This window comes from Tachyglossus aculeatus, chromosome 9 (assembly GCF_015852505.1).
Source record: "Tachyglossus aculeatus isolate mTacAcu1 chromosome 9, mTacAcu1.pri, whole genome shotgun sequence".
In the NCBI taxonomy this organism is placed as follows: domain Eukaryota; kingdom Metazoa; phylum Chordata; class Mammalia; order Monotremata; family Tachyglossidae; genus Tachyglossus; species Tachyglossus aculeatus.
Window position 1 is genome coordinate 56,345,564 of NC_052074.1, and position 121,896 is coordinate 56,467,459.

The following is a 121,896-nucleotide window of genomic DNA, read 5'->3' on the forward strand; positions in this document are numbered from 1 at the left end:
CTTTTAAGATTATTCTATAGAGCAATCCGCAAAATCATTATATTTCAATAGAAATATTAATATTACATTGAAAAAACAATCTATTCAATGTCAAGTGCTAAATGAAGCAGCTTTAAACTGGAGACACATTTACTGGGGCTTTTAATCAAAGCAACTTTTGCAAACTAATACCTGTATGCTCCTCGTACTATTTTCATTTGCTTCCTTAATAACAAAAATGTAGTTTTCAGCCATCAGTCAAGGCTTTCTTTTGTGTTTAATCAAACACGACTGGGCCACCGTGATCAGCATAGCACCATCGTGGCAGGACTATTATTATTACTAATAATAATCATTATAATTGCAGAATTTAAGCGCTTACTATGTGCCAAACACTATACTAAGGTCTGGAGTAGATGCAAAATAACCAAGTCAGACACCGTCTCTGTCCCATATGGGTTGCACAGTCAAAGAGGGAGGGAGAACAAGCATTTCATTCCCATTTTACAGATGAGGAAACCAAGACTAGAAAAGTAAAGTGACTCGCCCAAAGTCACATAGAGGCAAGTAGCAGAACAGGGATAAGAACCGAGATCCCCTGACTCTCGGGCTCATGATCGTTCCGTCACTCATGTTAAGCAAAAAACACACACATTCACACGGAGCCAATTCCTACCCTCCTTCCACCAGCCCAAATTCTGCTGAGAACTTGGCTGCTAGCGGACTTCTCAGAACCCAAATTGGCCTACCTGTTCAGATCATCTTCCAGGTTGATTAAAACAAAAAAAACATCTGGGCCACATTCTTGGACTGTGTGTTGCTACTGAGCTGAGAAGCAGTGCGGCTTAGTGGAAAGAGCACAGGCCTGGGAGTGAGAGGGCCTGTTCTAATTTTGGGTTCTACCAATTGCTTACTGTGTGACCTTGGACAAGACACTAAACATCTCTGAGCCTCCATTTCCTCAACTGTAAAATGGGGATTGAATGAATACCTGCTCTTCCTTCTACTTAGACCATGACACCCAACTGGAAAAGGGACTGTGTCCAACCTGATTAAATTGTATTTACCCCAGCACTTAGAAAATATTAAGTGTTTGACAAATGCAATAGCAACAATGATAATAATAATGATAACAATAATAATAATAATATCGTACACAGAGTCACAATGCCCTCAGGGGAGACTCAGCGATTTTTAGTGATGGATGGTACACCTCTTTATGATCGCTGTCCTTCAAAGCAGTTCCAAGTCCTTCCCCAGTCCCTCGATATCCAGCCAATGTCAATGATCCAACAGATCTCCCTGCCCATTACAACCCCGGACAGGAGATTCAAGCCGCCACTGTCTTCACATCTTTCCTTCACAAGCTTGCACAGCTTGCCGAACATGACAGGAGCCCAACAGCCGTATACAGAATGCCTTTGTCCAAGCTGTACCGGGAGCATTCAGCCTAGAGCAGCGATTGGGAACCTATAGCTCGGGAATTTCCTATGGCTCTCCTTGGACTCAAATGTGGTTCTCGATCGTAGTCAGCACTACGATGATGTTGGCACCGCTAGCTTCATCTTCACAACAAAACCCAAGTGAAAAGGTGGAAAGAAAGTAACTGGTCCTCCATACCTTTCTCTTCTCCTTCTTCTTCCTCCTACCGTTCTCTTCCCTTCCCCTTCCCAACAACAACTGTCCGTATGAAGCAGGCTTCCACGAGGTGATGCAGTGTCATTGTGTCACATGGTTGGGGGAAAGGGGTCATAAATCAGATGGCTCTTTGCACATCAGCTACTCAAAGGTCTCATTTTGTTTGACCCCTTCTGCAAACTTTTCTGCTGCTGACCCCTGGCCTAGAGGAACGATGCACCTCATCTGTCTCTTCCGTCTCTGGCTACGACATCCAATTTGCAGAAAAGAGCTATGGTAAATTCTGCTCCCTCTCCAGACACCCTCATGCTGATCTTTAGGGCTTTCTTTCTCAATTTATCCTTCGATCTTCCTCTTGGATCCCATTAGCTAGCCAGGAAGCAAGACATGTGGTCCCAATCAGCACCCTGCTCTTGAAGGGGTTTGTGGAGAAGGGTTTGGGTCTGGCATGGATTACACTTCTCAGTATAGCCTGTCACCAAGAGTCTTCACTTTCCCCTAGAATCAGTTACCCAATATAACACTCTGGGCGCCGCAACCCGGGTTTCCTATGTTCCATCCTGGCTGGAGAGAGCCATCTGATTTTTTTTTTTTTTGGTGCCTCCCCACACTTCTTCCTAGCCTGGCTGTACCCCGGCTAAACGTAATTCCAATGGCCAACTGAAAGCAGCCTGGCCTTTTTATAGATTACTGGTAGACAGATTGTGTTCTAGGGAACTTTGGGCTTGGAGAAAGGGTTAACAAGCACGACAGGAATGGTAGGAATACAGCAGTTATTAAGATACCATAACAACGACAGATCACTTCCTTAAGCGATAAAGAAGCCCCTAACCAGCATTTGGTTCTAATTCCAAGCTGGCTATCAAAGTGAACATGTACTTTTAGAAGTTATTCTTAGCAATCCTTTGCTCCAAATCTCTGAAGAATATGAAAGAGAGCTTCAACCTTCGACCCCGGCAGGAATCTAGAGACTGACTCTGACGACCTGAACCTGGAGGCCAATGCCTTCCTCAGGGGATTGTGGCCTTGTTCAGCGAGTGAGACTGGGTTGGGGGGTGGGAGGGAAGGGAGTTGCATCAGTGGGGAAGAGAGGAAACAGCTCTGCCCTGAGAGTTTCTGCGGACGACACCTCTAGGGTTCCACGTGGGGCTGCCCAAACAAGGTCAGGATCACGGCCCTGCCAGCTGGCTGCAGCCACTTTCCCACCAGGAAAAAAACTGGAGGCAGAGCTGAGAGAGGCGTGGCAGAAGTCGATTTTAACGAACTGGTTGGGCCAGCCTGGTGACACACTGCCTGCGGCCCAGCAGCAGGGCATCATTCTTATCAGCAAGGCTGCCCCACCGACATGCACGGATGACTGGGCGCTTCACCACAGTGGACGACTAAATCCACTCGCACCACTTAAAGATATCCATTTACATCAAAGCCGATTCACTGCCTAATGATGTGCCATGGTATAAAATTTCTACTCCTGACTGACCCTTAGGAGGCTATGGGGGCTCATATCTTTCAATGCTCCTGCCTATAATTTATTTTAATATCTGTCTTCCCAGCTAAATTGTGAGACCCTTGGGAGCAGGGATCATGTCCACTAAGTCTATTGTACTCTCCTGAGTGCTTAGCACAGTGCCCTGCAGAGTGTAAGCACTTAATACACAGTACTGATCGACTGATCAATTGGTCAGAGCTAAGACTGTCACACTCTATGAGGAGAGGGAAAGGACTTCCTGCATGGTTAGGCACCATTAGTTTCCCACAGAACTCTCACTGGAGGATAGAATTCACAACTTTTGAGTTGCAAGAAGATCACTTAGAAAAGAAAAAGGCTGTGTGAATGTCGGGAATGTAGAAGTTATCCCAAAGCTCCAACTCTCCACTCAAGCAAAGGCAAGAGTTGTCTGAATATCTGAGCAAGACCTAATTTTCTTCTTTAGCTACCCACAAAAATCAGACGTCCTGCCTGTAAAATGCTGGTGGATTTGCCTCTGCCGCTTGTTTGTTTGTGTGTTTTTCTCTTGGCGTTTGCCCAGACTGAGAGATGCACGAATAAAGCCTAAAATGAAGGGCGATGGCTAGAAACATCCAAATGTGGGCAATAAAATGTCAAGTGAATCAGTTCCCAGGCAATGACGAATCAATATATACATGTCACTCGGCAAAACGTCCCCCGTCAGTGGAGCCCGCTACCACCCAAGGCTTCTGTAGAGGTAGTTGTGTCCACTCACTTGAATCCCTGTTTGGGCTGACATTTGTATAGGGCCCCGGGACTCTCCCCTGTCCAGGTACCTGATGCCCTCACGGTGGCTATGGGGAAATTCTTAAGGCTCTACTGACTGATTCGAAGGGAAACGCTCATGGGTGTCAGTAAGTATCTCAGGAACAAGGACCCAGTCTTCTACTCTTAGAACAGTAGAATTTTAATCAAATAAAAAGGGTTTGTCCACTGAGAGTAGGATTTCTTAAACTTTCACCCCTGAGCAAGTCTATAAATACCCACAAAACTCAACCCAAATAACACTTGGGTTCATCTGACTTTGTGCTGAGGCTGTATTCTGGAAGCATTCACTGGAAAAGTCCATGAAATTCTGAATCTGACTAATTTTCATCAGGACCTGTGGAAGGCCATTATAGGGCTGACATGAGTTCATGAGTTTTGCTACTTAAAAGAAAAAAAGGAAAATGCATAACTACAGTAGAACTGACCTTCCATATAACTTTCCTATTGCTGCTCCTTTCCTGCTTTACTAAAAATATTTTAAATCTCATTCCCCGTCTTTGTTGACTGCAGTATGTCAGTTCCATTACATCCCATTCAAACTATGAAAAACCAGTACAACATATGGTGATACACAGACCACCTTATGGGATCAATCAGTGTATTTTATTTACTTAAGAAATAAATAATTCATTAAAGCAAAAAGTACCTGAGTGGAATTCATAAACGGTTGGAAGTGTTTGCTTCTAACTGCAGAAGTCAGTAAACCAATCACAGCCTCTTTAAAGAAGTCAATAAACCTTTAACTGTTGATTCCAAACCAACATAAGTATCCCATGCCCTTATCACCAAACCAAGGGCTTCTACTTCCTACGGAGAACATAGCCAGGAAGACAGAAAATATGAGATCTATAGTATTCAAAGTGGGCTTAAGAGTGGACGTTTTAAAATGACTAATTTACAGTATGGATCATCTGCAGTCAGCAGGACTGAGACTTGGTGTTTGGGTTATCAGATAACAGACTGCCAGGAAATTCTCCATTTTCACTTGGAATAGAATGGCATCATAGAGCAGCATTTAAAAAGGGTGTCATCGTCCAGTCTATGACATAAAGCTAAAATCTTTCTTTCCATATGGCCAAAACCCAAGACTCAAAAATGGTATAAATGTTAGCTTACGATGGGAAATGAGGGAAAAACATCCTAATGAATCCATTAGAGAGAGAGGCAATCCCCTACAAAAAGCCAATTTAAGTATCAAGCTATGATTTCAACAAGGTTTGCCATACACAGCTCATTTACCATATATACTGGTGACAGACCCACATTATATGCATATACTAATTACCCTCTTCTGGATTTAGCATTATATTCCTTTCATTGCACCAACAACTTAGCAGCTGGAGAACTCCAGATGCACTGAAATTTTCTGGCCAGAAAACAATGACCTTTCCTGATTAAAATGAAAGACACAATACCACCGGTTGAATGGACTGAGACGCTCACAGATAACATGCTGCAGAATCAACAACAGGGCACTGCACAGCATGTAATCCTCTGAGCAACAGGAATCAATCATATTTATTGAGCGCTTACTGTGTGTGTGCAGAGCACTGTACTAAGCGCTTGGGAAGTACAAGTTGGCAACATATAGAGACAGTCCCTACCCAACAGTGGGAAATCATACCAGTGGGAATCATACCAAGCTCCTCATTTGGTCATTATTTATTCGCTCCTGTGAAGTTTTCACCCAGCCTTGAATGCTTGATTGAAAAAGTTTTGAGGAATGCATCACGATTCTTAGCATTCCAATGCAATGGCAATACTACTGTCTTTCCAAGATGGGGGAGGCTTCAATCGATCAAGCATATTTATTGAGCACTTACTGTATGCAGAGCACTGTACTAAGAACTTGGGAGAGCAATATAACAGCTGGCAGACATGTTCTCAGCCCACAGGGAGACTTTTTCACCCAAGTTTAATTTGGCCTTCAGCAAGTACACTTAGGCCTCTCTAAAAAAACACAGGATCTCTTCAAGGTGGCCTGGAAAGATTGGTCATCTGATGGCTCTGGCTATTTGAAATGGTGTCTAAAATCTTGGTAATGTCAATCCAACAGACCTAGTGCCCAGGGGAAGGTTTTCAAGTAAACGAGCAGTCAAAGGTTCAGATTCTATAACCCCGTCACACAAATGGCTTGCTAGGTGATGTTCACTGGGGCCCCACGGGGAGATCTGGGTGGACTGGGGTCAAATTTCCTCCTGAGCCGTGCAGAATCGACCATCTCTGGCCAGTAAAGAGCTAAGGTCAGACATACCATGTGCCTTTGCCTGGAGCGAAGACCCTCAAAGCGGGGAAAATTCAGACTGCTGCTGCCGTTCCTGGTTCCCGCATTGCTATTTTGGCAGTGAAGAGTTAAACTAGAGTCGCCAGCATGACACCACCCTCACCTTCTGCCACTCTGCTTCTCGCTAACGAGCAAGGAGCAGAAAAATAAGTCATATTTTTACATCTCTGATGTGATCAAGTTTGGGGCTTTTTTTGGTCTAGGAGGAGGTTGAAAGCTTGTTAACACATAGGTGCTCAATAATGTTGACAATCAGCAGGAGAACCCCTGGTTGAGGAAAAGATTAAAGCAAGAAAGTTTGGGTTTTTAATAGGCAAAAAAGTAGAACAGAATCATATTCTACAAACACCTTCCAAGGTCTATGCAGTGCCTTAAAATATAGCCAAAGGGTCCTGACAAATTATGGCCGGTGGACAAGGGGCTGGCTGCTGGCAGCAAACTTGTTGGAGTGGAACTTGGGCTTTAAATAGTTTGTTTCCAAATTTAAAATTACTTCTTGGGGATTTTCCTGAAGATACTTCTTCCCTATAAGCACACCGACCCAAAATGGAGTTTACGTTTCAAAACAGCCCAGGAAGACTTCAGTACATATGACTTGGCTAATTTTATTTTCTGTTTGAGGCAGCATAGGGTGGGAAAGCATTTTGACTCCCATGCATTTTCTGCTTTATTTTTCTTTATGGCATTAGTTTAGTGCTTACTGTGTGACAGGCACTGTAATAAGCACTGGGGTAGATACAAGATAATCGGGTTGGACACAGGCCCTGTCCCATATAACTCTCAGTCATAATCCCCATTTTACAGATGAGGTAACTGAGGCACAAAGAAGTTGCCCAAGGTCACACAGCAGACAAGTAGCAGAGCCAAGATTGGAACCTACTTTTCACCTCAGACTTTCAAAATTCTCCTTGTGGAGTTGGGACTTTTCTGTTTTTTTTGCTTTCAGTTCAACAGTTCTTTTTTGTGAGTTTTTTTACTGTTGTAGTTATTTTTAGGTTTTTGAGTTTGGCCTCTTTTTTTTTCCATATGTCTTTCTCGTTCAGTCATGTTTCTCTACATACTCAACCTCGCTTTGTGACCGTTCCAGCATTTCTTGGGTGGGTTCTAGGGCTGTTCCCTGGGAGCCCACGGGATTGGAACACTTTTAAATTGCATCAGTAAGGCACTGCTGAAAACACTGAAGACCTTAGTGGCAACAAAGAGGAATCACTCCTTCTTAGCACTACCCAGGGACTCTTTAATATTCCAGTCACATGACAGATCGTAGCAGCTCCAATAGAGTTCATTACAATCTACGATATAATGTAAATACACGCTCAGGAACTCTTTAGTATGTGTATTATTGACATAATGGGCCATAATGGCATTGAGTCTGTATCTGTTGCGTCAGCCTGAGTTTCTCCAGTCGCCTAAGTATTCAGATTATTGACATAATAGATTTTAATGATTCCTGCGCTCTGAGCGGTTGCTGACCACTTTATCAAGGCCTCCTTCAGCTCACCCTTTCACGAGGGAATTCTAGACATAGCGTGCTACAATGGCTCCTCCGGCTACAACGGTGCCTCCTTGGAGCCATGCCACCGGTTCCTGCGTGTGCAGCCCCCATCTTTGGAATGAGCTCTGCTGGGGGTCAGAGGCGCCAGCTGTGAGAAGCATAAAAACCTCAACAGGATCCAAAGCTTCAGTTTTCCACCAACCCCTTGGGCATTGCCTCCTCTAACTCTCTCCGTGTCCCTCTGGCCCCCCTTCAGAGCTCCAGCTGCTACTTTCCTTTCTGTACCCTTTCCTTCCAACAGCCTTGGTTTTCACTCCTGTCTCCTCTCCTTTACGGCTCTTCTTCACTCTTCCTCTCTTCTGGAGGCTATCTCGGCAGGCTGACTTGTCCCGAGGTTCATACAAACAGCAATTCAACTTTCCAAAATTGCAGTACTAGGACTAGACGGAGAATGAGAAGGAGGAGAAGAAGAAAGGACGAGGAGGAGGAGGAGGAATAAATAGTATTTTTAAACACTTACTGTATTCAGAGTACTGTCCTAAGCACCTGAAAAGCGTTGAATTAGACATGGTCTCTGGTCCTCACGGGGTTCACAACCTGAAAATGGAAGAGGGAGAGAAGGTTGGAAACACACACACATAAGGAGCAATGAAACAATAAAACACTAAGATAGAATTATCAATCAATCAATCAATTGCATTTATTGAGTGTTTAATGTGTGCAGAGCACTGAACCAAGCACTTGGGAAAGTACAAAATAACTGAGTTGGTAGACTAATAAAAATAATAATAATAATAATGGTATTTGTTAGGCACTTACTATGTGCAAAGCACTGTTCTAAGCACTGGGGGGAATACAAGGTGATCAGGTTGTCCCACGTGGGGCTCAATCTTAATCCCCATTTTACAGATGAGGTAACAGGCACAGAGAAGTTAAGTGACTTGTCCAAAGTCACACAGTGGAGCCGGGAATAGAACCCATGACCTCTGACTCCCAAGCCCATGCTCTTTCCACCAAGTTGCTTCTCTACTTGTTCTGTGCCCACAATGAGCTTACAGTCTAGAGGGGAAGGCAGATATTATCATAAAAAACTGAATTAATTTAAAAATAATAGAAGACATAAATCAATAGTATTTATTGAATATCTATTTTGTGGCAAGCACTGTAATAAATGATTTGGAATTTTGATAAAGTCAGAAGACACGATCTCGGCCCTCAAGGACCTCACAGTTTAGTTTAGGAGATAGACCACTAAGGTCAATTACAGATAGTGGGGTGGAATAGGGTATATAAGGAATGTATGTAAGTGCTATGGGATCTGCGGGTTTGAAACTGCAAAGCCAGCTGCCCATCTCAGAGGTACCATGGGTTTGAATTAACAAGCAGTTCTGCAGCTTCCAAAGGTACAGACCCAACTGCAAATGAAGCATGTGAAAACGAAACTTGAAAAGTCTTTTAATCTGTTAAGGAAAAATGTTGCACTCCTTAACGTTGCTTACTTTACATGAACCAGTTTATGCGTTAGGGTCAAATGATACAAGTTTTTCAAAATCGCCTCATACAATCAGAAAATAAAAAGCTCTGAAGCTGGTACATGGAAGAGAACATTAGTGCTTGGTGGCATTTTTTTGGTAAAAACATGGAACGTTTTACAAAACCAAAGCCCTTTCTGACAGGCTTGTTGTGCGCTGGGTTGGAGTGCCCTGAATGGAATTCCTTTATGAATGTTTTTCCATTATTTCTTGGCTGCCCTGTATATTTGACAATGTCTTCCAACTGATACCCATTCAGCTCACCCTTTAAAGAAGCTGTGACAAAAAGCAGGAAGCTAGAATAATAATAAGAGCCCCAACTCCAAGCAGGGGAGTTGAAAAATAGTCAGCAGCTGCCAAAACATCCACTACTAATCAAACCCTCTTCAGATTCAGTAGACTTTTTTCTCTGCTATCTAGGTATGGACTTCAATCTATCAATCATATTTGTTGAGTGCTTACTATTTGAGAGCACTGTACAAAACGCTTGGGAGAGTACAATATAGCAATCTCTCCTGGGAAACTTCTGACATACCTTAAACCTAATTCTCCCATATTTAAGGGGAAAAGAAGGAGAGAAGGAGGGAAGAAAGGAGGGAGGAAGGATGGAAGGGAGGAACAAAGGGAGGAAGGAAGGAAGGGAAGGAGGGGAGAAGCGAAAGAAAGGAGGGCCTGTAAGCTACTTGTGGGCAGGGTATGTCTCCCAACTCTGTTGTACCATACTTTCCAGATTTCTTAGTACCGTGCTCTGACACAGTACTTACTCAATAAATCCCACTGATTGATTGACTGAGAGAGGCAGACAGGAAAGCAGGGAGGAAGGCAGAAAGGAAGGAGAGCTGATAACATCATAGTGGGGACCAGGTCAGTACACACTCAGGGCAGCTCATCTAAAACACACGCCTCGAGCTTTGGAATAGGGTTTCGGCCTCGGCGAACAGACTCTCGGGCTACTGCCCAGAAAAGCCAAGGGCAGAGTAAGCACTGCCCCTCCCACCCACTTCCATCTCCAAAGAATGACTCCAGTAGTTGTAAATAAATGGAAAGAGGTTGTGTTCCCAAACCTTCCCAGTATCCCGGGGCCAGTTCCTCAAGTTCCCGCCTTCAGGGAAGATCCCGGCAGCACGTGAGCATCTATTATTCCGTCCACATCTCTCTCCTACTTCAGCCCCCTTGGCCGGTTTCAGCAGAGCCCACGCACATGTTCAGCCAGAACAGGGTTATGATAATGAACCAGAGCTCACTTGGAGAGATTTTTAGTGAGTTCAATCAAGTCTGAACTCTTCATTTGTAATACTGTACAGTTCACAGTTGGAATAACCCATGATTGCTCCGTGGATTACTGCGGAATTAAACCCGTGGGTTCACGATGGAGAGGCAATACCAGAACTGCTTCTTTCCAAATTCTGTCTCCATCCACACCACTGATCAATGTTTTCAGTGCCTGCGTTTATGACTCTACCTGACCCCAAGCCTGACATTTCTAATTTGCCATGTAGTGTATTGCCTTAGTGATGCTAGAGGACACAGCGGGATTAATCTCAGTTACTTAATTTAAGGAAACTTGCTTTTCCTTGTCACTGAGTTTAGCAATCAAGGACTGCTCTGAATCCATAATTTCTCCTGGACCTTTAGAAGAAAACTATGATCAGAAGCTCCTTTTTCCAACAAGGTCTAGAACACACGTGGCATCAGTTTTCCTCCTGCAATACAAGTAACTTTATCGTATGCTACAGTGAGGTGGAATCTATCAATCAATGATGTTTACTGAGCATTTAATATGTGCAGAGCACTGTACTAAGCACTTGGGAAGCGGCACGGCGTAGTGGATAGAGCACCAGCCCGGGAGTCAGAAGGTCATGGGTTCTAATCCCAGCTCCGCCACTTGTCTGCTGTGCCAGTTGGTTTGGATGTGGGAGTCAAAAGCCACTTTTTTCATCTTAAATCAATCAATCGATCGTATTTATTGAGCACTTACTGTGTGCAGAGCACCGTACTAAGCGCTTGGGAAGTACAAGTTGGCAACATATAGAGACAGTCCCTACCCAACAGTGGGCTCACAGTCTAGAAAAAATGATTAGGGGAAGCAGCACGGCTCAGTGGAAAGAGCCCGGGCTTTGGAGTCAGAGGTCATGGGTTCAAATCCTGGCTCCGCCACTTGTCAGCTGTGTGACTTTGGGCAAGTCACTTCACTTCTCTGGGCTTCAGTTACCTCATCTGTAAAATGGGGATTAAGACTGTGAGCCCCCCGTGGGACAACCTGATCACCTTGTAAACTCCCCAGCGCTTAGAACAGTGCTTTGCACATAGTAAGTGCTTAATAAATGCCATTATTATTATTATTAGCCGTACGGCATTAAAGAAATAGGCCCGTTCCTGAGAAAGATGGGCTCTCAATAGCTTTTTATAAAGTCAGCTAGAGAAGATACAGTCCATGGCACCCTTACACCGATTTCTAAATTCCCCACGGGACAATGGCCTGTGGTATGGTAATGTTCCCTGGCAGCAATTGCTGAGTTAGTAGTTTTTGAGAGGAATATATTTCTAGACTGAGCCCACTGTTGGGTACGGACCATCTCTATATGTTGCCAACTTGTACTTCCCAAGCGCTTAGTACAGTGCTCTGCACACCGTAAGCGCTCAATAAATACGATTGAATGAATGAATATATTTCATGATGGAATATTTGGAAAAAGGTTATGACTTCATTCTTGAAGAAAATAAGAGAATATTAAAATTCAGCAAAGCAAACCAACTTCAATCTGTTATAAATTGCCTTTCAGTGCGGTGTAAAACAGATTTCCTGAAACAGAAACTGGTTTAATACAAGGCAAAAATTATTTTTCATTGTTACCTGGACAACTTCCCTGCCCTAGATGGCTTTGCATATCCTGTTTATGAGTTTATGCTCTCGTTACTTGACAGGTAAATCAGGATATGATTGGCCTAAGGTTGGGCTGCACAGTGCTCAAGGGTGAGGCTGGATTGAGTCTCATACTAGAGGTTCTGTCCTCCCCAAGGTTTAGGTAGGGTATGTGTTCCCATCCTCTAGACTGTAAACTCAGTACAGGAGGGAACATGTCCACTAGGTCTGCTGTACAGTAATAATAATAATTATTATTATGGTATTTGTTAAGCGCTTACCATGTGCCAGGCACTGTACTGAACACTGCGGTGGGTACAGTCAAATCAGGTTGGACACCGTCCCTGTCTCGCATGGGGCTCGCAACCTCAATCCCCATTTTACGGATGAGGTAACCGAGGCCCAGAGAGGTGAAGTGACTTCCCCAAAGTCACACAGCAGACAAGTGGTGGAGCTGGGATTAGAACCCACGACCTCCCAAGGCGGGGCTCTTTCCACTACACCACTCTGCTTCTCCAAGGGATCCGCCTCGTTATTCCTTCCCTGGCTCCAGAGTTGAGCTCCGCTGAGGCGAGGAGGGTGGGAGGGAGGTTTTTATTTCTTTGTTTATTTTACTTGTACATATCTATTCTATTTATTTTGTTAGTATGTTTGGCTTTGTTCTCTGTCTCCCGTTTTAGACTGTGAACCCACTGTTGGGTAGGGACTGTCTCTGTATGTTGCCAACTTGGACGTCCCAAGCGCTTAGTACAGTGCTCTGCACACGGTAAGCGCTCAATAAATACGATTGATTGATTGATTGAGGGGTCTAAACATGGAGCCCACCTTTAGCACCTCCTTTCCTTTGCCTCAGGCAACTCCCCTTGGCCCTCCCGAAGGCCCTCCCACAGGCGCGAACCCTCATTGGCCCCCGTGCTGTCCGTCAGGCTCCGAGGCCTCTCATTGGTGGCCGAGCTCGAGGCGGCACCCTGCTTCGCCAATGGCCTCCGTTTATCGCTCTTAGTCCCGCCCCCAACGGCCCGTTGATCACCGCCTCGTGGCCCGAGCCGCCATCTTAGAAGGCGTGGCCGGGGTGAGGGGAGGACAAGGCCGCAAAATCAATCAATCAATCAGTCGTATTTATTAAGCGCTTACTGTGTGCAGAGCACTGTACTAAGCGCTTAGGAAGTACAAGTTGGCAACATATAGAGACAGTCCCTACCCAACAGTGGGCTCACAGTCTAAAAGGGGTAGACAGAGAACAAAGCCAAACATACTAACAAAATAAAATAAATAGAAATATACAACTAAAATAAACAAATAAATAACAATCTCCCTCCCACCCCCCTCGCCTCAGCGGAGTTCAACTCTGAAGCCAGGGAGAGGAAGGAATAATGAGGCGGATCCTTTTGAGAAGCAGAGTGGTGTAGTGGAAAGAGCCCCGCCTTGGGAGGACGTGGGTTCTAATCCCAGCTCCGCCACTTGTCAGCTGTGTGACTTTGGGAAAGTCAGTTCACCTCTCTGGGCCTCGGTTACCTCATCTGTAAAATGGGGATTAATAATTATAATAATAATTTGGGCCTCAGTTACCTCATCTGTAAAATGGGGATGAAGACTGTGAGCCCCTTGTGGGACAACCGGATCACCTCGTAATGCCCAGTGCTTAGAACAGTGCTTTGCACATAGTAAGCGCTTAATAAATGCCATCATTATTATTATTATTATCAATGGCATTTGTCAAGCACTTACCATGTGCAAAGCACTGTTCTAAGCGCTGGGGAGATACAAGGTGATCAGGTTGTCCCACGAGGGGCTCACAGCCTTAATCCCCATTTTACAGATGAGGTAACTGAGGCCCAGAGAAGTTACGTGACCTGCCCAAAGTCACACAGCTGACAAGTGGCGGAGGCAGGATTATTCATTCATTCATTGAATCGCATTTATTGAGCGTTTACTGTGTGCAGAGCACTGTACTAAGCCCTTTGGAAGTACAAGTTGGCAACATATATTCATTCATTCAATCGTACTTATTGAGCGCTTACTGTGTGCAGAGCACTGTACTAAGCGCTTGGGAAGTACAAGTTGGCAACATATAGAGACAGTCCCTATCCAACAACGGGCTCACAATCTAGAAGGGGGAGACAGACAACAAAACAAAACATGTGGTCAGGTGTCAAGTCATCAGAATAAATAGAAGTAAAGCTACATGCACATCATTGACAAAATAAACAGAATAGTAAATATGTACAAGTAAAATAAATAGAGTAATAAATTGGCACCTGAAGCCCTGAGAGTGAAGTGACTTGTCCAAGGTCACACAGCCGACAAGTGGTGGAGCCGGGATTAGAATAATAATAATAATAATGGCATTTATTAAGCGCTTACTGTATGCCAAGCACTGTTCTAAGCACTGGGGAGGTTACACGATGATCAGGTTGTCCCACGGGGGGCTCACAGTCTTAATCCCCATTTTCCAGATGAGGGAACTGAGGCCCAGAGAAGTGAAGTGACTGGCCCAAAGTCACACAGCTGACAATCGGCAGAGCCGGGATTTGAACCCATGACCACTGACTCCAGAGCCCGTGCTCTATCTACTGAGCCACGCTGCTTCTCTAGAACCCGTGACCTTCTGGCTCCTAGGCCCGTCTACGCCAGGGTCAGCGACGTAAGATAGGAGCCGTTAGATGGCATTCACTGAGCACTTACTATAGCACTTACTAGCTACTATTACTCTATTTATTGATTTATTTTACTTGTACATATTTATTCTATTTATTTTATTCTGTTAATAAGTTCTGTTTTGTTCTCTGTCTCCCCCTTCTAGACTGTGAGCCCACTGTTGGGTAGGGACCGTCTCTCTATGTTGCCAACTTGTACTTCCCAAGCGCTTAGTACAGTGCTCTGCACACAGTAAGCGCTCAATAAATATGACTGAATGAATGAATATATACAGGTTCTATGGGGAGGGGAAGGAGGTACGGTGGGGGGGATGGGGAGGGGGAGAGGAAAAGATTAGAACCCATGACCTCTGGCTCCCAAGCGCATGCTCTTTCCACTGAGCCACGCTGCTTCTGTGAGCTCCACGTGGGGCAACCTGACGACCTTGTATCTCCCCCAGCGCTTAGAACAGTGCTTGACACATAATAAGTGCTTAACAAATACCATTATTATTATTATTATTACGGGGATGAAGACTGTGAGCCCCACATAGGACAACCAGAAGTCATGGGTTCTAATCTTTTCCTCTCCCCCTCCCCATCCCCCCTACCGTACCTCCTTCCCCTCCCCACAGAACCTGTATATATGTTTGTACAGATTTATTACTCTATTTACTTTACTTGTGCATATTTACTATTCCATTTATTTTGTCAATGATGTGCATGTAGCTTTACTTCTATTTATTCTGATGACACCTGACCACATGTTTTGTTTTGTTGTCTGTCTCCCCCTTCTAGACTGTGAGCCCGCTGTTGGATAGGGACCGTCTCTATGTGTTGCCAACTTGTACTTCCCAAGCGCTCAGTACAGTGCTCTGCACACAGTAAGCGCTCAATAAGTACGATTGAATGAATGAATGGGCAGGGCTCTGTGTTGGAAGCTTTCTGGGGATGCCCGGAGGCAGAAATGGCTCTACACAAGGGGCTCTGGGATAGACACCAGGCTCTGCTCACCTCTCTGCCCTCAAAGCACAAACCTGAGGAAGGGTAATACTTTGCACATAAACCACTGAACTCTCTCACCTTTAATTCTCCCACTTATCTCACACTTCCCAAGCGCTTAGTACAGTGCTCTGCACACAGTAAGCGCTCAATAAATACGATTGACGGATTGATTTTCCCCTCCCTGAGCCTGGAAATCCCTCCCCTCCATAACACTGCCAAACCCCATGCAGCACCTCCTTTAAGCCTTCCTTAAAAGTCACCTCTTCCAAGAGGTATTCCCTGATTAATTCTCTTTCCTTCCCAATAATGCAGAAAAAGCCTTGTGCCTTTTGCTTCCTTTATAAATTCCACAAGTGCCTAGCACAGAGTTCTCTAGACTACACACTCTCGATATAGACAGCTGATAACTGCTTTGGGGAAAATTACATCCTTATTTTTACAATCATTCTCAGGGACTAACAGCATCTTAGAAGCTGCAAGGATCTGATCTCACCCCCAGAAGTTTACATATACGAGATGGGCTTTTTGAGATAATAAAAGCAATTCAGGAGTAATTATTGGATTTTGTTTTTCACTTTAGTGGGGAGATGGCATGGATGGTCAAGATCAGGTTGAAACTCAGGAGTAATTATTGGATTTTGTTTTTCACTTTGATGGGGAGATGGCATGGATGGTCAAGATCAGGTTGAAATTTCAAGGATTCTCGAAAGTTTAGTTTTTGTTTCACTTTACATTCACTGTAAACGTCTCCATGATACGTGTTTCTTTGGCAATATTCCTGTTCACCACGTGCAAATTACACAAATAGCAGAGCAAATGTTTGTTGCCACAGGCACCTGTCAGCATAAATAGCTATATTCACGGTACCCTTGCTTGACATAGTGTATGACAGACTAGCAACAATCCAAATTTAACAACATAACCTTGGTTTGGAGTGAAGGTTTCTGGGAACTCCACCATAAAAAGGAAGTATGGTGATAGAGAAGACTTTTTTATGGTATTTGTTAAGCAGTTACTATGTGCCAGGCAGTGTACTAAGCACTGGAGTAGATATAAACTAATCAGGTTAGACACAGTCCATGTAGCATATGGGGCTCACAGTCTTAGTCCCCATTTTATAGATAACTGAGGAACAAAGAAGTGAAGTGACTTGCCCAAGATCACACAGCAGACAAGTGGCAGTGAAGATTAGAACCCAGGTCCTTCTGATTCCCACAGTGCTTTGCACATAGTATGCACTTAATAAATGCCATTATTATTATTAATATTCTCAGGCCTATGCTCTATTATTAATCCCAGGCCACGCTGCTTCTCTGTTGTCAGTTCATCACTCAAAAACAAGATTGCTTTAAGATGATCATCACAGAATTAAGATGGAAATCTATTTTGGAAGGGAAAATGTTAATCATTCAATCAATCAATTGTACTTATTGAGCGCTTACGGTGTGCAGAGCACTGTACTAAGCGCTTGGGAAGTACAAGTTGGCAACATATAGAGACAGTCCCTACCCAACAGTGGGCTCACAGTCTAAAAGGGGGAGACAGAGAACAAAAGCAAACATAATAACAAAATACAATAAATAGAATAGATATGTACAAGTAAAATAAATAGAGTAATAAATATGTACAAACATATATACATATATACAGGTGCTGTGCTGTGACAATGCTTAAACTGTCATTACCACCAAGACAGGAGAGACGGGAGAGAGAGAGGAGAGACAGACAGACACAGAGGAGACAGAGAGTATAAGTGTCGTGAATGCTGGTGGTGTCATCTTAATACAAGCAACAAAATGTCATGTTTGCTTTACTTTATCTTGAATTAAAATGACAGAATAATCCTACCTCTTTCAATATTTTTGTCAAATGCTCAAAATCCTTTTAAAAAACAAAAATTAGCCCCTGTTCTTTTGGGGGGTTCAGTAAACTTACACCAAAGAAAAGTTAAACACTTCAAATAAAATTGTGGTTTCTTAAAATAGTAGATCATCCTTCAGCAACGTCACCTATGCACTTGGATCTGCGCCCCTTTGGCATTTTGTAGTCACCCCACCCTCAGTCTTACAGTAATTGTGTGGATAGCAATAAATTACTTATTTTTATTAATATAGGTCTCCCCCTCTAGACTGTAAGCTTGTTGTGAGCAAGCAACACGTCTACCAACTCTGTTGTATTGGACTCGCCCAAGTGCTCAGTGCAGGTCTGCACATATTAACGGCTTGATCTTCCACCCCACAAGGGCCTGTTTTGTTTTAATAAAATATTTTAATAAACGTTTTAGGAATTATTGTACTTTTCTCTCGTTAATGATCGCCACCAGGCCCTCCTGCCCTCCCTACCCCTCAGGATCTCTCTTCCACCCACAGCCGAACTTCAAAGGGAGCAGTGCACCTGGAAAAATTAGCCAGGGATTTGGGGTGGTAATGAGACCTGCAGTCTTCTGTTTTTCGATTTAAGACCCAACAAAGAGAAAGAAACTGGCAGACACAACAGCACCTGAAAAATCTCACTCTTTTCCTTGCCTTTGCTTCACATCCCAGTCAAGATAAGGTCAAAAGAAACACATCTTTAATGCTGACGCCTCTTCCTTGCAGTTTCTCCATTCCCTTTAGTTAAGGCTTTCCCCCCTTTTAGACTCCCTTTTAGACTGTGAGCCCACTGTTGGGTGGGGACTGTCTCTATATGTTGCCAATTTGTACTTCCCAAGCGCTTAGTACAGTGCTCTGCACATAGTAAGCGCTCAATAAATACGATTGATGATGACGATGACCATTTTTGCTACAGAAGATTGTTACAGTCTCGAATTCTTTTCCAAACATGCTGTGACCACATGACACTATGTAGAAATAGAATAGGAAGCATTTGCCAGCTATCCTGTTCCTTTTAAACAAGGATAAATCAATCCACACAGCTAGTCGTTAAGTTCTTTCTTTTTAATCAGAGTGGAGCTTCTGTACCTTTAAGATTCCTCCCTTGGGGAGAGAAGGAAGGGAAGTAGCAGGCAGTATTTTGGAGAGAAGACGCAGCAGAGAGACCGTACACAAAGTGCTAGAAGCTGGGAAAGTGCTGCAGGACAAGCAACCAGCGGGAGATAGAAACTCTGCTGATACTGACTGTGCTAGAAGCCGCTGCTGGAAAGAAAATCGGACTGAAAGCGGCAATCAAGAACTGAGAGGGGAGAAGGGTGGGAGAAGAGGGGTGGGAAAGAGCCAGGGGAAGGGAGAAGAGGGGAGTGAGAGATAGGGGCAAGGACCACGGTCAAAAGGCAGGAAAGAGAACAGAGGAGGACAAAGACCCAAGCAGAGACAGAGAGACTGTAATAATAACAATAATAATGTTGGTATTTAAGTGCTTACTATGTGCCAAGCAGTGTTCTAAGCGCTGGGGGGGGATACAAGGTAATAATAATAATAATAATGGCATTTATTGAGCACTTACTACGTGCAAAGCACTGTTCTAAGCGCTGGGGAGGTTACAAGGCGATCAAGTTGTCCCACGGGGGGCTCACAGTCTTAATCCCCGTTTTACAGATGAGGTAACTGAGGCCCAGAGAAGTGACTTGCCCAAAGTCACGCAGCTGACCAGTGGTGGAGCCGGGATTTGAATCCACGACCTCTGACTTTTTAGACTGTGAGCCCAATGTTGGGTAGGGACTGTCTCTATATGTTGCCAATTTGTACTTCCCAAGTGCTTAGTACAGTGCTCTGCACATAGTAAGTGCTCAATAAATATGATTGATTGATTGATTGACTCCAAAGCCCGGGCTCTTTCCACTGAGCCATGCTGCTTCCCTGGAGGCTCCTCAAGGGTCGGAATCCTGTTTACCAAGTCTATTTTACTCTCACAAGGGTCCAGCACGGTGTAGTGGATAGAGCACAGGCCTAGGATTCAGAAGGTCATGGGTTCTAATCCCGGCTCTGCCACTTGTCTGGCATGTGACCTTGGGCAAGCCACTTGACTTCTCCAGGCCTCAATTCCCTAATCTGTAAAATGGGGATTGAGGCTGGGAGCCCCACCTAGGAGGACAGGGACTGTGTCCAACCCTATTTTCTTGTATCCACCCCAGCGCTTAGTACAGTGACTGGCACATAGTAAGCACTTAACAAATACCACAATTATTATTAGTAGTAGTAGAGTCCTGTGCACTTGGCAAGAGCTCGATAAATACCACTGATTGAGAGAGATAAACACTACTACTTGCTTTCCACTACCATCAACCCATCACTAGCATTTATTCAGGCAGAAACTCCTCACCCTGGGCTTCAAGGCTGTCCATGCCCTCGCCCCCTCCTACCTCACCTCCCTTCTCTCCTTCTCCAGTCCAGCCCGCACCGTCCGCTCCTCTGCCGCTCATCTTCTCACCGGGCCTCGTTCTGGCCTGTCCCGCCGTCGACCCCCGGCCCACGTCCTCCCCCTGGCCTGGAATGCCCCCAATCCCTCTGCCCAACCGCCAAGCTCGCTCTCTTCCTCCCTTCAAGGCCCTACTGAGAGCTCACCTCCTCCAGGAGGCCTTCCCACACTGAGCCCCCTCCTTCCTCTCCCCCTCGTCCCCCCTCCATCCCCCCGTCTTACCTCCTTCCCTTCCCCACAGCACCTGTATATATGTATGTACGTATTTATTACTCTATTTACTTGTACATATCTATTCTATTAATTTTATTTTGTTAATATGTTTGGTTTTGTTCTCTGTCTCCCCCTTCTAGACTGTGAGCCCACTGTTGGGTAGGGACTGTCTCTATATGTTGCCAACTTGTACTTCCCAAGCGCTTAGTACAGTGCTCTGCACACAGTAAGTGCTCAATAAATACGATTGATTGATTGAGCCACTGTACTAAGCACTTGGGAGAGCACAGTACAACAAAGTTGGTATACACCTTCCCCACCCACCTAATCAATTAAGTCCATTTCTTTTGGTTTGTCTTCCTGGCCTTCTTTGGATTCTTCGTACTGCAGCGTGGCCTTTTTATGGCTCGCCAATCTTCCTTTCTGGCTGCTGGCCTCTGTGCAATTCTGGGTCTAGTCATCTGAGGCTTTACTGACCCTCTCCATCTTCCTCCTCCTCATCACTCACATTTACATGCACGGAATGCTTTCTAGGCACTTAGCGCCATACCAAGAAAATGGACTATGAGACCTTTCCGGCCCGCCAGGAGCTTCCAACACTCATATAAACAATTAGCCATTTAGCAATGAATATTTAAAACACTTACATGAAATCTGGAAGATTTCTGGGAGCAGAACACTTCCCTCCCTCTTCCTCCCTCTCTCTCCCTCCGCCCCTGCCCTCTCTCCACCAGGCAAGAGATCAGTGTTATTTATTGAGCACATCCTATGTGCAGGGCACTGTACTAAGCGTTTGGGAGACTTCAATACAACAGAGATGGCAGACCCGTTCCCTGACCAGATGGGCTTAGATCCCCAGCGTCCCCATGCTTACTTGGCCAAAGGAACTGAGCTGCTTCCACTGCACCATTCACAGAATCAATCAATCAATCGTATTTATTGAGCGCTTACTGTGTGCAGAGCACTGTACTAAGTGCTTGGGAAGTACAAGTTGGCAACATATAGAGACAGTCCCTACCCAACAGTGGGCTCACAGTCTAAAAGGGGGAGACAGAGAACAAAACCAAACATACCAACAAAATAAAATAAATAGAATAGATATGTACAAGTAAAATAAATAAATAGAGTAATAAATATGTACAAACATATATACATATATACAGGTGCTGTGGGGATGAACCTAAATCTAACCTTCTTCACTAGTTCTACAGAGTTTGTTGTGGGCAGGGGGTGCATCTGAAGCTCGTCTGCTGGGTGGCCTTGGGCAAGCAGCGTGGCTCAGTGGGAAGAGGCCAGGCTTTGGAGTCAAAGGTCGTGGGTTCAAATCCCAGCTCCACCAATTGTCAGCTGTGTGACTTTGGGCGAGTCACTTAACTTCTCTGGGCCTTGGTTACCTTATCTGTAAAATGGGGATTGAAACTGTGAGCCTCTCATGGGACAACCTGATCACCTTGTAACCTCCCCAGCGCTTAGAACAGTGCTCTGCACATAGTAAGTGCTTAATAAATGCCATTATTATTATTATTATTATATGAGGGTTACGTTTCACAGGGAGTTCACTCACCCTCTCCTCCAATAAGGACTCAGCAGCACAATGGCAGGTAGCCCTTTAGGACTAGTGGCGTTAGGCCAAAGCCTTGGATGGCTTTTAGACTGTGAGCCCACTGTTGGGTAGGGACTGTCTCTGTATGTTGCCAATTTGTACCTCCCAAGCGCTTAGTACAGTGCTCTGCACATAGTAAGCGCTCAATAAATACGATTGATGATGATGATGATGGCCGTTCTAGGGGGGCTGGTCACTCCCTTCATGACCCTCCTTCTAAAACTTCCTAGCCACTTCCCTTGGCTCTTCTCTCCCTCTATTTTCCCCCCTTGTGTGGTTTTGATACAAGGAGTTTGCCTTTAGCCTTTTGCCACCCTCCTGATTGATACTAGCTCATGCCTCTCTTGGTCTCGTAGCAGAGGCTATTTCTGGAAGCTATTCTCTCCGTCACCGCCCAGCCGAACATCCTGTTGCTTTTGTTAACCTGGTTCAACACTGCCTTGGGAGGCTGGAGGCGGAAAGAGCAGTAAGAGCGAAAGACTAGGCTTTTAACGGCCTGAGAGCCTGCTCCCAAGTCCCGTTTTCCCCTAAATAGTAAGAGATCTGAGGTTCAAAAGATCCCGCTTGATTTCAAACCTGAAAGCAGTGCAAATCCACCAGGCCATGCTGAGGAGCAGTGTGGCCCGGTGGAAAGACTACAGTCCTGGAAGTCAGAAGGGCTTGGGTTCTAATGGCGGCTCTGCAACTTCTTGGCTGTGTGCCCTTGGGCAAGTCACTTCACTTCTCTGTGCCTCAGTTATCTCATCTGTAAAAGGGGGACTAAGACTGGGAGGCCCATGTGGGACATGGACTGTGTCCAACCTAACTTCATCATCATCATCAATCGTATTTATTGAGCGCTTACTATGTGCAGAGCACTGTACTAAGCGCTTGGGAAGTACAAATTGGCAACATATAGAGACAGTCCCTACCCAACAGTGGGCTCACAGTCTAAAAGGGGGGGGGGGGGGTATCTAACTTGTATCTACCCTGGTGTGTAATTCAGTGCCTAGTGCATTAGAAGTGCTTAACAAATACCATTAAAATAAACAAAACCAAACTCCTCCATCCACAGAGGGGCCAGACGGGCAGACTCAAAGAGGGAAAGAGTATCAAAAGAGAATTTCTAGTTTTTAAGAAGGGTGTCAACCTAGCACAATTTTATTAATCAATCAATCAATCAATCAATCAATCGTATTTGTTGAGCGTTTACTGTGTGCAGAGCACTGTACTATGCACTTGGGAAGTACAAGCTGGCAACATACCCCTACCCAGCAGTGGGCTCAAGAGTGGTGTCCCATGCACAAATTGGGTGTTCACATACTATGAGAGAAAATAGAGCATGCATTAATTAATAATCAATCAATGGTATTTACTGAGTACTTACTGTATGCAGGGCACAGTACTAAGCTTTTGGAAGGGTACAAGACAATGGAGTTGTTAGACACGTTCCCTGCCCACAATGAGCTTTCAGTCTAGTCTAAAGAGGGAGACAGAAGCAATGTGGGTCTCTGTGTCCCCCTTTCATTCATTCATTCAATTGTATTTATTGAGCCTTTACTGTGTGCAGAGCACTGTACTAAGCACTTGAAAAGTACAATTCAGCAGTGGGGAACTACCCTTCCCCAGGAGTTTCTACACTGCACAACCTGCCTGCCCCTGTCCCATCCTTCACAAACCCTTAAAAGCTCTGGCTCTTTTCCACCTCCATACTCTCACTAATAATTGGTAATTCTGGAAGTTGGCCCCATTTTGTGTTTCCCCTCAATAGATTTCAGCCGAATTTCTATTTCTTCCCCTTCTCCCATTATTTGTAAATCATTTTGTATCTGTCTGGCTTCCCCATTAGGTTGGAATATCCTTGAGGGCAGAGATCATATCTCCTTTTAGAGCGTAAGGTTGTTATGGGCAGGAAACATGTCTATCAACTTGATTGATTTTTCCTCCATTGTAAGTGCTCAATAAATACAGTTGACAATGATGATAATCAAAGTTAAACCGTGAACTATTTTAATAGTTAAGAAAAATGTGAGTGAGTTCTTTCTGTCCCTTGCTCACTAGGTAGATGGAGTGCTTTCTGCATGCAATCAATTGTATTTATTGAGCGCTTACTGTGTGCAGAGCACTGTACAAACACTGAACTAAGTGCTTGGAAAAGTACAATACAATAGAGTTGGTAGACGTGTTCCCTGACTATTACAAGCTTACAGTCTAGAGGGGGAGAAAAGGCTAGATTAAAGAAGGATGGCCATTATAGGGAGGGAAAAAAATCCAAAATAAAATGTCAGAGGGATGATGATAGGGACACAGAGGGATTAGAAAAAGGTTAAAAAAATCCACCTTTAAGCATGCTTTAATAGTAATATTGGTATTTGCTAAGTGCATAGCACGTGTCAAGCACTGTACTAAGTGTTGGGGCATGTACAATACAAATAGATCACGCAACATGAGCACACGGTTCTGTTTGTACTGTTCACACAGGCACTGTGCCACAATCGATCAACTAATCAATCATATCGACTGAGCACTTACGATGTGAGGCTCGGCTTTCACAGACTGCTACAGCTGTAGGAAAAATGTCTGATTTGTAAAGTATTGGAAGGTGTATCTTTAAGAGTCCTCAGGACTTGGGAAGAAACCCCTCTGTTTTCCAGTGTTGTTGCAAATACTCTTCTCCACACCTGGGCTGAGCTGTTCTATATTTTCCTTGACATTAGGAGGCGTTGCTGAAAAGGGAATCACAGAGAGAGAGCGAGAGGCAGAGCGAGCGAGCGAGCGAGCGAGAGAAAATGAATTGTGATTCCTTTACCCTAGCCTTGACTTCTCCCTTTTACTCTCAGTCTTCTGGCCAATTTAGTCTTTTCGTCCCGTTTTGCCTTTCTTCCCTGAAACCGCAGTATTTCCCCTTTGAGTGTCATTTCATTAAATTTCTAAAGCGTCCGTCCTCCGTCTCCAAATTAACTCTTGTCTGGCAGAGAGTGTAAATGGCTTATCAGTGCATAATGTACTTTGTCAAAAAGATACCACAGTGTAATGTATATTTCCTTCTTGTTGTGCTCAGGGGCCTCAATTAACGTCAGAAACCTGACAGTTCCCTGAACACGTCCCTTTTACTGCAGATGCTAGTGTGACATTTTCTGACATCTGGGCAATGTTTTTTACATGTGGCTTACTCCTCTTGCCCTTGATTTCTGTGACACCGCTTCCTTTCTCTTCTTGGTGGCTGTAGGGATTCAGGGGCAGGGGGTTATAAGGACCAGGTCTGCTTCTCCGCCGAATTTACTGAGGTGGCTCCTCATTTAATTCTCAGAAAGTGCTAGGAAGGTGCTCCAGCTTCGAAAAAGTCCGTTAAAAGAAAGCCCGCGACTGTATATTTCATCCCTCTCTTTTACAACTTTAGAAGATGTTCAAGTAATTAGTGTGAAAAAGAAAGTCAGCTATCTCAACTGGTTCCCCAAACGGCAATTTCAGGATGGAGAAGGCAGCTTCTCTCCCCTGGCTCTTCCTTTTACAACGACTACATGAAACAAGGAGGAATTTTTTGTGAAAGGAAACCCTCAGTGTTACCGAGGAGCCCCCGCTGAGGCGAGACGGGCCCATTCAGAATCGATGAAGAGAGTCTGCTTGACCATGGCAAACGAACTCAACTCACTTCCTTGTTCAGATTTCTTCCAAGGACCCTTCCCAAGTTCAACGAAACAGGGAGCTCATGGATGCGATGGTCTACCGGAGACAAGAGGCCTGATGTCGGCCTGTACCAAGGACTCACCGAACACCAGCATTTCATGGTCTCTGGAAGAGATGATGGGGAAAGATCAACCCCAAAAACCCCAGTAAGAGTCTCTAGATCTTTACAGTTCTCCACTGGGATGAAGCAGCACCATGCCACAGGCAAGAACACGGGCTTAGGAGTCAGAGGACATGGGTTCTAATCCAGGCTCCCCATTTATCTGCTGCAAGACCTTGGACAAGTCAGTTAACTTCTCTGTGCCTCAGTTACCTCATCTATGAAATGGGGATTAAGACTGTGATCCCCATGTGAGACAGGGATTGTGCCCAACCTGATTACCTTATATAATAATGATAGCATTTATTAAGCGCTTACTATGTGCAAAGCACTGTTCTAAGTGCTGGGGAGATTACAAGGTGATCAAGTTGTCCCATGGGGGGCTCACAGTCTTAATCCCCATTTTCCAGTTGAGGGAACTAAGGCCCAAAGAAGTTAAGTGACTTGCCCAAAGTCATACAGCTGACAAGTGGCCGAGCTGGGATTTGAACCCATGACCTCTGACTCCAAAGCCCATGCTCTTTCCACTGAGCCACGCTGCTTCTCTCTACCCCAGCGCTTAGAACAGTGCTTGGCACATAGTAAGTGCTTAACAAACTCCTCACTCTCAGCTTCAAAGCTGTCCATCACCTCGCCCCCTCCTACCTCACACTTCCCTTCTCTCCTTCTCCAGCCCAGCCCGCACCCTCCGCTCCTCTGCCACGCACCTCCTCACTGGGCCTCATTCTCGCCTGTCCCACCGTCAACCCCTGGCCCACGTCCTTCCCCTGGCCTGGAATGCCCTCCCTCCGCACATCTGCCAAACTATCTCTCTTCCTCCCTTCAAAGCCCTACTGAGAGCTCGCCTCCTCCAGGAGGCCTTCCCAGACTGAGCCCCCCCTTTTTTCCTCTCCTCCTCCTCTCACCATCACCCCCCATCCTACCCCCTTCCCCTCCCCACAGCACTTGTGTATATTTGTACATATTTATTATTCTATTTATTTCATTAGTGATGTGTACATACCTATAATTCTATTTATTTTGATGGTATTGACACCTGTCTACTTGTTGTCTGTCTCCCCCTTCTAAACTGTGAGCCCGTGGTTGGGTAGGGACCATCTCTATATATTGCCGATTTGTACTTCCCAAGCGCTTAGTACAGTGCTCTGCACACAGTAAGTGCTCAGTAAGTATGAATGAATGAATGAATGAACAAATACCATAATTATTATTATTATTATATCACAAGGGTGTCCAGGTACCCTTAGGGGAACCAATCAATCAATCAATTGTATTTATTGAGCGCTTACTGTGTGCAGAGCACTGTACTAAGCACTTGGGAAGTACAAGTTGGCAACATATGGAGACAGTCCCTACCCACTAGTGGGCTCACAGTCTAGAAGGGGGAGAGAGAGAACAAAACAAAACATATTAACAAAATAAAATAAATAGAATAGATATGTACAAGTAAAATAAGTAGAGTAATAAATACGTACAAACATATATACATATATACAGGTGCTGTGGGGAAGGGAAGGCGGTAAAGCGGGGGGGATGGAGGGGGAGGACGGGGAGAGGAAGGAGGGGGCTCAGTCTGGGAAGGCCTCCTGGAGGAGCTGAGCTCTCAGTAGGGCCTTGAAGGGAGGAAGAGAGCTAGCTTGGCATTAAGCAAGCTTAATATTATTATTATAAGTAGTAATATTTATTAGTAGTAGTAGTAATAATAATAGTGGTATTTTTAAGTGCCGACTATCTGCCAAACACTATACTACGCACTAGCATGAGATAATCAAGTCAGACACAGCCCCTATCTCACATGGGACTCACAGTCTAAGTGTGGAGGGAGAACAGTTATTAAATCCCCATTTTACAGACAAGGAACCTGAGACCCAGAGAATTTAAGCGACTTGCCTACGGCCACACAGGAGGCAGATGGCAGGCTCAGGTTTAGAACTCCTGTCCTCTGACACCCAGGCCTGTGCTCTTTCCATTAGGCCATGCTGCTTACCCCATGGTGAGTTGCAAGGAGGACTGAAGGCAAGTAAGGCAAGAGGGAAATGTTTAAATGGGTGAAAAGTTTCACCACCTCCTTAGGCAGACCCTCCGCATGAAGACTGTGAGCCCCACGTGGGACAACCTGATTACCTTGTATCTACCCCAGCGCTTACAACAGTGCTTTGCACATAGTAAGCGCTTAACAAATACCAACATTATTATTATTATTATTATCAGCTCCCAGCTAAATGCACCTGCTGGGGCAGGGCAGAGAGTTTGGGTCACCCTACACCACGTTCCACCCAAGCTCATGAATTCAAGCCCAGGCCACTCAGCTGAGTCAATGTCGAACTTCTACAGGTGATCTCAGTCTTTAATTGCCCAGTTCAGAGCTAACAAAAAGTCCCATTTTTCCATATGGCGTGGGTTTCACTGGCAGTTGCATTTGTTAACAGGTGAAATAATAACAATAATAGTAATAACAGGACCTCCTGACCCTGCATTCTGCCCATCAGGCTTTCTACCTGCCCAGGCCAGCTATAAAGTATCGTCAGGCAAAATGAAATATTGGAGCAATTTTAACTTCTGCACATGGCTATAAGTTTCTTTTAGACTGTGAGCCCCCCTTTAGACTGTGAGCCCCCTTTTAGACTGTGAGCCCACTGTTGGGTAGGGACTATCTCTATATGTTGCCAACTTGTACTTCCCAAGTGCTTAGTACAGTGCTCTGCACACAGTAAGCGCTCAATAAATACGATTGATTGATTGATTTAACATCCAGCCTAAAAATGACTTGATTTTTAAACTAGTTTCTGATCTCAGGCCGTTTAACCTGAAAGACACAAGGTATTTATTAAAGCAGGCTCCTTCAAGGTTAAACAGGTGATCCACGGAGATGATACCATAACTTTTCCTTGACTGCCATTCATTAAACCAGTTCCATCTCATGAAACATGAATCATTTCATTTTTAAGTACTCTTTTATTTCCCTTAAATTTACCTAAAACTTTATTAGATTCAGTCCTCACGCCCCTGGAAGGCGGCCCGCATACGTTTAATACATTCCCGACGGAGTAGCATAAAACACTAAAAATCTATATTTGATCTGACAACAGCAGCACTGTGTTTGAATTAGAAACAGATTAGACATAATTGAAGATAAAGAGGACGCAAGCACCACTCCCATTTTGGTGAAGTGGGCTTTAAATTATCAGATTCATCCAGAATACATTACCGAGAAACACTGAATTGTTATCTTTAGACAGCCTTTTCTAAGAGTTTACAATTTCTCAGTTCAGTGAAGCTTACCACCAGCTTGTTATCAGAACAAAAAACGAAAAATCATTTGGTTCAGAGCACAGAACTGATCTCCCCTCAAAAAGTACACATTTCCTCGATAACAGACACTTCATTGGACAGAAGAGCGACCACTTCATGCTTCACTGTGAAGACAATCTTTGAAGGTTTCCTCTTTTCGGGTCATCCTAGAGACCATTGCGAACGATATTGTTTGCCAATGGGGGCTGCCACCCGGCCCCTCCCCATCTCTCCAAAAAATATCCCCCACGTTTCAGCAGTGTCTTATTCACCCCAACTCTTGTTAGTGATTGAGCTCTACTCATTATGCAAAGCGAGTTTACAAAATTTAATTAATGAAAGATAAATAAGTATGGGTACAACAGCGTGCAGTGTTTTTTAGTTGGAACAAAAATCAGTCTTAAACAGGACTGAAAAAAGCTTTCCATTAGGGGCGAGTCACAGAACAGGAACCTGGATGGGTTACCTCTTCTCTACTCCCCCGTCCCCACCATCTCCCTTCCCTCCCTCCACCCCCAAGCCTTGCCCAACACACATCCTCCCCTGAATTTCTTTTTTATCCATCCCCAGTTTGAGCACGGCAGTTAGTCCTGCAAAGCGGAACCTCAAGTTTCTCCTCAAACCCAAGGTTTCCATTCATTCATTCGTCGATATCGACTGAGTGTCGACTGAGTGGACTAAGCATTTGGGAGATGACAACAGAAGCCTGGCTCATATTCTCTGCCCTTAAGAAACTCAACTAATGTAAGATCTGATCATTTGATGGGCTGAATGATTTTAAACAGATAAGGGGCAAGATGGGCAATGCCCATTGTGGGCAGGGAACATGTCTACCAACTCTGTTGTTATGTGCTTGCCCAGGTGCTCAGTACAGTGCTCTGCATGTGGTAGGTGTTCAATAAATACCATTGATGATGATTGTCTGTACAGTGATCATTGTACAAATTATAATGAGCAGGATCGGACTAGTTCTAAAAAAACATCCTGGTAAGAGAGTGGGGAGAAACAAACAGGCTCTGAATGGCTCTCCTTGCTGACTCTGAGTTTGGAGGAAGTAAGAAGCCTCTCAGAGCCAGATAATGGCCCACAGTAGCCCAGAGTGGCCCACATTCCTGGAGATTTTCCCACAGGTGCATTAGGGCCCTAATAGTGTATGTCAATCCACATAATCTACGCTAAATGGTGATCTGTGAGTCCCCTGTGGGACAAGGACTGTATCCGACCTAATTATCTTGCATGTACCCCAGTGCCTAGTAGCACAGAAGACACTTAACAAATACTTCAGTTATCATTATTATTATTATCACCATCACTAATCTGGATTTCTTGGTCCTATACTTGATGAGATCTGTGGCAACAAATGGCCGAGAGAAACAGCACTCTGGAGTTTTAGATATCAAGCATACGCTTGCTAGATTCCTCCCCTGGACTTGGGTACGGGTATGGGAAAAAATCAAGAAGTGTTAATAATTTTATAGATTCAAGTTTACTTTATTGCCTATAGGCTGAAGGAAAACATGTGTATTTAAAGAATATTATACTTTCCTTATTGAGTTGGATACAGGACCATAATCTTCCCCTGTCCTGCCCTAATTTCAGAATTCAGTGAGTCTTGCTTCGTTTCAGTACCTATTATCTAAAGGTTTTGGCTTTAACAAAATCTGTCTCCTAAATCAACTTACTAAAAATTATGTCTCTCAATGAATCTAGGTGAAGGGAAATATTTGACTTTTATTTGGACATGTTTAGTAAGTCCAAGCAATTTATTGACTATGCATTCATAAGTGAAGGTACAGAGAAATCTGTCTATAAATTGCATCTTAAAAGAAGACATTTCCATAGTAAATCCAATTTTTTCCTGGAAGCACTTAGACTGCTTGAGAAATGAGATTTGAAAAGTAAGCAATCACACTTTCAAAGGTCCCTGAGTTTTACACCCAGTACAGATCTGTAAATTTCTTGGAAACTGAAGCAGAGAAAAACAAGATTAAAATAGAGTTCTGGGCTGGGGATGGAACTGGTTCAGCCTGGCTTGGAGACACAAAATGGACTCGGTGACATCAAAGGCTCCCATCCAACCTCTAGTAGTGGTGGGAGGAGGAGGAGGAGGAGGAGTAATAGTAGTAGTAGTAGTGGTGGTAGCAGCAGCAGCAGAAGTAGCAGTCGGAGTAGTAGCAGGAGCAGCAGAAATAGTAATAATAATAATAATGTTGGTATTTGTTAAGCGCTTACTATGTGCAAAGCACTATTCTAAGCGCTGGGGTAGATACAAGGTAATCAGGTTGTCCCACGTGGGGCTCACAGTCTTCATCCCCATTTTACAGATGAGGTAACTGAGGCCCAGAGAAGTGAAGTGACTTGCCCAAAGTCACACAGCTGACAAGTGGTAGTAGTAGTAACAGCAGCAGCAGAAGTAGTAAAGTTGCAGAAGCATTTATTGAGCATCCACTTCCTGCAGTGCACTGTACTAGGTGCTTGAGAAGTACAAAATAAAGAAGTAAGACATTCCCTGGCCACAAAGAGCTTACACTCTGAAGGAGTTCTTTAGAAAGTGCCATTTGATGATAACTTGATGAGAATCTAACATTTCAGTAAGAGTGTTCTTTCCAATATTTCTATATTTATTGACATTTCTCTAATTATCCCATGGTTAAAAGTTTTGTCTAGTATGGACATACTAGAAAAGGATCTGTGCTTTTCAAGCAATGGTATTTCCTGAGCGCTTACCGTGTGCAGAGCATTGTACTAAGCGCTTGAGAGAGAGAGTACATGGTTGTGACAGTTGTGAAATTCACCTGCGGGTGTGCATGTGGCTGAGGAGGTCAATGTGGAACCCACAGTCCTCAACCCATTGTGCAGACCCAAAAACTGTCGCTTGTTGTGCTGATATGTTTGCCAATTGCAGAGCCTCGAGGTGTTACCACTTTTGCCTTCTTGTTTCCCAATCTTTATGAAACTTCAGCTCAACAAAGACAATTCATTGCTTGACTCTAGTGCCCCATCTTGGTCCATCTTCAACAATTAACTACCACGATTCAGTTGGGAAGCAGCACTGTCTGAGGCTTTGTTTTACCATGTTTCCCCTGCCCTCCTTGCTTTCATTTCTCCAATTACATAGCCAAACCTGATGTGTTTTTCAGGAATCTTTTCCCATTTTCATTAATAACGGCGGGTTGTTCTTTCCTTCTGCTTATCGGAAATCATTTCTCTGAGTTGGAAATACAGTCCCACGGTTTACCAACATGTAGACAATGGGCATACCAACTACGGTTGGTTGAGTGAAAGAAGAAGCAACATACAGCAACAAGGAGAAATATGAATGAAATAAAGGAAATAACAAGACAAGACAAAGTAAGTGCAACGCAGAATATTAAAAATATTTTGTGTGTTAATTTAGAATACTGGGGAGTTAAACCCAATAATTTGGGTTATATAGTGCCAGCGCTTAGAACAGTGCTTTGCACATAGTAAGCACTTAATAAATGCCATCATCATCATCATTCCAACCCAATTGAAATTTTCCTACCTGTAGGTTACATGCCCAAACGAGAGGTGTTCCTTAAACATCCAACTCCAACTCCTTATAACCTCCATTAATGACATTTTAAAAGGTTTAACATCAACCTGGAACCAACCACTAAATATCTTCTGATTTTCAAAGTTGCCAATCTCATTGTATAACGTTTCATAAATGTTGATCTTTAAAGGAAAAAAAAGGATGACTGAGGGAGAAACGCGTTTGTCGCATATTCATCACTTAATAGATTAACATCTGTCCTTGGAACTAAAAAAATTCAATATTGGGCTCAGGAAAAATTCAAGTACCTGTTCTGTAAAGTGTGCTAACTGTAGCGAGCACTTCTGGAGAGTCGAGTCTGCGTGCAATTGCTGTTCTTCAGCACTAAGAAATCGCCCGTAGAGAAGGAACTGCTTCATAAATTCAGTTTTATCATCCATCCATAAGTAGCTGTCTTTCTTTAAGTAGCTTTGGTACTTCTGGGCACTAATAGTGACCGATTGCACCCTGCTCGTGATTTCCTGACGCATTTTCTCGAGTATGTCCATCTCATCTGCGTCTTCCTAAATGGAAAAGTAAAATTGAAAAGTGAGTGGAGTCCTTGAATTCACTTAAAACTTGGAGGAACTAGAGATAACAAAGCAAAATCCTTCCTACCTATGATTCCCCTACTAGCACCCACAGGCTAGGGAGCGATGCAGAAATGCTAGTGACCCGAAGGAGTCTAATTAATCAATCAATCATGTTCATTACACACCTACTAAGTGCTTGTGTATGAAAGAATTAGTAGAGATAATCCCTGCTCTCAATAAGCCTACAGTCTAGTGGGGGAGACAGACAAAATAAATTACAGACAGGAAGAAGAAATAGAGTATAAAGATAGGTACAGAAATGCTATGGGGTTGGGTAAGGTGAGTACTTAAATGGTGCAGAAAGGTTGAAGTGGCAGTTGAGGGGAATAAAATGAAGAGATTGGCAGGCCTCCTGAAGGAGATGTGATTTCAGAAGGGCTGTGAAGAGGGGAGGATGCTGTTGAACTGTCTGTTGAAAGAAGCTATTGAAGGAAGAGAGGAAAGGGCAGACTTTGCAAAGTGAAGAAACCTGGGGAATATGTCAGGGAAAGGTTTGTTCTTCAAGGTTCCATGGATTTCTAATACCTACCCAAAACAATAAGCATGTTATGCATTGGTGGCACTCAGCTGTCGGCTAATAAAAGTAGTAGAAGTGGTAGTAATAGTAGTAGTAGCAATAATAGTAGTAGTAGTAGTATTTATTGAATTACCATTTGGTGTGCAACTGGGTAGGGACTGTCTCTATATGTTGCCAACTTGTACTTCCCAAGCGCTTAGTACAGTGCTCTGCACACAGTAAGCGCTCAATAAATACGATTGATGATGATGATGAACACTACTCTGCTAGGTGCCTGGGAAGAACAGAATAATAGTGACACATTCCCTTTCCACGAGGAGGCTACACTGTAACTGGTGAGCTCATTTATGCTTTGACTTCAGAAGCAGCATAGACTAATGGGGAGGCCTGGGAGCCAGGGGACCTGGGTTCTAAATCATGCTCCACTACTCGCCAGCTGAGTGACCTTGGGCAAGTTATTTAATTTCTCTGTGCCTCAGTTTCCTCAACTGCAAAATGGGGATTCACTACCCCTTCTCTCTCCTACTTAGACTCTGAGCCCCTTGTGAGACAGGGACTGTGCCTGACCTGATTAAATTGTATCCACCCCGGTGCTCAGAGCCGTGCTTGATACAAAGTAGCAAATGCCACAATTATTATTATTACTATTATTATATCCCTGTTCGCATGTCCTCTGTTGGTCCTGATCTATTCTCTACCTTCCCATTCCCCTTCCATTTCAAGCTCTTAAGCACAGTGGATCTTAAGTGCAGCTCCTCTCTAACCTATCCCTGTAGAAACCGGTGTTGTTTTGGTTATGGTATCTGTTAAGTGCCGATTATGTGTCAAACACTTTTCTAAGCTCTAGGGTAGATACAAGCCAATTAGATGGAACAGAGTCCCTGTCCCACATGGGGCTCAAAATCTAAGTAAGAGGGAGACCAGGAGAACTGAGGCCCAAAAAAGTCAGTTGACTTGGCCAAGGTCACACAGCAAGCAATTGGTAGAGCCAGGATTAGAACCCAAGTCCTCCGACTCCCAGGCGCTGCTTCTTGCTGCTTATGCCACTCCACTGCCTTCGAGAAGAGATGTGGCACCAGTCTTAACCTCAGGAGCAGATTCAAATGCTCCTGAAGGAAATACAATTTCTCTACAAAATCCATTTTTCAGATGTCTTCCTCTGTTGTTTCCTCTCCCAACTAATCACCTCCCGTGGCCCTCCCCAATGAGCTCTGCTCACCAGATCTACCCAAACTACCCAGAATGGTTTGGGAACAAAGAAAATGAAGAAGCTTATTCAACCTTTAGTTTTCTAACCCACCAGAGAGAAGGAACCTCTGAAGCCTGCAGCAAATAAAATCTAAGCAAGAAAGATTGCTCTGGCTGATAGCTTTATGTGTTGCTATATAGAACACTCTTCTTTCTCCCACAACATTTCCTGATTTTCCAGGAGGATGTGGCCCAGCTCAGGGAGGGGGTTTGTGGAATTAGGAATTAGGTTTGTAATCCACACTTTAATGTCCCCCTGCAAGGACAAAGGTGAAAAAGATAGAGATAAACATAGGGACTTAAGCAATAGGGCCATTTATAGATTGGGCTGGATCTATATGAGAAATATGAAAACACTTAGACGAGTCAATCACTGTTTCTCTCTTCCTCTTATCAATCAAAGGAATTTATGGAGCACTTACTATATGCAGAGCACTGTACTAAGTGCTTGGGAGAGTATAATTCAACAGAGTTGGCAGAAACGTTCCCTGCCCACAACAAGCTTACAGTCTAGAAGATGTTGTTGGATAGGGACCGTCTCTATATGTTGCCAACTTGTACTTCCCAAGCGCTTAGTACAGTGCTCTGCACACAGTAAGCGCTCAATAAGTATGATTGAATGAATGAATGTGTATATGGAAATGCCCAACACTCTGGATTGCTTAACTACATTTTGAGGATGTGATTCAAGTGTTTCTTACTGATGCTGACTGTATTGTCAGATGCTTGAGGGTAGAGGCTATGTTTGACTTTTATTGTACACAGAAGAAGCTCAAAAATTGCTGTTCACTGAAAGCTGATCTTTTCCTTTGGCTACCTACATAACAAAATCATTCAAGAGACTTCCAGAGTCCAGGATTAAGTCACTGCCAAAACCTAACTTAATTCATGGAGGACTTACGTAGCCACGCCTAAAGGCCCCACAGAAAATAGACCCCCATTGAAAAAAAAATACAATACCTGGTAGGTGTCTTTTCCAAGGTGTTTGGCAACTCGGTTTATAAATGATGCAATTCTGAAGGAATCTGTTATAAGCTTCTCCACGCTGCTTGAAAAATTCTCATTAATAGTAACATCCAAAGGAGGTTGAAAAGTCAAATCACCTTCATGACGGACAAGCCGCACTTCAAATAAAGGAATGGATTGAAATGCCTCCATGTTTTCCATCAGAAAGAGAAGGGCACCCTGGATGGCTCTGGACAGCCCACTCAAAACCAAGCAATCTATGTTCTCAGTGTAAGCTTTCCATTCATCAGAAAGGGTCTAGCTGGAGCAGGCTCAGATTGTTCTGGAAAAGAAATGTGTTGAATCAGCATCCAAAAGCGTCACCATAAAGGGCTGCTTTTCCTTCTGCCTCAACTAATGGATCAGTTCAACAGTAAAGCTATCGGCTTTCTGTTGCCCTTCTGGTCCACCTGGATGGAGAGGAGCATCAGGATAGCTTGGCGGGGAAAGGCAGAGCACTTAGCTTCCAGCTACCCCAACATCAAAATGGTTCTGATTCCTCTACCCTTGTGTTCCTGCTCCAAAGCTCCACTTTTCACAGCTTATTCATTCATTCATTCGTTCATTCATTCATTCTCGGCTACTGCCCTTCCTAGGACTCCCCCCCAACCCTACCCACTCCTGAGACCTAAGGCAGATCATAGCTACCATTGCCACTTACTCCATCTACATTTCTGTCCCAACAGCTAGGTGAAGTAGGGAGTGTGGTTGGGGCAGAGAGGTGGCCAGGGCAAAGCATTAAGCATTTATTTATTTATCCACCAATCCTCCCACCTTCTTTCAGCTGGAGCAGGAGCAGTTAACCTGGGGACATTCTGATCGTCTCCCGCCAGCAGCTATCTTAGCACTCAGGTGAATATCATTGATTTGCTCTTTATTTAATTGCTTACTTGGACCTGCTTATTACTTGCATCTATACTCTTACCCTTTCACCTTATCTCCACCATCTATAAGCTCTCTAACCTATAAAGCTCTTGAAAGCAGGAACCGTGTCTTTTATTCTACTGTATGCTTCCAAATGCACTGTAGGCCAGAGGTGTTCAGTCAATCAATCAATCAATCAATCGTATTTATTGAGCACTTACTGTGTGCAGAGCACTGTACTAAGCACTTGGGAAGTATAAGTTGGCAACATATAGAGACAGTCCCTACCCAACAGTGGGCTCACAGTCTAAAAGGGGGAGACAGAGAACAAAATCAAAAAATACTAACAAAATAAAATAAATAGAATACATATGTACAAGTAAAATAAATAAATAGAGTAATACGCCATCATGCTGTTGATGTGGAGGAGCAAGAGAGGAGGGAGCAGACACTCCTGTTGATTCAGGGCAAGAGAGTAACCCACAGAGTGTAAGGTTTTAGGCTGGGACTGTTCCAGACACATAGTACCAGAGATACTACAAATCACTTGGAAGGGAGTACTCTTCCAACAACCAAGATTAATGTATCACAACCATAAAAAATAAACCTGTTTTAAGCATCTGCAACATAAATGAAGTCAGGTTTGGCCTTGAAGAATTCAGGTGACAGACCTAATCAATCAAAAGTAATGTATTGAACACTTACGGTGTGCAGAGCACATTACCAAGCACTTGGGAGACGGTACAATAGAATTAGGAGATATAATCTCTTCCTTCAAGGTGTTTTCAATCTAGTGGAGAACAGGCACTAAAAAAATTACAGATAGTTGGAAGTAATAGAGTATAAAGATATGTACGTAGGCATCACCAGTGGTGGGGAGAGGATGAGTTATCCTAGTGCTTAGGTGGCTAGGAGTGGGGAAGTGGCAGTAAGGGGATGTGAAGTGGAGAGGTTAATAATTAATCAAGGAAGGTCTGCTGGATGTGATGTGATTTCCGAAGGGTTTTGAAGATGGGAAGAGCTGTGGTCTGTAATGGGAGAGGGAGTTCCAGGCGCAAGGGAAAGGGGAGAGGAGGTACAAGCAAGTGGTTTGTGGAGGGAAAGATTAGAGTGAGTAAATTACCTCAAGAGGAATGAAGAATGTGAACTGGGATGTAGTGGGAGAACAGAATGAATAAGAAAAGGAGAAAACTGAGGGTGTACTTTAAATCCTCTGGTAAAGATTTTCTGTTTGTTGTGGAGAGGAATGGACGGCCATCTGAAGTTTTGGAGGAGTGGGGAGACACGCAGAATGCCATTTTAGAAAAAATGATCAGAAAAGTGAAGAGACAGGGCCATGAGGGGCATATCCATATAGGGAATGGGAAGAAGAGGAAGAACCTGCTAAAGAGACAGAGAGACAGAGAAAGGTTGGCCAGAGAGATAAGAGGAGATCCAAGAGGAAACTGTGGCAGAAAAGTCAAGGTTAGATCATGTGTCCAGAGAAGGAAGTGGTCCAGTGTCGAAAGCAGCCTAAAAGTTGAGGAGGATTAGGATGGAGTACTTTGGCAAGAAGGTGGTCATTGGTAACCATGAAGACAGCAATTTCAGTGGCGTGATGGTTGATGAAATTGGATTGTAGAGGGCAAAAAACGAATTGATATGAAAATCACTGAGTGAGATTTAATACAGAAATGTAATCTTACTTGAGCACCTTTCCCTTGGTTTCTGGGTTTTGGGAAGGGGGGACTCTAGAGATATTTCCTGTGGGCTGATGCTTGCGTTTTCTTAATGTTCAAATGGCAGGTCTCTCCCAACCCCTTGGCCTGAACAGGTCACTTATCCATGCAGGATTTATGAAGATTGTCACCTGGACCAACTGAGCAATCCTCTCTCCCATCTCTCGTGCCATACAGTAATGTTTGGTCATGTGTTCTTCATCCTCGAGACACAGGCGGGCAAATTCTTTACCATTTTTCCCTGAAAGAAAGGAGGTGCTGCCCAGTTTTCCCAGCAGCTGCTGAATCTGTTCCATGTTTTGCTTTGTCTTCTGAATTCTGCCATGAATATTTTGGACCATATCCCTGGTGTGCTCATATATGGATTCCCACAAGTCTCCACTCCGCCAAGTCAGGCCATGTAAACCAGGCTTGAGCTGCTGGTTAATCCTCTGCAATTCAGTGCAATGATTTCTCTTTCAACACGCAGCCTTGTCTTCCAGAGTCTATTATGCCATTTGGTGACCAAATTCAGGTTCCTAACACACTATGGGTAATATAGTGATAGTTATAATACAAAATAATGATAATATGGCAAACAATATAATTGCCTTTGGAATTCTTTTCACCATGGCATGTGATAAATGAGTGATTTAATACTCAGTTAAAACTATGTTCCTGGTTGTATTTAGCATTCAGAGTCAAAACGAAATCATTTTATGAAAATCCCCTTGATAGAAAAATGGCAAGAAAAAGGGGTTACCCAGCTAGAGGGCCAACAGGCTGATAGTGTCAGACTCCTCTGGCAACTCTTTGTAGAAACAACATGGGAACCAGCGTGGCTTAGCGGAAAGAGCCCGGGCTTCGGAGTCAGAGGACATGGGTTCTAATCCTGACTCTGCCACCTGTCTGCTGTGTGACCATGGGCAAGCCACTTAACTTCTATGCACCCCAGTTACCTCATTTGTAAAATGAGGATTAAAACTGTGAGCCCCATATGGGACAACCTGATTAACTTTTATCTACCCCAGCGCTGAGAACAGTGCTCGGCACATAGTAAGCGCTGAATAATCATCATCATCGTCAGAAAAGCTTGGAATTTGCAATATACATATTTAATGGAAAAAAATCAGGCTGAATTTCAGAATTTAACTGTTAACATATATTACTACAGAGGATGATATTCTGGATCAGACTGATCATGCATCTAGTCCCCACACATGAGACAGGAGCACCAAAGGATGCTAGGAGGAGCAGGTGATTGCTTCCCTACTTGTCCTCTAACCTCATGATTAAGAATGAGCTAACCAATACCCTACTCTGCCATCCTTTCCCCTCTAATAATCTGTTGACTCTCTCTCTCTCTCTCTCATCAATGAGTTTTTCCAACTGTTTTTCAAAATTCTTGATATGTTCAGCCTGAGCATAGTCCATTGGGAATTAATTCCTTATGCTTGTGATCCACTGTGAAAAGCATTTCCTTTTGCTTATCTTGATCTTCCTGCCTCCGGGTTTCAATGCTTCCCCCCTCCCAAGTCCTGGTGGAGTGAGGTTTAATGAACAATACTTCCTTGTTCACGCTGTCTACACCCTTCATTATGATGTTCTCTAAAAGCAGCTGTCTTTCTATAGACAAGAATCACAGTATTTTCCGACGCTCCTCTTTCTAAACTATTTTGGCCCCTAAAAGGAACAGACTAGAACTACATGCAGGACTCCAGAGGATTTAAAATTAAAGGTTAGATCTTAGCTAGCCTTCCCTTACATCCACAAAAGACCCCTTCAATTAAGGCCCCCCCACCCATATTTGCTAATTCCATTTTTTCCAAAAATCCTTCCTGAGATAGCTCTGGGTTTTGGGGGGGATCCCATCAGGGGCTTAAAAGCCGTGCCCCTGGATAATACCTGCAGCTGGTAGGGGCGAGGAAGGGAGTCACATTTCATCAAGGGCCATGTCAACTCTGCCCAATCCTCGTGCCAAGGCTCAGCTGGTGCAGGATCTGTGTTCAGTCGCACTCCAGGAGGGCAGAGGAAGAGTCAGCAGGCCTGCGTGTGGACATTCCTTCTAGACTGTGAGCCCATTGTTGGGTAGGGACCGTCTCTATATGTTGCTAACTTGTACCTCCCAAGTGCTTAGTACAGTGCTCTGCACACAGTAAGCGCTCAATAAATACAATTGATTGAATGAATGAATGAATGAAGGAGAGCCACGGTATTCCTGTTGCCTCTCTAACTGGCCCCTTCCAACTGTGGGCTCTTCAGCCGCCATCCATTCGTGGCTGAACAAACGGCTCAGGAATTCTAATCCATTCTCTGCCTCCAACTCTCTACATTCACACTGGAAGTCCAAATTACAGTGTCTTTTGCCTCTTTACTGTGCATTTTATTTATCTCGGTTGTACCATCTAGTTTTTGGCATTTATTCAAAAATCCTTCCTTCTATCTCCATGCTATGTGTGCTCTTGGCAAAAAAAAATCTATTCCTCTAGTGTGCGTCTCTTGACCTTCTGGAGGATTTCTGTGTCTGTGTGTGTCTGTGCTTGCGTGTCTGGATGCAAGTGTGTTTTGTCATCTGGCCATTAATCTGGCTACTGGTTTCTTTGTTACTGGTTGTTTTGGTGGGGGTGGGCGTTTGACCTTCTCTAAGCAGTGAATGCTTCCCTCATTCCCTTGGTGAGGAACTTAATCAATCAATCAATCTTATTTATTGAGCGCTTACTGTGTGCAGACCACTGTACTAAGCGCTTGGGAAGTACAAGTTGGCAACATGTAGAGACAGTCCCTACCCAACAGTGGGCTCACAGTCTAAAAGGGGGAGAAAGAGAACTAAACCAAACATACTAACAAAATAAAATAAATAGAATAGATATGTACAAGTAAAATAGAGTAATAAATATGTACAGACATATATACATATATACTTAAGTTTTCAGGAACGTGTCTACAAACTCTGTTGCACTGTATACTCCCAAGCACTCAGTACAGTGTTCTGCAAACAGTAAGCACTCAGTAAATACCACAGATTGATTGACCAATATGGATGCTAGCCGTGACATGTATAAAATCACCCGCTCTAACTAAAATGGGCATTGGTGGTGTATAGTCAGGTTTTTTTAAGGGGTGGGATTCATGCTCAGTTTCCCTCACTGAAGGTCAGCCGCTGGTCTCCAGTACTCAATTATCAGGGTACCCTCAAGGCATAGGTCTGATCCTATCTCATACAGCTACCAGGATACAAGACTCAGCCCCTCCTGTTGTTGAAATTTTTCTTCAGTGAGCATCTTGACCCTGTAAATTTTTATGATAGAAATGCCTGCCTCTTTTTTTAAAAAGTGGCATTTTTTAAGCACTTACTACATCAATCAATCAATCAATCATATTTATTGAGCGCTTACTGTGTGCAGGGCACTGTACTAAGCACTTGGGAAGTACAAGGTGGCAACATATAGAGACAGTCCCTACCCAACAGTGGGCTCACAGTCTAAAGGGGGGAGACAGAGAACAAAACCAAACATACTAACAAAATAAAATAAATAGAATAAATAAATAAATATTCTATTTACTACATACTATTTACATACATTTACATTTACTATTTACATTACATTTACTATTTACATACACACTATATGTCAGGCTCTGTACTAAGTTTTAGGGTAGACGCAAGCTAATTCGGTTGGACACAGTCCGTGTCCCACAATCCCCATTTTACGGATGAGGTAACTAACGCCCTGAGAAGTAAAGCGATTTGCCCAAGGCCACACAGCAGACAAGTGGCAGAGCCAAGATTAGAACCCAGATCCTGGCTCCCAGATTTGTGCTCTTTTCACTAGGGTATGTTGTTTCTCAACTAAACCTTTCTTTTGCCTCCCGGGATGGATAAGCTATATAAAATATGGACCTAACTAGGCAGTTGCTCCAGGCATTGGGGAAAACTGAAGATGGGAAAAAGATGAATCCCTCCCTTACCCGCATCCTTTTTCCTAGCAAGAGAGGTAACAATAGACTTTCAGACCGTTTCTCTCTGTTACATTCAAAGCATCTTCTACTTGCCTTCTTTTCTGCACTCTAATGATGCCCACAGAGATGTAATTTTCTCACTTCTCTTTTCCTATTATCACCTTCTCCATCCTTCACCCGGCCTCTTCTCCACTGCCTAAGGTACATCTTTGTATGCCCTTTTGTCCTACCTCCCTGATTTAATGACAAGTATTTATTTCTATGTTTGCCGCATTTGCCTGGCTGTATTCTTGCAGAGCTGATGGTAAAACTCTCTGAGCTCAGCAGGAAACTGTTCCTCACAGCAATTACACCTGCTGTCTTCCTTTTCATTTTCCTTCAGCTCCTGATGAAATTGTATTGTCAGAAACACTATGAATTCTTGCTCAGAATCTTACATAACTATGTATTCAACCAATTCTTTGCCATCTCTATTTTTGTTTGGTTAGAAATTTCCCTTATTTTCTCTCGCAATATCCTGATACTTTAATCTTGCATCTCCTTCATGATACAGATTGTCATGCAGTCAGCCTACCTAAATCTGGGAACTCTGGCACCTTCTTTGACTTATAATTTTTGCTCAAAGTTCTACTTTTTGACCTCTGGATATTGTACACCTTAGGCAGAATCTGATGTGCTGCCTTGATAGCTGTTTAGGAAGAAACAAACACAAGTTCTTTCACCTTCTCTATGTTTAAAAGGAGGAAAGCAAAAGATGGAGGGGGTTTCATCAAATGGACAGAAAGGAACTGAAAATTGGGCCCATTGTCGTGCCTCTCAGAAATCACCACTGAGAGAAAACCCTCAACTGGCGTCAGGCAGGAGCAGAATGGCCCAGCAAGTTTTTGGGAAAATACAAGAGGGCTAAGGCCTGTGTGTTCCACACTGACTGCACTGGGTTTCTAGAAACTCCCTGTTGTCTCAAAATAAAACACTTGGAGCCAGTTTTAAGGGCCCCTCTCCCAAGTTCCCAGGCCTAACTGATCTCAAGCACTCTAACTGGGAAATCTCAATCCAGCCCTGCCCACGGAACTGGAACCAACGCATCAGTTGGGACACCAGGTTTGGAGGTGCCAGTTCTAGGCATAACTGGTACAGGCACAATTACTCAAAAGTTGGAAAGGTTGGAAAGGAAATGGTGAACTCATTCGCTCCCACGGCTTCAACTATCATCTCTATACTGATGACACCCAGATCTACATCTGTGCCCCTGCTCTCTCTCCCTCCCTTCAGGCTCGTGTCTCCTCCTGCCTTCAAGACATCTCCATCTGGATGTCTGCCCGCTATCTAAAACTCAATATGTCCAAGACTGAACTCCTTATCTTCCCTCCCAAACCCTGCCCACTCCCTGACTGTCCCATCACTGTAGACGGCCCTGCCACCATTCCCGTTTCACTAGCTCGAAACCTTGGTGTCATCCGCGACTCTGCTCTCTCGTTCACCCTTCACATCCAATCCGTCACCAAAACCTGCCGCTCTCACCTCCGCAACATCACCAAGATCTGCCCTTTCCTCTCCATCCAAACCGCTACCCTGCTGGTTCAATCTCTCATCCTATCCCGACAGGATTACTGCATCAGCCTCCTCTCTGGTCTCCCATCCTCCTGTCTCTCCCCACTTCAATCTATACTTCACACTGCTGCCCGCATCATCTTTGTGCAGAAATGCTCTGGGCATGTTACTCCCCTTCTCAAAAATCTCCAGTGGCTACCAATCAACCTACACATCAGGCAGAAACTCCTCACTCTCGGCTTCAAGGCTGTCCATCACCTCGCCCCCTCCTACCTCACCTCCCTTCTTTCCTTCTCCAGCCCAGGCCGCACCCTCCGCTCCTCTGCCACTAACCTCCTCACTGTGCCTCATTCTCGCCTGTCCCACCGTCGACCCCCAGCCCACAACCTCCCCCTGGCCTGGAATGCCCTCCCTCTGCCCATCCGCCAAGTTAGCTCTCTTCCTCCCTTCAAAGCCCTACTGAGAGCTCACCTCCTCCAGGAGGCCTTCCCAGGACTGAGCCCCCTCCTTCCTCTCCCCCTCCCCATCCCCCTGCCCCACCTCCTTTCCCTCCCCACAGCACCTGTATATATGTTTGTACAGATTTATTACTCTATTTATTTTACTTGTACATATTTACCATTCTATTTATTTTATTTTGTTAATATGTTTTGTTTTGTTGTCTGTCTCCCCCTTCTAGACTGTGAGCCCGCTGTTGGGTAGGGACCGTCTCTACAAGTTGCTAACTTGTACTTCCCAAGCGCTTAGTACAGTGCTCTGCACACAGTAAGCGCTCAATAAATACGATTGAATGAATGAATGAACAGGTTGATTAATCACAGCTGGGAAGGACACATAAAGCCACTCATTACCTGGGGCACCATTTGGGGCCCCACCTGACAGCCCCCGCACTTCCTACCTAAGCCCTGAGACACTTAGTCATCTTCATTCCTAAAGTAGCTCCTCTGCAGATAAACTGTATAACACAGCTATCCATTTAACAGCTGCATGCATGGGGTTCAACTGCTTTTTTTAAATCATTCAGCAGCAGAAAAATCTACTGTGGTTACACTCTTAGTAAACTGTCATGATTGGCGCAGTCATTATTAGCAAATAATTGCACTAATGGAAATGAAGAGGTTAATTGGTGACACCAGTGGGAGGGAAGTCAGTCAGTCATATTTACTGAGCACTTACTGTGTGCAGAGCAGCATGGCTCAGTGGAAAGAGCCCGGGCTTTGGAGTCAGAGGTCATGGGTTCAAATCCTGGCTCCGCCACTTGTCAGCTGTGTGACTTTGGGCAAGTCACTTGACTTCTCTGGGCCTCAGTTCCCTCATCTGTAACCTGATCACCTTGTATCCCCCTTGTATCCCCCCAGCGCTTAGAACAGTGCTTTGCACATAGTAAGCGCTTAATAAATGCCATTATTATTATTATTATTATTATTATTATTATTATTATTACTAACTGCTTGAGAGAGTACAATATACCAATAAACAGACACATTCCCTGCCCCAAATGAGCTTACATTCCAAAGGGGGAGACAGATATTAATATAAATAAATAAATGCTGCACTGAACTAATCTAATGTGGGACTAACATTGCTGTTAACTGCTGTTGACTAAGGGGAACTAATGCTAAACAGAACTGATGCTCCGGGAACCAACTTCCGGTGGAAATAATGTTTGAAGCTAATAAGGGGCAGGGGAACTTTTCTTGTGAGGGGCTTAGTTAAGCGATGAAGCTAAAACAAGTACTGGGATGTTTTAAACCATGAAGAAGCTAAGCTTGATGCCACAGCCATGAAAAGCTATTCAATTGGGGCCATCTTATAACAGCAACCCTGTAATGAGATACCCTAGAGGGGCACCGTTTCACTGGACACCAATCACATCATTCATGACCCTGTTGCGCCTCAAAAATATCTTTTCTTTTTCTATCACCTGCCCCCTCTCCCCCTCCCCACCCCTAATTGCCTGTTTCACTGATAATATTTTTAGACTGTGAGCCCACTGTTGGGTAGGCACTGTCTCTATATGTTGCCAACTTGTACTTCCCAAGCGCTTAGTACAGTGCTCTGCACACAGTAAGCGCTCAATAAATACGACTGATGATGACCTCTTATTCCCAGATAGTGGATGATGTAATAGTAATAATATTAACAATAATAATTGTGTTATTTGTTAAGCTCTTACTATGTGCCAAGCACTGTACTAAACACCAGGGTAGATACAAGGTAATTGGGTTGAACACAGTCCCTGTCCCATATAGGGCTCACAAGTCTTAATCCCCATTTTACAGAGGAGGTTACTGAGGTACAGAGAAGTTAAGTGACTTACCCAAGGTCACACAGCAGACAATCAATCAATCAATCAATCAATCGTATTTATTGAGCGCTTACTATGTGCAGAGCACTGTACTAAGCGCTTGGGAAGTACAAATTGGCATCACATAGAGACAGTCCCTACCCAACAGTGGGCTCACAGTCTAAAAGGGGGAGACAGAGAACAGAACCAAACATACCAACAAAATAAAATAAGTAGGATAGAAATGTACAAGTAAAATAAATAAATAAATAAATAAATAGAGTAATAAATATGTACAACCATAATAAACCACAACCAGACAAGTGGTGGAGCCAGAATTAAAATCTAGAACCCTTTGAATCCCAGGTCCGTGCTCTATCCACTAGTCCATACTGCTTCTTGCTACCCTTTCTGCCCTCCCTTCCACGAGTTCCTTTTTATCTTTCTGGAAATCTTCCACTAGGATGAAATGCCATATGTGTGCGTGGCTGACTAATCCAACTCGTTGAGAGGAGAAACTGAAAATGAAAGTGGAGAGAGAGAAAGAGAGAGGACAAAAGTCCCAGGGTGTCTTCCTTCCACATGCCTAGCCTGTTGTGTTCAGTTATTTGAGCCACCAGGTCGCATACTGGAGACCTACTTAAGCTCTGGATCATTTGGGTTTACAGGACAAGCGGTCTCTGGTGGAAACCTTTGGTGAAATAAGGAGGGTTTCAACCTAGATCACCTTTACAAATAATAGATCTATTTTACACGCCAACACAAAGTCATGGCTTGTATATACATGCTTATACACACCCTAAATCTTACATAAGGCTGCCATGCCTGTGAGGACTGCAATCCTCAACTGGGATTATTTCTTTTCAAGACACCTTTAACTGCAATCCAAAACCCCACATTAAGGGAAGCACTCTCTTTCTGGATACACTCATGTTCACATACATTTTTTCCACTGCTCTTCATAGCATTTTCTGTGAAGGTATTTGACCTCATGATACAATGTTCTATCACCTTAAAATTGCAGGTAATTTAGCCATACCATCGGAGGATACATGGAATGGAAAAAAAAATACTCCAAAATCATTCAAACCCCTTGATTTTGTCCTTCGGAAGGCTCTGAAGGCTAAAAGGAAATAGTGACCGGGTGCAAAATGTCTTTTCCACCTTCTAATTACAGAGGAAAAGAAACAGAATTTCCAAAATTCTAGGTGTGGGAATGAGGTTGGCTAAAGGCAGAATTACTTTTACATATGTTAGATGAGAGCATGTATCTGCTTAAAATTAGTAACATCGGGACCATATCCATTAATTTCTAATGAATTTCAGATCTTAATTTGTTTATATTACCTTAAAAGTAGATTCAAGTCCTCTTGATTCTTGAAATGCATAATCAAGTATTGTTCCTAAGTGATGGTCAAGGTCTTTCAACTGCTGAGTGTGTTTCACATAGTCAGAGAGAAATTCCTATATAGAATGCCAATGCATTAGAAATTCCATTTGAGACTGCAATGAAAATCCCTAAAGTTCTCACTCATTTTAAAATAACTATTTTCTAATTAATAAAATAGCCTAAATATTGGATATTTTGTTTTCCTGCAAAAACAAAAATGGATTGCTGAAACATCACCTGAGACCATCCATGCATACCATAGCCATTTATAAATTTCAACATAAAATTTGTGCCTAATTATTTTGTGCCCATTAAATGCTAAGTCCAGGCAAATCACAATACCCTGAAGGCCCCTTGATGTAAAAGGAAAGTGACTTTAACAAGTTATTTTCGGTAGTTTTTAAAGCTGATTACGATATTGATTAAAATGAGATCTCCAGGGGCTATTAGCCTTTTCCTTTCGACAACTTTTGTGTGGGATAAAACTGCCCTGCATACCTTCTAATCTTTAATACAGATCAGGAGCAATGCTCTTAAAAATCAGGGGCAGCCTCTGGAAAAAAAGGGTTAATAAACACTGAGAAAGCCATTAATTTAAGTGGTTTGGGATTTTTGCAACATTTCCACTGGCGCATTAATGGTTATATCAGCATTCCTTGTATAAACCCCCTGCATTAAAGGTTTCGGCCTCAATGTGCAAAAGATCATGCGTAGATTAAGCCGGCTATTCAAGATAGTTGTTTACCAATGAGAATTGTATTTATGCCACTGAAATTAAAATAAGGAGAAGAAAAATAGTTTTTTGGTTTCTGTTTTAGTAATTTATCATACTAAACCTAGGGTGCTTCTCATTTCAGCTGCTCCTCTTCTCTTGTTTTTTAGCCTTAAAGAATCCCTTTATTTTTTTTTTAAAAAAAGCACTTCTACTCCCCATAGTTGTTTGGACATATATGGATATAATATTAATTCAGTGTCCGCTCATTTTATTTAAAGTAAAAGCATAATTCCATATGTGCCTTTTTTTGACTTTTTACCCCAAATTGTGCCAGTTTGCCATGCCAATGATATGAAATGTAACACTTTTTTTTTAAGTGAGCATTAACTGGACTGTAACAATCTCTGTAACAATGATCTCTGCATGAAGATGCCTCTGGGTAGAGAGTGACAGCTTCCTAAACCTTGTACAGGTTTCTGAGTCAAAATGTTGGAATTCAGCCAGTCAAAATAGCCCGTGGAGTCACTGTCAGCAACCCACATGCATCATTCACATTGTCCATATGGGCCCTCACCTGGTGCTTCAGATAAGAATGGTCAGGCCAAGGTGGAAACCAACCCATAATTTTTCCTGAACTGGGTTGTAACCCAGTTTAGAGCAAAATCCACCAGACTATAAGTTCCCTGAGGGCAGGGATCACATTTACCAACTCTATTATATTCTCCCAAGTGCTGAGTGCAGGACTCTGCACACAGTAAGTGCTCAATGAATAACATCAACTAACTGAGAAAATGAACCATGCATAAATTACATTCAACATACTGAGTTCTTTGGACCTTATTATTTTTGAGTCAAAATTTGGGGCACTTTTTAAAGTAGGATTGGAGTACTGTTCTTTAAAAGACAAATTGCAATTGTTTCTTGGAGTTTAGACGGCTGAGCCAGGATGATAACATAGGGAACTGACTACTGCCAACCCAAATTAAAACAGTGCAGTTGCCTGAGTTGAGAGCCATGTGCATGCTGAACTTGCAGATTTTTTCCCAACAAAAATAAAATCGATTTTTGTCAGTTTGGATTTTTTTAAAGTGTCCAACTTCCTGTAACTGTTGTGGTTATATAGCAAGTTAAGTGAGAAAATCCCAAACTCAGATTTTGGCACAGAGGCATGCCCCTGCCATGGTGGATAGGAATGGTGACAGATGCATTACTAGGGCGTAATCAAGCACAAAATTCCAAATCAGAAGAGTTCCTGGAATCCACAAATAAAAAGCAACCATCGACAAGTACAAAAGAGGAGCCCAGCAGCTTCTGTCTTCCAAATGATAAAATGACATACTTGATGCACCAGAAGTTTAAATAATGGCATCTCATTGATATCTCTCACACCGACACATACACGTGCCTGTCTCGTATCTTGAAGATGCTGCTACTGAAAAGAGGATTCTGTCTGTAATTGTGAGCATCAATGAGGGACATCACACCCTCAAAAACATACATGCCTATCTCACAATAAAACTGGGTTATGTTCCTCAAAGTTGTGTTTTCAGTTGCAATGTGGGTCACGTTTTCCCATAGGCTTATACGATATCAATGAGAATCGATGCCATAACCTCTGGGAAACGAATATAAAATTCCTTTACATAATATAGCCCACTGTTGGGTAGGGACCGTCTCTATATGTTGCCAACTTGTACTTCCCAAGCGCTTAGTACAGTGCTCTGCACACAGTAAGCGCCCAATAAATACGATTGAATGAATGAATGAATGTATATACTGAATTGATGACTGTCCCTAAACTATGATTTCATCTTTAAAGCAGCACAGCTTAGTGGAAAGAGCACGGGCTTGGAAGTCAGAGTCATGGGTTCTAATCCCAGCGCTGCCACTTGTCAGCTGTGTGACTTTAGGCAAATCATTTCACTTCTCTGGGCCTAAATTACCTCATCTGTAGAATGGGGGGGTTGAGACTGTGAACCCCATATGGGACTGGGACGGTGTCCAACCCGATTAGCTTGTATCCAACCCAGCACTTAGTGCAGTGCCTGGTACATAGTAAGCACTTACCAAATACCATTATTATTATTATTATTATCCTGCCATGTCTCATTTTCTTCACGTGTCCCATCCGGTATAGATTTATATTAAGAGAATGCCTACATTTCAGAATTATATTGTTCATAATCTTCTCTTACCATTTGATAATGAGAACAGCCTGATGGAACTGGTAGAACTGCTCAAGGAGCTGGAAGTGGTGCTTGTGTGTGGCCTCACAGCCAGAGAAGGATAGACAACACTACAGCTCTGTAGACCTTTAGTTTGCCTGGTACATAGTAAGCACTTACCAAATACCATTATTATTATTATTATTATTATCCTGCCATGTTTCATTCTCTTCGCGTGCCCCATCCGGTATAGCTTTATATTAAGAGAATGCCTACATTTCAGAATTATATTGTTCATAATCTTCTCTTACCATTTGATAATGAGAACGGCCTGATGGAACTGGTAGAACTGCTCAAGGAGCTGGAAGTGGTGTTTGTGTGTGGCCTCACAGCCAGAGAAGGATAGACAACACTACAGCTCTATAGACCTTTAGTTTGCTCTGGAGCCGTATACCCTGCCGTCGCCCCATTCTGAGCATCTCTCAGGTGATGAGCTGGCCTTCTTGATTCAGTTTATTCCTCCCTTATCGATAATTGCATCATTGGTCAGTGTGCTGCCCAGGTAACAGAATTCTAGGTCAGCTCTTAGCTAATATGTTGGGTGTATGGTTTCCCTGGTGCAGGGAATATTTATTTATTTTAAATAAATAAATAATAAGTAAATAAATAAATATTTATTTATTTTACTTGTACATGTCTATTCTATTTATTTTATTTTGTTAGTATGTTTGGTTTTGTTCTCTGTCTCCCCCTTTTAGACTGTGAGCCCACTGTTGGGTAGGGACTGTCTCTATATGTTGCCAACTTGTACTTCCCAAGCGCTTAGTACAGTGCTCTGAACACAGTAAGTGCTCAATAAATACAATTGATTGATTGATGGATTGCAGGCTGAAACATGATAGAGGGAGGGCAACAAACGATCCAGTTTATAGCCCCTGGATGTTTGTACTGTGGGGTGGTTGTAACTTGAGACAGCTTATAATAGAGCAAATTCTCTAGAGAAGCAGCATGGCGTAGTGGGTAGCACATTGGCCTGGGAATAAGGAGGTTATGGATTCTAATCCTGACTCCACCACTGGTCTGCTGTGTGACTTTGGGCAAGTCACTTCATTTCCCTATGCCTCATTTACCTCATCTGTAAAAAATGGGGATTAAGAGTGTAAACCCAATGTGGGACAGGGTTAGTGTACAACCTGATCAATCAATCAATCAATCAATCGTATTTATTGAGCGCTTACTATGCGCAGAGCACTGTACTAAGCGCTTGGGAAGTACAAATTGGCATCACATAGAGACAGTCCCTACCCAACAGTGGGCTCACCCCAGTGTTTAGAACAGTGCTTGGCACTTAGTGAGTGCTTAACAGTACCACAATTATTATTATTATATTATTATTATTGCCGACTTGTACTTCCCAAGCGCTTAGTACAGTGCTCTGCACACAGTAAGCGCGCAATAAATACGATTGATTGATATTATTATCATCTTTGGGATGGGTATGGCATCCCTAGGGCTACTCAGACCCTTTGGGTGCTGCTGAATGGCACTGCGGTCTCCTCAAGCAAGAGATCAAAATAGGACTGGCCCCAAGAGAATGACCTTGGCTCAGGGCTTGGTGTCAGGAGTAATGAAAAGTCACCGGGAAAGGAAGGACAGGGCATTCTTTTACCTCATGCTCACACTCTCACTCATACCTCATTGGTGCAATCCAGTGGATCGCGTTTGCTCTTTCGGAAGACCCTCCAGCTTTCATGAAATTCCTCACTGATGCAATATATTTCTTCCCATAGACTCTGGCCTCTCTGTCCCCCAGTCTCAATCCTCTTCAGAATGAGAAAATCTTCAGCAGCCACGAACAGTTCCTTTAAGCAAGGAGAAACTGCATCATGAACATGACAGCACGTTGAAGTACGATGGCCTAGTGAATAGAGCATGGGCCTGGGCGTCAGGAGGATCTGGGTTCTAATCCCAGTTTTGCCACTTGGCTTCTGTGTGACCTTGGGCAAGTCACTTAACTTCTCTGTGCCTCAGTTACCTCACATAAAATGGGGATTAAGACTGTGAGCCCTTTGGGGGACAGGGACTGTGTCCAACCTGATTATCTTGTATCTACCCCAGTGCTTAGTAAAGTGCCTGGTACATAGTAAGCACTTAAACAAATACCACCGTTATTATTTTCTAGTATCATTATTAACCATCAATCCATTTGTTTCTTAAGGTACTAACATCATTTAATAATAGTAATAATAATAATTGGCATTTGTTAAGCGCTTACTATGTGCAAAGCACTGTTCTAAGCGCTGGGGAGGATACAGGCTGATCAGGTTGCCCCACGTGGGGCTCACAGTCTTAATCCCCATTTTACAGATGAGGTAACTGAGGCCCAGAGAAGTTAAGTGACTTGCCCAAGATCACACAGCAGACATGTGGCGGAGGCGGAATTCGAACCCGTGATCTCTGACTCCAAAGCCCGTGCTCTTTCCACTGAGCCACGCTGCTTCTCTAGAAAATTTGACTTGACTTCTCATTTGACTTGTTGGCCAGATAATGATGGGGAAGGGGATATCACAGTATTTTTTTGTCACAATTCAACAGACTGGGCCAACACCTGATCTGAACTGGTACACTCCGGGAACTTTTGCTGAATTAGACTCCTTGTGTATACCTCCTGATTGGCCTTAGGAGAGCCTTCAGTTGGCATCTGGCATCCATTTTCCACACTGGCACCCCCATCCGAACCCTGAAACTCTTCTCAGATGATCCTAAATTGAGGCAGTGGGGACAAGGGGAAGAAGGGCCTGGTCATTCAGGCATGAGGGATGGAAAAGCCTGATTGCCACATGTCAATTGTGACATCCTACTTTGGATACTGAACTAATTTGGGGGTAGAGGCTCTAAACACAGAAATCCTGCCAGAAAGGTGCAAATGCTTGATTAAAATACATTGACACATTCCTTTAGTTGTGCTCTACGTAGAATCAAGCCAATTTTTCCATCAAAAAATAATCTTCCTCCCAAAGCCCATTTGGTCCGCACAGTCAGGGCCAATGTTTATGCAGTTATCTCGGTGGCTGTGTCTACAGCATGCGAAATTCAGACCCTCAAAGTACCTTCTTTGGCTCAACTGGATGAATTTTCCATCAGATGAGGGTTTCAGAGGTCTGAAATTCACTTTGCAATTAAATGCCAAAGGGTTTTTTTTTTTCCAGAGCTTAATCACTCTCATAGTCCTATATGTAGAACTGGGTTTTATATCTTCAGGGATCTTTCTCCACACCCACTCTACCTATTGAAGACTGGAAGCCTCCATAGGGAAGGAAATGGGTTTATTTAACTTCCTTTATACGGCACCAGCATTGATCCCTGCACATGGAGTGGTTGGATCAGTAGTATTTTGTTATGATGATAATTCCTGGAGACAATTCCGAAAGGGATACTCCAGAATAATTTCTGCAGGTTTATTCCCTACACACACCAGGAGGAGAGCTTAGAAGAATGATTTAAGGTCCCTACACAAGGGAAAATGCAAGATAGATAGGAATGAGGCAGAGCCTAAAAGGAACAACCTCTACAGTGGTGGCATTAGACGAACTAAGATTATTTTTCCTTTCTGCAAGGAAAATCCTTGCATAATCCTGTATTCAAGTAGGTCTTTGGGAGAAGTAAAACACCACAATGATTTTTTTTCTCACTATAACAGGTTGCAGTAATAATCGTTGAGTGCTATTAATGTTGAGGAAAAAAATATTTTGCATCAAATAATAAATACTCCAGAATTATTGTAATTCAGCAATGTCAGCGGTGTCCAAAGAACTTAATGAAAATACCACAAACATTTGCTATTAATGAAGCAAAAAGGTTGTTTACTTCACTACACATGCATAAATAATTTGTTCTATATTCATATTCATATAAATACCAGGTGTCAACTTCTTTCATGCCAAAATAAAGGAGTCTTTTTCCAAAGTTAGAGTGCCTCATGTTTTCCCTTGTTACCAATTAAACGTGGGTAAATCAGAAAATCAAAACATAACGTAGCCATTTATTTTCCTCCTTCAGAACTGACTTTTAAAAATTAAGTGTCAGAATCCATAGGGGGCCATGTGAAAGCTTTAAAATCAAGCAATCAGTGGCCTTTATTGAGCGCTTACTGTGTGCTAAGCAAAACCGCAAAGAAGTTGGTTTGATGGTGAGAGTGGCAAAATGTTGCCTGAGTGATGCATATGGACTCTGTTGCTGACAGGTTCCTCTTTTTCCGGTCTGACCTTCCCTAGGATTTTCTTGACAGGGCTAGACTTCCCTAATTCATTCATTCGTTCAACTGTATTTATTGAGCGCTTACTGTGGTGCCGAGCACTGTACTAAGCGCTTGGGAAGTACAAGTTGGCAACATATAGAGACGGTCCCTACCCAACAGAGGGCTCACAGTCTAGAAGGGGGAGACAGACAACAAAACAAAACATATTAACAAAATAAAATAAATAGAATTGTAAATATGTACAAATAAAATAGAGTAATAAATATGTACAAACATATATACAGGTGCTGTGGGGAGGGGAAGGAGGTAGGGTGGGGGGGGCCTGGGGGTGAGAGGAAGGAGGGGGCTCAGTGTGGGAAGGCCTCCTGGAGGAGGTGAGCTCTCAGTAGGGCTTTGAAGGGAGGAAGAGAGCTAGCTTGGCGGATGTGTGGAGGGAGGGCTTTCCAGGCCAGGGGGAGGTCGTGGGCCGGGGGTCGACGGTGGGACAGGCGAGAACGAGGCACAGTGAGGAGGTTAGCGGCAGGGGAGCGGAGGGTGCGGGCTGGGCTGGAGAAGGAAAGAAGGGAGGTGAGGTAGGAGGGGGCGAGGGGATGGACAGCCTTGAAGCCGAGAGTGAGGAGTTTCTGCCTGATGCGTAGGTTGATTGGTAGCCACTGGAGATTTTTGAGGAGGGGAGTAACATGCCCAGAGCGTTTCTGCACAGAGATGATCTGGGCAGCAGCGTGAAGTGTAGATTGAAGTGGGGAGAGACAGGAGGATGGGAGATCAGAGAGGAGGCTGATGCAGTAATCCAGTCAGGATAGGATGAGAGATCGAACCAGCAGGGTAGCGGTTTGGATGGAGAGGAAAGGGCGGATCTTGGCAACGTTGCAGAGGTGAGAGCGGCAGGTTTTGGTGATGGATTGGATGTGAGGGGTGAACGAGAGAGCAGAGTCGAGGATGACACCAAGGTTGCGGGCTTGTGAGACGGGAAGGATGGTAGTGCCGTCAACAGCATTGGACAGACAGGGTTGGACCAAGGCACCACCACTCTCCTATAACACCACTCAACTTCCAAACTCCTCTGCAAGTATCAACTCTCTCACAGACCCTAATTGTCCCTTATTTTACTACATCCTGGCACTTTCTCATCTATTCAAATTCGGACCATTATTTCCCAAGGAAACCAACACCGAGGTAATCTGTTGAGAAGCAGTGTGGCCCTAATGGATAAAGCCCAGGCCTATTTATTTTACTTGTACATATTTATTCTATTTATTTTGTTTTGTTAATATGTTTTGGTTTGTTCTCTGTCTCCCCCTTCTAGACTGTGAGCCCACTGTTGGGTAGGGACCGTCTCTATATGTTGCCAACTTGTACTTCCCAAGCGCTTAGTACAGTGCTCTGCACACAGTAAGCGCTCAATAAATACGATTGATTGATTGATTGTGAGTCAGAAGGACTTGGGTTCTAACGCCAGCTCTGCCACTTGTCTGCTGTGTGACCTTAGGCAAGTCACTTCACTTCTCTGTGCCTCAGTTCCCTCATCTGGAAAATGGGGATTAAGACTGTGAGCTTCATGTGAGACACAGACTGCGGGTCCAACCCGATTACCTCGTATCTACCCCAGACCTTTAAAAAACAAAAACAAACCCAAAACAAAAAACCCATTGCTTGGTCCAAAATCACTTGTAGAGCATAACACCACTGACTGGCCTAGACTTCAGCCATGTTTTTGTTACAGCAGGGAAGGGAACATAGTGAGGTGATCTGGTGATTTAGAAACAAATCATTTATTTAGGTGAAGAAACAGATTACCTCGATGTGCACCAGCCGTTCAAGAATTTTGTCAAATTGGGAAAATACAAGGCTGGTAGAGAAGTCCCACACCTTAACATCCTGCCCAGTTTTCAAACTATGCATCAGCTTCTTCTGGTAAGTGCTGAAAGCTGCCTTAAAGCTCTGAAGCATCTGTATTGTTAATTGAAGCTTTTCCTTCCCCTCTTTTAGATCCATTCTAAAAACCTTCTCAGGAATAAGGTATCTGAAAGCCTTTTAAAATAATGAAAGACAACATAACCTTCCTCACTCCTAAAGACAACATTTTAAAATTTCATAATCACTATTAGTATTATCTGATTGGCCTAGGGTCCTTACCAAGAGGAAGAGCGTGGCTTAGGAAACCATCCAAAACCCATGGAACACACTGAAAAAAATGGACATGTCAAATCTCTATCAAATGACAATTCCACTGAATGCAAATTCTATTCTTTTATTGCTTGCCTTTAGCCAGTGCGTGATATTTATGCATATTATCAGAACAGTAGCTAATGCATCTGACCACGGAAATCTGAATTGCTTAATTTTTCACAGCAGGATTGAAAACAAAAACTGTGGGATGCTATAATCATTACTATTATTTTGTAGGGCTTTTTTATCCCAAGGAAGATACCACTGCATTAAAATTAACACTATAAAAGAACAGCTGCTAACCTGGCAAAGACTTCGAACAGAAAATACTTACATGAGATCTCAGGCTTAGTATCAATTTTATACTAAATGTCATATTTTTCACACAGTAGTTTATTCAGAACACTAAGTACTGAATTTATTTCAATAGCGACCTTGTTAGACGTTTCAGCTTTTGAACTTGTAACAGCTTATTTTTCACGTTTAGGGTGCAGACAGCACCTTGCACGCTGTAGGCCTCCATAATATTATCCCAAAACAACATAAAAGATGTACATAAAAGGCAAGTGTTGTGGATTTTACCTCTTCCATCTCTGGCGACCTGAGCATTTGCAAAAGGGGAAACAATTCCGATTTTAGCCATTAAAATGGGAATTTGCCAATGAAGAGTTTCCTGATTGTTTCATTAAGATAGCCCCAAGAGAAACATGTCATCTGAGACCTCTGGCCCCTCTAGGCCCAGATAAGCAAGTGGGAGCTGCTTACAGTCTGCACATATCACAGATGCACTGCCCTTGAAATGCTCTGCCCGCTTCCTAAACCATCATCTTCCAGCCTGGGAGAAACCAAACCCCACTGGCCCCATTGGGAAAGAACCCAGAATTCCTATTCCAGGTCTCGGGTCCTTCCCTGAGATACACATTCCTGCTACCTCTAGATACAAATGGGAATCCCACTCACAGTCACCCTGGGAAATGGACTCTCTATTCCAGAAAGACATCTCGTGTATATATATATGTATAATATATTATACATATACATTATATTATATATATTATATATATACACTATATATTATATATATAATGTATAATATGTATATATGTTTGTACATATTTATTACTCTATTTATTTATTTTACTTGTACATATCTATTCTATTTATTTTATTTTGTTAGTATGTTTGGTTTTGTCTCCCCCTTTTAGACTGTGATACAAATGGGAATCCCACTCACAGTCACCTTGGGAAATGGACTCTCTATTCCAGAAAGACATCTTGTGTATATATATATGTATAATATATTATACATATACATTATATTATATATATTATACATATACATTATATATTATATATATAATGTATAATATGTATATATGTTTGTACATATTTATTACTCTATTTATTTATTTATTTTACTTGTACATATCTATTCTATTTTATTTTGTTAGTATGTTTGGTTTTGTCTCCCCCTTTTAGACCGTGAGCCCACTGTTGGGTAGGGATTGTCTCTATATGTTGCCAACTTGTACTTCCCAAGCGCTTAGTACAGTGCTCTGCACACAGTAAGCGCTCAATAAATGCAATTGATGATGATGATGATCTCGTCTTCCTTCCGTGACATTAGTCAGTTAATCATATTTATTGAGTGCTTTCTGTATGCAGAGCACTGTACTAAGCGCTAGGGAGAGTACACTATAACAATAAGAAGACACATTCCCTGCCCACAGTGAGCTTACAGTCCAGGTTACACCTAAAACACTGAACACTATGCTCAGGGCGTGAGCTGATGAACTCAATGCTGGTCCTCTTGGGGTCAGCTTTGCAAGTTGGCCATATTAATGACCGTCTCCTGGGCTCAATTTTAACAATGATGATTGCGGTAATTGTTGAGCACTTACCAAGTGCCAACACTTAGGGAAACATTATGGCATAGTAGGGAAGCAGCGTGGCATAGTGGAAAGACCACGGGCTTGGGAGTCAGAGGGCCTGGGTTCTAATCCCGGCTCTGCCACCAACCCTATGCTCCGTTCACTTGTCTCTGTCCTCAAGCTGCGGCGCTTATTACATTTGTGGGGCCTGCCTAGTGACCCTGATCCAGCTGTTATGCAGCGGACACAGGCCGTCCATACACACCCCCTGCCACTACCACAAACATCATTCAGCTGGGAGCTGCACTGTGCAGCAGCTCCGGTGAGAGAGGAAGAAAGCACGGGAAGAAGGAGCAGAAGCCATCCTAGACACCAGCAGAAATCAGAATGGGATGGTGATGCAGACACAAAAACATCTCTTACACATCTATACTTTCTCCTCATAGGGCTTTTGCTTCTGCCTGCCTATAATAATAAAATAATAATAATGGTATTTATTAAGCACTTACTACATATCTGTACATATCTATAATTCTATTTATTTATATTGATGCCTGTTTACTTGTTTTGATCAATAATTTCTATAGATAAATAATAATAATAATAATGATGGCATTTATTAAGCGCTTACTATGTGCAAAGGACTGTTCTAAGCGCTGGGGAGGTTACGAGGTGATCAGGTTGTCCCACGTGGGGCTCACAGTCTTAATCCCCATTTTAGAGATGAGGCAACTGAGGCACAGAGAAGTTAAATGACTTGCCTAAAGTCACACAGCTAGCAATTGGCAGAGCCGGGATTTGAACCCATGACCTCTGACTCCAAAGCCCGTGCTCTTTCCACTGAGCCACGCTGCTATAGAATTTCAATGACTGTATGAGTATAAAACAAAAGTCCAATTGAAAGCTGATTATTTGACCATCCAGTGTCCAAATCAGCCACTTGTCTAGATGATGAAAAGACTTGGAAAATCTAACAAAACTGGGAGTGTAAATGTCTGAGATAGCCAAACCCAATTTTCTTTGATTAATGACCTTTCAATTATATGAACAGCCCCAGTCCCATTAATGTGGATAATTGACTTTCTGTGGCACTACTTGGTGTTCACAAGCTTTGTTCTACAACTTTTAGACTGTGAGCCCACTGTTGGGTAGGGACTGTCTCTATGTGTTGCCAATTTGTACTTCCCAAGCGCTTAGTACAGTGCTCTGCACATAGTAAGCGCTCAATAAATACGATTGATTGATTGATTGATTGATTGTTCTTTTCCCGTAACACTGATAAGCAAATATCTATATCTTTGCTCAGAGAATCATTTTACCATAAAACACTTATGCATCAACTATTTTCTTCTGTGCTTCACAGAGTTAAATCTGAAGCTTCCCCTAAACTTCTTGGTGTCAAAGCCCCGAAGGGAAGACAATTTCTTTTACATAAGGTATCATAGTACAGTGCTCTGCACATAGTAAGCGCTCAATAAATACGATTGATAATGATACCCTCCCTCTCACCCTGAGGTCATCCCTTCTGCCCTAGCAGCAAGCTAAAATCCACTTCACACTTGCTTCTGGATTTTCTTGCTTTTTTGTCAGTTTAAGCCTGCCCCCTCCTGTTGTTTTGAGATTGATTTTTATTCATTTTTGCCAAGGTTTTTAGGCAATTGGAAGCAAAAACACTGGAGGAAAGAAGACAGTGGAGAAAGTGAATAGAGGCCCAAGTTCTGCTTTCCAGAGCTCGCCACATGTGCATTTCCACAGTCACTGGACTTCACGAGTGGCAGAAATGACTTGTTCATCTGCTCCTGCATTTCAAAAAAGCAGGCAGGGTAAAAGGATGTTTCCCGCAGGTAATGACTCCCGGCATGCTCTGTATGTGACTTCTACTTTCTTGCAATATTCTTGGGTCTGGATATCTATTGACTTGTATCCACTTAGCTGTATTATTTATCCTGTACTATTCCCTGTACATTATCCACAAGTAAATTGCATACTCCTTAAGGAAAAATGTCACGTCTCATCGTTCTGCACCTTAAGCCCACCCATGGGGGAATGCAATGAATGTTAAATAAATGAAAATCTGAGTTTCCCAATTTTGGAATTACCTGAAGTGCTTCCTCTCTGAAATAAGCTAGGGGAACCCTATTTTACTGCTGCGTTTCATGGATAGGCTCTGGCTTTTATCCAAAGGCAGGTCAATTTGGCTATAATACTTCTGAGTGGCAAGAGTGAGTGGTTGGTGATGCCGCTTTGAATCCTTGATGCAAAGTAACATGTATCGAACACTTCCATGTGCTGTGCCATACAGCAACTCTAAAGTCTTGCCTTCTGCTCTCAGGGAGACCACTTTCTCAGGAAAAGACCCCATTGTCAGGGCACTGACATATACACATTAAAGCTGTTGAATTCTTTTCTTCCTTTCTCTCTCTTGTAAACACAGGGAAGAAATTGTTGGTGGGAAGTGACAGAAGAAAATGACTCAAGGGCTGTGAAAGAGCCTAATCAGTGAAGGCTTCATGGAGGAGAGGAGTTTTAAGTGGAGGCCCAAAATTGGAGCAAGAGGTGACAGTGAACAGAAAGATGATTTTGGACGCAATAAATAGGGTGAAAGAAGCCTCAATCAGGAATTGGAGATACAGAGAGAAAGATGAAAGAGGAGTTGGAGTAGTTATAAATCATCCAGCTATTGTATACAGTTCTTATACAAGTAATGGGATCGAGCCTTAGCTGTTGGAATCTGGAGTCTTACAGCAACCAATTAAGCCATATTCACTGCTAGTGAAGGGAATATTATGGCCTTCAAGAAACATTTTAGGACCAGGGATGTAAAAGATTTGGGTTTTGATGAACTGAGACAAATCTGCCTTTGATCTCTATTTCCTTTATTACTCACCTAAAGTCAAACCAACAAACATACTCAATTGTGTAGTATGAGGGTATAAATTCCTTGGAACGAGCTCTATTTAAAAATGTTCCTTATGTTCTCTTCCCTCAAACATTTTGTCCATAAATGTTTATGGGAAGCAGGGTTTATAGTATATCTCTCGTGGCTGTCCTTCCAGTTTGAAGAGAACATTACTGGAGATGAGATTCAATCCATGCCTATGGGTGTAGCATGAAATGAGAAGCAGCAAGGCCTAGTGGACAGAGGTACTAATCCTGACTCCGCCACTTAATAATAATAATAATAATAGCATTTATTAAGCGCTTACTATGTGCAAAGCACTGTTTGTCAGCTGTGTTACTTGGGGCAAATCTATTAACTTCTCTGGGCTTCAGTTACCTCATCTGTAAAATGGGGATTAATCAATCACTCGTATTTACTGAGTGCTTATTTAACTGTGCAGAGCACTGTACTAAGCACTGGGAGAGGACAATAGAACAGAATTAGCAGGTCCTCTAACTCCCAGGACTATGCTCTTTCATTTAAAATACTTTAAAACACACACTGTCAATGATCTGAATACATGCTTAAGGCAATACATTCAGAGCATACACTAGAATTCCTTTGGGGGAACTTCTGTAAGTTACTAAGTAAAAAAAAAGCTTAAGGGGACCAAATCTGCCCAACAATAGATAATATCTACTCCAAGATAACACATCAAATCAATTACTACTAAGCCATGAAGCACTAAATCAGGCATCTGAGGGCTGGCAAAAATGTACTGGATTAACCATTTTTACATTTGAATTTTACAAGCAAAACTAAGTAAAATCAACAGTGTGAAGCAGTGTGGCACAGTGGAAAGTGTACAGGCCTGGGGTTCAGAGGATCTGGGTTCTAATCCCAGCTCTGTCACATGTCTACTGGGTGACCTTGAGCAAGTCACTTTACTTTTCTGTGCCTCACTGCCTCACCTGCCAAATGGGAATTAAGACTGTGAGCCCACATGGGACATGGACTGTGTCCAACCTGACTATCTCATATTTTACCCCAGTACGGTGTCTGGGACATAGTAAACACATAACAAATGCCATTTAAAAAAAAAATCACTGGCCAAGGACCAATGGGACCAGAAACATCAATATCTGAGATTCTAAACCTTGCTACGCAAGAAGATCACAGTGCTGCACGCTCTTCAATGGGAAAAAAAATGGTGCTCAGGAAACCTGAACACTAGAATAGAGGGAGGCAATGAGTCTGTGTGCAGTGAATGTTTGTGGCTGAATTTCTCCCTCCTGCTCATCCTCCCTCTGGAATAAATTAACAGAACAAAATAATCAAGAAATGCCAGGTCAAAATTTGAAGAAATGAGTCCAGCTTCTTAAGAATCCAGGCTAATGCAAATCTTGGATGGAGCCTTAGAAATGGTTGTGCAAATATAAGGTGTCAGAGAAAGGAGATGAAGAAAAACGAGCCACTTGAAACTGCTTTTTGTCTTACAATTTTTCATCACAGAGAAGGTGAGAATCACGGAATCTTAGAGCTGGGAAAAGCCATGAGAAGATCATCTGGCCAACCTCCTGACTTGAAGCAGGTGAATGATGAAACTATCCAATAAAAAAAGTATATATTTTTTCTTTATAATCTCCAGAAACAGTGACTACACAATCACCTAAGGAGTCCATTCCAATGTTTTCTCTCCCTCACACTCTAGAAGTCCTTGTTTATGCCCAATGTAATCCATCCCATATCTTCTTATGAATCCCTCCTCTACCCCTTGTACCAAGCTGAGCTCAAGTCAATCCATGTTCAGTCTGAGAAGACATTAAACAAAATTGGGTAAAAATATGAACAGAAGTACTGAAAAGCTGCCACAATATTTACAGCAACAGCACGACCAGCTATCATACTCCATTATGTAACTCATAATCAGACAGTCTGCCCCACTCCATCCGAACAGCATTCATAAATTAACGATTATACTTAAATGATCTCTGCTTAGGTAAATCAGCCCTATAGATTGTCCTGCAAATTACGTGCAATTCCAGTTAAGAGACAGGGTCTGAAGAAGAGATTATAAGAAACTAAAACAAACACTTTTCTCCCAATATTCCCATTTGTTACTTCAGTCAATTGCCTAGATTGGAGGCTTAACCTCAGCCTTAAAAAACACCTTTTGTGTCATTCCAAATATATCCATTCAGCAGTTAGTTTAACTTAGCAGTGGGTGTAGGCGGAAATTGAAAACGGGTGACCCTGGTCAGGTGTTGAATATCTGCTTTGAAAAGAAGGCAGTTTTGATTAGCCAAGTTCAGGAATCCAATAGCATAATTGCAATAGGCTGAATTCTGATACTGTTCCATCCATCAGGTTACAACCACTGCCAATCATTCTTTACTTCCTTTCCAACCCTCCTGATAGCTACACCACCAGGCTGCAGTGGAAATCTGAACAACCTGAGGAAAAGGTTGTGTATTATTTCATGAAAATGGTTGTAGGCACTCAATAAATATTGCACAGAGCTGATGAGACTTAATTTTCTCCATTGAGGGAAATAAGCCTTAGTGCAGTTTCATCACAATGAAAAGAAAAAGGAGATAACGCACACAAAATCTCAAAATGTGGCACCATTCCTTTAAATCAGCTAAATTGTAGTTTTCCCTAAGTTGTATCTACCCCAGCGATTAGAAAAGCAACTGGCACATAGTAACCACTTAAATATCTCAAGAAAAAGAAAAGAAAAGGTACCCCGTTCAGCTCTCTCTCTCTCTCTCTCTCTCTCTCTCTTTCTCTCTCTCTCTCTCTCTCAAAAAGCTCTACTAGCACTACCTGTTGTTCACTTATAATATTAACCTAAAAGAAACTCTCCCACTTCCTTTTTCTTACTAAGCTTTCTGGCGACAGAAGGAAAAACAGGAAAGCACAGCAACCCCAGCTATATGCAAAACTAAACTGGACAAAATACGAGAAAATACAATGCAGGCAACAATTGTGTACTGGCAGGAAAATGAACTAAGTAACTTAAAGGGTATTTTCCATCTCTAATTTTCATGATTAAAAGAAAGAGGCTGAGTGAGGTACATGTGGGGCCGATTGTAAGTTTGCCAAGGAATCCTAATTTAGATCAAAGCGGGACTATATGATACTGAACCGTAAACACCCCAATGTGCGTTACTTCAAGGAAGTTGTTAGTGTGTCCCCGATGGCTATTATGTGATGCAGTGGCCCTCTAGCAGGCACCCTTTAATTACTAATATGGCCAAAAATCCCCTAGAAGAGAGAGGAATGTAAATGAGACCTCCTGCTCTTTTGAACATTTTATGTATTTGCCAGATTAAAATTTGCTGAGGACTTTGGTTTTACTGATTACTGTTGGTAGTGATGTAGGCTCTTTGGATTAAATCCGACTTTCCAAAAGCCATTTCCTATTGGTGATCATATTATTTTTCATGGTGGCTGCTCAGTAAAATGATCAGACGACCCACTTTAGGGAGGCCGGGGGAACGAAGGGGAGTCCATAGGTCTTGAGGGTAAGGCTTTCTCTCTTTCTCTGGCTCCACCTTTGTTTCCTTACTTTTTGAACCCAATTCCTGGAAGTCGCACCCCATTCCACCTTGCGTCTACTGAAAATATGGGCAGGGAGGAGCAGCTCAGCCTAGTGGGAAGAGCACAGGCCCAAGAGTCAGGGAACCTGGGTTCTAATACTGACTCTGTCATCTGTTTGCTGTGTGGCTTTGGGCAGAGTCACCTCACTTCTCTGTGTTTCAATTTCCTCATCTCTAAAACGGGGATTCAATACCTGTTTTCCCTCCTCTGACTGTGAGCCCCAAGTGGGACAGGAATTGTGTCTGACCCGATTAACCTGTATCAATCAATCAATCGTATTTATTGAGCGCTTACTATGTGCAGAGCACTGTACTAAGCACTTGGGAAGTACAAATTGGCAACACATAGAGACAGTCCCTACCCAACAGTGGGCTCACAGTCTAAAAGGGGGAGACAGAGAACCAAACCAAACATACTAACAAAATAAAACAAATAGAAATAGAATAGATATGTAGATAGATGTAGATAGATAGATAGATAGATGTAGAACAAATAGAATAGAATAGAAGCAGCGTGGCTCACTGGAAAGAGCACGGGCTTTGGAGTCAGAGTTCATGGGTTCAAATCTCGGCTCTGCCAGTTGTCAGCTGTGTGACTTTGGGCAAGTCACTTAACTTCCCTGTGCCTCAGTTACCTCATCTGTAAAATGGGGATGAAGACTGTGAGCCCCCCGTGGTACAACCTGATCGCCTTGTAATCTCCCCAGCGCTTAGAACAGTGCTTTGCACATAGTAAGCGCTTAATAAATGCCATCATTATTATTATTATTATTATTATATGTACAAGTAAAATAAATAAATAGAGTAATAAATATGTACAAACATATATACATATATACAGGTGCTGTGGTGAAGGGAAGGAGGTAAGATGGGGGGATGGAGAGGGGGACGAGGGGGAGAGGAGGGAAGGGGCTCAGTCTGGGAAGGCCTCCTGGAGGAGGTGAGCTCTCAGCAGGGCCTTGAAGGGAGGAAGAGAGCTAGCTTGGCGGAGGGGCAGAGGGAGGGCATTCCAGGCCCGGGGGATGACGTGGGCCGGGGGTCGACGGCGGGACAGGCGAGAATTTGTAACAATGCTTGACCCGTAGTACATGCTTATCAACTATAACAATAACAATAGTAACAATGATAATAACGCTACCCTTCAGTAGGTCGGGAGGTGGTAAGAATAGTTTGGAAGCAATTTCTTTGACTATTTCCAAAGTCGAATCAATCAGTGGTATTTATTGAATGCTTACTATGTGAAGAGCACTGTTCTAAGCACTTGAGAGAGAACAATACAAGAAAATAAGCAGACACGTTCCCAGAAGGCCACCTTCCCCCTGAGAGTGTCACTAGGCTGTGACTTGTGAATCCACTATTTCCGCTTGGAGAAGGTTCAGACAGACATTACTGAGCTCAGTCTCCACCTGCCCAGCCCACACGGCAGCTCCTTGGGGCCAGCATGGTTTGAACTGGGAATTAGAATTGGAGCGTCGGGTTGCAGAATTTTAATGGAAGACTCAAATGCGGCCTAGAGACAAGAAATTCCTATGGAACAGGATTGGAAAGCAAACATTTCTGGGAGTCAGGAGACCTGGGTTCTAATCACACTTGCCTGCTGTGTGATCTTGGGTAAGTCATCTAACTTTTCTGTGCATTTCCTCAACTATAAAATAGAAATTAAGTACTTCTTAGGGTGTGACCCACTGTGGAACAGAGACTGGCTGATTTGATTGTATCTACCCCAAAGGTGGCAGGTAGGAAGCGCTTAATAAGTCCCATTATTATTACTACTACTACTAATGATAATAATAAAAATATTTATCTAAACATGGAAAAGTGCTTTATATCCTAGGTCCTCTCTTAGCCTCAACCTTCACGGAAAACACAGAAGTGAAAGGTGTAGACCGTCATGCATAGTTAGAGGCTCAGGTTTCTAGCAGACACTCACAAAGCCCTAAGATGCTTAATAAATAGCATAACTCCCGCAATTATCAGCCATTCATGAGGCATCACCAACATCCACCCTTCCTAAGCATAACCTTTCCCTATTCTAAATTTATTTTTGGTGCTATCAAAGCCAGTGACATCTGTTCCATAATATACAGATACAGCCATCAAAAACGCATTAATCAGTAAACTACATAAAGCAGAGCATATAAACATTCCTCCCCAATGGTTTCCAAGTTCTTCAAAAGGCAAAGTTGTCAAATAGGCATAGAAGAGTCACCAGGAATGATGCAAGGGCAGGAAGGGAAAGAGCAGAAGAGAGGCAGCTCAAAGGAGAGGACAAAAAGGATTATCTTCAGCAACATTCGGAGAATGTAACAGACTACAAACCTGTACAGAACTTTTCAAGATTTGAAGCCCTAATCCAAGAAACGTACAACTTTTCATCTGAAACCTGAACACGCATTTTCCTTACCCTGTCAATTAGCAGATTACAAAACTCTTGTAGCAGGACAACCATTCTGCCAGGAAAGCAGTAGTATTTGGAGTGAGTCCAGGTCAGACAGATGGTATGGAAAAGGGGTTCAATGAGTCGTTCAATATCTGAGAAGTCTGATTTCTCCAAGAAGACAATGTAGTTTTTTAAAGGACTGAGGCGCACGTTGATATCCCAAGCCTGTGACACAGCTAGGAGATGCAAAAGGGAAATCCACTCAAACAGATGTCTTTGTAAGACAGTTATAAATTTCACAATCTGTTTTACAGACAGACGATTGAATGAGGCTGTGGTATGGAAAATATTTGGAGAAACTAAACATGTAAATGAGTGTAATTAAAGAATCGGAAAATTCCTTTGTCTACTGCTTTTCCAGCCAACTGTGTGTGTCAAAAGCAAAGTATCATACCTTCTTCAACTTGTAAGATCAGGTGTTTGAAAGTGGGATAATAGCTGCTGTTTCTTCTCCTTAAAATGCTAATTATCTTTCGAACCTTTGGATCTTGTAACTGTGACAAAATAAAAGGACATTTGATATGCAGAACTGACTGATATTGGTGTTAACGTCATGCTGGGGTCTTTAACAAAAGCTGATAAAATAGGCTGGTAGTTCTCCAGTATGTGGCAAGTTGGCATAGGCTCTAGTCACCATTGTCCTCTAGATTAGAAGACACAGGTGCAGTGAGTACAGTAGCTGGATGGGTTTGTAGAGAATCGGGGTGTCCCTCCTACCTTGATGAAATGCCAGGTCTGTCTTCTGGTTCCGTTTGACTAGACAGTCAAAGCCAGTCAGGGCACTTCTGCTTATGATAATGTCTTTTAAAGTGCCTAGTTTTCATTCCCTCTACATCTCCTGTTTAACTGCTCCCGGCCCTAAGAACCCTTAAAAAGCAGCGGGAGTTCTTCGAGAGCCTCAATCAATCATATTTATTGAGTGCTTACAGTGTGCAGAGCACTGTACTGAGCACTTGGGAGAGTACAATATAGTGGTATAGTGCCAGGCACATAGTAAGTGCTTAAATACCACTAAAAAAACCCCCAGAATTGATAGATAATAATAATAATGGCATTTATTAAGCGCTTACTATGTGCAGAGCACTGTTCTAAGCGTTGGGGAGGTTACAAGGTGATCAGGTTGTCCCATGGGGGGCTCACAGTTTTAATCCCCATTTTACAGATGAGGTAACTGAGGCCCGGAGAAGTTAAGTGACTCGCCCAAAGTCACACAGCTGACAATTGGTGGAGTTGGCATTTGAACCCATGACCTTTGACTCCAAAGCCCGGGCTCTTTCCACTGAGCCACGCTGCTTGCCCAAGGCCATCCAGGAGATCATCATCATCATCAATCGTATTTATTGAGCGCTTACTGTGTGCAGAGCACTGCACTAAGCGCTTGGGAAGTACAAGTTGGTAACATATAGGGACAGTCCCTACCCAGCAGTGGGCTCCCAGTCTAAAAGGGGGAGACAGAGAACAAAACCAAACATACTAACAAAATAAAATAAATAGAATAGATATGTACAAGTAAAATAAATAGAGTAATAAATATGTACAAACATATATACATATATACAGGTGCTGTGGGGAAGGGAAGGAGGTAAGATGGGGGGGATGAAGAGGGGGACGAGAGGGAGAGGAAGGAAGGGGCTCAGTCTGGGAAGGAGATGAGCTTCAGATACACCCCCTGCCCACAACAAACTCTGTAGAACTAGTGAAGAAGGTTAGATTTAGGTTCATTCATTTCTGCAAATGGTGCAGTGGAAGCAGCTCAGTTCCTTTGGCCAAGGTCAGGTTTTAGCCCCAGTCATTTCAATTTGGCTTTCCACTGTATGCTGAGGGCCATCTGATTTAGGGAGGGAAATCAATGTGGTAGGTCCTGTCTGCTATTCCAGGAACTCTTATTTGGCTCTAATTTTCTTTCTCATTTAAACATGACCCTGATAACAGTTGCTAACTAGAGTAGAAGATCCTGATGGTGGTTACCATCTAGAGCATATATGGCTAAAAGACTAATCTTTAACCAAGAGATTTTTCCATTCAGTTCACACACTGATTTTACCTGCACTTTCCACGGCACACCCTACAACTCTTTTCAACTCTACCACCAGGCATCCTGACAGACACCTCTACTTAAATAAATGCCATTTACTTCAAGAGTTAACCCATCTTGAACGGCTGCACATAGATCAGTCTGCTGTTGTTTCTCAGCTATCTCATTCATCCAGCCCGCCAAGAGCTGTGTTGCGGATAAATTCACGGTTCAGGTTAAGAGAACACTGCTCATGAAATTAGTTTTTTCTTCCGTGTCCCCTCACATCACATGCTGGTAGAGTGGAACATTCATTTGGCTTCTGTCAGCGTTATCAATGTGATCTAACTTTGTAAAAAAAACAATCAGGCCAAAAAATATTTATCCATCAACTAACAGTATCTGAGCACTTATCGTGAGCAGAGAACTGCAACTAAGCACTTGGGAGAACACAACACAATGAATTAGACATGATCCCTACCCTAAAGGAGCTTATGTCTAGTCAGACTTACCAAACTGAGAAATTTTCTCCAGTCCTTTTTACACAGTTCAAGAAGACTTGCAATGACACTTGCCTGGCAAAACCCAGGGACAATGCACCAGCATTTTCATTCCTTCAGGCTAGTGTTACTGTGAAAGGCCAGTGGTAGCATGTACATGTGCAAGGCCGGTGACAACATGGTGGTAGTTTATTTGTGTATTTTGATCTCTGCAGTGGTGCATAAAATTCCACTCTTCAACAGCATAGTTGGTTAGCTCACCTGAGCAAACTGACTAGAGAAAGCCACCTGCAGCATTAAATAATTTTACCTGATTGAAAACGCCAAGCAAGTTTTCCTTTTGCTTTTGCCAGAACTCTATTTCTGTGGAAGGCCCAGGGTTTTCGTGCTGGAAAATCATCAGAACTGAATTTCGCTTGAGGACATCGGCTATTTGATGACTCCACTCGATTACTGTCGTCTCTATAGAATACATTGCTGCTTTTTCAATGGGACAGGGCCTGAAATCATACTGTTTTAGAGTCAGGTTCATTAATTCCATTCCCACTGGAACCCAATCACAATTTAACCTGGTCTACCCTGGAAGTGTTGAACATATTTAGACTTTGATCTAATTTTTCCGGTGTATGAAAATCATGGAGACTGTGGCAGAACAAACATCAGAATAACATCAAAGTACAGTATAACTCAGCCCAAAATCTGTCACGTATAAATTACAACAGGTGAGAAACAGGAAGAGTTTGGTTACCTACTCAGTTCTCAGCATTGCTAGAAAGGGCTCAACTGTTTAAATGAATCCCATTTATTCCAAGTCTTCTTTTCCCACCATCCTCAAACTCACAAAAGACTCCAAACTTCAAAGGAGTGATGGGGCAGGGTTCCACAAACAATTGGCCTGTTTCATTTTAATATTCAGAAAGACCTGTCAGCTTCATCCCAGTGGGAGAAATTCGGACTAAACAACTCTTAGTCATTTTTAAGTGCATATCTAAGGAGGAAAATGATCATTCACTGCACTAAATTTAAAAGATTTTGCCTACCGCCAAAGCAGTCATGGGTCATGCAACTGCGCTAAATCACAGAAAACTGCATTAGGTTTCAATCTGTTCATAAATCACCTCTTTGTGGGATTTTTCTTAAACTTTAGAAGCACAGTGAAAGTCAAATGATGGGAAAAGCGTACTGTGGTATATCTATCTTTTATTATAAATACTGTAACCTATTAAGTATAGAAACGATGCCCATTGATACTCACCCATCAGCTTCAACCCACTGCGGGGCACAGGTAGGTAGAGGCAAAATAGTTTTTCCAGAAACCAGGCCTCGTAAAACTTCAATTTTATTTGCAAGTTTTACAGCATTCTTTCTTATGTCTTCCAGGGCCGACCTGGGACCCGCAGGATAATTATTGAGATTGGAAAGAAGAACAAGCACAACCTGAAAATGAACAGGTCAGGGGCAAAGATGCCAAGTTGAAATTGGAAGGAAAAAAATCACGGATGTTTCAACACATAAAGAGTGGAAAGGCCAAAACAAAACGGAAACTCCAGAGGAAAATGATTAAAAACTCTGTGGAAACTTCTTTGAACCGGCTTTCCACCCACCAACAAAAGTAATGGAAAGAGTGTTATTCTCTCCGTTCCCATTTTTGTTTTTCTTGTTATTATGGTAGGTTAGATGATCACGTTTCCAAAATCCATTAGAGGAGATGCATCACCATGGGGTTTATTACTGTTTTGAGCTAACAAAAATGAACAGCAATTTTCCTGGTGTAGTTAAACATTTGTGAAAAAATGACAAATATCACTTGCACATCTTCAAATGGAGTCAATTTTGACAAGATAGGCTCAAGCAAGACTAATGAGTCACAATGACCTATTTTGTTTCACAAAACAATTCAAAAGATGTTACAAAAATCCACCAATTATTAACTGTCAAACACATATTAAATCCCATCTTGCCAAGTTACAGCCTGGTAGATTTTGTCTGTGAAAAGCACCCCCTGTTTGTTCATATCGTACTTTAAGTACTTATTTTGTTGACAGTATGTGTTAGTGTCTAAGAACCCATTTAATAATCTTGAAATAGAAAAAAATAATTAGCATGAATTTGTTCTAAAAGGTGTACAAACATTGATGCTGTAATTATATACATCAAAATAAAGAGTATAACCTACTGGAAGACAAGTTGCATGAAAACATGCATAACTGATTTGGTGTTCAGAGTGCTCGCAATCTGGTGGATGGAAAATAATTTAGGCAGCCAGTTGTGTGGTTTTCTTGCCCAAATCATAGAGCAGAAATAACAATAAAAATGAGAGATTAAAAACTGGATTAGAACAAGCAAACTCAGGCGGATTCCCGCTAATTGTCCAGATTAAAATTCTGATCCTGAAGAATGGGATTGAATTTTAGGGAATGATGAAACTCTCGTTTGGTAACTAAGACAAAATGAATTTCATAAATACTATGAGAACATGCTTTCTATTTTAAAAAAATCCTACCTGAACCCTACCAAGTGGACATAGGATATAAGAAATGCCCTTACTGGGTCAAACCAATGACTCACTCAACCCAATACTTTCTCTGACAGTGGCAGCAGAATGCTTGAGGGAACCATGTGACAGGTGACCTCTTTGACATCCATCTAAATGTGTAGAGATGGACCATTTAACATCCCTAATTTTCCCTCTACATTTTTAACTTTCCTTCTAATATCCATTACATATCACTCATCCATGAATGCTTCTAAACCCTGCTTGAACCTGCTGATACTTCTGACCTGAACAAACTTCTCCATCACTTTGATTAGGAACCTGCCACCTTGAAGCTGTGATGGACACCCCTTTTTCCTGTCTTGGGGGGATTTGGTGAACAATTCTGTGCCTCCTGCTCACGTCCTCTTCGATTCTGAGGACATCAGTTATGTCTTTATCTTTCTAACCTAAGAAATCCTAAACTCTCAGTCTCAATCCATCGATCAATCAGTGGTATTTACTGAATGCTTACTATATACAGAGCACTATACTAAGAGCTTGGGAGAGTACAATACAGTACATTATTATTATCACATGCAACAGCTCAAACAGAAGGTTTTGCAGGCCTCCGATAATCTTGGTTGCCCTTCTCTGTCTCTTCTCCAACTCCATTTTGTTCCTCTTAAATGGACACAGAACTGCACTCAGTAATCCAAGTTCAGGCTTTCAAAACTGGCAACTTTGGTTTTTGTTTTGATTTCCTTTCATGAAGATAACTAGCTTGGGAGTGACCTTTTTGACTCTTGCCAGAAATTGAACCAGTGATTTCAATGGTCATCAATCAACAATAATAGTTATGGTATTTGTTAAGGGCCTATTGTGTCAACCACTGTTCAAAGCGCTGCAGTAGATACAACTTTATCAGGTTAGACACAGTTCCTTTCCCACATGGGGATCACAGTCTACCTAGGAGGGAGAACAGGTATTTTAACCTTTACAGAGGACGATACTGAGGCACAGATAAATAAGTTAGGTGGCTTGCCCAAGGTCACACAGTAAGCATTTGGCAGAGCCAGGATTAGAACACATGTCCTCTGACTCTTGGGCCAGTATTGTTTTCACTAGGCCATGCTGCTTCCCAAGATCTTTGTTCTAAGTCATGACCAAGCGCTTAGTACAGTGCTCTGTACACAGTAAGCGCTCAATAAATACGATTGATGATACGATTGATGATGACCGATAACTTCTAGTCCATCATCAAGTAATCGAAATTTGGATGGCTCACCCATTCCAATCCATGAAACTGTCCAACCTTTTATTCACACTGAGAAGCAATGTGGCTTATATGAAAAAACACATGTCCAGGAGTCAGAAGACCTGGGTTCTATTCCCGGCTCTACCACTTGTCTGCTGTGACGTCGGGCAAGTCACTTTTCTCTGTGCCTCGGTTTCCTCATCTGTAAAATGGAGATTAACTACCTACTACCTAGAGTGGGAGCCCCATGATGGACAAGGACTATGTCCAACCTGCATCTACCCCAGTGCTTAGTACTGTGGTTAGCACATAGTAAGTCTCAACAAATACCACAATTATTATTACATGTGGTTCCATGGAAATGCAGGTGATGCTGTGTATGCTACACAACACCCAACTGATGACTAAGACTGTAAACACCTAGCAGGCAGGAATCAAGTCTATTAACTATTATGCCGTACTCTCCCAAGTACTTAATATGGTGCTCTGCACACAGTAAATACTTAATAAATAAATAAATAATAAATAAATAAATAGAGAAGCAGTCTGGCTCAGCAGAAAGAGCACGGGCTTGGGAGTCAGAGGTCATGGGTTCGAATCCCAGCTCTGCCACTTGTCAGCTGTGTGACCTTGGGCAAGTCACTTAACTTCTCTGGGCCTCAGTTCCCTCAACTGTAAAATGGGGACTAAGACTGTGAACCCCACGTGGGACAACCTTGATCACCTTGTATCCCCCCCAGTGCTTAGAACAGTGCTTGGCACATAGTAAGCGCTTAACAAATACCACTATTATTATTATTAATAGTATTAATAATAAATATTGATTGACTCAATCTTCTCTGGAGGATCCTGGGAAAATGTTCAGAGTCTCACCCCCTCAGGAACTGGTCTCCTAAAGGAGGGCCCAGCACTCTCCGCATGGAGAGGAGATATGGAGTGTGAATACTGGAGTGCTGGCATTAAGCAAAAATACAAGGTGTGAATGCCAAGGTACTGGTACTCATCAGGATCCAACCCACAGAAGGAAGGCTGTATATGTGATGACGATGCTGGCATTTATTAAGTGCCTACTTTGTGTCCAATCACGGTCCTAAGTGCTCGTTCATTCATTCATTCAATCCTATTTATTGAGCGCTTACTGTGTGCAGAGCACTGTTCTAAAAGGGCTTGGGAAGTACAAATCGGCAACATATAGAGACGGACCCTACCCAACAAGGGGCTCACAGTCTAGAAGGGGGAGACAGACAACAAAACATATGGATAAATATATACAAGAGCTGTGGGGAGGGGAAGGAGGTAGGGCGGAGGGGGCGAGGTGGGGGGAGGAGGAAAGGGAAAAGGGAGGGCTCACTCTGGGCTCACCTGGAGGAGGTGAGCTCTCAGTAGGGCTTTGAAGGGAGGAAGAGAACTAGTTTGGTGAATGTGTGGAGGCCAGAAGAAGGATGTAGGAGGGGTTGACGACGGGACAGGCGAGAAGGAGGCACAGTGAGGAGGTTAGCGGCAGAGGAGCAGTGGGTGCGGGTTGGGCTGTAGAATGAGAGAAGGGAGGTGAGGTAGGAGGGGACGAGGTGATGGAGAGCGTTGAAGCTGAGAGTGAGGAGTTTTTGCTTGATTTGAAGTTTGACAGGCAACCACTGGAGATTTTTGAGGAGGGGAGTGACGTGCCCAGGGCGTTTCTGTGCAAAGATAATCCAGGCAGCAGAGTGAAGCAGGGAGACTGAAGCAGGGAAGGATAGGACGATGGGAGACCAGAAAGGAGGCTGATGCAGTAATCCAGTCTGCATAGGATGAGAGACTGAACCAGCAAGGTAGCGGTTTGGATGGAGAGGCAAGGGTGGATCTTGGCAATGTTGTGGAGGGGAGACCGGCAGGTTTTGGTGACGGATTGGATGTGTGGGGTGAATGAGAGGGCAGAGTCGAGGATGACACCAAGGTTGAGGGCTTGTGAGACGGGTCCTTGTCCTACACAGGGCTCACAGTCTCAGAGGGAGAACAGGCTTTTCATCCCCATTTTACAGATGTGGAAACTGAAGCATAAATAAATAATAATAATGGTACTTGTTAAGTGCTTACTATGTGCCAGGCATTGTACTGAACGCTGGGGTGGAGATAAGCAAATTGGATTGGACATAGCTCATCCCACCTAGGGGTCACGGTATTAATCCCCAGTTTACAGAAAAGGTAACTGAGGCACAGAGAAGTGAAATGACTTGCCCAAGGCTATACAGCAGACAAGTGGAGGAGCTGGGATTAGAACCCATAACCTTAGGCCTTTGCACAATGCACTGTGCCATGCTGCTTCCCATGATGAGGTGACCTGCCCAATATCACATAGCAGGACAGTGGCCGAAAGGGGATGAGACTCCGGGTCTTTTGACTCTCTTGACTTGTGGTCTTTCCACGAGGTCACAACGAGCCTGTGGGAGGCTTTTGGGGCAACTACCATTTTGAGAGGGAACTAAACTTTCGCAGGAGAGAGTTGCTGCAACAGAGTGCAGGAGGCTTAAGCTGTCTATCTATTTGAGGAGAGGTGAGATCACCCTGTTGGTGAAGCCTGCATCTCCCTAAAGCCTGGGGCCTACTAGATGGTGAACTGAATACTTACTGAACTCCACCTGTGATAACCACCTGTGGAATCTGTGCTGGGATCACCGTTACCCGGGGACTCCTTCAGTAGAGACAGTGTGGCCTAGGTGGAGGGACATGAGGCTGGGAGTCAAGAGACCTGGGTTCTAGTCCCAGCTCTGCCACTGGCCCTCTCTGTAACCTCTGGCAAGTCTCTGCACCTCAGTTTACTCACTTGGAAGATAGGGATGAGATCTGTCCCTCCCTCCCTCTTAGCATGCAAGTGGGTCAAGGATCACCCTATATCTACCCCAGTGCTCAGCACAGTGCTTGGCCCCTGTTGTTGTTGTCTTGTGCTGTCATGTCCAACCCATAGCGATGCCATGAACACAACTCTCCCAGAACGCCCCACCTCCATCTGCAATCGTTCCGGTAGTGGATCCACAGAGTTTTCTTGGTTAAAATATGAAAGCGGTTTACCATTGCCTCCTTCCACGCAGTAAACCTGAGTCTCTGCCCTCGACTCTCTTCCATGAAGCTGCGGCCCAGCACAGGTGAGTTTTGACTTGTTGCAGATTGCCTTCCACTTGCTAGCCACTGCCCAAGCTAGGAATGGAATGGATATGCCTCTGCTTGACTCTCCCTCCCGTAGTCGAGACTGGTAGAGTACTGGAAACTCTCCAGGTGTGACCCTGAGAGGTAGCTTGGCACCTACTAAGCACTTAAATAAATACCACGCTAAATAAAAAGTGGATTAAAATTAGATTGCATCTCCCTCATGGTTTGGATCTCCTTTCATCTGTTTGGAAGTGGCTGGAACAGGACAGGGCAGTGCTTTAAAAACCCTCCTCCCTCCAATGACCATTTCCTGGTTTGCTCTCCTGTTGAGAGGTTGACATTTTTTGAACAACTTCTAGTGCTCCAATATCAGAAATCCCAGAACGTCAACCCTGGCTATTCTTACAGAAAAGAAAGTCCTGTGCAATGTAAATGCTATATTTTATTTTGAACCTCACCAAACACTGGTCATTCATTCTTTAAGGTCTTCATAATCACACTGCTCTTTTTTAGTCATTATTATCGAGGGTATCATGCCCTAACTTTCAAAGCTCAGATCTGTCCATTTTCTAAAAGTCCCCCAAGTGACCAGTATAAAGGCTGAGTAAGCTGTGACTTTCCAGGGGTTTGTTAGAGAAGAATCTATTCTTTACCAGTTACATTTTATGCATTGAGGAGTCCTTCAATGTATGAGAAACATGAAAATATTTAGTATAGTGCTCTAACACTGTAAGTGCTCAATAAGTACCACTGACTGATGATAATCAAATCAAGAGTTGGAAGGAAACGCTAGAAAGCTAGAAAGAGATGCTAGCTACACTCAGTACACAACAAGGTCTTTCTGCTGAGGATTTCCAAACTCTTACTTCAACCCCATCCTCAGACGAGAAAAGGAAAGCATTTTGTCTTGAATTATAAGCCTGACGGGGCTGCCCTAAGAGAAGGGATTCTTCCTACAAGGCTCGACAAAAGCTCCACACTCCCATCACCTCTCCTTTCTTCTTGATGCAAGTGACTCAGTTGGTCCTTCCGAGAGGGAGGGACAAGGAGAAAGGGGAAAGTTGGTGGAGAGTGGGAAGGGAAGGAAACAATTCATTACCTGACTGATGAAGACAAAGGTCTGCTCGAGGACATGACAGGAGAGCTCGCCTGCTTCTATTCCGTGCCGGCTCCCTACCTGGGATTCAGTTCTCCAGCGCACTCCTCTTTTCAACACCAAAAGGACTTTGGTCTTTCTGCAAACAAGGCTCTGCAGGGTGAGAGAAGGGAAGGCAAAAGAGAATTAAGTAATCCTACAAGTCTCCTCTCACTCTCATCTCCCTCCTCAGGACCCTTTGGTACCTCAACTGCCACTGTAGACAAGTAGCCCTCTGGGTTAGCAAAGAGCCCCACACATCAGAGCTTATTTTGGACTAGGAAATTCCACAAGAGCCGCTGGTTCTTCTCCTCCATGATAAAGCGATGCCACATCTCCGCGGTCAGTCTGAAGGACGTGCTGGCTTGCTCTCGGATACAGTTGACGTGGCCATTCCTGGACACAAAGGGAGCATCAGCTGCAGGTTCAGTGGCTGTCATCCAGAGCTGCAGGAGCCCCAGGGTCTAAGCCGCTGCACATCCCAGGGCTCGGCCCTCTTCCAGGCTCCGGAGAGCAGCGGTCAGACACAAATGTGTGGCTTACAAACCTGGGAAAACCTACCCTCTTAGATCTGCAAGAGCCCGCACTGGGAGCAGAAAGCAAGCGGTACCACCTGGCAATGCTTCACTGCACCTACCCCAGCTCCCTATAAAGGGGCGGTAGGTTAATTAATACCACAGACAGTTTGCTGGCACTGATGCAAGTGGCACAAGGCCCTCTGGACCCCTGGGACTAAAGGCAGCAGTAACCTGAGCCCTCCTGCAGCCTGACACCTTCCCTCAGCACAATCTGAAACACCTCATCTGATTTGTAAGAGCATTTCTGCACTCCAGCTTACTTTAGCCCCCAGAGCCTCCAAGAGACCCCAGCAAAGAGCCAGAGGGGAGCTTCGATTAAGGAGTATGCAGTCCCCAGTCCCAGTGGAGACGGAAGGTTTGAGCCCAAAAAAAGAACTACCCCAATTAATGCTGCAGGCTTCTAAAGAGCTTGTGGACTCTGACGCTTCTGACTTTCCATTAGAGTGACTGCCATCACCCTAACTCCACAATCTCTGCCACTGCCAATGGCACCTGAAAGGCTGTTATTTGGCTTTCTCCCACGATGACCTTCTTCCCTCTGCCCTCGTATCGTCCTTCAGGCAAACCACTGAATAAATATAGCCTCCCTTTGGGTTGAAGGAAGATAATAGTGATGTGATGGTATTCGTTAATTGCTTACTCTGTGCCAGGCACTATACGAAGCACTGGGGTGGATACAAGCAAATTGAGTTGGACACAGTCCCTGTGCCACATGGGGCTCACAGTCTCAAGGCCCATTTTAGAGATAACTGAGGCACAGAGAAGTGAAATGACTTGCCCAAGGTCACACAGCAAATGGCAGAGCTGGGATTAGAACCCATGACCTTCAGACTCCCAGGCCTGGGCTCTATCCACCAGGCCAAGTTGCTTCCTCTCCCCAAACCATACTTAATTCAAGCCAGCTATATTTCTAAAAATGTGTTCCATGCATGTCTCCCCACTCCTCAGAGGTATCCATTAGTTGTCCATCCATCTCCACACAAGCAGAACTTCCTTACCGTTGGCTATTAAGGCCTTTTATCAGCTCTCTCCACACTACAGCATAGCTACACACTTTGCTCCTGGAATACTAACATACTCACTATGTCTCCCTATTCTCTTTATCACCCTTGCTCCCTTAACTCATCTTCGAAGCCCTGCTAAAATCATAGCTCCTCCAGGGAGCCTTCCCTAAGATCTCACCTTCCCAATGTATTTCCCTCCCTAAATCACCTTTGCACTTGAGTCCATACTCTCCGAGCATTTGGGCCAGTCCCAGGCTCCACCCACACAACACTAAATAAATATCTTTTTATTTGGTTGCCACTACCTGTAATATATTTTAATGTGTCTCTCCCTACTAGATGGTAAGCTGCTTGAGGGCTGGGGGTATGTCTACATATCCTATGGTGCTACCCCTACCCCGAGCATTTAACACAGTGCTCTGACTGTAAGCACTCAATACCACTGACCGAATGATTGAGGCCTTCCCCAATTAATTTCTAGTTTTCCCAGTTTATAATCTCCCACCTGCCACTTTCAAAGTACCTCCCTTTAAAGACTCACAGCCCCGTAGGTAGTGAGGCCCAGTGCCAAGAACATGAGATAGGGATTCTGAAGACCAAGGTTTTATTCCCACTGGATTGTGTGACCATGGTCACTTACCTTCTCTATGCCTTGGTTTCCTCATCTCCTAAAATGTGGAGATGATACCTGCCTGCCCTACCTCTGGTATTACAAGCGCCATGTGGGACAGGGTTATGTAGCCTATCCGGGAAGCAGCGAGGATCAGTGGAAAGAGCCCGGGCTTGGAAGTCAGAGGTCATGGGTTCTAATTCCGGCTCCGCCACTTGCCAACTGTGTGACCAGGAAAGTCACTTAACTTCTCTGTGCCTGTTACCTCATCTATAAAATGGGGATTAAAAGTGAGCTCCACATTGGACAACCTGATTACCATGTACCCCCTGAGCACTTAGAACAGTGCTTGACATGTAATAAGCACCTAAAAAATCCCATCGTCATTATTATTATTGCCTTATATACCACCTTTTAAAGCCTTATAGGCAGTTAGCCTAGAGATTGAGACATCAGTAGAATAATGAAGGAGGAGCATTGAGAAGTGTGGTCAGGCTGGAGACAAGTGTGTGGACTCAAAGTGGAAACAATATACAAATAAACCCATAGGACAAGCCTAACCTGATTAGGTGAAAAATGAACAGTAGAAAATTTTTCCTGAGACTATGGTTTTACAGATTCCCCATATACAAATTCCTCACAACACAGAAATCTATGTAAAAAAAAAAAAAAATCAAAAATGTAAATCAGATTATGAAACACAAAGAAAATAAAGCCCTTAAACATATTATACCATTGCTATATTTAAAGAGCAGGAATACAGCAAACTCAAAAGAAAAAAAATAGTGTTTTATTAACTACCACACTGTTATAATACACTTTAAACGTACAATAAGGTAGCCTTTAAATTTGAGGTGGTTTTAAGAATAACATATGAACAGAATTCCAAATGTTTGTCAATAGGTGAACTGCTGCAGTTATTGTTGTACATTTTAGGAAAATGATAGAGCTCTTACAGACCGGCAATGTTTATTTTGTACATTTTTCTAACTGAAAATATAAACATTAAAAAATAAAAAGAAAATACAGCATAATAAAAAACATATATGTTTTTCAGTTAAGTGTACTGGATACATACAAATTTTAAGGGAAAAAGCAAAAAAGGAAAATGGTTGATATTTAAATGCAGACTGACTACCTAGCCAAAAGAACTTAAAAAAGAAACAACTTGTAAAATCCCTAGTTTTCTATGACTAATAACCATACGGTTGGAGTATTGTCACTATGGAAGTGATTTTCTGTTATGTTTGCATATGTTATACTTTTCTGGTAATTTACATGATGGCTTTTAAGGCCCTGGCAGACAGATGGGTTTTGGAAACAAGATCGATAAAAAATCACTGCTGAGACACAATACACCTTATTTTTTTGGTCCTCCAATGTTCAAGAAAAGGGATAATTCACTATACATTCTTCTCACCACCCAAATGCCTCAACCTATACACTTGAAACTTTTTTTAAACATTGGTTATATTGCCCAACTTCGTTACTGAAAGAATATTAACAAGACATTTTGGCAAATTAAATCTTAAACATGGCTTTTCAATAGGATTTAAAAGGTGACTATACCTAGAGTTCCATGTTAAAATGTAGTTTTCAAAATCTTACAAGAGTAATGCTTAAAATATTGTACATAGTTAACCTAATTAAAATAATTAGCTTCAAAATGACAAATTGATGAGCTAAGTAAAGCCTACACTATGTAACATTTGCTTGGAAACTTGATTTGTCAGTTATGCATAATAAAAATTCCAGTCATCAAGAAAATTACAAAACTTTTTATCATAACATGATTTCTTTCACCCACCAACTTCTTTATCTTACAATAGATAAATACCAACATGTTCTCATTTTTACACTAAACCACACAGGATTGATGCATTTGGTTAGACTACCTTTCCCATGGTTAAATTCATTTTTTTCTTTATATAACTTGGTAAAATTTCATCTCTTCTAGATTCCAAAAGTACCTACAAAACCCATGCAATTTTACCATTTTTATATACTATGGAATATCATACAAAGTAAGGCATTTCAGTGTCATGTATAACCAAGTTACTGTCAATCCAAAAATTTTTGCACATCAATAAAAAGATATCTAAGAACTTAGGAACAATATTCTTCTCACTACTGTATAAAAATAACCACAATGAATAGGTATTTGTGTAATATTTACTCCATTGTCTCATTTCCAGAAACTGTGACAAGTTGTAAAGGTATTTCAGTGTTGGTGAGGATGTCTTGATTGCTGGTGGTGGAAGTATTAACAGTTCCTATCCCTGAAACAGACCCTTGTTGAATATTTGCAAGGATAAGTGTCGTTCCTCCTGCAGTAATCAAAGTATCATCTCGGGAAGCTTCTACGGATGCCAGCACTGTACTGCTAGAGTGAATACCTTTTTTATTCTGATGTGTTTTAATGTGTTTGGCAAGGTGGTCACTTCTCATAAAGCGTTTTGAACATTCTGGACAGACAAACTTCTTTTCTCCTGTCAAAAGAAAAAGGCAGAAAGCACAGCTTTAAAAGCAGATTCAGTCAGCAAGCCCCTTCACTGCTTACCCTGGTTCTTGTACAACTGATCTACCCTCCTTCTATTCTTTAATGCAAAACACCAAATTAGATACACCAGTACTGTTGCTCTGTAGTTAGTGTTTTGGAAAAACTAAAGCTTATTTTAAACACTACTGTACTGAATAATCCAAAAAAGGTACAGTTTTTTTCGACTTAGAAAACCACTAGAACTCTTAATATCTTTGCACAGGCTTTTGGTTCTCTGAAGTTCAGGACTGGATCGAGGCTAGTCCACCATCAGGCCAACTCACTTGCCCGAATCATTCAAAGGACTAACAAAACTGATATTGGTGAAAAGCATTAATAACCTGTATGTGTTCTTCTATGCCGCTGTAATTCATCGCTGCGAGTAAATCTTTTACCACAAAACATCCAAGTACAAACAAAGGGACGTTCTCCTGAATGCCAACGAAGATGTGCCCTTAAATGTGAGGTCTTTCCATAAACTTTACCACATCCTGGTATATGACAAATGTGTTGTTTCTTCTTCCCAAGATTGGTACCTCTTAAAAAAAAAAAAAAAAAAGTGCAGTCATTCATTATTTTAGACTCTCAGAATTTCTAAGTTCTCCCAATAAACATAGTAACATTATTCACTTTTTAAATTCCATTTACGTACATACTTGATAAGTAACTAGAGGGTAAATCCAAAGTTCAGTTACTTTAAACAATGAATTAGCTATCAATTAAAAAACCTCAAAAAGAGTTTTATGCCATCAAAAAATATTTCTTAATTTATATTTCAAGTTTAACAATCCAAACTGTGCTGGTTTAATGTTACAATACCAAAATTATGGCAACCACTGAAACCATAAACATTTCCTCTAGTGCATAAATTATATACTGCTTCTATCACTCTACAGTATTTACAGAGCACTGTACTAAGCATTTGAGAAGGTATAGGGAGTTGTTAGACATGATTCTATATTATTAGTAGCTTAAAAACTTCAGGCTTTGGTTTAATTATCATTTATTACAATGATTAAGTTCTTACTCTATGTCAAGCACTGTTCTAAAAAATTTTTTTCTGATACTTATAATTTTAAGCACATTTATTAGACTGCATGTATGTTTTCTGTGGTACTTTTCCATGTGCTTCATACAGTGCACTGCACTGAAGTGGTCAATAAATAATTCTACTAATTGGTGCTCCAGTCATATTTAGTAACCTACATCTTTTTAGTGGACAGTGTTAAAAGTGACTGAGAAATGTTATCAGCTAGTATAAAAAAGGAATCATGAAGGTCTCCAAAAAGCAGCATTCAAAACGCAGGTGTATAAAGTAGGGACTTCAACAAACCTTTCAAACTGAAAAGCATGAAGTCATAGTAAACTACTTCTTCATAATTTAAGCTTTTTGAGAAGGTTCCCTATGGATCTTGATGTGCTTTCTTCCCTGACGGATGCTGGTATTGCCTTCTCATAAAGCAACCTACTACAAGAAATACACCCCCACACAAAATATTCCATGCTTTTTAGTAAAAAACCTCCTTCTTCAAAGCTCATCATTCAAAATAAAGACCTGTGTAAAGTATCTGTTTACCTTCATCTCTTTTTAAATTTTTACTGAAAATGAATGGATTCCTTTATCAATAGTATCTACTAAGTACTTATTGTACTTGGATCCTTGTGTATGTGGGGCGTGAGGGGTGGTAAAATAAGTTAGTAGACATGATCCCTGCCTTCAAGAAGCTTACATCCTATCATGGTAGAAAGATATAAAGGAAGGGGGACAGAGGAAAGTGAAATGTACATGAATTAGTACTTAATACGATGTAAGACAGTGCTATGACTGATTGTGAATACACAAGTGTATAATTGGAACAGATGTGCTGTGGTTGTAGTTGGGGAAAACAAGCTGAGGGAGTAGAGAAATTATTCCTGCAAGGCTTCTTGGAGGAGATGTGATTTCATAAGGGCTAGGAAGATGGGGAGAGCTAGTGGATATGGACGTGGGTGGTGTTCACCCTGGTGTTGTGGGATTTGGTGAAGACTAATTTTGTGTCTGAAATCTAAATAGGTTTTGACAAGACAATCATGTCATCAACTTCACCTTTCCATATTAAAGAGTCCTGATCTTTTCCATGAATCTGCATACAGATTCTTACTCTGTTATCCCCGATCACCTTCGTTTCACTCACTCATTTAATAGTATTTATAGAGTGCTTACTGTGTGCAGAGCACTGTACTAACTGCTTGGGAGAGTACAATAGAACAATAAACAGACACATTCCATGCCCACAAGGAGCTTACAGTCTAGAGGGAGAGAGACAGACGTTAATATAAATAAATTACAGATATGTACATAAATGCTGTGGGGCTGGGGTGGTGGGGGACAAAGGGAGCAAGTCAGGGTGACTCAGAAGGGAGTGGGGAAAGAGGAAAGGGGGGCTTAATCAGGGAAGGCCTCCTGGAGGTGTGCCTTCAAGTAACTGTCAGATTTGAGGAAGAAGGGCATTCCAGGCCTCAAGCAAGACACGGGCTAGGAGTCAGCGGTGAGATAGGTGAGATCGAGGCACAGTGAGAAGGTTAACACTAGAGGAGTGAAGTGTGCAGGCTGGGTTGTAGAAGGAGAGTAGGAAGGTGAGGTAGGAGGGGGCAAGGTGGTAGAGTGCTTTAAAGCCAATGGTGAAGAGTTTTTGTTTGATGCGGAGGTAGATGCGCAATCACTGGAGTTTTCTGAGGAGCAAGGAGACAAGTCCTAACGTTTTTGTTCAGGACATATTTTCTTCAGCTCTATGTCCCTCCTAAAATGTGGCAGTTTTGAAAGCAGTTTTCAAGGTGAGAGTGTACCCTGATTTGATCATAATAATAATGATAATGATGGCATTTGTTAAGCGCTTACTATGTGCGGAGCACTGTTCTAAGTGCTGCAGGGGGATACGAGATGATCAGATTATCTCATGTGGGGCTCACAGTCTTAATCCCCATTTTAGATGAGGGAACGGAGGCTCAGAGAAGTTAAGTGACTTGCCTAAAGCACACAGCTGACAAGTGGCAGAGCCAGGATTAGAACCCATGACTTCTGATTCCCAAGACCACGCTCTTGCCACTGAGCCACGCTAATTCCCAATTTTTAAAACAAAGTTAGGTAGATCCTTAACTTCCAGATTTCATATATTGGGATATAACAAAGACGGGCTGTATATTTAGAGCATTCTACTTCTGTGAAACAGAGACAAACAAAAAAAATATCAGTGTAGTCCCACAGTCATGGACTTATGAAATGAAGGTTATCAAAGAAAAGCAGTATGGCCTAGTGCATAAAGCACTGGCTTGGGAGTCAGAAGGACCTTGGGCAAATTGTTTCTCTTCTCCTCAGTTACCTCATCTGTAAAATGGGAATAAGAGCACGAGCCCCATGTGGGACAAAGACTGTGTCCAACCTGATTCACTAGTATCAATCCCAGCATTTAGGACAGTGCTCGGCACATAAGGGTTTAACAAATACCATTATTATTATTGTTATTAATAATAATAATAATAATAATAATAAAGAAATGACTTTCCAGTTAGGGATTTTTAAAAGCAATAATGTTTGGAGTTAAGGGGCTCTCAGGTAAAGTCAGCAAGACATTTGGGACCCTAGTGTAAGTGGTGACCTGATTGGTGAACTAGACTCAATTAAATTCTTTAAGAAATTGGACACTCTTGTCAGACAACATATTGATTTACTTTCCATTGATGCACTTTTACAGATGTCTTCAAACCTGACAGAATATACTCAAGTACCTAGTGTGGCAAATAGGAATGGAGTTGCCATCTTAAGTGCCATAGGAACAAGCAATGCTATTTATGTTTAAAATAACTCCTAGCTGATTGCTTTGAATGCCTGGAATAACAAGGTTTCTTCCAAAAGGCTATACTCCTCACCATTTCTACCTCCTCAAAATCCAAACTGTCGTCTTTCTACCTGGGGGGAGAAGGCGGGGAGGATAATGCCTGTTAGACCCTGAATGGTTAGTTTCAATCTACTGAGAAGATACTCCTGAGTCACCTTGAATGAGGGACTCCAAAGAACAAGACAGGTTAGCCTGAGGGACATTTTAGGAGTTGGTAAGAGAGAATAATTGAGAGGTGATCAGCTGATTGTAAAGGTAATTGTGCCTTTGTGCCCTCAGCAGCAAACTTTGAACAGAACACTGGCACCTTGTAAGTGGCCCCTGGGACAAAGAGGTCAGAGTAGGGATTCTCCATCATGAGAACAGACAGTAACAAATGGACTAAGACAACCTTATGCGTACTTACTGATTGTCTGCCCAGAGAACAACAACTCTGTTTTCTTAAGTATGATGCTTACAACTAAACCCAGTCAATAAAGGGCCATTCACATACTGATTCTTTGTCAAGAGACCTCAGTTGGATCCCTCCCGATTTGTCAAGAAAAACTGCTGGTCGACTGTCCGGATTGCCAGGCTACAGGCTTGGAGTCTGTAGGCTCCTTGTGGACAGGGATAATGTCTACCCCTCTGTTGGTTATACTTTCCCAAGTGCTAAGTACAGTGCTTTACACCAGGGAGTGTTCAATAAATACCACTCATTAATGTGAACCAGTTACAATCTTCATATTTTCTCGTCCCCCTCTCCATCCCGTCTTACCTCCTTCCCTTCCCCACAGCACCTGTATATATGTTTGTACATGTTTATTACTCCATTTATTTCACTTTTACGTAGCTATTCTATTTTATTTTGTTAATATGTTTGGTTTTGTTCTCTGTCTCCCCCTTCTAGACTGTGAGCCCACTGTTGGGTAGGGACTGTCTCTATATGTTGCCAACTTGTACTTCCCAAGCGCTCAGTACAGTGCTCTGCACACAGTAAGCGCTCAATAAATACGATTGATTGATTTTCTGAAGGATAGAGAGTCTTGCAAACATTTTTTCTTGAGACAGAGACCACCACAACCATACTCCTTGAGATTTTTTTGCCCTCCAATATGTAGGCTCCCCAACCATTCAATAATATATTTGTGGCGAGGATTATTCAGTCAGTGGAGAAGCACTGTGGCCTAATGGGTAGAACATGGGCCTGGGTGTCAGAAGGACCTGGGTTCTAATCACAGTTCTGCCACTTGTCTGCTGTGTGACCTTGGGCAAGTAACTTAACATCTCTGCGCCTTAGTTACCTCCTCTGTAAAATGGAGATTATAACTGTGAGCCCCATATGGGACACGGACTGTGTCCAACCTGATTACCTTGTATCTACCCCAGAGGTGGCACATAACGCTTAAATACCATAAAAAAAAAAAAAGGATCCGGGATCAGATAGCCTAGAGAAATTCTTGAAAATTGACCAATTTAGGATGCTCTCACCATCAAAACACCTTTCAGACATAATCAAAATCACAACCCCAGTTCTCTTATGGCCTTTTACTGACTCTGCATGTTGAATTTGACCAGAAGGAGGATGACCAATGTGGGGGACCGTCAGCCCTGAAGACAAATTAATCAATAGGAATACCTTCCCTGACGTATGCCCTAGCTGGGCTGAAATTTTATTTTTTAAAGATTGAGTTTGGAATAAAATGAACTAGGAAATTTTATAGCAAAGTCTAAGTCTTTCAAGATTACTGAATTTAGCACACTTCAAAAATCAGGTATTACACCCAGAGAAAGTATGAATTTTCCTCTAACTTTTCTTCTACATTGTAGAAGAAGCACGGCTTAGTGGATACAGCACAGGCCTGGGAGTCAGAAAGACCTGGGTTCTAATCCTGCCTCTGTACCATGTCTGCTGTGTGACCTTGGGCAAGTCACAACTTCTCTGTGCCTCAGTTACCTCATCTGTAAAATAGGGATAAGAGTGTGAGCCCCATGTGGGACAGGGGCTGTGTCCAACCTGATTAACTTGTATCATCCCCAGTGTTTAGAAGAGTGCTTGGCACATAATAAGTACTTTAATTATTATTATTATTACTATCACTTGAAATATTAGTAGTCACTATCCATATCCTGTCTACTTTTTTAATCTACAGCAAATATTTTTCTTAATGACAATTTTATGTTCCTTTATAAAAAAATGCTTATTACTGGGGATAGAGAGGATAGAACTATCAGTTGTTGAGCAGCATACTTTACCAAACTGTTGAAGTCTGCCACCACTAAACAATTATTAGAATACTATGCTTACATAAGTGGAGAGAGTCCAGAGAAATGACTAAAGGATGAAAAATGGCCCAGGAGGGAAAAATGAAAGGAATTGGGCTTGTCTTATCTAGAGTTGGAAAGGTTGAATTCCAGATAGCTAAATGGGATTTTGGGGGAGATGCTGTCCACTTGTTCTCTATTTCCACTGAGGACCAAACAAGCAGAAATGAGGTTAATTCTAACATGAGAAACCTTGTTGGCACAAAATAATTTCTTGATTATCAGTTAGAATAAAACACTGAAATGAGCTACCCCAGGAAGTTGAGGAAGTGATCTCTATGCTTGGAGCTCTTAAATGGATGATATCTTAATGCAGTCTCAGGAGGAACAAGGGTGCTTGTTTACTGATGAACCCAACAGGCACCACCTTAGTTAACTCTTTCCTAGAGGCAATAACCACAGATGCAACTAAGTACGTTACAAGATAGGTGATATGGACCAGAGAAGGGACACTTTAGTGAGGATAGGAAGTTAAATAATAATAATAATAATAATAATAATGGCATTTATTAAGTGCTTACTATGTGCAAAGCACTGTTCTAAGTGCTGGGAGGCTACAAGCCCTACTGAGGGCTCACCTCCTCCAGGAGGCCTTCCCAGACTGAGCCCCCTCCTTCCTCTCCCCCCCGCCTTACCTCCTTCCCCTCCCCACAGCACCTGTATATATGTTTGTACATATCTCTATTTATTTATTTTATTTGTACATATTTATTTTATTTTGTTAATATGTTTTGTTTTGCTGTCTGTCTCCCCCTTCTAGACTGTGAGCCCGCTGTTGGGTACGGACCTTCTCTGTATGTTGCCAACTTGTACTTCCCAAGCGCTTAGTACAGTGCTCTGCACACAGTAAGCGCTCAATAAATACGATTGAATGAATGAATGAATACAAGGTGATCAGGCTGTCCCACAGGGGGCTCACAGTCTTCATCCCCATTTTACAGATGCGGTAACTGAGGCCCAGAGAAGTGACTTGCCCAAAGTCACACGGCTGACAAGTGGCGGAGCCAGGATTTGAACACATGGCCTCTGACTCTAAAGCCCGGGCTCTTTCCACTGAGCCATGCTGCTTCTCTCTCACTTATCTGTCCCAGGGCTTAATGATAAAAAGAAGAAGAAGAATAGTGGTATTTGTCAAGTATTATACTAACCACTGGACAGATACATAATAATCTAGTTGGATACAGTCTCTGTCTCTCACTGGGATCACAATTTAAACAAAAGGTACAACGGGCTTTTAATCCCTATACGACAGACGAGGAAACCAAGGCATAGTGATTGGCCCAAGGTCCAACAGAAGGCTAGAAGCATAGCCAGGATTAGAACCCAGGTCCTCTAACTCCCAGGGCCAAGCTCTTTCCACTAGACCACAATGCTTCCTGCCTTGAAGAACTGGCGGCAGTCAGGGGAAATGAAAGACTGAGATCCAGATTTCTGGGGTGGAAGAAACGTCACCAACATGACCTTCAGGGCTGCTGCAGTGAGATGGTAAGTATCCATCTATAACTCCTTGACCTAATGCTGATCCATCTTTGGGTCTCAAACAGTCCCTCTGTTCAGGAAGCTGAAATCTACCTCTTTCTCTAGTTGCTGCTTTAAAAGGGGAAGGAATGCCTAACTGACCTGTGCCCTTCGATGGAGCTCAGGATTTTTTTTGGATACCCACGGACTCATACGTTGGGAACCCAAATCCTACATCTCATTATTAGGAAGATTTTTTTTTTTTTTACCTATCAGAGAGGGGTTTGTGACTGAGTACTACTTATGCCAGATGAAGATGAGTTTCCTTAGGCTATACTGGAAAGTAGAGTGAAATAAAATAATGTCCCATTTCTTTCCCCTAGGTCTGAAATGGTCCTATACAGCTGAAATGAACCCAAAGAAAAACACTATGAAAACTGTCAGGCTACTAATTGCTTTCCCAACCCCCCAGCACAAAATTGAAGAGGAGCAGTTTGGTCATGAGATTCCCCTAGGGAAGGAGATCAGAAAACACCCCTGTAAGTAGGACCAGAGCCTACTAGCATTTCTGAAGCTTTACAGTTCTGGACTTTCTGAACACACACCAAATACACACACACCCAAGTGGGAAGGGACTCTGCTAGTTCTCACCTACATATTATTTCCCGGTACTTACTGCAATGCTCTGTACACAATCAGCACTTAATTTTACAGCAAATTAACTTAAATAGAATAAAATAGTACAATATCCTCCAAAGAGAAGAAGTGGTAAGAGAAAAGGGCTCGCCTGAATGGAGACGGAGAAATTATTTAAATACAGAAGTCCAAAACTATATAACCAAATCATATTCCTAAATAAACCGAGGTATAGAATCCCTAAGAAGAACGTGCATTTAGTTAGCCTGTCAATACAACCCTGTTGAACATTCATTCAATCATACTTATTGAGTGCTTACTGTGTGCAGAGCACTGTACTAAGCACTTGGAAAGTACAATTCAGCAGTAGAGACAATCCTTACCCAACAATGGGCTCATGTATCAAATTGGGAAGGTGGCCAACAGACCCTCACCTCACCAGGTTGAGAGATTCCTAACAGCCTAATTATTACAAACCTCGCTTTTAAATATATAAGAATAGCTGCCCTTTTCTATATGCATACCTCCCACCACCTTCTTTACAGTTGGGACAGGTGCAAGCCACTCGTCGCAGCCTTTTTCCTTCTTGATGTGGTTGGTCCCCTTCTTCATCTACCACCTGTACTCTTAAATGCGTTAAATCATTCGTATTCAATGTAGAATCGCCACTGAGCTGCCAGTCTTCTGGATCAGGCTCCTCTTCTTTAATCCGAATATCTAAAGGAAAGAACAAACAGGTCATAAACAGCCCACTGGATTGGAAAAATAATCTAGCGACAGGTAATATAATGATCAATCCTATACATTACTATACAGAGTACTAGGGATCAATGAAAAGGCAAACTCAAAGGACACCGATGCTTTAACTCAATAACCTCTTTCTTAGTTCAAGAAGGTTACTGGTCTCTAAATTTCCAAGACAAGATTAGAACCCAAATTACAATTCTGTGTTAAAGATTCAATTAAACATGGCAATTTTCTTTTGAGCCAGGATGAACAGTGGGGGGGAAAAAAAGAGTATGAGCCAAGAGTATGAGTAGGGCTACAATTTTGTTAAATTTTAATTGGCTCATCTAATCAATATGTTAATGTATGTATGGCCTGTCTTCACCTTCCACAATGTCTGCAGATCCATAGATAAAGGGGACTACATATAATTTAATGTGAATTTAGCAAAAGACAGCTGGGTTTCTGGATGAAATGCAGCAATACTATTCTGTCACCATAATTTAGTTTAAATTACATGCGTAAATAATTTTTCAAAATACCCTTTTTATTTAAAAACTAGTTTAAAAATATACTAGCACCTGGTGACGAACTAGATTAAAGATTTGGTAAGCAAGAGAAACTGTGTTTTCTCCCTTATCTCTTCTGCATGTCTCCATAATTTTTTGACCAAAAATTCCATAGTCCCCCTAAAACTGTCAACTTCTGTATTTCCTTGTAGCCAAAAATAATAAATTTGTTCAATTTTATCAGAGTAAAGTGAAGAGGTTGCATAGGAAGCATAAGTAGGAATCAAAGAAGCTGGTTTAGAGGTCCAAACTATGAGTTTCAATGAGAATGCCCAGCTAGCTCCAACTCCCACTTATCCTATTAAAGGGGGAACAGGAAGCATATGGGTGGAGGTGTCTGGTTTGTTTCAAAAGTCTAAATGAAACAGGAGTGAATAAAACAGATCATTCAACTTTACAAAATATAAAAATGTAAGAATGTAAAAGCTATTTAAGAATGTAAAAAGAAAATTAGTTAAGAATAATTTAAAAAGAGTAGTTGTTGATAAAACACATGTAACTGAACAGTCCTGAATATATATATACTGACTACATTAGATCTTATAGCTCCAAGCTACATTACTCATTTATATAAAGCAAATCCCTGATTACCTGCTAAACTGCAGTATATAGTTATAACCTAAAATTAAGATCCGGGTTTACTAACACCAACTCATTATCTTTCAGGGTAGACAATCTATTTCTTGTACCTTTAAATGTCCATAGTGACAAGATCATAAAATGGGTAATTAAAAACAAAACATCACATACAAGAACGCATTCCCAGAGAGTTCAGTCTGATTTTCTCAGATTGCGGACGCAAATCCTAGAACGAAGGAGTCGACATATTCAGAGTAGAGATTTTCACCTCAGGGAAAAATACAATTTACTACTTCCATTCAAGCCAACAGACTAAGAATTGACAGTTCCCCAGAGTAGGGACCTGCAATTGTGCAGGCACCCACAAGAACAAAAAACTGTTTTGGTACTAGACATACAAAATGCAGGAAGGGGATTTTATTGAATGTCAGTTTTAAAAGGTCATTTTGCCCATACCTTTACTTTCTGCACTATTTCATTGTGACTTAGAGGAAAGGGCACAGGAATGGGAGTCAACAGATATAGGTTCTACTCCAAGCTCTGCCATTTACCTGCTGTGTGACCTTAGACACCAGACCTGTTTCCTTCTCTGTAAAATGGAAATTAAATGCCCATCTTCTGCCTGCCCCCACCCCGCCCTGCAACACACATACACACCTAGACTTGGGCCCTGTCAGACAGGGACTGCGTACACACCTAGACTTGGGCCCTGTCAGACAGGGACTGCATTATCTTATATCTATCCCAGTGCTTAGCACATTGTAAATGCATAACAAATACCACAGTTGTTATTAAGAGGGAGTTTAAAAAACAGGAGGAAAGAGCAGGAAGAAAAGATCACGGAACAGAAGGAAGGTGAGGGGAGACAAAAGTGAACAAAAGGGAGAAGGAAGAGCATCCCAGCTCATGCAAACAGCAAGTCAACAGATGTAGGGAGGAGGGAACTGTGTTAACAGGAATGCACACAGAATGCCTGCTACAGATCAGACCAATAAAATAATTTTTTGGTTTATCTTGGCAGGGCCCTATCATTAAAATGATCATCAATGTATGTCTTACCTACCCTTTGATACAGGTACTACAAAAGACTGGCACAAATGACCCCAGTCAAAAGTATAAGCAGAACCAAAATAAAATTTTCTGAAAAACTAGCTTCTGGACAACATGGGGCCTGGGGGTTCACTCATGAAGACACCATCAAAACTGGTTTGATTAAAATAATCTACAGATGGTGTAAGTTCTCAGAGCTAATCTAGAAAACTAACAATGTCTTGCATCTCCCCTCACAAGCTATCCAACTCCATCTACTACATCCTAATCCTCCTGGACGTCTCCTGCTGCCTTTGATACTGTGGATCTCTTCTCTCGGGAACTCTATCTAACCTTGGTTTTACCAGTACACTTTTTACTAACTCACTTTGGTTCTCCTACCTCTAGCTGCTCCTAAATCTTTCTTCCCTCCCACTGCTTAACTGTGGATGTTCCTCAAGGCTCTGATCTCTTCTTCTTACTCCACTGGTGGCTTATCTACGCATACGGCCTGTACTAGATCAAGTAATCAGTGGTATATATTGAGCAATTACTGTGTGCACGCATTGTACCAATGCTCGGGAGAGGCCAAATGACCTTGCTATTGCCTCTGTCTTCTTTCCAATTTCGTATTTCCTCCTGCCTCCACGGAACCTCAAATGTCTGAAATTTAACTCATCTTTCTTCCAAAAATCCTTTCCTCCACTTACACCGAGTTGACACTACCACCCTATCTCTGACGCTCACAACTATGGCATTATCGTCCTCCTCTTATGACACCTCCCTCTAACTCAACCCCTCATTCCATATGTTACTAATTCCTGTTTTAGTTTTTCCTAAGACCCACCCCTTTCTCCCCATCAAAATGACGATCATGCTTAACCCCCCTCACTCCCACTAGATTGTACAATCCTTGAGAACTATAACTGACTGTTGTACTCGGCCAAGTGCTTAGTTCAATACTCAGCACACAGTCAGTAGGTACTCAAATACTATTGATTGAGCGAAGCAGCGTGGCTCAGTGGAAAGAGCACGGGTTTGGAAGTCAGAGGTTATGGGTTCGAATCCCAGCTCTGCCACTTGGCAGCTGTGTGACTTTGGGCAAGTCACTTTACTTCTCTGTGCCTCAGTTCCCTCACCTATAAAATGGGGATAAGACTGTGAGCCCATGTGGGACAACCTGATCACCCTGTAGCCTCCCTAGCACTTAGAACAGTGCTTTGCACATATTAAGTACCATCATTATTTTAAAAAAAGGTAAGCTACAAGAACCTGGGACCTATAGGCTGATCACGGTAAGGGGCATTCATAACCAGGAGCAAGTGCCAAAGCTAAAGAGACCCAGACCAAGGTTTTCAGTCACTAAGCCAATAGCACTGATTCATCATTAAAGAAAGAAAAATGTAATTGTCCCCATTCACATTACCACAGTACTACTGAAGAGTACAGATAGCTTCACTCTAATCACAGTCAAGGAAAAAGTCCTGTGGAGGTGCAGCAGTTCAACAATCTTCTGAACAAACCTTGGATCATTAAGGATAAGGTTCTGTGAAGCAGAAAGAATGGCCTAAATGTAATGATATGGCCTTAGTGACCCTCAAAAGTTGAAACTGAGTTCAAGCCAAGAAAATTGACATCTGATGACATTTCTGCAAGAAATCTACAGGCCTCTTTCCCTTCTCCTACCTCAAAATTTCCTGGGAAACCCTCACCCCTCAGCTTCACTATATCCTATTCCTTCCCTCCTTTCAAGGCCTTCTCTGAGGAGCCACTTTCCCCGGGAGGTTACAACCTCAGCACTCCACATTTTTATTTGACTTATTTTTCCAGCTGTGTTTGGATTGTAATTAGACTGTAAACACCACCATTAAATTGTGAACTCAGGAACACAGTTCATAAACTATTTCTGTATTTTTCCTAATAGTGTTCTACTCATGAGTGCACACATTACTGATGAAGTCAAAAATTAATTTCTCCTTAACATATGGATGTGATGTCACAAGACTTCAAGACGCTACCAAATCTTCAACTCTGAAAAAGGTAAGGGAGCTGCAGAAACTACTGGCATCTCTCTACCCACTTCCAGCAAGATTCCAACCAGTCTTTCGGACAAACTAGGGTCCCTGTACTCAAACTGCAATGTGGCCTCACACCAAAATGCGGCATAGACATGATTCTTGCAGCAAGAGATTCCTGAAATATAGCAACACCAAGACATCAAAATATTTGCCTCAACCAGTGTCTTTAAGCTTATCCATCAGTTGTCTTGGTCTTTACCTATCAGCTCTCTTCCCTGCTACAACCCAGTTTGCACTCTTCCTTCTCCCAAGCAATGCCTAACTATGCCTCACTAGCCAATTCTCCCACTTCCAAACTAGTACTCATACTTTTTCCCTTCTGTGGAGCTCCCTACTCCATCAAATCCACAAAACCCATTCCTAATTGTGGTGTTTGTTACGGCCTTCCTATGTGCCACCCAATTTACTAAACACTGGGATAGATACAATATAAGTAGATCAGATCCAGTCCCTGACCCACATAGGGCTCACAGTCTAAAAGGGAGGGACAACAGGCATTGAATCCCCATTATACAGATGAGAAAACAAGGCCACACTGCAGGCAAGAAGTAGAGCCAGGATTAGAACGCGGGTCTCCTGCCTCCTAGGCTCATGCTTTTTCCTAGGCTTTGCTGCTTTTAAGAGGGATTCCTTGACTGATTTCCCCACCTTTTCACCTATCACCCTACTGCTTGTTGTCTATCCCACTGCTTACTTTTGTTTCTAATCAATTGTCTCTCTGCTCTCCTATACCTATTGTATATTTGGCAAACTATGTTCTTCAGTCTCCCCCAGCAGACTGTAAATTATTCAGAAACTATATCCACTACAGACTTCCTAAGCGAGTGGAAGTGCTCTACACACAGTGATGCTCAACAATTGAGCATTGTTAATGATTGAGAGGGGCAACTCAAGCCTCTGGCAACTACTAAACAATTCTGGCAGCTCTGAGAAGATCAAGATCCCAAGGTGACTGCACAATCGTATGACAGAGTGGGTCAGCGTTAAAGAAGCCTCATCTGACCCTCCCTCTATTACCTTTGCAGTAAACCAGGGCTTTGAAATAGATTCAAACCGTTTCAACTTATTTTATGCCACCGGCCAGATGTGAAATAGGCCCTGGAATCTGTGTCAGAACATGCTTCTGATCCACCATATAATCGTTTCCAATTCAGGGTGTCAACTCCAAGGCTTTGGGTCATCCTTTCAGGAATGACCAAATGCTGATCATTGTGCTCTTGAGACAAACACACCAAAAGACAATCTGTTGATTAGGAATTGCTCTGCAGACAACACAGTGCTACAGACCGACAATAAGCTATATAAAAGCCTGCACTGAGAAATGATACAATGAAAGATTTGAAAGTTCAATTGCAACTGCACTGAGAAATGATACAATGAAAGATTTAAAAGTTCAACTGCAATTAAAATTTTGTGTTTTTATACAATACAGTGAAGCGGGAAGAGGATTCTAAATTAGTGTAATGTCTGAATTATGTAATTTTTAAGTGCACTTTAATTACTGAACATCCCTCTCACTCGTATTAGACAAGCTGCCACCCTTTGCCCTCTAGAAAAGATGTCTCAGAGCTGAAAAGGACTTGATTTAAAATGTTATTTTAGTTTTAATGCTCGATAAATTTAACTAAATATGTAGCCACTGAGTACAGTTAACGGATAATTCCTAATACATGTATGGATATGGAAGACAGTTCACCTAATAAGCTACATTCAACTCTAGGCTCTCATACTCTTGACATTTTCTCCTACTCCTCCCTTCTTTGTTCTGCTCCCTGCCCCACATTTCCTTCCCCTTCCCATTTTTGTGTAGTAAAGCCTCTTTAATGAAAATGACTGCAAATTAATTAACATTTTACTATACACATCACAATTTGCACAAATATAATTCTCTTTTATACAACATGTTAGTCACTAGATTATAAACTTCTTCAGGTCAGGGATTATGTCTTCCTACTCTACTGTAATCTCCCAGGAGTTTAGTGTAATGCTCTGCACACGGTATCTGCTGTGTGATCTTGGGCCAGTCACTTCAATTTTCTATACCTCGGTTACCTCATCTGTAAAATGGGGATTAAGACTATGAGCCCTATATGGGACAGGGACTATGTCCAACCCATTACCTTATATCTACCCAAGAGCTTAGTACATGCCTGGCACACAGTAAGCACTGAACAAATACCATATAAAAACAATAAATGTCACTGATGTTACTCATATCACAAAAAATTCTACTGATGAAAATTGGACATTATGCCACACGTATCTCAATGCTCAAATAAAGCCAATTTAGTTTACCCTGAGTTGAAATAAGAACCACCTAAATTCAGGTTTAAAAAATTGGAGTATGAGAGGAAAAATGTTCCAAGTCTTCCTTTTAATCACTTTTATTGCTGGTTAAATAATGGTCAGCAGAGCTAATAGTGTATTTAACAAAATCTCTTTCTCGATTTAATCAGCCCAATTTGTGACCTGAATATTAAGTCTAAATAATTCTTGGTGGATAAAGATTAAAGTATATTTGATAAAATGAGACAGTCTCCTTTATCAACAGCAGACCATTTAGATTTTGCTGTATTTAAAATCTTTGATTTTCTCTGCTCTCAAGTATTTTTAGAGCATTGATGAGATGAATTCATGATTTTAAAAGTTTATTTTATTTACATTTTCTGTTTCACAGGTCTTCATTGCAAACAATCACCTAAAGAGAACTACGCAAGAGGATAATTTTTTAACACAAGATTTATATTCACCTATCTCATTAAAATGATTCTCTTTTAATGATTTTTAAGCTTCCTGTTTATATTTTAGAACCACTGAATTCTACCTTTTCTGTCTGGTGTCTTAAGAGAGGGCCTTATATTTCTGTTCCTCTGAGTTAGCTTCTAAGCATTTAAGGAGTAAACTTTCTAAGACTATGGACTTCTTTGCTCAGCCAACCTAATTAATTACCATCAAAATAAAATGTTCATATTGATTCCATTCATTCTCCCTCCCTATCTTGAAAAAGTATCTACCATGACTAACTTGTGTCCCTTATTTCTGCTGACCCTTACTTTTGTTTTCATCTACTGTAGTAAAACTTGGCTTCAGTGCCTGGTCAAAGGTTTAGTTCCGTTTGAGCTCCGCTTCTTTGAAGCCCCAGGTGAACCTAGATTTATAGTTGGAGGGCTTGGAATACACACTTTGTGAACTTCTTGTGTTTCCAATGCACACACGCTGAGCCGCAAATCTGGAAGTGCAGCTATTTTAGGATCATTTCGAAAATATGGGCAGCTCCCAGGTGTGGCCCACAGGTACTCCTGAAGACTATAGCTCAATGACCTCTTCCCTGGTTCCCTGGATCACCCCAAGGTATCTATGGTCACCATTCTTTTCATCCACACCTTCCTTCAGACGCTCCCCATCCCCAGCTCGACAAATTTCCCCGCTTCCTTTGCTCAAAGCTCAGCTCTACCTACTCCAAGTAAGCCTTTCTGACCAACTGAAGTAAAATGGTATCCCACCCCCCACTTTCCAAAACATCCATGTACTTTAATTTTTCAAGCAATATTTGTATAATTGGCTTGGCCAAAGTGCCTTTTAATATGCCCGTATTAATATATGCCAGAATGCTTAATTAATACAATTCAGCACCCAGCGCACACACAAAAAAATTAGGTGTTCAGATAACATTTTAGTGACCAGATGCTGATGAGATTGTGATGGACCGTGGACATTCTCCAAACAGTTCTAAGGCTCCTAATCATGCATGTCACGTAACAAAATCATATGAAACAATATTCAAATACACCATCAATTAAATTTTACTTCGGACTGGAAGATCCACCATCACAATTCTTATTCATATTCTTTATACCCTCATGACACATTATGGTTTCATGCACAACTAAATACCCACCTGAGAATTAGGAAGACAATGGCCGATGACTAATACTGAGTGAAAGAACTTTGGATTTTGAGATTTAGCCAGTTACAAACTTTCCATTATATTAAACAATAAATGTTAATCTGGACTCCAGATCACAGATAAGACCAAAATTATTAATCACCGCATTCCCATAAATCCATTACAACTTATCCCACACCACCATTTTCCGGGGCAGTCAATGGAACAAATTCCCAATAACCAGTTGCTGCGGTATTTTTACAAATTCATGTTTTTTGGTCTCATCTGATTTTGAAAGCAATACATATGTTTTATCACAGAGTTGGAAACCAATTCTCCACACACCTACGCACCTAAAAAATGTCACTAGGTCCATATTTATCAACTTCATAAATGGACCTTATTTGGTACTGTAAGTATATTTTCAAATTAATACACAATAAGTGTATGGCCCATTTTCCATTGAAAAGAACTGTCGGCACCATTAAAACGTTTCCTTTTGGCAACAGCAGAAGTAGCCATCACACTCAGATGACTAGATGATGAATTATGCAAACGTGAAATTATTTCACTCACAGGTGATTATAGTTACTTTAGGATAGTATGCAGGCTAAATAATAATAATGATATTTGTTAAGCACTTACTACGTGCCAAGCACTGTTCTAAGCACTGGAGACAAAAGGTAAAGTGATTTTTGATGAAACCTGGCTACTATTGTTATTTGTCCATAAAGGTCATACTGCTTTTTACATTGCCTGCTGCTGCTAGTGAATGGGCTTCTGAGACACTGTCATTCAGTTTACATTACCAGAGGTTCAACTTTAGTCAACCTCCTAAAAACCAAACTCTCTTCTTATTCCAGATGACTATCATCTTCCTTCCTGCCCTATAAATTGTGGCAGACTCAAAATGAACAGAGTAGAGAGCATCACCACCCTCTTCTGTTGTCCTGGGGGTGGGTATCCAATAACCATTTGGCCTGCTGATGTCGAGGAGACATTTTTGGAAAGTCATCAGTTGCTGGAGGGTTGAATCATGGCCACTCCCGAAATATAAGATTACCCCACATATCCATACATACTAATGCTAAAAACAAGCATGGTGGGGGCCAAAAGGGTGAAGTACTTCAATCTTTCTTTTCCCCCACCAGAGCTCCTCAATCCTACACTCAAGGCACTCATTGATTCATTCAATTGTATTTATTAAGTGCTTACTGTGTGCAGAGCACTGTATTAAGTGCTCTACAGCCAAGAGCCATACCCATTTGTGTAAATTATTGATGAGGAAGTGGCAATAATCAATCAACAACTACAGTTATATTTGTGGATTTCACTTATCTACTATGGATAACTGAGTTTTAAGCACAATTGTCTAAAGCAGGTACAGGAAAAGAAGAAAGCATTGACTTGTGTATTTAAGAAAAAAAGTTTTATAAATTGAATCAAGGAATATTGTCATCAACACTAGCTCAAAAACAGACCAAAAATTCTAAACTGTAGTAGAAATATTCTTACTAAGATGTCATGCTTGAAACAGTGAACTGATAATAAATTAAGCTAAATATTCAAAAGTGAAAAAGGGCATATACTGCTACCCTATCAAAATTCAGGATATATGTGGTAGATGTAGAAGAGTACCTAATTCCCCAATTCACCGCAGTAAACCTACCTCATTTATCCTGATTTTGGTTCATTTCAATAGTAGTGTACTATTAGTTTCCTCGTTGTTTCCTGAACTGGGATGTGGTCCAAGGTTACTGGAAGTTATCTGCTGCTAGCAACAAGCCATTAGCCTGTGTTGCACGGAATTTTAAGTAAGCCATTTGCCATTTTAAGAACCCATTTAATTTCTCTCCACAGACTACCCAGATTTTCACATAACCATATCATGTTTGGTTCCAATCAATCTTAAGAAATGAGGTTACATTACAGATATTAGTTGCCGCAGCCCTACAAATAAGGAATTGCTACTTTTCATAGCCACCCAGCCCTACCTCCACTTCAACTGTAGCTATCATTTTCGAGCTAGTCACAGGCTGATATTCCAAACTTTGGAAATCCAGAACTTTAACTCCCTCGTTAAACATCCAATACAAAACCAACCCACCTTGTCCCTGATGTTCTTGCCAAATACTTTGTAGACACAATGGAAACCATCAGGCCTGACCTCCCTAGCTCTTTCCCATCCCTACGTCCACTCATCCTCTCTTGCCCCCTCCCTTTCAAGACACCGGCTTGCTTTCAAAATATACTTTCCACACAATCCTCCAATCCATGCATTCTCACTTTCTAAACGCCCTTGACTCCCCACTCTTCTTCCTTACCAGGCTGCTGCCTCCTATAGCTGACTCTGAGGGGTTCTTCACTCTGACTTTAAAATCATATCCACATCCCATCTGTCAAAGAAAAAGACAAAAAAAAAACCTCTGAACCCCACTGTACCATCTAGCTACCACCCCACTTCCCTGCAATCAATCAATGGCATTTGAGCACTTCCCGTGTGAAGAGCACCGTACTAAGTGCTTGGGAGAGTGCAATAGTCCAGTCCAAATATGTCAAATATGCCAATTCCCTTCCTGACCCTCTTCAATCTGGTTTCTGTCCCCTTTGCTCCATGAAGACCACTTTCTCACAGGTCAGCAATGACCATCTCTGAAATCTCCCATTTCTACCTTCCTCCATGGCACCTCTACAATGTTGTCCCAGCAGCACCTCATGTTCCTCATCTTCCCACCCAAATCCTCTCCTCCTCCTAACTTCCCCATCACAGTTGATATCACCATCTTCCCCTCTGAGGCTTGCACCTTTGGTGTTAACCCTGACTCCTCCATATTTCCACTAATCACTGTTTTGAGTCTGCCAAAGGCACTCCACCAGTTCTCTCCCTCTCTGACTTATCACTTCTCTTCTCTCCCTACATCCTCAGTGGCACTCTTTGTTCAAACTAACCTATGCACTGTGTCCCCTTCTCATACCTCCAGATTCCAACCCCTTGCTCATCATGCCCTCCCGCATGACTCTAGAACTCCCCAGCTCCATCCACAATTAAAGCCTTCCCCGATTATTTTCTAATCTCCCCTCCTTCTAGATCCCCTACTGCCACTTTAGCCCTTCCATACCACTTAAGTACTCTCAACCTCCCAGTAGGATTTATCTATTTATCTAATATACTCTAATACTTCCTATCTGTAATGTATTTTAGTGTCCGACCCCTAGATTGTAAACATCTTCAGGGCAAGGATCAGGTACATTAATTACCTTGTACTCTACCACATGCTAGTACAGTACTCTGCCCAAACTAGGCACTCAGCATGGCCTGGTGGAAAGAGCACAGGCCTGGGATTCAGAGGATCTGGGTTCTAATCCCTGCTCTGCCTCATTTTCTGTGTGGCCTTGGGCAAGTCACTTAAGTTCCCTGTGCCTCAGTTAATTCATCTGTAAAATGGGGATTAAAACAGGGAGCCCCATGTGGGACATGGACTGGGTCCAACCTGATTAGTTTGTATATACCCCAAAACTCAGTACAGTGCCTGGCATATAGTAACAATTTAACAAATACCATTCTAAAAAAAAAAAAAATTACAACTGATTGGCTGCTGGGAGCGAAAGTTAAAAAGTGACCACAGTACCTGGACGAAGGCACCTGCAGGGTTCAATTACTAGGTTTCCTCTATTACTTACTAACTACTCTAACCTACTTATCTACTCTCAAAAAGCAAAGAAAATATTCCAGGAAACTCCTGCCAAAACCCAATGTGTTGGCAACTATAGGCCAACACTTATAAAATGAAACAATATTAGAGGAAAGTGGACAGTAGGTAGGCAGCAGACAATTACCCAGCAACAATGATGGGAACAATTTAAAAGACCTATTGGGTGTCACATCCTGTTCACAGCTTATACATAAACACTGTCCCTAATTCCTCTGCTCTTTCAATCTGGCAGATGGGGGTCTAGAGAGGAGAGGGTAAGGGAGGAATGAAAGGAGTACAAAACAGTATTGAGGAAGACCAACAGTACTGTAGAAAGGAAAGCTAAAGACATTCCCTGCAAGATTTACCTTTCACTAATTTGCATTAACACTAGAAGACTTACATCTTCAAATAAGACTATAGAAAACATCCAAACAGAAGCAGGTACTATATTTACCAGACTCCAGACTGTAAAATGGCTCAAGAGGAAGAGCTGGCTCTCGAGTACAGTTGTCCACTGCAAAGGGGTCACCACCTCCACAGATTCAGCACAATAAGGCTGACACACTGTCTTTGCCCTCTGGCAGCAGAGAAGCAGCGTGGTTTAGTGGATAGAGCACAGGCCTGGGTTCTAATCCCAACACTGACACATCTGCTGTGTGACCCTGGGCAAGTCGCTTAACCTCTCTAGGTCTCAGTTACCTCATTTGTAAAATGGGGATTAAGAGTGGGAGCCCCCCTGGGGGACAGGGACTTTGTCCATTCTGATTTTGTATCTACTCCAGTGCTTAGAACAGTGCTTGGCACAGAGTAAGCACTTAAGTACAATAATTATTAATTATTATTAACCCACCTCCCTGAGATGAAAAGCAGTGAAGGCGGAGCCAAGTTCAACTCCTTGCCCCCTTTCATCAGGATGGGGCCTTCCCTGACTCGGGTACCAATGGAGTTTACATTATCCTCCCCAGAGAGCAGGGTGAACTGGAGCTGCTCTTGCTCCACCCACCCCACTGGGGCCCCCTGAACTCTTCCTCAACAATCAACTGCATGTTTCTCCCACCTACCAGCTAACTCCAGCAGGTAACAGCAGTGATGCTGAAGTGAGCCAGCCAAACTGGGCAGGGAAAAGAAACCACACAAACCCCAGAGGTACCAGGGACAGGGGACAAGAACAGTCCAGAAGTGTTAAGAGGCAGGAGGGTGAAAGAGAACTGCTTAATTGCTAAATGTACAGTACGCCACTAAGGCTGGTTTGACAGAGCAGGTGGTTGTCAGCAGCGGCAAGAATTGGGCAGTTCCTTTCTCCTACCCTACTAAGGGGAAGGAAGCAATCCACTCCAAGCTCTTACCTCCTTCCTTCCCTCATCCATATCCAAGTAAACCTGCTTTGATTTGTTTTAGACCCTGGAAACCTACTCCGCTTGGCCCAGTCCCTGCGTTTCTCCTTCCCTAAAGCCCCTCTAATATCTCTTCCCCTTTGGGTGAGTGTCAGCAAGGTATTTATTTCTACAACTTGAATTAAGACTACCACCACCCTACACGTTTTGAAAAGTCTATTTAATGTGTAAACATGGTGCTTTGCAACATGGCTCCCGACCTTAACCCTTCCTAAAGGGAAAACTGTTTTCTCTCTTTCTCTTTCCCTCACCTCTCTTCTTCCCACCTTACTTCACAATTATACCTCCACAATGAAGTTGTGTTAATTTACTGTGCTTAATTTCTATGACTGACTCTTTGCTTACCAACTATTATTTTTTTTTTCAGGGAGAACCTGTTCTGCATCAAAAGGAGGCACACCTCTGCACTGGTCTTGTAACGAAAAATTAGAAAAAAAGTTTAATGCTTTTACTCCTTCCTAACTTTTTTAATTTGAAACTTCAGTACATTACATGTGCACTTGATGCCTAGCTTCCACTTCTAAATAAGACTGGGGGAAAGTCAAGTAAAGCAGATTGGGAATTCCTCTATGAATTTTAGAGGACCTTAAAAATAAAAAAAAAAGTATCGCTTATTTAGAATCACTTATTAGAAAGACTGATTAAAATTTAATTCTTCTGATATGTTTTAATGAGTTGTTTAAAAGGCAGAACAGTGTAGTTATGGCTACAACTGATCCATTATAAGGATCAGTTACAGTGACTGAGTTCTTACTGTGTGCACAACACTGTACTAAGTAAGGGCTTAGGAAAGTACACTATAACTGAGTTGACAGTTGAAAGCCCACAAGGAGCTTTCAGCCTTAAAAACATACCTTAACAGGTAAGTTTAGGTTGTAAGATTAAAGTACGATATGCCTCTGAAAGGGAAGCTATCATTATCACATATTAAAAATTAAATCACCTTTTAAGTTTTAAAACAGTCCAATCAACTTTTAAGGTAAGTATACAGTATCAAAAAGCTATACATTAAATGTTAACTGCCCTGCTGGTAAAAATATTGCTTTGCATTTTGCTCAAAGCAGTGAAACCCACTACTGATTAGGCATAAAAATCATACATCCTTTACACATTTTAATACCCACCCTTACTGCCATGTGCCACAAAACAAGTGTTGTATGCATTGCAGTTTCCCTGCATAAATTTTGGTCTTAATGTGCCCCTTAAAAGAAAAGGCCACTGGGACACAGCACTGTATGGGACCTAGTCCCACAATGTGTGACCTAACAGCCAACCAATATTTCAAAGAAGACTTCTAGAAATTAAAATAAATAATTTGAAAAATGTAACAGAACGTGGGCAGTACTCAGCACTTAGTACCATGTTCAGCACAGACTAAGTGCTTAATAAATACCATTATTATAAATTTGGTATATGGGTTTTTTCATGGAATACTGGATCATAAATTCAGCTACCTCCCCATTTCTAAAGAAGTTATATCAAGCAAAGATCAGTTGGAAAGGCTAGCTTTTTTGGACAAACGAATGCAGCGACCATTCTCAAAATAAAATACAATGCCCAACCAAAGCATTCCTTTAGAATAGAGGTAGAATTCACCTAAGATGTCTTCTTGGCATTCACAATCAGTTGCCTTGGAACATGTTGGTGCATACAAGGTAGAAAGATCTTTAGGTTCCCCTAATTTCCAGAGTTCTTTTTTCCTAAAGCCCCTGTATATTTCCTCCAGTCTAATCCTTACCAAAACCACAGGCCTTTATTAGGTGGGAGAAAAAAGCCAAGAATCATCCAAATGAACAGCAAACAACATAAAAGGCAAAGTAACGGCTTGATGACTACTCCTTACTAATAACGATAATAATGATAGCATTTATTAATCACTTACTGTGTGCAAAGCACTATTCTAGGCACTGGGGAGGTTACAAGGTGATCAGGTTGTCCCACGGGGGGCTCACAATCTTCATCCCCATTTTACAGATGAGGTAACTGAGGCCCAGAGAAGTGACTTGTCCAAAGTCACACAGCTGGCAATTGGCAGAGCTGGGACTTGAACCCATGACCTCGGACTCCAAAGCCCGTGCTCTTTCCACTGAGCCACGCTGCTTCTCTAAGGGATGAGGACAGACCCTCAACCTCACCTGTGGCCCTACAGCTCTCTAGTACAAGTGACTGTTCGCCCCTAGTCTCCCCGACTTTTTTTGAAGGGAAATGATTATGCCAGGGCTTGGAGAATTCTCAGGGTGGATTGGGATCTCTGATTTCAGAGCAGGCAGACGGGCATGCCCATTCTCCGGGACAAAACTCACCAGCCAGTCTCCCACTGGGCCCAGGCATGGATCTGCGGCTACGAAAGACCCAAAACAGGTCATTTGGTGAGTGGCACGTTAGCACAGAAGCCGGAATGGTGGCAACCCAGGAGCAAGGGACCAGTCTGATCCCTCCCATTCCCATCCCTTCAGCCTCTCTCATTTCCTCCCACCTTTGGACACATTTGTCCAACATCAAAATTACGTTTAAATTGTTATAAGATATTTACATATATTAAGGTCCGTCTCCCCTCTAAACTGTAAACTCACTATGGGCAGGGAGTGTGTCCGCAAATTCTATTGTATTGTACTCTCCCAAGCACTTAGAACAATGTTGTACACATAGTAAGCACTTAATACCACTGACGGATTGACTGGAAGAGTAAAAGTCACCAGAGACAACAACTGAATGACGGCTCTAAAAATAGATGGAAATGAATGCTGCTGAATCCATTAAAGACTGCAATGGCCCATAAAAACTCCTTTAAAACCTGCAGATGATCTTCCAGAACAACAGAACTGAAAAGGGCACCAGGAAGTCTTCAAAGTGAAGCACTAATATGGAAATACAATTTCGCCATGGATCATGATGTGATACTTGACCTGAATACTAGTGTTATTACTTTTATGCTATAAATCTTCATATATGAAACATTTGACAATTCAACAACCAGACTGAGATTTAAGCAAATGCAAATATTGGTCATAATACATAAACAGACCTAGGACCATAATATTAATAATAATAAACAAAATGTTCAAAGAGACACCTCGCCTCTTCAAGGTATCTCAATGATGAGACCTCAAAAGATTAAACTGTATATTAGTCAAAGCTTATCTTAATTCCATATTCTACACTGAGGCTCAGCCAGAAAGCAAAAGCTTCCAACGACCTTAAGAATCAAAGTAGGAAAACATTCTCGTTTTTCGATCTGTTCCTCAGCAACCCAAAGGATTTTACTTTCTACCAGAGCGTACTTCTCAGATAATGGAGAGAATGAAAGCTGAGATACTCTACGATCTGCACCAAAAACAGCAGCCCAAGTCGTGGCTATGGCTAATAAGACCAAGCATTCCAACAACTCAGCAGAGGATAGAGAAGGTGACAAACAACAGAGACATGAGCTCAGTTCATTTAGCATTTTAAGTCTCTACTTGAGAAAAGAAAGTTCAGGAACCCAGCTGAGGGAGTAGGCTCAGTAAAGGGATCAGAGAAAAATCTAAATGCTCCACACCTTTGGAGAACTACTATTATATATCAATTAACTGTGCTGGGTTTTTTTTTTTTTAAACTGTAATCAATGATCTTGATAAAAGCAGATATCTATACTTTTCTTCCCTCACATAACTTCTCATTCTTTTCCCCAAACCCACCAAGGGAATCTTGAAATTATCTTACCTATAACGCTTGGCCAACTCTCTCAGAGCAAATAATTCTATTAAATCCTCTCCCTTGGAGTTCTGAATATGGCTTCTAAATAAAATCACTTTGGTTGAAATCACCAAATAATTAGAGGAGCAATATTTCAAGACAGATGTTATAGCAGAAAGATTAAGCATAGGGAGCCTACTGGAAAATGGTAAGAAGGCAAAGACAGGACAACAATTAAGCACTAGAGAGGAAAGGAGAAACAAAAAGATTGGATATGAAATATGAAATATGAAAGAGGCAGCATGACCTATACAAGCAGAGGACTGGGAGCCAGAAGTTCCTGGTTCTAGTCCAGTTCAGCCACTTAGTTTGCAGTGTGACCTCACTTTTCTGGGCTTCAGTTTCCTCATTTGTAAAATGAACATAACATGGATCATGAGCCCCCAGGTGGGGCAGGGTCTGGGTCTGTTCAAATAACCTTGAGTCTAACACCGTACTGAGCATATGGACGGTACATAATAAATGCCATCATTATCATTATTACGGTGACAGAGTAACAGCAAAGACAAACAACTCGCCTGGTAGGCAACAAAGAACACCAAACATCACGTTAGTGGTTATAAGTTCAAACAGAGCCGAGATGCTTGAGCTATACATTCTGCCAAGACTATAAGGAGACTCTTGGATCAGATCTTCAGAGCAGAACAGTTCTTCATGAACCACAGAGATTTCACACTTTTCCCCCTAAAAATAGCAGAGTCTGGGTCTTCGGGACGACCGTCCCAAAGTTAATTGGCTTCCTTACCACATACCATCACTTCAAAAATGTCAGTCTTCAAAGATACAAAATTAGATAAGACAGGGAAAAAAAGCACTAGGACCCTTTGGAAGGACAGATACAATTTCTATCACATAAAATTTTTAGTGGTAATTTTTTTAATCTACATGTAAATTTGGATAAATTGCCAAAAGCTCCAGACCTCAGTGAGAATCCATGCAGAAACATTCTGAAAGTGGGTAATGGAAATAAGGAATGGCAAAGTTTTTAGTATATTAGCCTTTATTTAAACTTTTTTAAATTTTGCCTCAATGACAAATGGTGTAAATTTTTTTTCAGTTTTCATTTGTGCATGTCTTTTCACCTCAAAAAAAAAGTACTTCGACTTTCTGAAATACCTAATCATTCAAAATCAACTCCTTTCTACTTTCCACTTAAAAGGAGAGGTCAAGAGCAAATTATTGAATGGCAACATGAACTTCCACCCTGCAACTTTCAAAACTACTAAATGCATTCCATAAAGGTCTTTAGCTTAAAAGTTCTGTACTGTATAACCAGAAATCCACAAAAAACATTGCTCAGATGTTTACTATCTAAAAAACTCTGCATTTGATTTCATTCAACAGCATACATTTCAGAAGGCTGCATATTGAAAAATGATCCAGTTACAGAAGTAGATCTTTTCACATCCTGTCAGTGACCAAGGTCTAAATAATCTAAATACTTCTGCCTAGAAATAGAGGGACATTCAACTCAACGGACACGGGGGAATGAAAGTGAAGTAGGTGGGATGAGTTCATTATGGGCCACAATATTATAAGGCATTACAAAACTATTGTTTTAAGTAGTGACATTTATGATAGCACTACGGTACAATTAAATTTGTCTTCAGACAGTATTAAATTCCTCCTAACTGGAAGTACGAGAGTAGTCATTTTACTGAACTTTTTCATCCATCCAATGAACTATATGAACACACTAAAATACAAATAAGTATAAATTAAATATAATGCATCCTGACAGTTCAAAGTCTACCTAAAATATAATACAATTCCCTCTGTGGAAAAGTTCACGGGCCACTCCCGACAAGAGTTCCAATGCAGGGGTTGTGATAGTGAAGTCAACGTGAGTGCCGAGAGACACCTGACTCTCAAACTGAAAACTTTAAATGTTTGACCACTGTCAGCTACTAAGTTGGCAGGCAATGTCTGTAATTAGAGCTCAAAAACAGTAACTCCAGTTTCAGGGGGAAAAAAATTCTAATAATAAGGATTAAGTGAAACACAGTATGGTATCAATTTTCGTTTGCATGCATGGAAGTATAGTAGCTTTAAACAGAAACAGACTTAAAAGAATCAGCAGTTTAGCCAAAACTTTTCCAATCTACTCATTGTTCAAACAAGTTACAGAGAACGCTTCATACCCGTAGGTGCTAAATCCACAGCACCTATCTACAAGATACTCTACGAGCTTCACTATTCAGAGGACAGTAACCACACAAAAGACTGAAAGAATTTTTGTTTTTCAGAAAGTTAAAGCATAAATACCTGCAGGACTGTCAGCATTTTCTCCTGTGTGTAGCGGGGCGCCAGTAGAGTCTATAGAATTTACCGTAACTGTCTGTAGATTTGGCAACTGACCCGTGCTTAGGCTAACTGGAGTTGAGGTCAAGGCTCCACCCGCCGCAACTTGCCCGAGGGTGAGAGTCTGAACAGGCGTCAGAGTTATTTGTTGGGCCGAAGTATTCTGAATTTGCAAGTTTTGTAAGTTTTGGACTCCTTGCACTTGAAACGTCTGCCAGGTTATCTGTCCAGAAGGGGTCACTGTCTGTGCCTGAATTAAAAAAGTTCCAGGATTCAGCTGCAACTGAAGATTTTGCAAAGCCTGTTGCGATATACTCTGACCACTGGCCTGCACACCGTGGATTGTCTGTGGTGCAATACCTTGCACAATTTGGGCTTGACTGGTTGGCTGCTGCGACTCTTGAAGTTGTAGATGCTGTACAATAGGCTGTGCCGTGGAGACCTGAATATTCTGAGCCTGCGCCTCATCAGAGACAGGTGTCTGGATGTAATTTCCCTGAATATCAGAAGAATGCACCTGCCCACCAGAAGTGGTCAAGCTGTTCGTGTTCTGTTGCAATATACCTGTACTATCTATTGTAACAGGCAACTGTGACGAAGAGGACGTTGGCACAAATAAATCTGTATCGGTGTTAGTTTCATTGATTTCAGGAGAAACTTGCTCACCAGTCCTTTCAGAAGTGTCTGAGCTATCCATGGCTTGTCCGGTGTTTATCAAATGTCCATCTGCATTAATGCCTGCTGTCATGGTCTGAGAACTGCCCGAGAGTCCCAAAGAATCTAGATCCACGCTATTGATTGGTACAAAAGTAATATTTCCTGGCAGCCCAAGAGGCACATTTGCAACTACTTGGGCTTGTCCAGGAAAGGATGAGCCTCCAATTGCAACTCCCTGAACCTGGACTTGACCCGTCTGTGATAAGAGATTCTGAATATTAGCAGGTGATGTTCCGGGGGTAAGTACGCCTTGATTAGAGCCAGGAAGGATCTGAATTTGACCACTTTCTTGGTTTATACCCCCGTTGTCGGAAGAACCTGTGAAGCCAATCTGGACCTGCTGACCATCTGTAGTCTGAATTTGGGGAATTACTTGATACTGGACATTGGACACTGTACCATTGGATGAATCTGATCCTGGTGCAACTGAAAATATTTGCTGATTCTGCAAACTCTGAAGGGGAAGGACATATTGCCCACTTGAAGTTACGGTAGCAGGACCTGGAATCTGAACTATATTACCAGCTTCATCTTTTATAGTGGTGGGTGTTGCGGTCAAAACCTCCCATCTATTTGGCGTTCCTCCTAACTGTACAGAAGCCAAATCACCTGTCTGAACAAAACAAAAACAAAAGTTAAATGACACACTGAAAATAAACATCTATACAATAGTCTAAAATGCTTGAACACTACTTGGAATTGGAAGTTATCATGATTTAATCACACATGCAACAGTACCCATGTAACCTCTGCTGTTAACTCACCTAACCCCATATAAAGCCTATCGAAACCAACCCCTCCTGCATCCTTCTGTAGTTTTTTAGTCCTTGGGTACGTCTACAGTAACTAATCATGTAGTCTTACCATTCATTGTCTACCAGATGAGTGGGAAGCTTTTCTACACTCTTACCCGTTAGTCTGTAAGATCCTCGAAAGCTGGAAACCACATCTTCTTTCCTTATAACTGCCCGTACCACCTAGTTCAGCGCTCTTAAGTGTATGGTCAATAGAAGTCGATTAATTTACAAAAGTCATATCAACTAGAGTAATTACTGTAATGTGGTGAAGTTCAGGACCTTAACTGCTGCTTGAATCTACATCAAAAAGGGAGATCTCTCAAAGGTGATATAAGCTAGTCTTCATATCTAGTGAGAAGACTCACTAGAATTCATTTTCAGGGCGAAGAAACTCACAAACACACTCTTCTTTCAATGGAATTCTAACATCCCAAGACGGTTGGATGTCTTGAACCTGCTTCCATTCCCAATAACTGGTTTAATGAAAGACGAGGTCCACAGAATGATAGTAAGTGCCTACTGAGCTGGATCACCCCTCATGCTCAAACTCTGGGGCAAGCTGCTGAGGTGATCCCTGAACCCCTCAAACTGATTAAAAACAAAACAAAAAACACTGTAGGAATACCAGACTCGGCTCCCACACGCCTTCATGTAGCCGACCAGGGCTCCAACTCCTCCCCTGCCCAACTTTGTATGGTCACCTATATGAATCAGGTGCTACCTGGGCCAGTCAGTAGGAAAAACAATGGTCAAAGGGATACCAGGATAGGAACTAGACCTTTCTGTGGCAGAGATTAAGTAATCAGATGACAGCAGCAGCTCTAAACTGGGAGCTTAAGTAGTGTTGAAGGGGTTTTAGGTGAGGTGAGGGTCAAGTTCTAAGCAAGTTAAGGGAGCTCAATGGATGAGGAAATGCTTTGTATGTAATGTGCTTTCCTCCTCTCAAACACAAACATTTGATAATCCCTCTCCTCTTGTATCTAAACCCTATCTCTTCCAATACAAAGAACCCAAGTACCTATCAGTAGTCAATCACTAGTACTTAATATTGAGCACCTACATGTGGAGCACTAGACTAACCGCTTGAGAGAGTACGGTAAAGTAAAAGAGGTGATCCTTGCCCTCAAGGCTCTCACAATCTCATAGGGGAGACCGACACAGAACTACCAATAGTGTGGGTAAATCAATAGGTACAAAAGTGATACAGGCAGCTGTGAGTTCATCAGTACTAAGAAGATGCTGATTGTGCCCTGAGAAGAAAATTCATAAGGGGATGTTTCATGGGTGAGGAGGCAATTAATTTCAAGAGATGAGGAGATCTGAGGTCTGGTACATTTGAAGGGCGAGGGAGTTCCATAGAGGAGAGCACAAGAGCCAGGGTTCAGAAGTGGGAGAGTGGAGAACTAAGCACATATGTGAGGATTGAATGTGCTCATGGAGGGCTTTAGAGCCAGTAAGCAGGAGTTTCTGCTTGATGTCAAAAGAATCAGCTGCTGGAGGATTGGGGAGTCAGAAGGCAAGTGCAGAATACTCAACAAATATAGTGGACCAGCAGAAGTTTAGCCAGGAGATCCCATCCAAAAACAGAAAGGCTAGGTTGATTTTACGCCCACGGCCTGGTTTTCTTTTAAAATATGGCAGGTAAGACCAAAGGTGCTCTACATCTATTTCAATGATCTGTCTTTTAAAACCACACACATTAACAATTAAACTTAAATAACCAAAAATCAACCTGTGACTAAATCACAGAGGTGCACCCTACTAAAACTTGCAGCAGGTAAGGAAATACCATACTCTGCTTACCTTTACCCACTTGCAACAGCAGTAACGCCTGTTTACATTTCAGATCTACACTCAGACTAAAGATATTCTTAAAAAGACGTGTGAGTTCAAGTCACGAAGGCTCCGTTCTCCCTTGAGGCTCCAAGGGGCAACAGCAACTGCAAAATACCATCCAACCTCCCATTCTGTGCCTTGGTCTTGTGAAAAGAAGAGTCTCACACTACTGGTGGCACCTGCGGCTTCCTCCCTCACACCTCCATACCCAACTTCCTGGAACTGTGTCTCGGATGCAGATGCGAGGTGTTCTAGAAGCAACAGAGCCCACTACATCCCAGCAGAACGGCCAGCGAGGTGCATCCACTAGCACCCAATAACCCCTCCCCTCCCAGTAACGCTTGCATGCCGGAAGCCAACAACACTACTTCAGGTGAGGGCCAAGTAGTGCAAATTGTGCAATTCTACTCTGGGACTCTCCTCAGAGTCCACTGCTCAAGTCAAGGAATTCCCCTGCAGCCACCCAACCCCTTCAGCTCGAGAGCAGCGTCTGAACCCAGGATAAATAGGTTCCACCACAAGCCAGTCCCCAAGCACTGTGGGGGCTGGAGGAGGCCACTAGGCCGGAAGGGAGTACCACTTCATATGGCCTAGTGGGGGTCTTGCGGGAAAAATTGGTAACTGCTTCCCAAGAAAAAAAATGACTCAGACATGGTAAATTTTACATTGTAATAATTCCATTCCCTATCCTCAAAAAGCATATATTCAAACCTTTCTAGAGATTCTTTCCCATGTACTATTTTAATATCATGAGTCACATGATAAAATCTTAATACAAAAAAAAAAACCAAAACACACTACAGACAAATGCTGAAGCAATATAGACTATTAAGTTTCACTATAACTTGAAAGTGATAATTCTGTAACTTAGGTCTAAATTAATATCAATATTAATCCAGAAAAAGAATTCTTTCAAGCCCCCAAAGGAATTATTCATATGGAGGTGTCTCTAGTATTTCAGAGCAGCTTTGCCTTTGGTTCAAGCACATACTTTAGTATTTTACATTTTCGAAAGAAATCTCAACAATTCTGTGCTCTTATGAGAATCAAAAGGCAGTACAATAAAATTTGGTTAGAAATGTCATGGGAAAAAGTTCTAGAGCCATCTTGGCTTTCGCATATCTCCTCCAAGAGGCCTTCCTGACTAAACCCCATTTCCTCTTCTCCCACTCCCTTCTGCATCGCCCTTGCACTTGGATTTGCATCCTTTATTCACCCATTACTCAGTTCCAGGCCACTTATACATACACACCTGTAATTTATTTATTTACATTAATGTCTGTTTCCCCCTTTAGACTGTATGCTCGTTGTGGACAGGGAATGCATCTAGCAACTCTGTACTCTCCCAAGTGCTTAGTACAGTCATATTGTACTCTCCCAAGTGCTTGGTACAGTTCTCTGCACATAAAAAGTGCTCAATGAACACAGTTAAACTGATTAATTATGTTTGGGGCCACCTAAACTGATGTGAATACACCCCAGAAAGTATAAAAGATAAAGGCAAAATAAAGGAATGGAAAACAAAAAACAAAAATAATTTGCTTCTACAGTAGACTTCACTTAGAATACCTAAATATGCTGCAGTTTCTGCTTTGGATGAATGAATATCATCACTTGGAAAAGCACATTTGATAGAATTCACTTGACATAAGCAGTAATAGGATGGTTTGGTTTCAAAGTTTGGCTCCAACAGGTGCAGAGTGGAAAGCAAAAACTTGATAACCACCACAACTTAATTTAGTAACTTCTGGTGTACTGTAGTGAAAAATCTCCTTTTACTGTGCACTTGTAAATGGTGTCTTTGGATAAATTCTGTCGATTTTAAAATCATATCCATTGTGGAAATATTTTTTCTTTATTCTGTGTCCCCACAAATATTTCTGCAAAGGGGCTGAAGCCTGGAAGTGAGTGGGCAGAAATGGCTTCTTTTCTTGTCCCCCCACTAAGAATTTCAGGCAAGGGGAGAGCAGAACTCAGAGGACAGGCTGAAGCCAAGAAACAGGTGTGGGGAATGCAAGGGGGTGTGTGTGTGTCAGGGAAGAAATCTTGAACCAAGGAAACTGCCATTTTACGTTCCTTTCAATGACCAATGTTGGAAATATCTAGTCGGGCTACTCCTGATGTACCTAGATGTAAAAAACTAATTTTGGGGGGGGGAAAAAAAAGCTATTAGCTCCATTCAAAATCAAAATCATAAATCCACTCATGGTCTTCAAAATACCTGCCCCCAATTTTACAAAAGTGTACTTACAAGTGAAATATACCAAAAGATAAATCATTTCCCACCTTATGCAATTAAGAATAACCCTGTTTTTTTACATTTCAATTTCTTTGTGAAAAAAATTAACCCGACCACATTTAAATGTCGCTTTAGTACCATTCCTTTAGGTTTAAAATGCACCACACCCTACAAGGAATAAAAGTGACAGCTTGTACCACAGATAACTGGACCAACTAAAATAAAAATATACTTCTTGGTAAAAATGTTAAGTGATCCCTTCTGATCATTAAGTTTTTCACAAAAGGTCATGCATTTGTTCAAAAGTTGGCCACTCATTTTCTGTGATGGAGAAACCTAAGGTCCATTTGTGAATTGCAAAAGTGTATTTTCTAATACAAACACATAAACCAGTTTTAAAGATGGACTCTCAAAGGATGGCTACCATTTACACATACCAAACATGTAAACATAAAAACAGCACTTATCCTTTTGAATCTGGCCTACTTGCTCACTAGGCCAGAAGCTGAGATGATTGGAGATTTGAGAGTTCGGAAAATAGGACGTAGGATTGGAGCAAACCTAGTGACTCTGCTTCTCTGTTTTAAGATGAAGTGGCCACAGGTAACACCACAAAACAACTGTAAGGCTGCTGTTTGCATAAAATATACACTTCCTCCCCAACCCCCAACATCTCCCATTTGTGAGCTACTAAATATAAAATTTCATTCCAAAGACTTTATGGTTGTTTATAATGAATTAAGGGGAAAAAAACAGACCTAAGGGTGAGTTTAAAGTTACTAAATAAATGCATTTAATTTATCAATCGTATTTATTGAGCGCTTACTGAGTGCAGAGCACTGTACTAAGCGCTTGGGAAGTACAAGTTGGCAACATATAGAGACAGTCCCTACCCAACAGTGGGCTCAGTCTAAACACTGGCTGATTTGCTGTCAGTCAGAAAAATCACTAAACATTTACTTTGCTGACAACAGCAAAATCTTTATATTTTAATTTCATTTACTGTTTTGATAGACTTAATCACTTGACCCTGTTCTGGACATCAGAAACATAAACGTATCTTTCCTCCACAGACAGCCCAGGCAGCATAAACCATAACGTACTTAAACCGCCTGTTTGGGGTCTTCAGAAAAAAAAGCTCAAGAACCCAAAATCGTTAACCTGCACTAAATATAGAAGTGGCAACTCAAGTCAAGAGTACCCAAAGTTTCACTACAGCTTTTAAAAACCGTCTTCTAATCAATAGGGATACTCGCGGGTTTTAGAATCAGTCACACACACAAACTTGCCGGCTCATCTGGGCCGGCTGGCTCTAAAACTAGTTAAATCCTGTACTTCAATTTAAGTGTGTTCAATTCACAATTTAACACGGTTTGGAGAACTGTCTTTCCCAACGACCTGCGAGGGGACCTCATTTTACACTTGCCAGCTCCTCCCACGGACACCACCCCTTAAAGAACACCGAAAGGCCACCACAAAGGCCCAACCATAATCTGTCAAACGGGCAGTTATAAAACTGAAGAGACGAAAAAACGAGATGATTGTCTTTTAAAAAATAAAAAATAAAAACAGGGCCCGTCTCCCCCCAACCGTAGCTACAGTCTACGTATTACCGGATACAGGAATGGAACGTTAGGTTTCCAAGGTGCGCTACGGGTGAGTGTCGGGGGGGGTTTTCCCTCCATTTCTGATTTAAATTTTTTCTCTTTAATGGGAACAATAAAGGTCGGGAAAGGAGGCCAGGCGGGGCATTTTCGACATCGCCCCGTTCCCCGCGACACCCCGATCGATTATAAATTTGGGATCTGGCCGGTTTTGGCGGGGACGGCGGTACCGTTTGAATTAAGGGGCTTTCGCTCGGGGAAACGGTCCGGGGGAACCGAGTCCTCCCGCGCTCCCGGGCCGTCGCAGAAGTGGGGGGGGGGGGGTCCCCCACCTCGGGAGCCCCACCGGTCCCGCTCTCTGGCTGAGCCCCGCAGCCGAGGGGTTTCCAGCGCCGCTCGGAACGGCTCCAACATCCATTTTGGAGTCCTCCCCGCCCGGGCTTCATTTTGTGGGGAAGGCGGGGGCCGCGGTGGGAAGAAGGGGGGAAGGAGGGGGTCCGCACCAGCGTGTCCCTGCCCGTCCCCGTGGCCGGGCGACACTTACCGCCCCGGCGGGGGGGGGGTCCGGCGGCGGCGGCAGCAGCGGCAGCAGCGGCAGCAGCCGCCTCCTCGGGGTCGTCGGGCGATGGCGGCCCTATCTTGCTGCAGGTGGCGGCCAGCAGAGCGAGCGGGGACGGCTGGGTGTCCTGCCCAAGATGGGCGGGTTCGGGGGGGGCAGAGAAAAAAAGGGGGTGGCGGTTAGGGCCGGCGGCCTCCCGCTCCTCCTCCGCTCGGCCCCCCGGAGAGGGCTGCGGCCTGAGCGGGGATGGCGGGGAAGAGATGGCGGGCGGGCGGGGAAGGAGGAGGAGGGGGAGGAGGAGGAGGAGGGAGCGAAAGGGGGAGGCCGGTGGGTGGGGGCCGAGGAGCGCCCCAGGCGGGCCCGCTCCTCCGGGGAGGGGAGGGGAGCCGAGGGGAGGGGAGACCGGCCGAGGGGAGGGGAGACCGGCCGAGGGGAGGAGACGGCGCCCAACGAGGGGCTGCCTGCGAACCTCCCTCTTTACCTGGCCCGCCGTCGTGGTCGCCGCTGCCGCCGCCGCCGCCGCGCCGTTCCCCTGCTGTAGATAGTCGCCCTGGCCGCCGCCGCTACCACCACCACCGCCGCTGTCCACGTCCAAGGCAGCCATTTCTTCTTGTTTCACAGGCTTTTCGGGAGCTGCGGACACGGGGCGGGGGGGGAAGAAAGGGCGCGCGGAAAGGGAGGGAAGGAAAACATGGAGTGGTGGTGGGGGGGGGAGTGGGGGGAAGGAAGACACAGCAGGGACGGGGAAATTGCTATAAAAAAATCAAACAATATCGCCCTTCCCCTCCCCCCCTCCTCTTCCTCCTCCTCCCCCGCCCGCCGCCTGTAACCCTCCTCCTCCTCCTCCTCGCACTGCCCCTGCCCCCTCTCCTCCCCTTTCCCTCCCCTCCGCCGCCACTCACTCGCACACACACTCTCTCTGTCTCTCTCTCGCAGTCACACACGCTCCCGGCGGACTGGGGCCTGTGAGGCGCGCCTTTCTGAAGGGAGCGGATGGCGACGACGACGACGAGGCGAATTTCTTTCTTTCTTTCTTTCGCCGTGACCCCCCACACAGACCTACCCCCGCGGCCGGGGCCGAGGCGGTGGCGGCGGGGCTGCTGTCTGCTTTACGTACCGGTCATAGTGTGTTTGGGGCACCTCAGGCGGGGCTCCCCGCCGCCTTACGCATGGTGAGGAGCGGAGGCGGGCGGCGGCGGGAGAGGATGCGGGCCACGGCCGGAGCGGTCCGGGGGATTTTTTTTTTTTCTCCCCCTATTTTGATTGACTGTGCGGGAAACACAAAAGGTGGAGCCTCCAGCCCGAGAGGGGGGAAGAGGGTGACAGCCCGGCCGGAAGTCCCGCCCCTCTTCTCGCCGCCCATTGGCCGCGCCGCCCGGCGCCGGCCGCGCCCATTGGCTCCGGCTGCCGCCGCTCGCGCGCCCGGGCCCGGCGCTTCCGGTCGGCCCGCCCCACAGACAATGAGCGGCGGTTGAGGAAGGCGACGGCGGCGGCGATGGCGGGGCCCGGCCCGCCGTTCCCCCGCTGAGCCGGTCCCCGCGCACCTCAGGGCCCGCCATTGCTCTGAGGGAAGAAGTCCTCCCCGACTGGTTCACGGCGCCGTCGGTGTCCGTCCGTCCCTCAGTCCGACCAGCAGGCCCCGGGCTGCCGCTCTCGCCGCCGTCGCCGCCTCTGCCGAGCTGGAGCCAAGGCGGACCCGCCCCGCCGGCCCGGGGGGAGGGAGCTGGGGTCGGGGGCGACACCCCCTCCGAGCCCGGAGGAGGATTTTCCTCACCCTCATCTCCCTCCTTCCCTCACGTTGGACGCGTCCGGCTTGCCCGGCCCCGGGGCCACCTTGTAAAATAAAATAAAATTAAAAATCAAATCCGCCCGACTTGGAGAAGCCGCGAGGCTCGGTGGAGAGAGAAGATTCACTTCTCCGGGCCTCAGTTACCTCAGATGGAAAATGGGGATTAAAACTGTGGGGCGACCTGGGCCGGGCCTCAGTTACCTCAGATGGAAAATGGGGTTAAAGCTGTGGGACACAGGCAGGGGTCATGGGTGCAAATCCCGCTCTTCTGGGATTCCCTTCTCTGGGCCTCACTTACCTCATGTAAAATGGGGATTAAAACTGTGGGACAAACTGAGCCGGGCTATTGAGGCAGAGGTCCTGGGTGCAAATCCCGCTCTTCTGGGATTCACTTCTCTGGGCCTCAATTACCTCAGATGTAAAGTGGGGATTAAAACTGGGACAATCTGATCCGGACTTTGGAGGCAGAGGTCATGGGTGCAAATCCTGCCGCCTCTGGGATTCACTTATCCGCGCCTCAGTTACCTCAGATGTAAAATGGGGATTTAAACTGTGGGATAACCTGATCCGGGCCTCAGTTACCTCAGATGTAAAATGGGGATTTAAACTGTGGGACAACCTGATCCGGGCTTTGGAAGCAGAGGTCATGGGTGCAAATCCCGCCTCCTCTGGGATTCACTTCTCTAGGCCTCAGTTACCTCAGCTGTAAAATGGGGATTAAAACTGTGGGACAACCTGATCCGGGCTTTGGAAGCAGAGGTCATGGGTGCAAATCCTACCTCCTCTGGGATTCACTTCTCTGGGCCTCAGTTACCTCAGCTGTAAAATGGGGATTAAAACTGTGGGACGACCTGATCCGGGCTTTGGAGGCAGAGGTCATGGGTGCAAATCCTGCCTCCTCTGGGATTCACTTCTCCGGGCTTCAGTTACCTCAGATGTAAAATGGGGATTAAAACTGTGGGACGACCTGATCCGGGCTTTGGAGCCAGAGGTCATGGGTGCAAATCCCGACTCCTCTGGGATTCACTTCTCCGGGCCTCAGTTACCTCAGATGTAAAATAGGGATTAAAACTGTGGGACAACCTGATCCGGGCCTCAGTTACCTCAGATGTAAAATGGGAATTAAAGCTGTGGGACAACCTGATCCGGGC

General features: G+C 42.9%; 2 protein-coding genes and 1 non-coding gene across 3 annotated transcripts; all 3 read right to left on the reverse strand.

Annotated features, from left to right (window-relative positions):
• Window positions 1-32,496: 32,496 nt before the first annotated feature.
• Window positions 32,497-77,024, reverse strand: LOC119932531 (dynein heavy chain 11, axonemal-like). Its single transcript, XM_038751785.1, has 10 exons — window positions 76,996-77,024; window positions 71,475-71,656; window positions 70,530-70,719; window positions 68,100-68,199; window positions 67,670-67,881; window positions 52,179-52,346; window positions 47,562-47,678; window positions 35,811-36,138; window positions 32,762-33,016; window positions 32,497-32,635 (listed from the first exon to the last, which is right to left on the reverse strand). The coding sequence occupies exons 1-8, from the start codon at window positions 76,996-76,998 to the stop codon at window positions 36,103-36,105; spliced, it is 1,008 nt and encodes a 335-aa protein (XP_038607713.1). The 5' UTR covers window positions 76,999-77,024; the 3' UTR covers window positions 32,497-32,635; window positions 32,762-33,016; window positions 35,811-36,102.
• Window positions 77,025-77,079: 55 nt separating this feature from the next.
• LOC119932753 lies at window positions 77,080-77,217 on the reverse strand. Its single transcript, XR_005452488.1, has one exon. It is a non-coding gene; the product is annotated as a small nucleolar RNA SNORA7 (small nucleolar RNA).
• Window positions 77,218-81,168: 3,951 nt separating this feature from the next.
• SP3 (Sp3 transcription factor) lies at window positions 81,169-120,303 on the reverse strand. Its single transcript, XM_038751165.1, has 7 exons — window positions 120,074-120,303; window positions 119,438-119,589; window positions 118,970-119,083; window positions 111,169-112,534; window positions 91,737-91,929; window positions 83,281-83,477; window positions 81,169-82,889 (listed from the first exon to the last, which is right to left on the reverse strand). Exons 1-7 carry the CDS (start codon window positions 120,078-120,080, stop codon window positions 82,573-82,575), a joined length of 2,346 nt encoding a protein of 781 aa, XP_038607093.1. The 5' UTR covers window positions 120,081-120,303; the 3' UTR covers window positions 81,169-82,572.
• Window positions 120,304-121,896: the final 1,593 nt, after the last annotated feature.

Coding starts and splice junctions, on each gene's coding strand:
- LOC119932531 (XM_038751785.1), bottom strand. Junction 68,200..70,529: donor TGCTTGGCGTTTTCAATCAG/GTAAAATTATTT, acceptor ATTTTGTCACAG/TTACAAGATCCAAAGGTTCG. Junction 52,347..67,669: donor GTAATCTGCTAATTGACAGG/GTAAGGAAAATG, acceptor CCTTGCTTAAAG/GAACTGTTCGTGGCTGCTGA.
- SP3 (XM_038751165.1), bottom strand. Junction 112,535..118,969: donor CTGCTGCCGCTGCTGCCGCC/GCCGCCGGACCC, acceptor TGTTTTGTTCAG/ACAGGTGATTTGGCTTCTGT. Junction 91,930..111,168: donor AAATGCTGACAGTCCTGCAG/GTATTTATGCTT, acceptor TCTTTCCTTTAG/ATATTCGGATTAAAGAAGAG.